Source organism: Coccinella septempunctata, chromosome 8 (genome assembly GCF_907165205.1).
Source record: "Coccinella septempunctata chromosome 8, icCocSept1.1, whole genome shotgun sequence".
Taxonomy (NCBI): domain Eukaryota; kingdom Metazoa; phylum Arthropoda; class Insecta; order Coleoptera; family Coccinellidae; genus Coccinella; species Coccinella septempunctata.
Genome location: NC_058196.1, coordinates 15979686 through 16085207, shown reverse-complemented (window position 1 = coordinate 16085207; position 105522 = coordinate 15979686). Strand labels below are relative to the sequence as shown.

The 105522-nt window shown below is 36.0% G+C and overlaps 3 protein-coding genes across 4 annotated transcripts in view; all 3 read right to left on the bottom strand.

Annotated features, from left to right (window-relative positions):
- LOC123318635 (V-type proton ATPase 16 kDa proteolipid subunit) overlaps positions 1 to 2765 on the bottom strand; it is a 13906-nt gene extending 11141 nt beyond the window's left edge. Inside the window, exon 1 of the mRNA XM_044905308.1 lies at positions 2555 to 2765. Within this exon, the coding sequence (XP_044761243.1) occupies positions 2555 to 2630 (76 nt within the window). The 5' untranslated portion in view covers positions 2631 to 2765. The remainder of the gene's footprint in view (positions 1 to 2554) is intronic.
- Positions 2766 to 5770: 3005 nt separating this feature from the next.
- Positions 5771 to 27981, bottom strand: LOC123319093 (heat shock protein 75 kDa, mitochondrial). The gene is made up of 11 exons (XM_044905943.1): positions 27730 to 27981; positions 27602 to 27673; positions 27393 to 27550; positions 26989 to 27335; positions 20072 to 20255; positions 19868 to 20015; positions 19692 to 19816; positions 17185 to 17372; positions 11563 to 11794; positions 5984 to 6056; positions 5771 to 5920 (listed from the first exon to the last, which is right to left on the bottom strand). The coding sequence occupies exons 1-11, from the start codon at positions 27925 to 27927 to the stop codon at positions 5819 to 5821; spliced, it is 1827 nt and encodes a 608-aa protein (XP_044761878.1). The 5' UTR covers positions 27928 to 27981; the 3' UTR covers positions 5771 to 5818.
- Positions 27982 to 34108: 6127 nt separating this feature from the next.
- LOC123318420 (prosaposin) lies at positions 34109 to 103958 on the bottom strand. Of its 2 annotated transcripts, XM_044905032.1 has the most exons (15): positions 103762 to 103958; positions 103431 to 103518; positions 88604 to 88751; positions 85660 to 86001; positions 84003 to 84217; positions 83071 to 83332; positions 78610 to 78900; positions 74878 to 75162; positions 65334 to 65562; positions 61182 to 61333; positions 60154 to 60343; positions 42937 to 43058; positions 40253 to 40439; positions 39379 to 39521; positions 34109 to 34439 (listed from the first exon to the last, which is right to left on the bottom strand). In XM_044905032.1, exons 1-15 carry the CDS (start codon positions 103793 to 103795, stop codon positions 34323 to 34325), a joined length of 2805 nt encoding a protein of 934 aa, XP_044760967.1. In that variant the 5' UTR covers positions 103796 to 103958; the 3' UTR covers positions 34109 to 34322. The 2 variants fall into 2 exon arrangements, with proteins under 2 accessions (XP_044760967.1, XP_044760968.1); XM_044905033.1 differs by lacking the exons at positions 34109 to 34439; positions 39379 to 39521; positions 40253 to 40439; positions 42937 to 43058 and adding exons at positions 44927 to 45165; positions 48432 to 48571 and having other exon boundaries at positions 103762 to 103957.
- Between the last annotated feature and the right edge of the window lie 1564 nt (positions 103959 to 105522).

Here is a 105522-nt window from a genome sequence, read left to right as displayed (position 1 = left end):
GCATAAATTCACATTTTATGAGTCACCCTCAAGACATCTGTGAAACCAATATCCTTATGGGACATTTAAACCCCCATTACATTACTTTGAGGCATTGTATAAAGACCTTTATACAATGGTTTGGGGTCTTCTATCCCTACTAAACCGTTGTCCTTTACGTCACCACTCACCCTGTATATCGATTTATTTCAAATTCATAATCCAATTATTATATTTCCTGATATCATTAATCATTACGTTATCATCTACACATAATACACATTATCACTTTTAACATATTCAGAAATCAAAAAATTTCAGTGATTTCATTTTCAAAACCGAAGGACAGTCAAATCAGTCTTGTGGAACCCGCCAAATATTCATTCTTAGAACAGTTCTACTAAAACTAAACAGTTCACAGTTACTAGACTAGACACCGTTATCGTGTATTTTATTAATGTTGAGGCTTACTTATTCCCCTGATTTCTAATGAGTTAAACCTGCCTTAAATTTTTGGTACGAACCAGCATAATATATAATCGTTTATTCAAAACAACGACTGAAACTATGATGACACTGTGATTGTGGCTATGACAATGACAGTCATGCACTAAAGGACCTTAACTTATGGTGGTTTCACGCAGAGCTCCTAAGAACAAATGGTGGGTTTATGCAGTGTTCATAAGAACTAAGCCCTAAAAAGTAACCAATCTAATGGTAGGTTTATGTAGGAAATAATCCTACAAAAGAAACCATTCTAATTGGCAGACAGCTATCACATGAATGCCATCTGGCAATGATATTGTTCCTTTCATAGTTTTGTGTGAACATGTTAGTATTGAAACTTTCAGACATTTTTTCTTCAGCTCTATTTTCACAGAGAAGTGTATTCAAACGTATTCCATTATTTTTGCTTTAAAATTCGGGAGAACGTCTTTTTCTTAGGCGTTAGTTCTAAGGAACTGAAATTTACGGATTGTTCTCAATATCAGCCTATAGAACACTTCTTTGGAGGTTTACTTAGTACTCAAATACCATAGAAAGTGTCTAAGCAATGAAGTGATTGGAACTGATTTCTAATGGCTGTTTGCACCATCTCAGTAAACAATGATTCTTAAACCATGTTTAAGCATAGAATTTCTATGAACTAAACATGTTTCAAGAATTCAATCATTGTTTACTTAAACCATAGACATATAGACATATATGTCTCTATGTCTATGACTTGAACGGTTTGAATGGCCATAAGGGTCATAATAATGAAACTGATAAGTAGCAGTGCTTATGAATTGAAAAATTCATAATAATCACATGCTAAAGACCATTTTTCCACAGGAAAGAAAAACTCAAAACTCTTGTCATTTTCTGTGCAAATACCTATTCGTTTTACTCCTATCAAAATATTCAAATCCCTAGTGTCACAAGATCCTCCACATAATTTATTATAATATTAAATCGTTACTTTATTGATCATATAGGTAGTCTGAGAAGATTTTTTTTTACATATATTCCATACAGATGCTTAATGACCGCTAGTGGATGCAAATCAAGTTCTTGATTTATAGATAAAGAACTGTTTTCATTCTGAAATCCACACATATCCAGATTAATTATAAAGAATTTCATTCAGAACTCTCAACACTTCCAAAATAAAACTTGAGATATCATTCGGTACAATCAATTTCCAGCCAGTCATTAATTGAAACTGATAAGTCACATATACAATTCTATTCAGTACTCAGAATTCAGATAACACAAGAGGAAAGAAACAAATCAAAATGAAGTCAGAAGGAACTTCGATGTAGGTTAAAAATCAAATCCCTTCAGTAGATACAGTAGGATCATCAGATTCATGTGATTACTGATTATAATGAACTCCAAAACCTTGAGTGTCACATGTTAGTCAGGTGTAACGCCAACACCCTTCTATTTTTCGGAATTAACGTCTCCTCACGGTGATTTCAAGATAATCGATAATAATAATAAACGACTAAACCTAAAATAGAAAATAATGTACTGCTAATAAAAAATTTAAAGATTCTGAATTTTCATAGTGTTGGCGAAAATTTATGTTATTACAGGTGACATTCATCACAAATATGATTTAATCAAGTGAAAACAGCATTAAAAACTCGAAGACAAAATTAATAAAATGAAACGTAAATATTTCATAGGCGAGTCAACAAAGCATGTGACTTGAGATCAGAAATAAGGTACTATTAAGTAGGTCATCGTTAGGTACTATCACTAGTACTTCAAAATACCATTGACAAAACCCCAAAACGATTGTTAACTTCAGTAAGCCACAAGAATGAAATGGTCATAAAACCATAGGTCCATCCTTTACGACTTATTGATAATAAACGCCCATGACCATCACGAATCCTATTGTTGGAATAGATCGTAAATCAAATCAATACAGATCTCCAAGGAAAACTTTCGGCTCGTAGAAAACTTTCTATATAATCTACAACAAAAGCGAAATGGCGAAATGATATAATTGCAAAGGAAAAGAGGAAAATGAAATAAATCAATAAGGGAGCACTGGATCTATAACACTTGTATTAGTACTTACCGCTGAAAATTATCGCTGCTGACGCCCCCATAACGCCGAAGAAAGGTGCGTAAATTGGTGTTGGATTTTCAGACATTTTTGTAGAGTATTTACAGGTCTAAATGGACAAAATTCTTGAGTGAACACACCACCAAACTGGAAAACCCACTGACAATATGGCCTACACACGACACGACTTTACCAGGCTAGGTCATATGACGATAAGAAATTACAAGTGGAGTGGAGAAACATTTGCGCAGGCTATTGGTCGGTTTCATTCCGGGACAGGCGTACACCAATGAGAAGCCAAAAATTGATAAATTCTGTGATGTCATCTTGACATTTTGGATTGACGTTTCTAATTGGCACATTTTCACAAGTTGAATTTGGTTTATTTCAAAACTTTCATCAGTTCAATGAAGATTTTTTTAGTATTAATCGATTATAAAATGTTGTTATACTCATTAGAAATCAATATTAATGGGTGACGCTGCTTTAATTCGATCTTGCAGAGTCACATGATGAGTTAATCATATTCCGCGGGAGATTCAAATTCAGCCTAGATAGGTGGAAAATGGAAATCGTATAAGTGGCATCGTAATAAATAATTTATACGATCATGATTAAAATTTTAATGAATCCAACTGAAATATTATGCAATAAAGGTATTTTTGGTTGCCTATGAATAATGTTAGGACGGAGAAGACCAGTTAATGAAATTCTGTAAACTTTGAAAATTAGTCGAATTTAAAATGATATTGGAAATTCATGGAAGAGAGGTATTGGAATTTGAGTATCTCCAACCATTGAATTAGGCGTACGAAGTGATCTGTACTCATTTGAATCCATAAAAATTTTATTATATTTCATTTTCAATCTCAGGATGTGTTATCCTCGAATTAGAAGAACTGCATGTACCCTACTAATGGTCCATTGATGAAAGTAAAAATTTTTATTTTTCAACATTCAAGAATTAAGTGGAAAGAACATCCATAGCATCATAATAAGAATAAGAGGAACATATAGTAGCATATTTTTTATTTTCACTGTAATCCATATTCACAAGCAATCATATTCATATTCTTTAAGCTACTTTGACAGCTCCATAGCTGGGACTGCTTTGAACTCGGTGACACGATGAGGTCTTGATGACTAGAACTCAATTCCCCCTAGATCTTCTCACACATTTCGTCACATATGATTTTACATGATGGAGATCTAACTCAATATTATGGCGAATTTCTGCCTTCTGCCAAAATTTTTAGAAGTGAAAATTTTTTATTGTTTTTATGCTAAACTCAATTTAATGGTTTTTACGAATACATATATGGTTTTCGCCAGTTCATACATGGAAAATTCAGAATCACTCTTAATCAAGTTTATATATATATATATTCTTTTGATATAGAGCATTACAATCTTGAACAGCAAACAATAATTATAGCATGTGTATGAGATACAGTTTCAGCAGAGGTTAGCGTAACTGGGTACCATACAAATTGGTATATGATACAAGACCTTAGGGAAAAACCTCAGTAAAAAAACCCTTTCTCCCAGTGAGTGTAGTGGAATATAAAATATATAATCTGAAATATTCCATATTGAAGAGCATCTATGTGATAGTTCCATAGATGTAACACCAAGTTTTGAAGCTACATCCTCAATTATAAAATACCTGACAAGGCTTTATTTCTAATGCGGTGCTCCTCAAAAAATTTTGACTACTGTGTAGATTTCCAATACTTTTCATATGATTTTAATAGTTGGAATTGGAAAAAATTATTGATAAAATAGATCCTCATCAGAAAAGCCACAGGAAACACTTTATCTCATGATGACTGAATAAACCATATGGTTGCAAACATTAACCCATTCGGTTTTTGAATCCCTATTCAAATTTTAGATCTTCATTCCTATGAAGATCTAAAATTAGGATGTCCGTATTCTTCGTATTATATCGTTATTTTATGGAACGTTCTGGCAGAAAGACTCAAAACACCAGAAAAAATTTTAAAATAAGTTCGAAAACTAACCAATCAAATTAATCTCAATTATTATTGAAATTTTCTAAACAATTTCACCACAAACAAACTTACAGGTTGCAGGCACTTTAATAATACCGTGCCTCAATTTTTCTAGACAGATTTTACCTTACCTGCCTTTCCTTCGATAAAACGATTCAAATGATCCTGAATAATTATTTAGAATCGCGTGGAATCGCATTGGACTTGGGAGGATGATATCTACGCCATTTTAACTATTATTGCATACCGGATTTTTGGTGAAATTAATTTTGATGAATTTTATCTTCTCAAATAAGCACCTTTGAACGCCCTGAGTATATTTTTCTGAAAGAGATGTTATTGAACAATATGGTTCATGAAAAGAGAAAGGCTACAAGGAACACATATCAGACTTTTATCCTGTCTGAACCTCACTATTAGTGAGGAATGGAGTCAGAGGAAATGAAAATGGAGTACCATATATTTCCACTTAGATGAAACTGATGAAAGAGCACAAAGATAAAATCCCCGTAAAAAATTCAGCGCCCTGAAAGTGTAGGCATATTGGGTTTGTTTATAGAATAAATTGACTACAATTCATATTGCTATGCATTTCTTTTTCTTTCTTGCAATCAAATCTGAAACAGATAAGAAGGGAACACAGAAGAGAATTAAACAGTAAATCAAAACAAGATGAGTCTTTGACTCGTACAAATATTGTAGAATACAGAAGAATCTAGAGGTCAAAAGAAACTATACCATTTTTTCCAAATCGGCCACCCATAAAAAAATATTATTTTAGTTACATTTCACAAACAGTTTTATCGAATGAAATGAATTTCGGAATATAGTTTTTCATTTATTTCATTAATCTTTTTCGAACACAAGATATCACCCACGTCTTCCAGTTTTCTCATTATGACCATTACGTACCATAAAAATACCAAAAATTCAAAAAATCCTTGATACTAAGGTGGTCGCTATGAAATGAATTTTCAAACGTTTTGAATCAGAGCTGAATCTGAAAAAAATGGTAAGGTGAAAAAGTCTTTCTTTTGACCTCAAGAATCTACTGTTAAAATATTTGTACGAGTCAAAGACTCACCCTGTATAGTTTATCCATGATCGATGCATATAAAAATTGAAATAATTGATTTGCCCCTGTGTAAATCGATATCTTAAATTTTTCTATTGTCATTATCTTTTGTTGAGATTCATTCGATTTCACATATACATTTCGGTATTATTTTATTATAATAAACTATGTACAAAATTCATTAAACTAATGCTTTTCCAACGCTTGCTCCAGCAGATCATTCATAGACACCAAAAGAACCCTTGGATCCTCGACTAAACCGGCTCCTACCATCGAATTGATAAAGAGCTGAAAAATAATAAGTTTAGTTTTTGATTGCAAGAGAGGATACACTCAAAATATTCAACTCACTTGTTTCACCAAAAGTTCTGCCAATTGTGGATTTTCCTTCATCAATTTGTATAATTTTTTTATTATAGCATGTCTGTAATTTGAAATGAACAAATCAGAAAAGAATTAAACTTTTTGTCAAGGAAATTGTTTTTACTGATTAGATAATGTCAACCGCGTCATTTGATTTTAAGACTTATTCATTGAAGAAAATTGAAAATTGAACCTTCAACATGATTGCAGTATTTGTCAACGGCTATCCAGAAGAGCAATCGGAAAAATTATTGAAAAATTATGGAACGTTATTATGGGAAAAAAATATAACAAAAAATTTGCAATGAATTATCAATTCCAATATACAAAGGCAATTTTTCAGCCATTTCAATCTTTTTTTATTCAAAATTACCCCGAGGAAATACTTGTATAGGATTTTTAAGACAACATCATATAGGGAAATTGCTAATTGTGAGCCATATTCGCTAAATGAATTTTTCGAATTTTGTAAGCGTTGATTTTATTTTTTTTCTGCATTTGACGTAACCAACTTCATTGTAAATTGTAATTTTCAATAAGTGTTAATAATATTATTTTCATCAATTGGATGTATTTACAAAATAATATCATTATTATAAATGGATAGTTACGAAAAAATTTGAGGGTGATTCCTCGTCAAAAAATAGTGTGGATCTTTAAAATAATTCTTTTTTGAGCAGCCCCCGCCTTAATACACCAGAACCAGAAAACTGACAGAAATGAGATAGAGCAGACATTTTATGGGAACAAGAAGGCAAAAAAAAAATGGTGCTACACTTTTAAATTCATTTCCACAGTACTACAGATTTATTTTCTCCCATTTTCTTTGTTTTCCAATAAAAAATGTTGTGATCAATTTTGACGCTGCTCTTAATTATTGGACTTGAAGTATATATTTCTACCCATTCTTGAACTAATTTAATTCAAAAGATATTTTCTTGGCAAAACTCTATCTTTCTGATAGCACTTGCTGGGTACATATTTTCTTTCTAGGTTTATATTTTAAGGTAGATATAGTGATATTAGTGATATTTCATAAGGCAAATGAAATTGGTAAGCACTTAATGAATAATTATGGATCTGCCAAACTGACCCGTCCTGCGATGTTACAATCATTTATAAAAGACCCTGTGTAATATATCGATTATATCCGGGAATAAATGTTTAGTCTCCATTACAGAAAATTTCTTACTGACCTTAACTGCTAACTAAAAATTATTAACAATCATTCACAAATGCAGCTCCTAGCAGTCAAACTACTCAAATAAATACTAACTTGTCTTGTCCTTTTACCGTCAAATATATTCATAAAGTTATTCATTGCCGAAGACGATTTTAGTTCTCCCAGAGTTGATATTTTTATAAGTAATAAGCAGTAACAAAACAAGTCTGTAGGGTGTGTTTGTCCCATAGAGGTTCTGAGATAATTTCAAAAAGCTTTTTTCAGCTATTGCCGTTATTGTAATCGGGTTTGTAAAGAAAAGGATGCATTCTTATATGACCTCAGGAAAACTGAGGTTATTGAATTTTATCAATAGCCAAAATTAATTCAGAAACATAACATCCATTGATATGAAAATCAGCAAATGTTACGATCTAAATGTAACTAGCTCGTTACCACCACTCGGAAAATCAACAGAAGGCCCCCTTCATTGAGGAAGAGTGTATGCTGACGTCAGAGCAAAACAACTCACACCTGGATGAAAATGGACCGAATTGATGAACTTTTTATTCGAGGTCAATAGTCGCTATGATGCTTGAATAAACACTAGCGCCATCTGGCAGGAAATGAGATACAACTCCATTCTCCTTCTAAACTCCCGAGTCATATGAGACCGAAACCAGTGTCAGCATTTACTTTTCCTCGATGAAGTGGACCTTCTGTTGCATGACATTTTTGATTTTCATGTCAATGGATGGAGGCTTATTCATTTGTTTATGGATAACAATTCAGTTAGGTCCTTTATTGAACTACTTTTCCTAATTTTAGAGTTCAAGTAAACATTTCAAGCAATCATTTGAGCGAACAGATCAAACACACCTATGCAGCTCTTTTTTACGTTAAAAAATTTTCTAATTATGTTAGTTTTTCTGGTTGCAACACTTCGAAAGTATTTATGGCCGTTTGCACCATTTCATTAAGGGCCGTGTGAACGACTAATTTGAGGCGAGATTAACGTTAATACTCGATTATTTTTCTGATTTCTATAGCAGTTACCATAGCAATCACCGAATTAACGTTAATCCTGTCTTAAAAAAGTCGGTGCACTCGGGTTTAAACGAAATTAATTAATTCCTTAATCGAAAGAGAGATGGAGAAAAGCTATTGGCTGCTGTGAAAAAAAATCGTGTACCACGATTATAAATAGATCAACTTTATACGTTTTCTCTTGGTAAAATATTCTTTGTGAGATAAACCCATACATATGCACGAAAACAAACAAAAAGCTCTTCTCATTATTTTGGGAAATAAATCACAACTACAAATTAATGTTATGATGAAACGTCGTGATTGATTTCGTGAAAGTTTGAGCTTTTGTGGTGAAAAAAGTTAGGCAACCTGAGTGGCCAACTACAGAAAAAATATGTTCTTTCCATGCAAATTTCAAAATGGTTCAATGCATCTTCATAACTTGAGTGAAAAAGTTATTGCCATTAGTGTTGCGGAAGGGTAAATTGAATAAATTTAAATATAGATTTTGAGGATTCAAGGAAGCAACAAACCACAGTAATGAAACTCGTCTTCTCTTCTCACTCAGCGAATTGGAGGCGAAATTAATTAGATATATTATATATTATTATCATTTATTTGTATTTTTTCAATAATATTTGGAATAAATAGATTCAGAATGTATACAATGTCCACATTACTGTAATAAATCCTCGAACTGTCTGTCCCCTTCTCTGATACTGTTCGACATCCGCAAATGAACGCCCCCTTAAAAAAATCCAACGCTTCGTGTAGGCCAAGGAATGGAGCTCAAACGACCAATACATTTATCTGGGTAGATAGCGACCAAGTAAGCGCGGACGTTGACTGCATAGTGTGCAGAATTTCTTCCAATATAGTGGGCAATTCATTTCGATGGAATTCTAAATAGTTCTCATCAGTTAAGTTGCCCGTTAGTTCGATAGGGTCATTTATCTTCCCATAATCCCATTCGATATTCCTGTTCCTGTTCCAATTTATTTTGAACTGGTATTCATGAAGACCTCCTTAGAACTGAAAGCTAGGAAAGTTACCAATCGGCAGATGGCGATCACCTGAACGCCATCAGATTGTTCCTTTTTTATCGCTTAGTTCTTAGGAATTCCCCATAAACCAATTAAGATTAAAGATGAATATTGGTTTGCAGCTGCGTAGGTTGTGCAGTATCCACCTCTCCTCAGTGTTGGTTTATCACTTTTATGTTGACGCTTATCGTCAGGCACAGATTAAGAGCAGAAACTATCGAAATCTGAATATTTTGTTATGCAGTAGTATTTACCTCTTCTCTACTCTAACAGTAATCTTTATTCTAATAGAAATCTCTAGTCTAATAGTAATTACTTCGTATTTACACAAAGTTATGAAGAAGAATTGTACCGTTATGAAATCTGCATAAATGGCCATGCTTTCGACATATATTTTTCACAACGAACGTTCAACAACGTCCAGAAACCAAAAGAAATATTCATGACATATTACGATAATATACGAAGCTGCTTTTTTTCCAATAACAAAAACAGATATTGGTGCTGTTTTCGACATGTCTATTAGAGTATTCCATGAAGGATATCGTAGTACTAGAAGAATAATATACCGATTCGGAAGAAATAGAATATAGGAGTCTCAGTATTATATTCGAAGAGGATCAGAGTCTAGTGGAACAGTGGAAGAATCGAAACCTAAGAGCGATGCGGTAGTGTAATGCCTAACGGCCGTTTTCAATAACCTATCCAAGATAAGGGATAGATCGCTATCTCCAGTTTGTCTGCCTATCTATCCTTGTAGTTATCTATCTATGGTTTGCATTTCACAATTATGGTTTGACGTTATACATGGTGTTCCTAAATTGAACGTACAAACGAAAAGGGGAGATTCCTTAAGTGAGTTTAAGAAAAAAAGTCCCATAAACATGGGGTCGCAAACGTTTCGTTTTCGAGATACTATGAGAAAAAAAATTTTGATTATTTTGAATGATTACGAGTTCACATGTAGAATTCAACTGAGCAAAGGTGCTGTGAGCGAATTATTGGATTTAATTAATCCATATTTGAAGGCGCAATGTGGGAAAATTGAAACCGAACAGTTGCAGGATTCGGTCAATCTTCTCCAACTCTCCTCTTTCAATTTATTGTTGGTAGCACTAATAGCTCTGCTGGTAATAACACCATCAGCTGCTACAAATTCTACCAAACGCATGGCCTCTTCTTTAGTCATTGGATTTGATTTAGGTTGAAAAAATCATTGCCTTCAGAACTTGAAATTAATGAAAAATGAATATCGATAACAACGGCGCTTTTATTTGAAGGTACTTACGGTTGAGGAATTCATTTTCGAGTATTGCGTGGTTGAGAATCTCGACCAACAATTATTGTGATGTATTTATTGCCGTATGCACCTTTCATTTAACGACGTTTAAGCATAGAATCTCTATGGGGAATTAAGCTCGTTTAATGAAACGGTGCATATACGGGTATGTAGTCATACACACACGATTAACCTTTTATACATAATCTTCAAATATTTACACTTTCTAGTTTCTAACACACCCCAATATCTCAAACGCTGGAAATGAATTAATGATGTGAGGTCTTATATTAGTGTTCTGTGGTCTGAGCTGAATAGATTCCTATCTATCCTTGCCTTGAGATAGATAACGTCAAACCATAATTGTGAAATACAAACCATAGATAGATAACTACAAGGATAGATAGGCAGACAAACTGGAGATAGCGATCTATCCCTTATCTTAGATAGGTTATTGAAAACGGCCGTAAAGGACAGATTGGTCTATCCCTAGTATCTATCTATCCACCGTTTTGATGGATAGATAGGTTATTGAAAACGGCCGTTACTGATGATTGGAAACCATTCTAAAATATATCTACAGATAGATCATAGAAACGAAATCAGATGGTTTTTCTATCTTCAGTAATTGAAACAATGGATAAATAGGTTCATTGAAAACGGCCGTGATTCGATTCGATCGTAGATCCCCACTACAAACTGGCATTGAACTAGACCAGTTGTTTATTCGATATCGCATCGCTCTGAGGTTTCGATTCTTCCACTGTTCCACTAGACTCCGATCCTGTTCGAATGTAATACTGAGACTCCTATGTTTCCATCTAAATCTTCCACATGGGTATTCTATCCATTTGTATATTAACGGATTCTGGTGCATTTGGCCCTTCAGCCTACTCTAAAAACTAGCTTTTTCTCAGAAGTTGTTTTGCTCGGACGCAATTGAATTTGACTGGAACTTTTGTTCCAGACAATTTCGACCTTGAAGTCATTTGGGAAAATGATAACGGTCGCGTTTCTAGAAACAAGCGTGCGAAAGTGTTTAAAGAGCACCAACCTTGGATTAATCTCTAAACGCGGTTGTAAGATGGCGTATCTTCTTTCTTCAGATAGCTGATGGCTCTGCGTCCTGATGAAATGTCTGGCAGCCGCCATCTCTTCTACCGTTACCACGCAAGGGTGGTTTTCCAGACGAGTGGTGGCATTGACTGTAGTGGCCTTTCCTGATAACTTCTCTTTGATCCAATCCGATAATTCGTTGATTTCGCTCCTCTTCAAACTATCTTCGCCTAGAAAATATTCATTTTTAAGCTTTCACCATTTGCAGAGATAGCGTAACCGACAATTATGATATCTAACCTAACATTTTCTGTTCAAGAAAGTTGCTATTTATGTATTGAGAACTGGCAACTTTGGTATTGCCAGGTGAAACCATAGCCATGGCCATCTTGAAGATTTACATTTTTTAAAGTATACCTATACTTCATTCAACTTTATTTTAGCAGTCGGTTGGCCATGGAAATTTGACACATTTCACTCTGTATAGTACGAAAATGTGGGGTTATGAAGCTTGTCAAAACATTTTTGGGTTTTAAATCAACGCTATGTTGCCCGTTCTACGTAAAAGTTTCTGTTACTACGTATTTTATCACAATGTCGAATCTCTTCGGAAAATATCTGACGAACATAATTGAAGTTTATACAAACTGATTGAAGGCATACCAAATCCAGTTATTTGCATGGAAAATACAAGAGATCAGTATAATATCATAATATGCACTAGCTTGAGGAGAGTTGATGTTCGTTATCTTCTTTGGCTTACATTATTTGTAGATTTCAAAAATATTAACCCGAAGATGAAATGCATATGATGCAGTGGTTGGCAATGGGTATCTCCCGAAGGAATTAACAGATAATTACAAGAATGTTAAATTTTTCAATAAAAATCATCTTGCATCAATATAAGTAAAAGGAGTTGAAGTAAGTTTCAAGTTAAGATGCAACTTCACCGTTGAACAAAAATTTCACATGAATAAACAGTAACAGGGCAACTTGCGCGTATTTGTGGCTATTCATCTTAATACATTGATGTAATTATAATAATAAGGTATTTATTAGTACCTTAAGACATTTACATTGTATAGGACAGGAAAAACAGAAAAATCCATTTTAGGGAACTCATTCTCCGATGACATTTATCGAAAATCCTGTAGTTAACTTTTCGCATTAATTCACTCAAACATAAAATTCCCAAATGCCACCACTTTTTTGGGTGTCCCAATAGAAGGAAATTTTTTGTCATACTCTTCATTCACAATCTTTCTGATTGTGGAAATATTCAGCTGAAATATAAGTTGTTTAGATTCAGATGAAACATAATATAAATTCTCTCACATTGAATATGTTCGCTACCGTCTGACGTATTGTGGATTTTAGAATATCAGGGTATAACTATTTGAATGAGCGGACCTGAATTCTAAATAGCACTTCCTGAAACCCTGTCTCTTTTTTCAATGACTTTCGGCATTTTCGTAATAAAAATTGATATTAGTTGTGGCAACGGCGTTATGACATTAACGACATTTCATGAGTGCCAACCTAACTTCGTTCTAGTTACAAAAAACTTGAGAAAATTATTTCATGGCCAACCGACTGCTAAAATAAATTTGAATCAATTATACACAGAACGTTTAGTCGTGCGAGCAATATTTTACAAAAAGCTTTCGACATGGTCTAACTCCAGAATAGTGCATCAATCAACTTATTGATAAAATAACCATCCAAGATCATTGCATATTGGTACATTGTGAAAATCACATGTAGCGGCCGTGGTGCTATACTGCATATTAGGGGAGGCTATTCGCTATTTGGTTTTGCTGGCCGCATAACTAACGCGTACGTTCACAGTCCTCATAAACTATAAGAATTCAGGGGACTAAGGTTATAATAAGGCCAACGGAGGCTGAGTTCCTCTCGTTTCCGTTTCTCTAGCGTTCGCAATCATCTCTTGTAATTATCTTACATGGCCTTATGGCGTCAATCTGCTTCATTATTCATATTGAATGCGAACGAGTGCTGAAGATTTACACCAGAAAAATTGTGCACTGCTCTGAATGACACCAACATGTCGCCTCTGGTACGCCGTCCTTAATGCAGATTATCTCAATTAAACTCAATCTTGTTGAGTAGTCGGGTGGTGTGTAGAAACAAAATGGTATCCTTGTTTTCCACCTCTGAACCGACTAAAGAAGCTGTGAATCATATTTCAGACCGTCCTACCATACTCGTCCAGCATACCCCAAGATCTCACAACGAAGTATAAAACAAATTTGCAGCCTGGATACTGCAGCCTCTAAAAGGTCTCTGAATTGGCTCTACTACAAGCATCGGCAATGTGCTCTGATCAGGATTGATTGGAAGTCCGTAGCAAACACCACCAATGAAATGAATCAATCGAAGAGATAAGCCTTCCTCGAACTCCCATGTGCTCCAGCTTGTTAATGAAGCGACGCGACGGTGGGAACTCTGTGGAAGTCCAAGTATATCACATTATTAGAAATACCAGCGTCAGCAGATTTTATCCATTCATTCACCACCACGAGAAGAATAGTTATAGTAGAATGTTCCGAAAGGAAGCTATGTGGTTGATCAGGAATCAGTTTGTTGGATTCAGAAAATTCGAGAAAATGGTGAGTGATTATTCTCTAGAGAACCTTGGAAACCGAGGACACGAGGCTGATGAGACGTCACAGATGCTGAATGCCACTGTGAAAGCAGAGTCGACGCGAGTAGAGATATTTGAACAACAAGAAGAGGGTTTCTGCGAAAGCATCAGAACACCGGAAAAGAAGGAGACATGTACTCTTATCGGGGTAGAAAGGTGTGTTTCTTAACGATGCCTGGATGTAAGGGTACATCAGTGGCGGCTGGTCTGCGAGGGCTATAGGGCTACAGCCCCCCATACAAGAAATCAATCCTTTTATGCTATTTACCTTCCCATACGATTGTTAATGAAAATATTACATTCCACGGTTATTTATATAATTTATTAATGTAAAACTTTCATGCGACTCCTGCAGTTTTGTTTAGTTCAATCATAATCTAGCAGTTCGTCCCTGCTTGGGCGATGAATCGTATAGCCCCGAATTCTTGCATTCGGTCAGTCATTCGGCTCCAGCCGCAACTCTTCGTGTCGGTCGTTTTAAGGAGTGAAAGGGCTACGATAAAAGTCGCCCCTATCCGCTTCAGTCTAGCCGCTGCCCGCTAGCGTATAGACAACCTAGCGTTTGTTCGTATTTGTTTACGTTTTGAAATCATGGCGGACAATAGTTTCAAAATATTTTAAAAACTGATTTCGCGAGGCTTTCGCTGGCGGAAAAAAGCCGTATTAAACTGCTGGGTAGACCGACTCCCGATTTAAATTTAACCCAGGCAGATAAAACTCCAAAAACTTCTTACGCAAGAAGATTCTCAAGACAAGTGTATAAACAAGTGATAACGTATGGGCAAGGGCAGGATTTAGAGATTTGAAGCACCTCAATGAAAAAATTAAGATCTGCCAAGCATGTAAATTGTTCGACAGAATTAGCTTTTCTGGTTACGACTAATATCGCTGCTCAATTAGATTTAGCTTACCGGAATAATATTATTAAACACAACGAGCAAGTAGATAAGAACAGGTATGTTTTAAAAAGAATTATAAATTGCATCAAATTTTGCGGAAAACTGGTTTTAAAATTTCATATTTTTATTATAATATTATTCTAAAAGTAGCCCCCTAGTGAACTAGATCACGAGCCGCCACTGATTCAGAGGTTTGGGAAATCTCCATTTCTTTGCTAATCGCTGCGCGTCTATGCCCGCGAAAAATGTCATACGAAACACTAATCCTGGAGGATTGGAAGATAAGCAGCGAAAAGCCTCAACCCGGGAGCAAGACCTAAAAATAACCTAGAAAATTTATATTTTTGACGCAAATGTAAACAAATACACGTCAGTTGACATGACTGAGAGAAGTGAGGTTAGCACGGATCACAGACAGGGAAGAGTACGACCGATTCAACGATTGCGCAGAATAGTGTTTTTGGCCTCGGTATTTATGTTTTTTTTTAAGGCAAATCGGCCCGAAAAGGTGTACCATATGGGCGAATATTTTGAAGAGAAATAAAAATATTTTTGATAGAATTCTACTGTTTGTTCTTCCTATTCTCAAAATATAAATAGCAACCCTAGTAGCCATCTGTGTGGTAATGACATTGAACTTTTTACTTTTTTTTAAGAACTCTTGGAGTTCCATGGGAAAAGAAGATCAACATAAACTTACCTTATACCTATATGCCGAATGTTTGATTATTGAATTATTTCAAGGAAAATAACTCACTAGAACATAGGTCCTCTTAAAACGCCTTTTGTGTTATTCACCACAAATTGTGATATTGAGAGAGTGAAATAATTTCAAAATATTTTAAACTAGAGTACTACTCATTATACCAATGGATTTCCCTATTTTAGAAATAAGATATTTACGAAGAAGTGTTACGTGCCATCATTTTAAATCAAAATATTGCCTAGGGCGCCACGTATGAAAATTTTAACAACCTTTATCCTGGAAAACTATAGTCCATTCAAGAATGATTGACATCTCGGGTGGCTATGGAAAATCGAATTTAAGTTGGTAATACCTCATAAGTTGAGATTTTGTGTTGCAGAATTCATGTTGGTATTGTGAATATATCTGATCTATAGACCTCTTATATGTGAATCTATGCACTTACCGACGGTTATTTGAATTTTGTACAGCTGTTTATACTCTTAATTTAATCGTATGAATTGGAAACATAATTGTGTCAATTTTGAAAGCTGATTAATATGCTGCAAATTTGAATATTTCTTATTTTCATATACTTTTCTAGGTTATATCAATATACTCCAGTTCTGTGATTGAAAGTACAGAAATTTCTAATGATTTTTGTGACCAGATATTAAGCTGCGCCTGGACCTACTAGGATGTCAATCATTCTTGAATGGACTATATTTTTATAGTCCATTCAAGAATGATTGACATCTTAGTAGGACTTGAGAGTCCAGACGCAGCTTAAATCTGGTCATAAAAGATCTTCAATAATTTCTGTAGTTTCAATCACAGAATTGGAATATTTAAAAATAACCTAGAAGCGTATTTGAAAAGGAGAAATATTCAAATTCAGAGCATATCAATCAGCAATCAAAATTGATACAATTATGTTTCCAATTTGTTGGATTAAATTAAGAATGTAAACAGCTCTACAAAACTCAAATAACCTTCGGTCAGTGCATAGATTCACAATAATTGGTCTGTGGATCGACGTTTATTCACAATACCAACCTGAATTCCGCAACACAAAATCTCAACGTATGGGCTATTACCAACTTAAATTTGATTTTCCATAGCCACCCGAGATGTCAATCATTTTTGAATGGACTATATATGCAAATCGGACATGTGTCAAAATTGGAAAAAGCGAGCTCTTTAGAAAATATTGGGGAAAAACTAATTCTAATTTTAACATCCTTTATCTTTGATATGGAGTAGCGGCGGACCTATGTACAAAATATGAAGTGTTTTCCCCGAAATAATCCAAATATATGGATCCTCAGGATCATCATTCAAGTATGCAACACCCCGCAAAAGTAGTTTTACCTAGATTTGTGAGATCGCTAGCTTCCTTGTCGTCTCTCATATCTTTCTCAACGGATATCAATTTATATCCTTTGAACTGTTGAAGTTGCATAAGTACCAGTTCGTCGTATGGTTCAAAACAAAACAGTACTTCCTGTTGTTTCTTTTTCAGAGATTCATAATAAGGCGATGCTTCGGCCAAAGCTCGACTGCAAAACGAATAAAACTTTCATGTCATTTTATTTTCTGGAAATCATTGAATTGTTTAGAACACTGGCCCAAAATCGAATAGGGTTGACGAGAAATGGTCAATCTGAAATTGTTGAATAAATGCCAAAACTAAAATAGACTGAAAAATATAGTGCAAGAAGAAATTTTAGTCCATAAAAGTCTCAATTAACCATATTTATTTTGATATGAGTAAGATGTCTAAGAACATGGTGTATGCACTCTTCAATTTTTGAATGCAATGACATTAGACCAAATCGAAAATGAGAGATTTGTTTCGTGGCGGCGCCACCATGTTCTATCCTTGTTCTATCAAAGAAAGTCTAATGATAATCTCTCGTTTTATTTTGTTCTGCGTTGATATCAATCACAAATTACAGTCATCTGTGATCCCGATCGATCAACGAATCCAAAAAAAAATGAACTGGACTATTTCGTCAAATTTCAGCTGTTTCCGAAAATTTGAGATATGCACTTAAATTTTCGAATGAGTACTTACTATTTTTCTTCAAGATAATTTCTGTTTGACGAATTGTAATCGTGAGGAAGGTAATTCAACATGATTTCAATAAAACACAGTTTTTTGGCGAAATATTCAATATATTCAGTTGACAGAAACGCAATTTTCACTATACTCGTGAAGAATATTTGAAGAACAGATAAACGTATTTCTGTTTCTTGATTCATGCTCACAATTCACATTACGTATTTTCAATACGGTTCTTTTGATTAAATATTGCTGAAGTTGCCATAAAACTGTTAGCTCTATCTGTTCAGAATGTTCATCTCATTTGGCTCTGCCTCAATTTCCAACAATAAAGAGTGATAGTTCAATAACACCGAATTCTTAGCTGTATTCTTGATTGTCCATACAGAAAACTGAACGACATGTTCAATACATGAATGTTGTACGACCTTTCTCGAAAGTAATACATTTTCACACACCAATAATGGTTTATAAATACAGCACATTCGCAAGTCGTAGGAATGCATTCAAATTATTTTCAAATATCAATTGACAACTGTCAATTCCTAAACAGCGCTACCTACAGTGGGAAAAACGAAACTTATCTTTTATTTTCGAAACGGGAAAAACAAAATCTAATCAGTGCATACACCATGTTTTTAGACATCTTAGATATGAGGAACGATTTCATATCACTCAAAATATTGTATCAAATTTCAAAGATGTGTCTGGCCATAGATGTTATGTATTATACAGGGTGAGTCTTCGACTTATTACATATATTTTAACAGTAGATGCTTGAGGTCAAAAGAAAGACTTTTTTTTGAAAAATCTGTTTATTCCAAAATGGTCAAATATTTATTGGTGCGCGTTCAGATTACTTTAAAGCGGTGGGTTCTTTGAATTACCGGTATTTTCATTATATGTAATGGTCATGATGATATAACTCAAAATTACATTTTTTTATGGATTTTCAACAGCCTGTATCTTTTCAACCAAGCCGATTCGATGAAAATAATAATACAGGGGAAAAGTGCTTCTTTTGACCTCAGGAAAATTCTGTACATGTACGGGGTGTGCAAAATTGGTGATACCCAAACTACAGCTTTTTAACTTTGGTCGTTATTTCCGTTTCTGTTTGTGCTAGGATGTTGAAATGAAAGCATTTTACTGATACTTTTTTGGTTGCAATCCAGTGGCGTACTATGATTTTTTCCTACAGGTTTATTTGCTGAGCTATAACATAAAGTTGTTTTTTCTTATGAGAACAGTAGTTTAAAATGACTTAGAAAGAATGGCAATTTTTTTTTAATGTTTCAGAAATATATCATACATCACCCTCAGTCTTTCTAAGTTATTTTATATTACTGTTTTCATAAGAAAAAACATATCTTTATGTTATATCTCAGCAAATATACCTGTTGGAAAAAACCTAGTAGGTCACTGGAACGCCATCAAAAAAGTTTCTGTATAATGTTTTCATTTCAGCATCCTAGCTTATACAGAAACGGAGATAATGACCAAAGTTGAAATTTCAACTTTGACCTATAACTCGAAAACAAAAGAAGAGGAATGGAGTTGATAGCATCATTAGTTTATCGAAAAAAGACGACCATAATATGCCATGCATTTTCCTCTATCTAGTTGGGTTGAAAAAGTTGTAGTTCAGGTATCACCAATTTTGACCAACCTGTACAAAGACTCACCCAGTTTAGTGTCGCGGACTTTATTCCGAGCGTTTTCAGAACTCATAAAACATAATAGTAAACATAACAACTGAACATTTTTACAGAATCTGGGTTTTTCTCAACTGAAATGTCTATTCGTCACTTACCTAGGGGCTGCCAGATAAAACACCGTTTTCTCCTCCTTTGTTCTTGAAATGTAGTCATTCAAAGTGCATTTCTTACCATCTCCAAGTTGAGAAGATTCAAACAACAAAAGTTTAGCTGCTTCTTCCTATAAACCTACTTATATCAACAATGTTTAACAATAAAATAAAAATATTACCTTTTCCAGTTGATCGTGATTTGTTATTATACCTTCCTTGATGAAGATACCGTAATCATTGTAGAACTTTTCGTATTCTTCAGGTTTTTTAGTCTGTTGTTCTTGCAAAAACTTGATGACTCGACCAGTCAGAACAGTTTGAAGTTTTCTGCCAAAATAGATGAAAATCATTTCTATAGAAATATATCATAAAATATATTTTACCTTATTAGGGCACTGTTTTGCAAAAGTTCCCTACTTAAGTTCAAAGGAATGTCCTCAGAATCCACAACTCCCTTAACAAACCGCAACCATTTTGGAAGAATATTGTTTGTTTTGCTTTTTATAAGGACTTTACGAGTATACAATGCAACGCCAGTCTCCGTTTCTCTGGACATTTCGAATAATCCTGAAAAAAATTGAAATGAAATCATCTTGCTTCGACTTTCCATCCTATAAGTAACAAGTTTTACTCTCGGAGGAGCCTGTAACCTCTAGAGAGCGCGTCCCCAAGGTGGCGGATAGGGGGTATCCTCACCGGTCAAACATCTACTTTGGCCGGCGGATTGGTGGGAAATAAAATACCACCCGCGGACCAACAGGTAGGGTAGATGAGACTCTTAAGCTGTAGAGAAAGCAACTCATCTAAGAGAAGGAGACTCTGATACAAAATCCCTGGTCCTCCAAGTTGGGGGTTGAGGCATCGGGCTAACTCCTCGATACTTGTAAAAAAACGAAATGTTAAAAAACCTAACCAAAGCCTCGGAAATATGGACTGGAAAAAAGGACGACGAAAAAAGCAAAGATATAGGACTTTGAATTTTGGCACATGGAACGTGCAAGGGATCTCTCGGAAAGCAAATGAAGTAGCGGCAGAGCTCAAACATGCAAAGTTAGACCTCGCGGTCATTACAGAAACGAAGAGGAAGGGCAGTGGCTCTGAAAGTTGGGGATATTACGATCTGTTCTACAGCGGAGTGGGAAAGGACCAAAGAGCCCAACAAGGGGTTGGTATTTTAATTCGAAAAACCTTAAGAAGAAGTATCACCTCTTGGGAACCCATTGACCAACGTTTAATAAAAATGAACCTGACAATAAAAGGACATAAAATGACAATATTGGGAGTTTATGGAATTAACGATGATTCATTGGTTAACAACAAAAATGAATTTTTTGAACAACTTAATGATGAAATCATAAAAATAGGAACATCTAGAGAAATTTTGTTGTTGGGGGACTTCAACAGTAGAGTGGGAAGAGAACGTGATAGCAAAGTAGTAGGAATGCACGGCGAAAACACCCGGAACGATAATGGCGATAGACTAATAGCGATATGTCAACAAAATGATCTGAAAATATTGAACGGATTCTTCCCACACCGAGATATCCATAAGTACACATGGACACAGCAGACTCGAAACTTGAAGTCTATTATAGATTACAGCATTGTTAGACAGAAAACCAGAATCATAACACAGGATGTCCGAGTATCTAGGGGACCATCGTGCGGCAGTGATCACTATGTGTTGAAAATGAAGACAATACTTCCACATAGATATGAGAAAAAACATGAAAGCTCGGAACCAAATAAGGATATAAAATCAATCAAATACAACTTAGATAGCTTGCACCATGAGAGCGTTAGGTCATTATTCAGAAAACGATTGGATGAAAAATTAGACACCATATGCTTCAATAACACTGAAGAACATTATGAACACATTAAGAATGCTATCCATGCGGCGGCGGCAGAAGCACTAGGAAAGTTGGAAACCAATCTAGAAAGATCAAAACCATACTGGTGGGATGAGCAGGTGGAAGAGGCAATCATTGATAAGAGACAGAACTATCACAAATTCTTGACATCTAGAGAAGAAAACGAAAAAGTAATTTACAAAAGATCACAAGCTGTAGTAAGAAAATTGATTACCCAAAAAAAAAACGAAATGTGGGAAAAGAACTGCCAAAAAATAAACACCTACATCGGAGGAAGAAAAAGTACAGAGAGCTGGAGACTAATTAAAAATATGAGAACAAATAGGAAAAAAGACCTTATATCACCTATAACAACAGAACAGTGGGAAAAGTACTTCAAGGACCTATAAACCGAACAAAGACCGGAGTTTTCCAACGAGGATAACACAACAGAAATAAATATCATTTCATCACCCTTGAAAGTTACAATAACAGAAATTGAAGAAATAGTCAAGTCTCTGAAAAATGGAAAATCCCCTGGCCCAGGTGATATCTACGCCGAATTAGTCAAAGCTGGAACGAAAAAATTATATGAACACCTCAGAAAACTATTTACTGACTGCATAAATGGTGCACAGGTACCAAGTGAATGGAAGACCTCTATTATGTCAGCTATCCACAAGAAGGGCAGCAAGGATCTTTGCGAGAATTACAGAGGAATTGCTGTAACCGGTACAGTCAGCAGAATGTATGGTAAACTCCTGAGGAATAAAATAGATCAAGAATACCAAGACTATGAGGCAGAAGAACAAGCTGGCTTCAGAGTAGGACGATCCACAGTTGACCATTTATATTGCATAACGCAAGTTATTGAGAAGAAGACAGCAACCAACCAAGAAGTGCATTTACTATATGTGGACCTACAGAAGGCATTCGATAGTGTCCCTCACAGTAAGCTATGGCCAACATTACAGCAAACAAATATTCGATATGGACTTATCAAAGCAGTTCAAAATTTATACACGGACGCAAAGACAAGGATCAAAGTGGGAAACAAAATTTCTCGGGGATTTACTCCTACTAAGGGACTGAAACAGGGGTGCTGCCTGTCGCCGACGCTTTTTAGAATATACTTAGAGCAAGCTCTCAAAATGTGGAAGAAAAAATGTAGTGGCATGGGAATCCCTCTTAATGATGAAACAACATTATACACGCTCTGCTTTGCAGACGATCAAATCCTGATAGCACAAGATCAAGACGACTTGAACTATATGACGAGAAAATTAGTAGAGGAATACAAGAAATGGGGCCTCGAAGTGAACGTTAAAAAGACGGAATCTATGTGTATTGGAGGGACACCACAGAACATCACATTAGAGGATGGAACACAAATTTCTCATTGCACCGAATATAGATACCTTGGTATGAAGCTGACGCATGATGGGACACTGGACGCTGCTATAAAGGACAGGAATGTTCAAGGGAGAAAGGCGATATCCATGATGAATGGCATCCTGTGGGATCAATCAATATCCAAAAGCAACAAACATCGCATATACAATACCATACTAAAGAGCATAGTGACTTATGGAAGCGAGGTCTGGCAAATGAAACAAAGATCTGAAAAGATGTTGCTGGCAACAGAAATGGATTTCTGGCGACGATCTGCGGGCATATCTAGAAGGGATCGTGTGCGAAATGAAAGAGTTCGAGAGATAATGGGATCAAAACATACCATAACTGATGACATCAAGACGAAGCAATTGATATGGTATGGCCACGTACAGAGGATGCCTGATAACAGATTACCCAAACAGATTTTAACATGGACGCCACGAGGCAGAAGGAGAAGAGGTCGACCAAGGAAGAGCTGGAGAGAGGGGATCGAAAAGGAAATGGAGGAAAGAGAGCTCCCCGAAAACCTATGGTTGAATAGAGAGGAATGGCGGTTAGGAGTCGGAAAGCGTCGGAGAACGCTCTAAAACCGATATATATATATAACAAGTTTTAGTATTAATTTTGGGGTAAATTATGATCTGGAAGCAATAAAAAAATAATCTGATTACAGCATTACACAACTCATTCCACCATTCTTTCAGAAAAGCTAAAATTCAGATTGCGGTTTCTCTGCCTTCAACATGTCGAATTTTTCGTTTGATCACATATTGAAAATGCTCTTTTGATTTATGACAGAAAGGGGACGAGAGAAGTCATCTCAAACAGTGTTTTTCAATTTTTGCAAATCACTGGTAAAATAATAAGAATAACTGCAGATGCATTGCAACCGCTGCTATGAATTACAACAAATATTATGATCCAAATCGAACTAGCCACACATCATATAGCCCAGCAATAAATTTTTTGGGTGCAATTTTTTCATAATTGGTCGATTTTAGAGTTTTACCCTTGGTGTTCAAGGGGTTAATACTCAAAAGTTTTACGCTACTGGTCTAATAATTCAGGATGTCGACGGAAAGACGATCTCATGGAAGAATAGTAGTGTGAGACCATGGTTTAGGCAAAAATGAACAACAAGAGGTTTCTCTCATGAATTTTGACTGAACGCCTGTCTGATTTCAGAGTCCGAATGATTTGTTCCTCATAATGCATCAAGAAAAAACATTCATAAAAATGCAATTTATCTAGGCGTCTAGGGCATAGAAATATTAAACGAGTCTAGGGCAATTGACATCAGAAATTAATTGCCGTAGAAAATAATTTCGTAACCATAGTAACTTCGATTCGAAATTGATCTTCAATCAGATTGGTCCACAACCATCTCAAGTCTCAATAAACGGGTCTTTGATTGGTCACACAAGTCAGGAAGATCTCAGATGGTCAAAGGGTGAGATTTGGTGCTTCTGTATTCAAGGTTGAATTTGTGACGCCTCTTGTTGTTACTCTTTGATTTCGGTCTTATTTGATCTTCTCTAGCAGGCAACGAGATCTAACTAAATTTGAACGAAGACAGGGACATATACCTTGTTTTACACAATGTCCATTAGAAGAATCTGGAGAACAGAATGAGATTTTTTTATGACAATTTGTATCGTAATGTATGGAGGGCATCTACAACTCTTACAACTTCTCGAAAATCTTCAGATTTAGGTCCAAACCCTATGGTCTGAAACATTTTCAGATATCGATTTTTCATCCCATCTAATTGTTTGTCAAAATAGGTGTCGTTCTTGGAAAAATTAACTCTTTCGTGTCTAAGAACTACTCATAATTAGAGTCAATTTTGATCTTCCCCGAGAAACGTTCTGTTTAACTTAGAAAACAAGTATAATTTAGAGAGAGAGAGAGGGACACAGGGGGCGGGATAGTACAATTTCCGACAGTGTAACTTTTGTAGGTAGGAAATTATAACAATTCATTCAAACTTATCTTTACGTCAAACACAAAACAAATGAATCAATATCTCCAGAAAATGGATGTTTGGGTATAGGGAAGTTAAAATAGTTAAAATTTGGATCATCGAGAATTCCTAAAAAAGAAGTACAATTATTACTGATTGCTGGATGTGTTGAACGGATAAACCAAACCTGCCACTGCGACCAAGCGGTCTATTGTAGCACACAGGCCAGCTCGTAGAGCTAGATCTCTCCCTCCAGACCCATCCTACTCAAAAAATAGATGATGTCGGAGGGGGAGTGATTCTTGAGTTCCTCTAGGACCATCTTCGGAGAACCAAATACTACAAGTCTGACCCTGTCTGCCGCTAGGCAGTCACCGAGGATGTGCTCAATCGCTTCGTCCTCCTCTAAGCAGAGTCTGCAGAGCGGGTCATTGACGATGCTAAGTTTTTTAAGATGGGTTCTGAGTCTAAAATGTCCTGTGAAAACCGCCATGATAGATCTCAGATTGGTTCTAGAAAATCCTAGCCAATGACTGGTGTATGGGCTGGGAGGCACTGAAACAGCCTAGTGCGAGTGACGCAGTCCAGGACGGTTGCGCCAGTACTCCAGGACCTTATGCCTTATCCTGCTATTGTTCCGTTCCCTGATTAAGGAATTGGAAATTCCTATACTTGCTTCTGGGCCAATAAGCGCTGATGTTGCGCCTTCTCTGGCTAAAGCATCCAATACTTCGTTGCTTCTAAGGCCAGAGTGTCCAGGTACCCAAATCAATTGCAGTCTGTTTAAACTTCCCAATTTGGAGAGTTTAGATCTGCATTCAAATAGCTGTGCCGCGAGATTTAATCGCGACTTGACTATCCGTTAGGATTTTTATTGACCTACCCGCCCAACCCATCTACGCAAATGGTTGGCGCACAGATCAATGGCGAAGATTTCTGCCTGAAATGCTGTCGCCGACTTTCCCAGACTGGCACTGAGTTCAGTCAGCGGTCTACGACTGTAGACTCCGGCTCCCTGACTGGTTCTGGAGCCATCAGTAAACCAGCAAGGTCCTTCTGATAGAATGCCTTGTGACGGAGCCATTCGTCTCTGCTTGGAATCAGAGAACTGAAGTTTCCGTCCATGCTGGTTCTTGTGATGGTCAGTTCTCATGCCCATCACCTCGTCCGCTTCCAGTTGGGCTAAGAGCTGATTGGGCACAAAAATGAGCTTATCAGGCTCATTTATGGTTAGGTGATTGAGCGTTTGAGTTGCTAGTCTTGCCTCTCCCTGGACAAGAATGTGAAGGGAAGGGAGGTCTAATAGCATCTCCATGGATACGGTCGGAGTAGAGCGGAATGACCCTGAAATCATGAGACATGCCGTTCTCGAAAGTTTGTTTTGGGTATGAATGCGTTCTGTGCAGGACCACCAGGTTATGCAGCCATAGGTCAATAATTGTCTGTATACCGTTAATTTCCAATTATATTTAATTTTTCCAGACAATAAAAACTATCTTCTTTGTAATATCAGTGATGTCATGATCAAAATCACATCAATATTCAATGGGTGATCCAAAAATGTGATAAATCATAAGGTATGCTATATAAAAAAAACTTAACACGTTGACTGTCCCCATTCTAATTTTTTTCTCACCCCCCCACGTCCAACACATTAATTAATTCTCCATTCCATTTGGAAGTGTTCATGTTCAAAATTTTCAAGTCCAATAGAAGACTTGATGCTGACGTTTCTCGAATCACGTATGATTCTTTACGATTGAGGTTATCCATACATACTTCTTCAAGACGTTCAGCTCATTAAAACCGAAGACACTGAAGTGTTCATGAAAATTGAAAATATTTATTTTGAACGTTAAATGAATCACATACGACTCATGGACTCCTGGCGAAAATCTTTATGAATCATATGTGATGCATGGGACAGTCAACGTGTTAATAATATAAAATTTTCTCCCAAAGAGCACAATGAGAATAAATGTCATAAAAATATCTTTAGTTGTTCTCCGTATAATTTTGGGTGAGAAAGAATGGCCTATACATTTCCTAACATGTTTTTCATTATTTAATGTTAAGTTAATTCATTTACCTGGTTTTCCTTCTGGGAAATAAATCAAAGCTCTTATAGATAAAGGAACATCTGCTTTGTAATGTAAAACATATCTAGGCAAATCATAGCTGCCGCTGATATATCTATAAAACTCCTGATGTTTTTCCATAGGAATTTCTTTGGGATTTTGCAGCCACAAAGGTTCAACGGTGTTAGCTTTCTCTCCATTCAACACAATAGGACTACCAATGAAATTACTATATTTCTGAATGATATTTTTAACTGTATTTTCATCTGAAAATTCCCTACATTCAGTCTTTAAGTGAAGGACGATTTTTGTTCCCAATTTAACCCCTTCCACTTGTTGAATTTCATAAGTTCCCGATCTGTCAAAAATATCCAGTATCATCAGGTAGAATAATTCAACAAAATTAATTCCTTACCCATCTGAACTCCATTTATATCCCTCACTGCCTGAGGCTCTAGAGTAAACTTCCACCTTATCAGCTACCATGAAAGCACTATAGAAACCAACACCAAACTGTCCAATTATGTTACTATCTCCACTCGCCTCTTTGTCTTTTAATTGTTGCAAGAATTGCTGTAATATTAAAAGTTAGATAATTGTCATTTATCCCTTAGTTTAACTTACTTTGGATCCGGATCTAGCAATAATTCCTAAATTTGATACCAGTTCATCTTTCGTCATTCCTATTCCATTATCCTGGAAAAACAAGGTGCTACTGAAACTGAATTATCAAAAGAAGTTTAATTTCAAACCTGTATGGTCAAAATTCTCCCTTGTTTATCTGTTTCAATTCGAATTTCTAATGGTCTGTCACTTTCTTCTAACGAAGCTGTGCCTGATAAGTGAGCATATCGAAATTTTTCTAAGGCATCACTTGCATTTGAAATGAGTTCCCTAATGAAAACTTCTTTCTCCGAATAAAGTGATTTGGCAACAATGTCCAGGAGCATTTTAGTTTCTGCTTGAAATTCATGTTTAGTAGCTTCACCTAAAGAATGATTAAATATATAAATTCACAGCATTTTTCTTCGGATTTTCATGTGTGAACAAACCTATATGTGATTCTTTTTCCTTGGTTGCTGATTCAGTTGTGAAGGTACGTAAAGACAAATTATCTAAAATGTATTGTTAGTATGAAAATTAATGCTATTGATATTCCTCGATTTGCTTACACGATGGTGCGTATTTTTGTTGTATAGACCTAGGGGCATTTTTAAAGGTCACTTGTCCTTTTAATAGGAATGCTCTTCTTGAGCTAATTCTCGTTAATCTCGGAATGGAAAACATTTTTTTTGATCCAAACAAATTTTTTCAGTAACTTTGTTTTGAAGGTTATGTCGGTGACTTCCTCCCATAGACCTAATAATATTCATTGAACTTTCTTTAGTTCAATGATAATATTTTCTTAGGTCTATGCTTCCTCCACAGATAACAGAATCTTTGCTTCTAACCTATTAAAATTAATTAGCTCTGTGGTTAAAACAAAAACCAAAGTAAAAAATACAAATTATCAATTTGAAAAGAATTTTTTGCATTATAAAGTTTCTCGATATAGGTAGTCAATTCTTTTTTCCTTTAAGATTTTATTTAGTGCAAAGATTATGGAGTAACTCTATAATCTTTGGTTTAGTGCGTAGTGCGCATATATCTATTTAATAGATATACAGAGAGTCTCTGTATATTATTATGGGAATCGGAATGCATATGGATGGTAGTACTCAGAGACCTTTCTCTATGGTAGTACTGTAGTACCCAGAGACCTCAATGGTAGTACCTACCCTCCATAGTAGTGAGCCGTTCCTAGTTCCTATACTCGAGCTCGTCGACTTCATCTAGATTCTAGAAGATCCTTCATGAAATCGCTAGCCCCAAATTTCTCTCGACCTTAGCAGCGCAATAAACTCAGAGATTCACCATTCCTTCGGGATGTTCCCTGTTTCGTAAACCCGATTGAATATATGGGTTATCTTTTTGATGTCTTGTTCTTCGAAAAGCTTTAAAAATTCAGAATGGACCCCATCAGGACCTGCAGCTTTACTGTCTTTCATCTGTCTTATGGTAGCTCGGACTTCATCATAGCCTAATTCTAGTAGGCTATGACTTCATCAATGGTAATTGGGGGTCCTGAAAATTCTTTCAACGGTGGGAGCTGTGGCGGGAGCGTGTCTTCGAAAAGCTGTTCCAGATATTTTTTCAACACACCCATTTTTTCAATTTTTTCAACCAGCTACATTCACAATCAATTCACGGGCCGAAGTGCACTTCGGCACGGAAGCTTAGCAGATGGCGTTCTCCGTTACCATTCACAATGAAATTCAAGACAAAATTTCTTGCAAGTTGCAAACTATCACTTCGGCAAGGAATTTCGTGCCGGCCATAGATGATGCTGATGCTTATGTTTTGATCAGTTAAATTTTTGATTCATTTGAGTATTTGGTTCCAAGATTATTGCGAATGGTAAATTTCGTACCGAAGTGCACTTCGGCCCGCGAATTGATTGTGAATGCAGCTTTACGATACCCGATGCGTTTCTGATCGAGTTTAGTGATTTTTTCTTCAATACGCCCGTTGTTTCCTTAATCTTCTTGTTAACATTTAACCTATCATACTTTCCCTGAAACGCCTCTACCTCCCCGCAGTCCTCCTCCAACCTGCTGTTCTTAGCATCCCTTATCTTCTTTTGTATCTGTTTATGTACATATATGCAAGTATTCAGCCGCATTTTTGTTTTTCGCAACTCTTCTTTTTTCCATCATCTGGAGAATTTCGTCCGTCATCTAGGGTTTCTTCTTGATATTTCTGTCCGATTTCAGATATTTTTGACCAGTGGTTTTTATTATATATTATATTCTTCAGTCTATTAATCTCCAAATCAATTTCATCACTAACATCACTCTCTTCCATCAGTTCCTTCAAGTCCTCTCTAACGTTGTACTCTATGTTTGGGTGCTTGAGTATTTTGATATCACACCACCTCTTATTTGATCTTTGCTTGGTCCTTTTTAATTTCAATCTTATTGATCCCACTAATGGAACATGATCGGACATTATATCTGCACCTGGATATGTTTTAACTGAAATGAAGAAATTAATATATCTCTTATTTACTAGCATATAATCTATCCGGTTTCGAACAACATAGTCAGAGGAGTCCATCGGAGATTTCTAAGTGTAGTCTTCGTGGTGGTAGTTCATAGAAAGTGTTCAGTACTAGCAGTTGTTCTTCAGTTGCGAAAGTATTCAGGCGATCCCCCCCTCTCATTCCTCAGTTGATATCTAATGGATTAGAATCGGTTAATTTTGTGTAATTATCATCACACTTCAATAAAAAGGTCATTACTGACCTACCGGGCTATGCTGCTCATCAGGTATTTTTATTATTTGAACCGGGATCGTTGTGGCTCGATTAGCCTTTCGGGAACTGCGACCATGTCTTTTTTCTTTTTTCTCTACCCTACTTATTCATAGAAACCCAAGAAGGTCGTCAATGGTGTTGATAGAACCGACAACATCCTTAGGGGGCTTACGTTACCTCGTGAGTATCCAGGACCGGTTTCCCCATATTAATGGTTCTTAGGACAGTGTCACTCCAGTCAGCTCTGGACACTTGCATATCATGTGTCCAGCTGTTTCTGCTTCTGATCCACAGAGCTTACAAATCTCACCTGCTGACTCTCCCATACGGTACAAGTGATATTTGTACCGACAGTGTCCAGTCAGCATTCCCACCATCTGGAATCGAACCAAAGCTCAACTCGTGACAGCTTTAGCAGTTTTCTGGTGTAAGTTGGTGAAATCATCACGAATTTCTTTGACTGAGTAAGTCCAGGAGTGTTTCTTCAAAGGGTTATTCTGTTTTTCAACTCCCATTGTTGGGTCGCTGGCTTATATTGGTATTTGCTCATGAGGTATGATATTATTATTGGAGATTAGAAAGGACATCAGGGAGTTAGTAACAGTCTTCTCAGCTAGCTTGGAAATAACTGGCAAAAGACTGGATCAGCCTATAATTATGAGCAGCGAATTTGTCGCCCTTCTTATGAAAAGGAGTAACTCTGGCCTGTCGCTAAGTGCCAGGCAGCCGACCAGAAGAGAAAGAGGTGGACAGAATCTTAGCTATTAGCAAAGAGAGACAGAGAGAGAGAGAGAGAGAGAGGTTGCACAGGACTTGAGAACACTCAGACTGGGAAGTCATCAGCACCAGGAGAGGTGGAGAGATTAAGGGAATCCAGAACGGAACGTGCATGCGTCCTCGACCTCAACAGTTATGCTCACGATATAATCGGCAGTACGGGGGGAAGAAATAGGCCGAAGAGGACGAGCTGGTTACAGGGTGAAAGTGTTAACGAAATGATTCCCAAAAACATTTGCACATTCGCGGTAATCAGTACACTAAACACCTGAAGAGTTCTTCACTAGAAGGATAGAAACCTTGGAGTTGAGGGTGGATCTGATCACTTTGTAGAATCTCATCTTACGATTGTTGGGTGAAATCAATGATTCGATATACGCGTCTTTGGATTCCGTCAGTTTGGCCTTCAGAAAGTTGAAATAGGTTCTGTGTAAGTCATAATTCTCCCGAGACCTGTGACAAAGATAGCGTTGCCATAAACTTTGACATAAATGTCATACATATCTTCGTATGATACATGAAAAAACAGAGATAAAAACCTCAGAAAAAACTCTCTGTTTGCCCGATATGAAGGAATTAAGGATAGTACAAAAAGTCCCTCAACAGTCCTCAACATCGCCACGCAGTACAGAATACAGTCGATCCGCCTCAGCTGTTCATTAAGCGACTCATAGTCGATTTTAGTATAATGCTTAAGTTTTTAAGAGTTGTCGTTGAGGTTCTGGAATTGAAGTTTAGCAGTGATGATTACACAGAGGTCAGAACGACTAAATGGGTCAAAAAGTTCAACTTGGCTCATAAGATTAGATTCATTCGTCAGAAAAAGATCCAAAGTAGTGGTTGGGGAGCCGACGATGCTAAATCGGGATTTACTCGAGCGTCGGAGACCTAGTGGGTTCTGAAGATGAGTTGGTAGAAAGAAAAAAAGGTTCTATGATGTATGCACTTTCAGCGGTGGGAAAAGCGTTTGCAGGGTCTCAAAGGTGTGAAAAAATCGTCAGGTGTACATACTCGAGCGTGTCAGTCTAAGATACTGTATATGCTCCACGAGTCTCTGATAATGAATTCATGCTTATCTGACAGTTTGCACGGTGGGACTGGCCTTACGGAAGTTGAAAATGGTAAAAAAAAAAATTCCAGCGAGTCAGATTTTTGAGGATATGTTAATTGGACCCAAAGGAAGCTACTTTACAAGGGACTGACAATTTGGACGTGACGCAAGGTCACAGCCGTCCTTTGAAAATGTAAAAAAAAATCGTTACTTGTACATACTCGAGCGTGTCAGATTTTCATACAGATGGTTAATCTCGATGTTGTAGACGTGTAGACCCATTAATCTGACACTAATCGGGGGGGTTTTCTTAATCTGACATTTTGAAGATGATAAAAATGTTTTTTTTAGAATATTCCCCTGCCTATACCTCCAATCGTTCATGTATTCATTATGAAAGTTGTAGATAATAAAATTCTACACAACTTTTTTCTGAAGCAATTTTACATACTCTTAACCGTTCTCCAGTTAGAGGGCGATAAGGGCGAGGAGCTTAGCCACACATGCGAAAGGGCAAGGTCAATGTAGAATCCCAGTCTAATCTACATTCATCCAATTGTCAAAATGTATTTCTATTATGACAATTCTGACTGAACCTTAGAATGTACTAATTTCCAACGAGTGAATTTTCACTTCAGCATGTATCGCTAAACACCTCGCATTAATCGCCATATATCTCAAAAACGTTTGAACGTAGAAAAAAATTGCTTAGGACAAAATCCGTGAAAAATGTATGCTCTACAACTTTTATGATGAATGCAAAAAAGATTTGAAGCCCAGAGAAGGAGATAATTTAAAAAAAACTGATTTTGTGACCTTTTTGTCTAATTTTCATTGTTTCGGTTTGCTAAAACTGTCAGATTATATTTTTTCCGTTATTCTTGAATGATTAGCTTCAAAATAAGAAAAAACGCCACCGCGCTCGTGAATGTACACGTGACGTTTTTTTTTGCAACTTTGGCGCCCTCCCACACATTTTCGACACGCTTAAATTGTCAGATAAAGAGAATATACTCTTTTCAACATGTAATTAATCACATATATCTTAATCTGACACGCTCGAGTATGTACAATGATCGGCTTTTTTTACTATTCTGACAGGCTGTTCTAGACAATTCCCCCTATATACAGGTCTAATTTTTGGTTAAGGTACTCTACAAGGTCCAAGGTATGTCCCCTTATATAAATCTGACACGCTCGAGTAAATCCCGATTTTCCTTCTTCGGCTCCCCAACTATGGAGAACACTGCCCAGGACCAAATCTGGTCGGCTGACTGATGAGCATGAGCTGAAATAATCCAGCCTCATCAACTGCAGATAAAAACATGAAGGCAGCAGTAGTTGCCACTGAAGGAGAAGGATCCGGCCACCGGATCTCCCTGAAGTTGAAGTCCCCCATAACGACTAGATTTTTCTCTGACTGTGAGACGGCCACAAAGATGATCCTTCAGAAGAGTATGGGAAGCATTGATCATTTCTGAATTACAACTGGTAATGGTTTAGTGATAAAAAATTTGAATCATAATAGAACTGTTTCATTTCTTTGACCTTATTTGTGCCCATTTTGCTCGATTCGTGGCCCCAACCAGTTCTGATATCAGTGAGAATTTCGAATTTCCACTGATGCAAAAATAATAGAACATTCCTTCATCACCTACAAACATAGGATGTCTTGGGGAGTTTTATCCATTCTCAAAAACTTTGAGTTCCTTAAAAATCGTGTTTTGCTGAACTGGCTGAATCCCATACATCCTTTGAATTAATTTATGTATGTATTGTTTTTAATTCGAACAAGCGTACAAAACCTCCTGACTACACATCACTTCCCTCAGTTCTTATAATAATGACTTAAAATTACACATATCATTTTGCATTGTCGGTATTACCCTGAACTATAGTGATTTCACAAACTTTAAGGAAAGTTGGGTTTAACGAATCAAAAAAACGATTAAAAACAGACTGATTTATTGATCATCTCTTGTCTATCAATCTTGAAAATAAAATGACACTCCTATAATAGATAAAATTCTCACCATGAAGAAACCTTTAAAATACTATAAGAGTAGGTAGGTATTATATTATATCGTTAAATCTAACTCAATTTTTAAACAATTCTAAAAGCTACATTTGGCACTTCCGTACAAAATCACATTTCATAGTCCTTAAAACTTTGTTTCATCCTCACAAAGTCCTACTTTGGTGCAAATAGTTCTCTTGTCAGCTTTGTGTACCAACAAGAGGTAGATTTCTTTTCCTTTCCTCTGCAGGAGTTCTTGACACTGGAACAAAAAATTTCGAATCAACATACCCAATATATTTTCGTTTTCAGTATTAATAGTTCAAAAAAACATTATTATGTCTCATGGCTTTAGATTGCTAATGAACCATCGTTATGATTGAATGGAGAATTTAAAAGGGAAGAAGTGGATAAAAAAAGTATACAGATTTAAATATCGCTTAAATTTGGAAAAGTAAAATCAATTATCACAGTAGCAAAATCGAATCCGTCTTTTCCAAGTTCATTGGCTTTTTTTAGTGAGGTGATTCTCTCGGGTCCGTGAAGTTAGCGAAAAGTTGAAAGCACTAATTCTGAAACTATGTTAAATATTTAGTGCTTAATTAGTGCCTATTAGTGCCGTATGAATCTTTGACAGCACCATTGTAGTTTTTGAGAAATTGATAATTCAAGTTCTTGGTGCTGACTTCACGCTCAGCACCAACATTTTCAAATTACCATGAAATTATTATACTAATATTTAGTGCTTAATTAGTGCCTATTAGTGCTTTTGGAACCAATGGAAAAAAATGAACGGTTTTCAAAATATCACAGATTATTTCCTTTGGTGCTGACTTCACACCCAGCACCAACATATTGAAATTTCGTGAAAATTTTTGTTGCAATAATTAGTGCTTAATTAGTGCATATTAGTGCTTTTAAAACGGATGCGATATCATTTTTAGTTTTACAGTAATTGCCTGATGCTTTTCGAACTAGCGTGAAGTTAGCGAAAAGTTGGAAGCACTAATTCTGAAATTATGTCAAATATTTAGTGCTTCATTAGTGCAAATTATTGGCGTATGGATCTTTGACAGCACCTTTGTAGTTTTTGAGTTACACGAAAAAATCTGTTTTGTTACCGCGTAGCCATCTATGGAGAGGTATGCGAGTCATTCTCTGCAATAGATTCGTCGTCAGTGCGTCATTTTATTATCACCTAAAGCGGCTCACACATATACGACTTGGGGCGCCAATCTTGATATCGAAGAATAATTGTACTATTGATTTAAGGGGACACAAAACTATTTTCTGAATTATTCAAATAATGTTTATATGAAGTAAAGGTTCTTTTTCTCAGATACTGCCTAAACTCTTTCTTCTTTTGTAATAATAATAATACTTTTTGGGTCAACGAGATGAAAAAAGAATATAGAGTGTATTATATGCTCAGAAAGAATATCAGAAGAACTGTATCATTTTTCAATATGGAAGTACGAAAATTCTAACAAGAAAATGTATAGTGCTATGAAAATAGACATATTATCCCCTATATTGGGGATAGTAGTAAAATATATTTTTATGTATATCTAACCAGACATATGAAAATAAAAATGTCTCAATACGTAGGTACATAACGGAACATAATAGCAATATTTTGACAAAAAAATTCTCAAACATAAACGATGCAACAACAAACTCGAAAAAACGCAAAATTTTCAATATGTAATACAACAAAAAATTGATGACGAGAAGGCAGAATCATATATCCATTTGAAAAGCAGTTTACAAAAATTTCAGCTTCATTCGAATAATGAATTTGTGTAATTTCATGCTACATATCAATCTTTTAATAGGTATACCTATATATATTCTTCCCATTGACCATTGACCCTTATATTTTCTCTAAAATTAGCTGTCTCGTAAACTATGAGTTTCATTATGAATGATTAAGATAATTTCGATTCCATAAAGATAAATAAATAAATCTTTCTATCCCAGTCGATAAATGAAGAGTATGTATATTTTTGGAGTTTCGATTAATGTGATAATCGTGAGCTGAGTTTCCTCTTCATTTTCTCGTTTGCTTCATATGATCAAGTGTCCTTGAATATTGAAGGTTAAAGATCACGCAAATCAGTTTGTTTTTTCTACTTTTCCGTACCTATCTCGAACACTTCTCTGCAGTTGATATTGATATTGAAGTAATATATCATTACCAACTGAAGAACAAGAAAATGAAGAAAATATTGAATTCCCGGAAAGACTATCTATTTCACCTCTCACCATCTCTTATATTCGGAAGTGAGTAAAATGTTGCGTACTTATCTTAAAATGAGAATATCAAACAGAAACTCCTGTTAATGCTTAGGTATGGTTTTTTCGCATGGTCGCATGGGCAGATAAAACTTTTCACAAAGCTTATTATTTTAACGTTTGTAGATCGACATTGTTCGATATAAGATTACAGAACTCAAGAAAATCCAGATTGACCTGGTGGTCATAATATAATACGATCTTAGACAGACTAGACAAATTCGATACGAATATTTTGTTAAGTCTGTGGAAGACTTTAGATTCAATAGATTGGCATTTGCGTCGGATCTCGGCTCTACCCAATCGTAATGTTGAGAACAGCGTTGTCAAACTTCCGAACTCGGTAGAAACGACTGCGCAAAATCGGCAGATTTGGAAATCTGTTAAAGAATAATATTTTCATGAATTTCAGTTTCTTGAATAAAACATATAAAAAAGGGAACATATTCTCTGAGAAAGGTCAGGGTAGTAAAGCACATTATTTAATTCCTTAGATCCATACATAGACGAAAATAAACATTTTTTGGTGGGGGGACGCCTAAGGGAGGTCTGAGGTGACCTCAGGTAAAGATGTTGAGTGGGGAAGATATACGAAAAATCTAGAAATAGCTAAAAACAGCGAAAAACCTCTTACTCGTCCCTTTTTCTTTGTAGTTGCCCTTTTTCGTTGTAGAGCCGATATCTGACGCAAATGCCAATCTATTGAATCTAAAGTCTTCCACAGACTCAACAAAATATTCGTATCGAATTTGTCTAGTCTGTCTAAGATCGTATTATATTATGACCACCAGGTCAAACTGGATTTTCTTGAGTTCTGTAATCTTATATCGAACAATGTCGATCTACAAACGTTAAATAATAAGCATTGTGCAAAGTTTTATCTGCCCATGCGACCATGCGAAAAAACCGTACCTAAGCATCAACAAGAGTTTCTGTTTGATATTCTCATTTTAAGATCAGTACGCAACATTTTACTCACTTCCGAATATAAGAGATGGTGAGAGGTGAAATAGATAGTCTTTCCGGGAATTCAATATTTTCTTCATTTTCTTGTTCTTCCGTTGGTAATGATATCTTACTTCAATATCAATATCAACTGCAGAGAAGTGTTCGAGATGGGTACGGTAGAAAAAACAAACTGATTTGCGTGATCTTTAACATTCAATATTCAAGGACACTTGATCATATTAAGCAAACGAGAAAATGAAGAGGAAACTCAGCTCACGATTATCACATTAATCGAAAGTCCAGAAATATACATACTCTTCATTTATCGACTGTGATAGAAAGATTTATTTATTTATCTTAATGGAATCGAAATTATCTTAATCATTCATAATGAAACTCATAGATTACGAGACAGCTAATTTTAGAGAAAATATTAGAGTCAATGGTCACTGGGAAGAATATATATAGGTATACCTATTAAAAGATTGATATGTAGCATGAAATTACACAAATTCATTATTCGAATGAAGCTGAAATTTTTGTAAACTGCTTTTCAAATGGATATATGATTCTGCCTTCTCGTCATCAATTTTTTGTTTTATTACATATTGAAAATTTTGCGTTTTTTCGAGTTTGTTGTTGCATCGTTTATGTTTGAGAATTTTTTTGTCAAAATATTGCTATTATGTTTCGTTATGTACCTACGTATCAAGACATTTTTATTTTCATATGTCTGGTTAGATATACATAAAAATATATTTTACTGTTATCCCCATTATAGGGGATGATATGTCTATTTTCATAGCACTATACATTTTTTTGTTATAATTTTCGTACTTCCATATTGAAAAATAATACAGTTCTTCTGATATTCTTTCTAAGCATATAATACACTCTATATTCTTCTTTCATCTCGATGACCCAAAAAGTATTATTATTATTACAAAAGAAAAAAGAGTTTAGGCAGTATCTGAGAAAAAGAACCTTTACTTCATATAAACATTATTTGAATAATTCAGAAAATAGTTTTGTGTCCCCTTAAATCAATAGTACAATTATTCTTCGATATCAAGATTGGCGCCCCGAGTCGTATATGTGTGAGCCGCTTTAGGTGATAATAAAATGACTCAGTGACGACGAATCTATTGCAGAGAATGACTCGCATACCTCTCCATAGATGGCTACGCGGTATCAAAACAGATTTTTTCGTGAAACTCAAAAACTACAAGGGTGCTGTCAAAGATTTATACGGCACTAATTTGCACTAATGAAGCACTAAATATTTGACATAATTTCAGAATTAGTGCTTCCAACTTTTCGCTAACTTCACGCTAGTTCGAAAAGCATCAGGCAATTACTGTGAAACCAAAAATGATATCGCATCCGTTTTAAAAGCACTAATATGCACTAATTAAGCACTAATTATTGCAACAAAAATTTTCACGAAATTCCAATATGTTGGTGCTGGGCGTGAAGTCAGCACCAAAGGAAATAATTTGTGATATTATGAAAACCGTTCATTTTTTTCCATTGGTTCCAAAAGCACTAATAGGCACTAATTAAGAACTAAATATTAGTATAATAATTTCATGATAATTTGAAAATGTTGGTGCTGAGCGTGAAGTCAGCACCAAGAACTTGAATTATCAAGTTCTCAAAAACTACAATGGTGCTGTCAAAGATTCATACGGCACTAATAGGCACTAATTAAGCACTAAATATTTAACATAGTTTCAGAATTAGTGCTTTCAACTTTTCGCTAACTTCACGGACCCGATTCTCTCGACCATAGATTATAGAGTTAGGTTAGGATCTACTCTATATCTTTGCTCTCGACCTCTTGTGACCCCCCGCAGTGCTCAGTGTGCTCCATTTCAATTAGCTAGGGCGCCCAGACGAAATACGAAACAAAAAAAGTTTGAAAACCTCTAGTATATAGGAAAAGAATATTTTCTCACCTGCTTGCGGTTTCGTAAAGGCATAGCACGGCAAGTTTTTTCAAACACATGTGCCATATCGTGTTGTGTTTTAGGATTAGCAAGTATTTTCGACATTGTCCATGAAATTCTCTTGCACAGATAGCAGTCATCATTTGGAGCATCTGAAAATAGAAAACAAATTGTTATTTTCCTAACACGCGCCTTTGACCCAAGATACGCGGGGCGAAATTTGTAGAGCCTTCGTTGGCGCTTTGAACGGATATTATACAGGGTGTTAATTTGAAGTGAGGAGAATTCCGCGAATTTTCAGTTATAAAATATAATAGGCTCCTTGAGTATTCGATATATTATTCAGTGGAGTAAAATATTTGACCACAAATAAATTTCAAAGGGACTTTATAATTTCGAATATTGGAGAAAGGCTAAAAATTTCAAAAACGATCAATGCTTCGTGCAGTTCATTAAAGATACTGAAAAAGTGATAAAGAGATAAAAATTGACATTTACAAAAAAAGTTGGGACCTATCAGTGAAAACGGAACACGCTGTGAACCGAAAATATTTTCTTCTACTCCTGTGCGTTTCTACCCTCTATTTCTAAAATTGGTGAAAGAAGATGGAGAAACTTATGTGTAATGTGCTCGGTAATGTGTCATTCCCGCACTCGCCGTTTCGCGTCATTCGGTCAAAGGCAGTCTAGTGCAGGAATGTATCACTTTCCGCACTTGTTAGGTTGATGACTATATTTTTTTGACCTCGAGCAATTAGGTAAGATTATAGAATCATAGATTCTTATCTGTTTCTTGAATGGAGAAATGGTGTACGCTGTACGCCGACAACAACTTGGGGAAAATTCAAAATAATTAAAATATCATCCATTGTATCAAACATACCAAAAGATGGGTCCACAGTAACAGAATCACACAACTTCAAATACGGGCAGATATCGCTTGGTTGCAAGACTTGTATCAATAGTTGGATTACTGTGTCGCCATAATCTTTCACGAAAACTGTGCAATCCTGCTTCAAGCTGTCGGGCAAGCGTTGGCATATGTTACGAACTGTGTTCTCTATGCTTCCCTGGAAAAGAACGATATATGTTATATATTTTTATGAATATGAGCAATAAATTTTTGAATATCAAACAATAAGTACCTATAGCATACGTGAGATGAGATAAAAAGTTTGATCAGAGTTCAGGGTAACGAAAAACCATACAATTCGACTTATGATACAAGAGCTTAGTAAGTGAAGTAAAACTTCGATAAAAAACATCTGTCTTCCTGTGAGTGTAGTGAGTTTTGGGAATGGAAGATTTCAGAAATGCTTATCAACCTCGAAAAAACGCTTAGGATAGAAACGTGATCTTAAAATTATATTTGTGCCTTTTGGTTGCCTGAATCATTTTAAAATCGTTGGAATTGTGCTGGCTGTCAATTCCAAGTGATCAGAAAATTTGTATTGTGTTTCTTGACATTATTAATGATTTTTGTGTGTTTCGTGCATAACAGTGGTTTCGTCACAGAAAAACTATAGAAGTGTCGAAATTAGTTATTAAAAATCAAGCAATAGGAGATCAGAAGTACTCTGATTGGCAGATGGCGTGCATGTTATTGCTATCTGCCCATGAGATTTGTCCCTTTTTTTAAGTATTAGTTCTCAATAACTCTGCATAAAATCACCATTATACAGGATGTATATGAATAGATGCGAAAATTTTTTGGGGGTAATTCCTTGTCAAAAAATAGAATAGGACAAGAATAAAATTAATTATTGGTGTTTCACTATGATCGCAAGGGGTGGAAGGATAACAGGGGATTTGTAATGAGGAATGGATAGAATGGGTAGAGGAGTTGAAGAAAATATCTAATATGAAAATTCCACTTTGTTATATGGGGTATAGGAAACTATAATATCCAAATGCACGTATTTTGTGACGCCAGCACTCAAGCTTTTTCTTCAGTGGCTTACTTGAGAGGGAAAATGAACGGAGATATTGAAATTTCATTCGTTATGGCAAAAGAGTGACTACCAGTGGCGGCAATGGAACGAATTTTCACGGGGCATTTTAATATGCAGAAGTTGTCCATAATAAAAGAGATGACATCCAGAGGAATTGAATGCCATTTTATTCCTCCAGGCACACCACGTATGGGTGGCAGTTGGAAACGGTTGGTACGGTCTGTGAAGACGACATTGAAAGCCGTTTAAAACGAACAAGAGTTCGAAAAGAAGAGGTCTTCTGAGCACTGATGGGGTACGACCTGAACATATTGTCAATTCATGACCACTCGTGCATGTATCTATCGACCCGGAAGATGATGAGGCTCTGACACCAAATCATTTCCTGATAGGTACCTCTAGTTCTGTCTGCATTTCCCGCAAATTTTCTGAAAAAGATTTAGTTTTCCGCAAGCAATGAAGGGTCCCTCAGTTTTTAGACTATCATTTCTGCGAAGGTGGATAATAGAATATTTGCCTACCCTCACCAGAAGAACAAAATGGTTCCAGAAAGGTTTTCGTACGGTGAATGTTGGTGATATCGTTGGTGACCTTCCGAGAAAACATTGACAGGAGTGTTCCGTCGATCGGTGGTGAAATTGTGTATTTTAGATGTTCAGGAAAGAAACCAAGAGTAGAAAAGTAATGGAATGGGTTCCATTACTAGGGGAAGTGTTGCTAATTATCAATGAGATTGATTGTTCTACTTCTACTAAGAATATGATCATGACATACAGGGAGTCCCGGATGAGATGGGAAACATGTGAGATAGAGAACTGCTAGAGGATCACGAAAAACCCCCATATGTAGTATCTAGTTTCTGATTCACAGGGGATTTTCAAATTTGAATGGAAATTAAAACCACTCTATCTCTTGAACGGAATCACCGATTTATCCGAAATTTGTAATAAAGATAACCGCTTTCATGAGGTTCCATGAAACTGCAATAAAATATCATTTGAGTTGCAGGACCGTATCCCAAAAATTTGGATAGTTCTTTTTAATTCAGTGAATATACATTATTGAATGTTAATTTCAGTTTTCATTTGATTGAATACTTCAGTTTTCTGAAGGGTAACTCAAGAACGGGACAATTATTTATTTTTAAGTCACTTAATTAGCAAGAATAAACTAAAAAGTGATGGATAAGAAATAGGTAAAAAAAAACTAAGCTGCTCTCATTGTCTGTTCGAAATGAAGGCCTTCTATTATAAAAGAGCTGAGAAATGTATTCAGATTGAAGGCCTTCATTTCGTACAGACAATAAAAGCCGCTTAGTTTTTTGTTTCATTTAACATATTTATTATCCATCACTTTATTGTCACTCAAAAAAAAAATCAGTCCTCGGCAACATGGATGCTGCCATGCAATGTTATTTGACAAATTGAATAAATAGTTAAAATCAGATTTAAGTTTTTACTTTACTTATAGATTTTCATCAATTGTCAGCCACATGAATTCAATATATTTACTAGATGATCTCTATTTCTTCGACTGCTTCCCCGCATTTACAACTATGGGCCTATTGTCCATGGCAAATAAAATATAAAGATGAAAGAACAAAAAAAAAACTCACCTCGTGTTCCTTCAGCTCGTTGTCGATTTCTTTCATGATTGTCTTACACAGGAAGCATTCAACGTTGCTACCTTTCAGAGACGATTCAACGGTTAGGGGTTTCTCTATCTTGAAATATACATCTAGAAAAAAATTAATTTTTCGAATAAAAAGAAAGTAGACCCTACACACGTCACACTAAAGCTAGGGATTGCAATTCTGCGTCATTTTCAGTCCTACCCATTGCTCCAATCAGAATGTATTTCAATTTTCGATCTCAAATGAACAGTTCGAGTGTAACTTATCTTATTATAGGTCTCTTAGGAAACGTACAACAAAATCCACTCTACTTCAAATGTTTAGATCAGACAACCAGCAACCTATTGAAATATAGTGTACGGTAGGTTAACAATATAGTGAAAATTTAATGACATGTCTGTCATATGAACGTTTTCACCAACGATACCTAAATTTAAAGGGACACTTATGGTTGTACTCTGCTTTTCATCTGTAAGTTACAAATCTGTAGCGTACGAACGATCGGCCGACAGATTCGTAAATAATGCAATTCTGGAAATGTTCCTGTAACTATCTTCATCACAGTGTTATTTTTGAACTACTTAACATAAAAACTTACGGATTTCTGTAAGCTACAGATCACTAAAAACGTCCAGGAGCTTATGAAAAGTTACAGATTTACTTACAGATGAAAGCAGAATACCACCACTAAGTCCATTTAGGTGACTGTTCTACCAATATAGCTAGGATTCCGGTCTCAACCGGATTTCACTTATGTACATTGTAGCCTGAACGTTGGTTGGTGAGACCGAAATCTTGGCTGTGCTGGTCAAACTTTAACGTGAATAATCTTAGGTGTCCTTTAAACGGACATCAGTCTTCCGCTTCTTAGTAATTGAAATCTGATATAAATAACCTTGAGTAACAAAGTTTAATAATGCCAGGTCTATTATTTCCAGATTGGAAAACGTACTTGAAACTCCTCGGATCCGTTTTCATTCAAAGGGGTTGTATTTTGACCATAATTTAACGAGCAATATTTCCATCTCCAATATAATCGAACAAACAGAACAAATTATTTGTGATAATAATATATATTACTTTTCGAATTACACAAATTCGACACACTGCGCCAATGTGGAATATTGGGCAAGGAAATTCTTTCTCGGGCTCACAGCGCTACAGAAAATTAATAACTAACGTGAGAATAAAGGATTTGACTACGTACGAAGGAACGGTATTTTTCGAGTCGGAAGATAGTTGAAGAAGTGGAGTTTCATGTCGACCATGAAGCAAATCTAGAGTTGAAAGGAAAATAGGTTTAGTGTAGACAATAACTTGCCCATAGGAGCTTACATATCAATTTAATATTCGGAGAAAACTCTTATCTGAGAATTAAGGCGGAAACACATTATTAACACGCGACGCGACCTGACGCGTAAATTGTACGCGCGTGGCGTCGCGTCGGGTGTTCATAGTATGATTCTGGTCTATAGAAAGCAATACATTTGATTCCACTCAACACGCATCACGTTTCGTCGGGTCGCGTCGCGTTTTAATAATGTGTTTCCGCCTTTAACCTCCCACCTCGTGGAAGCGCCCCTGGTTGGCCCGCATCAGTGCTGGAATGTTCACTTTTTGGATCTAGGGTAAAAATGCAGTGCAAAATAATTTCTCCACACTAGGGCCAACCTTGAAAGCGAAGCAAACGAATCGATTTCTACCGAGATTTCTCCGATTCTCAGCTTAATCACCATATCACCTTTATATGATTGAGTCAATGACCATTTCAAAAAATATTCATTATTGAAAAAAAATTTATTATTCATTCGAACTCCACAATCAAATAATTAATCTTCCTATCACAGTTTACTCATTGTCAATGTCATATTTTCTCATTAAGCAAATAAATAATTTCTTAACAAATATCATGTTTGCTTCCACACTATTACTAAAAAAAAAACTATGACTTAACAATAAAATAGCCTTAAACTAAGCCTAATTATTTTTATTCATTCGAAATTCGATAAGTTTAATATTCAATAATTACATTTCCAACTGAATAATTGAAACGAATTAATAAACGATTGACATTCTAAGGTCATCGGTTTCCATCATGACCTTGGTTCCAGCCCTGCATACTCCTATTTTGCGACAAATTTTCTTCTTGTTGATCATATGCTCCATCAGGTCGAATATTTCAGTTCCATATTTCTCAATGATGTCACGACACTAAAAGAAAAAATACGATTGACGGTTTCAATTAAATCAATCGGACTGGCAGAAATCTACTTTCTAGTTATACCATAGAGAACATGCCGACATCGAAGGTGAGTAGCGATAGACCAGTTTCGATCATGTTTGAGCTCGTAAGTACCGCACAATTCAACCAACGATGCCGATTGAATGAAACAATTTTGTTGTATATGTTACGGCTAAAGATAGGTGTGAACATAAACTTAAGATTAGCCGGCTAAACTTAGGTTTAGCTTCGGGTGTTAGTTTCTTCTATCTTTAGCCGGCTAAACTTAAGTGTAACCACATCTCATCGGCTTAAAATATACAAGGCTTGAGGGGCGCAAATTATAAAAGAATGTAAAGAAATAGAATTACGAGTATAATCAAACTATTAATGCAATGCAATTTTTGTATGAATTTCACATATTTTAATAGCAGAAAAGCATTCTGTTAAGCAGTTGAGAAATTGGAGAATGAACATATATTTGTTTCAACTGTATCTCAACGAATTCTTATTGACGAATCTAAAAATCTAAAAGCTTGAAGACAAATTTCGAGAATTGCTCTTGAGTGCGAGGGAAAACTGTAGTGTTAATGATTATTTTTCATCTTGTTATTATTCATAATTTGAGGGGAATTGAATGATAAAAAGAGAGAATGAAGACGAGAATGATGCCGCGAACTTCTTCATCAAAATACCAAAGGTCAAATTCTAGAAAAATATCAGTAGAAGTACCCAATCTTGTTTGTAGTTAACCGGACTATTTGGCTGATAAGCTTTACGATGAATGCACTTGTATCCCCCGGGATGATTCATCAAGGGTGGCGTATTTTGGAACCCGTATGTTCAATGACTCGAGAAGAAATTTTCAACAAAATCAGCTGGAGAAAGTGTTTTCAACTATGTTCATGTTCATAGTTTTTTTTGTTCTTTTTTGCGAAAGAATTGGTTCGAAAGAAATTGCAACTTTAGAAATATAGTTCCTATTTCGTAATTTTTCCATAAATTCAATCATTGAACGGTAGGGAAAATATAATTTTGTTAATAGAAAGAATTTTCTATGCCTAATATCTCATTTCCTTGTGGGGTCATATTATGGTTTTTCACAAATTGGGTTTGATTTGAAGAGCATTAATCTCCTAAACAGATGAAAATAACTGGTTAAATGTTGAATTGAAAACCCATGGGCGTTATGTAATACAATCCCAATACATTCAATGCTCTTTTGCATATTTCAATTCTAAAAATTTAAACAAAAAAGTGGTCGTGTGCGTTAGTCCTCTCCCATCCGACCATTCATGGACATCACCTCTCCGCGTGTCCATCGAATACATTTTTAGCCGTTACGTTTTGGGTAATGTGCACATTAGCCGGCTAAAGATGAAAAGACCTGACGCAGATGAATATTTTATCGAACTTTAGCCGATCCTCGAATATAAACCTAAGTTTAGCCGGCTTATCTTAAGTTCATGCTCACACCTATTTTTAGCCGTAACATACATACAATAAAAGAACAGCGAATTAAATAATCGGTTCATTCTGAATCTGTAAATGTCTTCACGATGAGCTGTTTCGACATCTACAGAATCCTCAATAGTTTCTCATAATAGAGGGTAAATGATTGTTACATTACAGTTTGCTTTGAATAATTAAAGGTCCTAAGCCTTACCGAAGGGTTTTGAACTAAATATCATCGACTACTACAATGTTACAAACATTTACAAAGAACCTCTATTATAAGAAACTACCGTAGAGTGACGGATTAAAATCTTCCGTTAATTTTGGTGCATCATTAGATCTGGAATAAAGGGATACTTCTGACCATACTCATAGCTACCAGTGTCGAGACTAGTACATCGATTAACTCCCTAGCATGTACTGACAATTTGAAGACAAGTTGATATCTGTGATAAAATTCCTACGTAGTCCCGATTCTTTTTTACCTCTTTCAAAATGGATTTTTAGTGAGTAAAAAGAGTATACTGAACTGCACACATAATTTCGAACCGCATTTAATCAATTTTTGGACATCAATATAAAGAATTGCCGGATGGTGGAATTCCTTGAAAATTATTTTTCCTCATTCCTCGATATTTTTTTTATGAACTCATACTGCAAATAATGATAACATAACATGATGGTAAGTTGTAAATGAAGTTCCTCTTCAGGTTTGAATGAGTACCATCCATCAATGGTTTTTTTCGAAATGAATCATTTTTCTATACACTCTTGCTTCCAGGTCTAAAATTTCGACATCTACAAACAGTAAACAAAGGATGTTGTTCTGTTCCAAAATTCTTCGTCTCGTCACTTGTCACTCGATACAAAAATGGCAAAAATTAGATTTTTTCAACTGGAACGAGCTACTTTTTATCTGATATTTCCAGAGCAGATCAGAATAAGCATGTTGTTCGAAATTCGAACATTATTTCAAATTATTCATTCCAATATTCATTTTCGATGGAAAATTCCATTAGAATTTAAATTGATTAACAATCGAAGTGGATCACGGCACCTACCGAAATCTGCTGACTGGAAGGAAAACGGTGCAACAACCGGGGACTTCGTGAATCCATTTGTGACCAAATAAGGAAATATTATTTTCATTGTTATGGTTCGATTTAGTATATAAGCATAGATTGCAATCAATAAATCATCATTCACTTAGTGTCTAATTCAGTATATAAGCATAGATTGCAATTAATAAATCATCATTCACTTATTGTCTGATCAATTTACCTCACCGGCAACTGTGGAGTTAAGACATCCCTTGAAAGTTCTCAGTCTGGTCGTTCAGTTGCATCAAGTGTTGTTTCAAACAAAGAAGCAACACATGTAATGATGTATCATGTTCCCATAAGAAAACTTCGAGGCAAGGCATTCTGAAAACCCTCACTTTTATAGAAATTTGACTTTATTGCCGAAACCATGAGGTTTTCATATAGGAATATAGATGCTTATTTTGTTTTTCTCTGAAAATATGAGATAAAGAGCAGGGTGTTCCTTTTAAAAATAAACAACCTTTTACCGTTTTTGTATCCAGTGACAAAACGAAGTATTTTGGAACATTCTGTATGTATCACAAACCAGGTTTTTTCTAGACGAAACTCATTCTCCATTCAGTGGCCCGACGATGGCAAATTGGCTAGCTCAATTCATTCATATCAAGGGGGTGATATGCATGCATCTGAATTAATTCTTATTATTTTAATAGTAGTATAGCTGTTAAAGCATGATCCTTCTCATTATATTATTTTACCTTTGCTTGATCTCGTGCAGGCAGAGCTCGGCATGTTTTCTCCAATACGTGCTTCATGCCATGATCCACTTTAGGATTCGCCATTATCTTTTCCATCGCCCAAACAGCTGCTTCGCAGACGGGACAGTCGAATATTTCAACTGAAATTAAAGGATACATTTCAGACTTTTCTCCTTCCCTCACAAAGTTGCTTGCATAGCGTTAAGGAAGAGATAGAGACAACCCTTGAATTAATCCAACTTTTCGATGTTAGTGTACACCCTCTATATGGTTTTGTACCAAATATTGCTGACAGGAACTTGTCGGGACGACGATTTTTTTTGACACTTGCTATTATAAATTTCATCTTATATTGGTCTCAAAACTCTGGAGGTAAAATTGATTACCTACTTATGAAAAAATAAATAAATTTTCGAGAAGGTATTGTAAAACATTCCAGATAACTATGAAAACTGATTGCCCTTAGTATTTTTATTCTATTGAAGCGTAAAAGAATTGCCTCTTTTTATTTGCTGTTGACTCGATAGTCTGAACCATGAACTATTATTTGGGTTATTTTTATCACCTGCTAAGAAACACAGAAATAGTAACGTTCCTCTAGGCTACAGTGACTATATACTGTATACTATATACTAGTGAGTATAAAGTCACTGTACTCTAGGCCATATTGTTCCCTTATGTGGGCGTTTAAGAATTTTAGGGAGGCAGTAGAAGAGCAAGATGAAACACTGAGTTGAGCAGATCAAAAAAATACCTTCAGCAGGGGTCAAAAAAAGTTTTTTAAATTCATTTCATTTAATTTTTGTTATTGTTGGTATTGTGATTTTTATCACGTCTGCGAAATTGTATGTATTTCGGGCAGTGGATTATATTGTGGGTTCAGGAGAGTTAGATATAGAGTTAGGCTATAATCTTTGTTTCTTAGGTGTTAGTTCTTAGTATCGCAGTATGAACCCAGCCATCCTAAGAGTAGAATCATCTCAGAAATAGTGAATGGAAGTGACGAAAGTGGAGGATTATTCAATAATTTCTTCTCATTTTGCCTTTTTTGCTGGGGACGATGGTTCTTTTCAAATGAAATCGAGCCTGACATTAACAACCTTTTTATTAAATGAATATGTGGTCCGTTCTACATATTAGTATTCCTGACAAAGTAAATTCATTTCGGAACATAAATGAATTCGAAAATATGCGATGATGAGTTCAAGAGAACAGTGAAGTATATTTATTTTCGCTATGAGAGGAAATTATATTATTGCCACATAATATGCAGATAGTTGAGAAGAGTTCATGTTGAATATCATTTTGGACTAAAAGTTGAAGACGTTACCCTAGGAACACAAATATAATATTTTCATCCAAAGAATTATATTATAATATTGTAAAAATTTTCGTAAGAAATTAATTTTCGCTGCAAATACATGCTTTTGTTCAAATAAAATTTCGTTCACCCTTGTGTATTTTATAACCAATTATATAATATTCCAAATTATGTTTCGCATAATCAAGTGTAATTTTTCAAATTATAATTTCAAATTTGCCGTTGCAGATATTTTATGAAAATAAAACAAGGATAGATTCTATATATTCTATATCATATCATCTACTCCATCATATACTGATTGAATAATATACTTATAATCTTTGCCCTAGCTGTTTTACATTCGCGACAGATGGCAATTGAGTGAAATAAAGACGGCTCTAGCAAAAATACATGTTTTCAAAGAAGGCGGTGTGCAAAATATGGTTGAGATACTATGCTAGAGGAGCTAGAGCATACTATGGCAGACTGAAGAGCAAACATCAATCCATAATACATATAATCATTTCATATTTATGTCACTTATATTGGAAATGATACAATACAATTCAGTTTTCATATTTTTGGCCCGAGTGTTAAGTCGTCTCACAGTAAATAAAATTCCGGTGTATCTCAAACTTGTCTTTTTTATAGTCACTTCACATTGACATTAAATTACAACTATTGTCATCAAGGGACCTACTATTATTTTTCAAACAAATTTCTAAGGGTGTGATAAATATATAAATTCAACAAAACATAACATTTCTCCCCGCCGTGGCAGAAGTATCATCTTTGTCCACTATCTTCGATATCCAATCTACATAACTTGGCAACAGGTCGTTTATAAGAACCATTCGCTGTTTTCACTTGAACGACTCTAATTTTTCCATCGGGGCCCGGAAAAATCTTTTCAATTAATCCGAGTTTCCAGGATTTTCTAGGAGCGGTATCATCTATAACTATAACTACATCATGTAGCTTCATAGGTCTGCCATCGTTCCTCCACTTCGTTCTTTTGGTCAAAGTCGGTAGATATTCCCTCGTCCATCTTTTCCAGAACGAGTTTCTTAACTCTTGAGCTCGTCTCCATTGTCCCCTTAAATTTCCATTTTCAGATTCGAAAGCTGTCGAATAATTTGTAGCATCCAAAAGAAAATGGTTTGGTGTTAAGGCCTCCAAGTCATCAGGATCAACAGATACTTTCGTGATTGGTCTAGAGTTCACAATTTTTTCGCATTCTGCAAATATGGTAAGGAGTAGCTCGTCCTTCAATATCTGATTATTTAGAATAACATGAAATGTAGTTTTCACTGAACGCACTAGTCTCTCCCATGCACCGCCCATATGGGGAGAAGCAGGTGGAATGAATTTCCATTCAATATTTCTCACTAACATTTCTCGTTTCAAATTCTCCTTATCCATTTCTTTTACAGCTTTCTTCAGTTCCTCAGAGGATCCTCTAAAATTAGTTCCATTATCGGAATGAATTTGCAGAGGTTGTCCTCTTCTTGCTATCATTCGTCTCACTGCCATTAGCGTTGACTCCGTTGATAACGAGTGTGCTACTTCAAGATGTACAGCTCTTATCGATAAACAGGTGAAAATAACTCCCCATCTTTTCTCGCGTCGACGTCCAACTGTTACATACAGGGGTCCGAAATAATCAATTCCTGTGTATGTGAATGCATGAGCTGGTGGAGTCAATCTGAATGTCGGAAGTTGGCCCATTTGTGGAATTGTAGGTTTAGCTTTTAAAATTCGGCATTTTTTACATTCTGCAAATGTGGTGTTCACGGCTGATCTACCATCAATAATCCAAAATTTTTGTCTAGCAGTATTCAATACAGTTTCGATACCTTGATGAGCACATTGTTCATGGTAATGATGCAGTAGTAATTTAGTCAACCTATGTTTAGATGGCAATATTATGGGTCTTCTGGTTGTCATTTCCATTTGTGTGGCCAAGTCAGTCCGTCCACTCACTACCAAAACTCCATTTTTATCCATGAAGGGTGAAAGTTGTTTTAGTCTACTCTGATTCTTCAAGCACGTGCTTTTCTTTAAGAAAGAGATTTCTTCTGGAAAACTTTCCAGTTGACATTGCTTGATTAATCTGATTTCAGCTTCTTCAAGGTCTGAAGTGGTAATTTCTGCTATAATTTGACTATTTTTGGAACGAAGTTTTGAAATCAACAATTTAGCGACTACCAGCACCCAGGCCGTGGCTCTAATCAACCTCATCCATTTGGAAGAACGGTTTATATCCGGTAAACAGGAATCATTTTCTAGAATATTGGCCAAAAATTCTATCGGTTGAATATCTTCTTCATCTTCAGAATTTTTCAAAATTCCCCCACAGTCGGTTTTCTTGATCGGCCATGTCATTTCATCGTGGAGTTGTAGAAATTCTGGTCCATTATGCCAACGATTGAAATCCAAATTATTTCCATCATCAAAATAGGTTCTTGTGGCATTGTCGGCAGCATTTGACTTGGATGGAACCCAATGCCAATCAGAACTGTCTGTTGACTCTTGAATTTCACCTACGCGATCAGATTCAAATTGTCCCAGTTTACTCCCATCGTTTTTGATCCAGTGAAGTACTGTTGTTGAATCAGTCCATAGGTACGTTTTGTCAATTTTGATTTCTAACGTTTTGATCAGCATTTTCTTGAGTCTTGATCCCATTAAAGCGGCTTGAAGTTCGAGTCTCGGAATTGAAATCGGTTTGTTCGGTGCCACCCTAGCTCTAGCAAAAATTAAAGATATATCGATTGATGTCTGGGCGATCATTCGTAGGTAAGCTACAGAAGCATACGCCCTTTTGCTCGCATCACAGAATATATGTAACTCTACTCTTTCAGCCTTAGAAATACTCGTTGAATAGCACCTAGGTATAGAAATATTTGTAATTTTTTGAAGATCCAAAAGCCATAATTTCCATGTCTTATATTGTTCATGTTTGACTGAATCATCCCAACCAATTCCGGATTTCCATATATCTTGAATGAGGATTCTTCCTCGTACTGTCAAATTAGCAATAAGTCCTAATGGGTCGAAAATGGACATCACTATTTTCAGAATTTGTCTTTTCGTTGTGCCATTTCTGATTTCGACCTCAAAAATGTTGGATTTCAGTTTAAAACAGAAGCTATCTAGTTTTGAATCCCAGGAAAGTCCTAAAATTCGTTGTATCGACCTATCAGAGTCCAAATCAAGATCTTTGCATATAAAATCTTCTTGTGTAGAAAGAGCATCCATAACATCTTTAGAGTTTGATGTCCAGTCAACTAATTCAAATCCACCCAAATTTTGAATACGTTTCACTTCAAAAATCTTTTCTAAGGCTTCGTCTACAGTGTCGGTGCAGTCTAAATAATCATCGACATAGTGTTTCTTCTCAATAGCGTCCAAAATATCTTGTCTTTGTGTTAGTTGTCGGGCATTCAAATTCTTAACGAATTGTGCGCAAGTCGGAGAACAGGTAGCACCAAATGTCATGACTTGCATTTCGTAAACATCGTGTGGTTTTTGGGTATTTCCTTCTCTCCAGAGAAATCTTTGGGAGCATTGATCCGAAGTAATGATCTTGACTTGATGGAACATCTCACGAACATCACTGCAGAAGGCGATCTTTCGTTGTCTAAACTTTATCAATACTTCCACCAATGGTTGTAAGAGGTCTGGTCCAGCAAGTAAATTTTCATTTAGGGAAGTCCCACACGACTTTGAAGCAGCATCGAAAACAAGTCGTAGCTTGGCTGGTTTATTCGGATTTATTACTCCAAAATGAGGTAAGTACCAGCAACGAGGACCTTCTTCAGATGCTTCTTCAGCTGACAGCTTCCTGGCATATCCTTTCCTTAAGTAACTTTCAATTTTCTCACAGTATCTTCTCTTGAAATTTTCATCTTTGTGCATTTGTTTTTCCACACACATAAGTCTTCGAACGGCTACATTTTTACTTTCAGGCAAGTGAATATCGTTCTCCCTCCAGAGCAGTCCTATTTCAAATCGGTCACCGACTCGTTTTGCAGTTTTTTGCATTATATCAAGCGCCCTGCTGTCTTCTTTGTTGGATTTTATAGCTACTTGAACTCCAAAGGCTTCAGTACTAAAAGAGTGTTTCACCATCTTGTGGAGCTCGTCGTCAGCAACAGTTTCACAATGACAAATATGAAAGGAATGAAAAATTCCCTTATTGCCATGATGATTGTCCACATCACCGTGTAAAATCCAACCGAGATTGGTTTTTGTTGCAAGTAGAGAATTTTCTGGACCCTGAATAACTCTTCTGGCCACTGTGAGTCGGATGTTATCTTGGCCTAAAAGAATCATCGGACGTCCTTGAATTTCATTGAAAGGAATGCCCTGTAAGTGAGGATATTTCTTCCAGTCTGTTTCCTTAATGACTTGAACAGGTAAAGATAGATTTTCCACAGATCTCACATTTTTCATAGTGAATCTCTTGGCATTTTCATGGATTCCCGATATATCAAGGTCTAGGCGATGAGAATCTTCGTAGCACGATGTCATATTATTCGTCCATTGTATACAAAGAGATTCCACATTCCCTTCTATTTCCAGGTGGTCAACAATGGATTTGTCTATGAGAGTCACAGTCGAAGCTTCATCACATAGTGCAATGGTTTCCAGAAAATCATTTTTTCCATACAATCTCACCTTGATCATCCGCAAAAGAATATTTGCCGCACCTTGTCCCACAGCAAGAACGTTTTCCTTTCTTAGATCTTCCGTCTGGGTAGACTGTGTATATTCGAAATTTTGTTGTGATTGATCTTTATGAAGGAGCTTATGATGAGATCGTTTGCAGTTATTGATACCACATTGACGTTTGGATCTGCATTTCATTGTCTGGTGATTGTTTTTCAGGCATGAGAAACATAATTTTCTTCTGGTCACAGTCTCCCATCTGGTCTCAACATCGTCTTGATTTATTTTTGAACAATCTTGGATATAATGTCCTTTTTCTCGACAATACGTACACAATTTGTCAGTTTTCTTGCTATCAGCTGTCGTCAGAGTAGTCTCATATCGTTTTGTCGAAGAATATACGAATGGCTTCGATCTAGGCTCCGTTTTATTCATTGTTGAAGAACTCGGTCTACTCACGTAACATGCTGCTGCTGCTATGTCTGAAATCCAATCTGAGAGATCACTGAGGTCAACAGTACCATGTTTTTTCATAACTTCCTCCCCCCAGCGAAGTTTAATCATATCTGGAAGCTTTTGTACGATGTCTCGAACCAATGTAGGATTCTGAAGATGTTCGTTATAACCCAAGGATTTGATTGTTGCGACTAAACAAGATATATGATTTGAAAATTTGATCAAACTCTCTATATTATGTTCTCTGATGGGTGTCACAGCTTTAACCTTTGATATAAGTCCATCGATTATCAGATCAGGACGTCCGAACCTCATTTCTAATATCTTCAGCACTGAATCAACGTTATCAGGTGAAATCATCATGCCCGATACGGCTAGTTTGGCCTCACCTTTTAAACATTTTTGCAATTTTATCATCATTTCCTCAGAAGAATATTCACACAATGAGGCAATTTTTCTGAATTGTGTGATGAATACTGGCCACTCTTCAGGGTTACCGTCAAAGTGAAGAATGTCTTTCTCTACAACTTGGCGTGCAATAAATCGATCTCGTCTTGGAGCACTACCTACTGATTTCACCGCTTCACTTATGGTATGGCATAATCGTTCGATGTCGGATGGTTCTGGAGAACGCACGGGTCTCTTATCTGGTATTGCCAGTCTTGGAGCTTCCTCTACTACATCCATTTTCCGTCTGGGAGTATTGTCTGGAACATTTTGTCTTTGACTTCTTGAACTATGCAATGATATACCCGAAAATCTTTCCATGTCATCTGAAACCTGGGTCTCAAACACTTTCTGCTCTAGCTCTAACAATTGTAATTTATCTTCTAGTTTCTTCATTTCTATGGCTTGTTTGATTTTTGCAACTTCAACAGCATGCTTTCGTCTTTGTAATTCAACACTACTTGAGTTCGATTGTCTAGAACATACTGAACGAACAGATGCAGTCTCTTGTTTGTCGTCCGCAGATAGAAGAACTTTTCGATGAATCGAGTGATTTTTGGTTGTGTTGTCCTCTTCATCTGCTTCTAGAACTGCATCTTTTCCTTTCATTTGATTCAGTTTTGAATGACTTTCTTCTGAAATCTTTGACATTCCACTGACGGACTTCCTTTTTGACGAACCAAATTCTGGTGGCCATAGGTAACAATCGGCAAGTCTACTGTTGATACCTGCATTACGTCTTGTTGTATTATTTTCTTCCGAATTTCTGTCCATAACTGTCTTTGGATCTATATCTATCCAAGAACTAATTCAAAACGTCTCGAAGGACCAATGTTAAGTCGTCTCACAGTAAATAAAATTCCGGTGTATCTCAAACTTGTCTTTTTTATAGTCACTTCACATTGACATTAAATTACAACTATTGTCATCAAGGGACCTACTATTATTTTTCAAACAAATTTCTAAGGGTGTGATAAATATATAAATTCAACAAAACATAACACCGAGAGAAATCAAAGTGAGATATGAGACACTCGAACTATTCAAGGGTTGACACGACTCCTTTTTAAAATACATTTATTTACAGGGTCTTGCAAAACCATATCTAGGAAAATGAAATACAGTTAAAAAAAAATAGTCAAGCTATGAAGCATGATTGCTTTTGAAGGAGGTTCATGAAGAATATTCAGGGTGCCCCAGAATGAATGGTTAATGCTGAAAAAAATATGTCTCCTGCGGGAATGTCTTTTTATTTATCAAAATAGCGCTTTTTTCCGCACCGAGTTACGTTTCTGGGGACCACGGCAACGAATAAATAAAACATATCAGCTTTCTCGTGCTAAAATATTCTATATGGAATACTCCAATAGATATGGCGAAAACCGTATCAATAGGTGCTCTCGTTTAAAAAAAAATTGCAACTTCAAATTCCATGATAAAATGTGATGAATGTTTCATTCAGTTAATGTTTGAGCGTTAGTTGTGAAAAAACTATGTACGAAAGCTCGAGTCGCCAACTCGCCAACTATATCAAAAATATGCAGATTTAAATATGGTACAATACTATGTAACTTGTGTAAATACGAATTTTTTATTACCATTGGAATAGAGAACGAGATAAATTCTACACCAAAACAAAATGGTCAAAATTCAATGCTTCTGCTCTTAATATGTATCTGACGATAAGCTGATGAACTGATGAATCAACACGGAGAAAGATGGATACTGCAACACTTAAACTTTCACGGAATGAACTATTCATTTTATCATGAAAATTCGAGTTGTGATTTTTTTTTAACAATGACAAGAGCTTTTCATATGCTTTCGTGCATATATGTATATTCATATGCCCACAAGGAAAAACTGATAAATTTGACTTATTTATAATCGTGGTACACAGAAAAGTGAAGTGGTTTTTCAGAGCAGCCAATATCTCGTGGTCAAGGATTATCCATTCATTCTGGGACACCCTGCATGTTTACTGTTAAGGTTGTTTCTTCCTCCAACAAATTTTTTAGTAAAATAATTTGCTCAACTTACCCATGCAGAATGTGCAGAGAAATTCAACAACATCAAGAATCCACCACCAAGAACACTAATCCACAACTTGTACAACAAAATAATGCGTAAAAATAAACGTAAGCCAACGAAAAAACGCTCATTTACATAGGAAGATATTCCGTTTACGGAGGTACGACAATCAAACATGATATTATCAGTATTGCAATATATAATTATGAAAATATTCGAATATTATTTTACCCAGAATATATGTTGAAAAATTAGTAAGAAATCTCTGGGGATGCGAAATAAAGAGGAAATGACAATAAATAAGGCGGTAATCGTACATAAAATTAATAATTGCTACAATTATATCGAACGAAAAACTCTTTCCATGCAAATGAGTCTCAAAGCGAACGGTAACAAATACACCTGTGCGATAGTAATGTAAAAAACAAAGCAACTAAAAGCAAGCTTATTTTTCTTAGGAACCTCTCTTACTTTTAAATTTTCACAATAATCACAGTAAGAGCGCGTTGCGGGTTTCACAAAACTTTGATTGCCGATCGACGATTTGAGTCATTTGTTTTCAATGAAATTCACGAATGTATTGAAGTAGCAATGAACGAGTTCAGGAAGGCTTGCCAACTCGAAAGAACGCTAGGATTGGAGGCGTTTTTTTTAAAATTCAATTCGTTCCTACGGAATTTCGGAATTATGGCAGCGATCAATTATTTGTGATGCGAAAGAAATTGTGCCTCAAACAAAAATTTTGATATTATTTGAGATTTTTTTCATATTTTGCATGGTAACGTAGCAGAACTATAATAGGGTGTTTTTTTAGAAGTTCACAACTTTGAGTCGATAACACTCAACAGCTGATAGTTGCTTTTCGTAGTAGCGTAATTTGGTTTGACACTTCATTATGGAAGGACCTACACAAGAGCAACGCTTGGCAATTGTTGAAATTTTTTAATTTTTCTATCAAAATAATGATTTTTCTAACATTTCCTCTTTCCTCCATTATTTCAGCTTCATCGAAATCAGGAAGGAATAAAATTGGGGTAAGATACTATCTGTTTCTGGATCACCAAAAAAAACTTTTTTCGGTGTGGAAGATAATTCACTCATCATAGGAGTCTCAAACGTACAAACTAAAATATCCAGAGTCCAAAAATGCCCCTCTGAATGTAAAACGAACAAAGTTTAAGTACAAAGACAAACACCGTAGTCCGGTCGCACAGACCGCTACGTCATTTCAGATCTTATTTTCTTACAAACCGTTACTACCAGAATTGTCTCCTTTGACACACTAAAGGAAGATGAGACCATTTGGAGGTAATAGATAGACAGTATCATTGAATTGGGAATAAGTTAGAGCGAATCAGATTTTTGCTTTCGGTTAAGGGGGTAATGAACAAAAGAGAAAAACCCCAACAGCGTCGAAAGTTACCTCAAAAACAAAATATGAATTATCTTGTATATAAATTCGATTGGATAGATGTCACAATTTCAAAGATTGTGAATTGATTAAGACAACCGAAAGCACCAATGAAATAAAAAGTTTCCAGTGATATTCAGAGGAAAGCAAGAGATTTCCACAAATATCTGTAATTCACGAATTTCGATCAGAAAATAGTCTCAAACGATTGAATTGCACCCTCTGATGAAGAATCACTCATAAAATTTAATTCTGTCCGGCGTAAACATTCCTCCGAAAGAAGAGAGCCAGGCACTAGAAATATCCACAGTAAATTTAGGCTTCGAATGTGGCCGGTTAGCTTCGTTGAATGGCATATGGATGATGGTTTCGATGTTGTAGGCATCTGAAATTCATTTAAATCAATATCTTGGTAACCACCTCCATAGGACTTCTTGGAAACATTCTTGATTGGAACTAAATTGTTCCATGTTCTTTATCTTGGACCGGAGAGTTCCAACCTCATTCTCCTATCCCCGAGAGGGGTGAATGCGGCCACTACTTCTCCAAACTTCTAAAATCTACTGTCAAATTCCGTGAGCGTATACGAATAAAATTCCTTTCGCACAATGATGTGATATAATTCGTCAGCATAGTCAAGGATGGAGTAAAAAGCCAAAGATGCCAGCCACATCCACCCATCATTTCACCGTCCTGCTTAGTTGGTAAAAATTTAGAAATTGATGTAGAGGAAATGAGGTAGAAAAACGAAATGATTTCTAGCAATCACACTTGAACTGACTTGGAAGAGCAATATGAAGCAAACGATTGACCAAAGCATTGATGAAAAGGCTTTACAACAACATGAAATAAGATGATGCGGTGTGTGGAACAGACGAATATTTCCATATTTCCAAGGTGAAATGCTCAAGGAATTAATGAGGAGGAAACCGAGAACATATTCGAAACGGCAAGGAAAATCCGAGCAAGAATTCAAAAGACTAGTGTTCTACGACCTGGAGAAAGAATGAGAATTTACAGAAGGAGAGCAAGTGACCCTCTTAGAAGAGATTATAGTAAGTACAGAAAGTTATTGAAAATAATTATGAAAGAGATATCCGAAGAGAAAATATGCAGAAAACCTAGTAGGTGTCGGTACCGGTCGAACTATTCACAGAATTTCAGTCGGTATTTTCTTTGAATATTGGAAAAAAATAACATGCCTGTAACGGCGAAACGATCGAATACATTTGGTCTATTAACGAACCTAAATGCGCATTCTGCGCACCAGAATCAGGATTAGTACTGTGAATGAACTTTCGTGTTTGATGAGTAATTATGATAGAGACCGAAGTTATTCTAGGAATTGCTGATTACTCGTCACATGAATTTTCGCAAGAGTTGAAGATAAAATCACTCACCTTTTATTGTCTGTAATTCTCTGACTGCACAGAGTTGCATGAAGGAACAGATCTCATAAGGTGCCACAACACCGTCTATTAAAAATTTGATGATCTGATCGCCGTATTTCTGAATAAATTTGTAGCAGTCTTCGTTGTTGACATCCGGAATTAAGGGACATATATGTTTCATAAAGTCGATGACAGCTTGCTGAAACAGATAAATGGAACTAGAATGTAATTTAGCAGGCAAACGATGAAAAAACTTTTCAAACAATAATCTAACTCCGGTGTTAGTTTAAGCAGCGGCGGCTCGTGAACATTTATCGTGGCTCGGCAGATTTATTTTTTAATACGCTCATCGGCAAAAAAACTCGGCTACCTAAAACTTTGCTGACGTTTGTTGTCCGAGAACTTTGGTAATTTTCCATCGATTTCAATTGTTTCTATTTGTAGTCTGATTTGTTAACACCCCGTGGAACATTTAGGGAAATTTGTATAGTTCATGCTCAGTTAATTACAAAGATCAACTTTTTCGCCACCTTCCAGTTTTTATTCCACAACAAAAGTCTGGAATTGTTTTACAGAAAAAAAAATTTGATTTGTAATGTTTTAATGTTCAACAGTGATTTGAAACAAAAAGAAGAACTCCAGCGGGAAGAACTTTGTCCCACCAAAGCTCGAGACATCGAATTGATAAGACGAAAAATACTATAACTAACTATAATTTTCGTATTTCTTCAACTTATCAATCAAAATCAGCCGAAACCCAAACAAAATTGGTATGACTGAATAGGTACTTTCAATACCTTTCAAACGAGCTATCACTTGCCATAGGGTCCCATTTAAAATTATTGGTCACAGTGGCCTTGTGACGTCATTTATGACTATTGCGTCACCTGTTATGACCAGTTGAGAAGCCTACATCCGTTTATTTCTACCCTCCAAATTTCATTATTATAAGTATACCCGTTCAAAAGATACGAGGGGGGGGGACTTTTGACTAGCACTGTATGTTATAATGAATGGGAAACCATCGATTTACAAACCTTATCATTTATATCCTTAATTTCAGTTATGGACAATTGTACCACTTTCTTGCATAAGAAGCATTCCACACTTCCTACATTCTCGACCCTGCTGATAGGTTCGACATCGACGATGACTCCATCATAAGTGTTGTCCAAGATTGCGTTGGTATCTGAAACATATCCAGATATTAATGGAACCCTCAAAAAAAGTGGGAAATAAATAGAATCCAGTCATATTTCAAGAAAGATAACAGCTCTACCCGTCAGTTACAATTATCTTGCGAATTTCCTTTCGCACAATGATGTGATATCATTCGTCAGCATAGTCAAGGATGGAGTAAAAAGCCAAAGATGCCAGCCACATCCACCCATCATTTCACCGTCCTGCTTAGTTGGTAAAAATTTAGAAATTGATGTAGAGGAAATGAGGTAGAAAAACGAAATGATTTCTAGCAATCACACTTGAACTGACTTGGAAGAGCAATATGAAGCAAACGATTGACCAAAGCATTGATGAAAAGGCTTTACAACAACATGAAATAAGATGATGCGGTGTGTGGAACAGACGAATATTTCCATATTTCCAAGGTGAAATGCTCAAGGAATTAATGAGGAGGAAACCGAGAACATATTCGAAACGGCAAGGAAAATCCGAGCAAGAATTCAAAAGACTAGTGTTCTACGACCTGGAGAAAGAATGAGAATTTACAGAAGGAGAGCAAGTGACCCTCTTAGAAGAGATTATAGTAAGTACAGAAAGTTATTGAAAATAATTATGAAAGAGATATCCGAAGAGAAAATATGCAGAAAACCTAGTAGGTGTCGGTACCGGTCGAACTATTCACAGAATTTCAGTCGGTATTTTCTTTGAATATCGGAAAAAAATAACATGCCTGTAACGGCGATAACAGCTCTACCCGTCAGTATAATAAATCAACAAATGGTACGATCAATTTGAACCAGCCAAGAACTATCATCCAGGGTGCCATTGAAGAAGAGGAGTAGATGCTGACATGGTTTGAGTCTTATTCAACCTCATTAGAACAGCACAACTCCTACCTCAATTAGAATAGATACGCGTAATATTATTATTTTCATATTTATAGTAAATAACGGATCTATATAGGCGATAACAATAAAGAGGTTATGATTAACATCAAAGGACCCCGCACACTTACTTAGGAAAAGCGGTTCCAGTGAATTTTCCCCATTTCTACATATTATATTTATATCAACCTTTAGAACAATATATCAGATTTTCACGAAGGTCTTACATCCGGTTTGTTCTATAGGGCGTTCCAAAATTGCAGCTACGGAAAAATGAATCTTTAAATTTTGATGATAATTCTTCTAATTTTCAGAATTTCATCAAGATGCCTTGGGTTCTGAATAACAAGATATCACAGATATCCAAACACCGTCCACTAAGTTAAGTTTCGTTATACAGGCTGTTCCATGAAGCTGTATAAGTAACTGAATGCAACTTTGTTAGTGACTTTGGGACCACCCTGATTTTTTCAAAATATGATACCATGATGTATGTCCACCTCTGTAAGAAGTTTCATTAATGTACAAAGGACAGTTGCAAAATTATTCAGGTTTAAATTCGGATTTCATACAATTTTTCATTAAAACTTATCTGTAGTTGAGATTGATGTCGAGGAATATGTACAGGTGGACATAATTCGGTGTGACTAATCTCCTCATTTCGCTATCTTAAAATCTGTTTATATAGAAAAACAGTATTATCATTCCAGGTTGTTGTATCTTTGAGCACTCTAAGGATGTATATTTTTTTAAATATTATACCATAAAAGTATGTCGACCTTTGTGAAAAATTTCACTCGTGTATATATAATAAAAATATTGTTGCCAAATTATTCAGGTTTTAGTTCATTACTTGAAATAATAATTATCAACAATTTACATAAATCATCTGACAATCCTTGTTTTATTTTGCATAGAAAAGTGAGAAGATCTTTCTTAGAAATGTGCCTTGATTTAGTTTCATCTTCGGGAACTGGCAAACACTGTCTAAACAAATCAAGAAATTCGTCTTTTGTAATTGGACAAAGGGCTTTGAATTCCTCATCAGTAAAATCCTTCTCGTCCATTTAAGGGCTTCTCCATGCCATTCGCGCATTTTTTTGTAGAAATGTAGAGATTTGAATTGCGTTCATTCTAATGTTTTTCTTGGTGTATCGTATAAAGCAACACAGAGAGGACGAGGTATAAAAAGATCCTCATTCATGTGGTGTCTGCAAATTCTAGCATTCTCACTAACATATATGTCATGTGCTATGAAAATTTTCACTCTGCACTTCAGTGTTAACCTGCAAAGATCACCACCGTCTTCATTGCAAATGAAGCACGCATGACTTGGAGTTTGACGCAAAGTATTTAATTTGACTGGTAATGTAGAATCATCATTTATGTCGTTGATTCCTTCAGTTATCTCTTTCAAACAATTAATGCACAATCTCGTTAATTGGGTTACTTCAACTACCGGTAATTCTAATACTTCACGCTTCAAAACAGCCAGATTTCTTTTATCGACATCATCTTCTCTATCTATTAGTCTGAGGTTATTTAATGGACTTTAACTCATGATCACATAGGATATATTACTATTAACTACTTGACGAAAGGAAAGCTAACCAATCGTTTAAGCAGCCTACAGAATTCATAAAAAATCAAATAATTGACAGTAATCTCAACTACAGATAAGTTTTAAAGAAAAATTGTATGAAATCCGAATTTAAACCTGAATAATTTTGCAACTGTCCTTTGTACATTAATGAAACTTCTTACAGAGGTGGACATACATCATGGTATCATATTTTGAAAAACTCAGGTGGTCCCAAAGTCACTAACAAAGTTGCATTCATGGAGCAGCCTGTATAACGAAACTTAACTTAGCGGACGGTGTTTGGATATCTGTGATATCTTGTTACTATCATCAAAATTTAAAGATTCATTTATCCGTCCGGATGTAAGACCTTCGTAAAAATCTGATATATTGTTCTTAAGGTTGATATAAATATAATATGTAAAAATGGGGAAAATTCACTGGACCCGTTTTTCCTAAGTAAGTGTGCGGGGTCCTTTCTGGAGCAATAATCCCAACTTATTTTCATATGTCCCTTGGAATTTATTTGTCTTTTTATTCCCTCCTGTTTTCTTCTTATTCAATCTTCGTTATAAGTATTTCTGCGATAGCCCGCTCGGGGGTGTTTTGTCAAAATTAGAATTTTTTTGGCAGCATCTACCCGTCCTTTACTTTTCTTTGACGATTGCGATGTCTCTGGACAAACAAGATCATCCTCAGATGACAGCAAAGTCCATGGTAAAAACTCGAAGAGCCCGCAACTAGAACGAATCCACTGGGAACTCACAATGTCACAGCAATAAATCACGGTTGCAAAATAATGATATTATCAACGTTTGACTGATAATCACGTTGAAAACAAAAGGAAAGGAGTGATGTGAGCATGCAGAGAACTGCGTTTTTCCCTAGGCTTAATCGAAGTAACATGTTCTTCTCCTGGACGTTTATTTTCGAACGCATTTTCTAACCGTTTTTCCCTCGTTTCGACTGTACCATTGTGTTGCCCACCCCTTTTTCCATATAAAGCCACCTCAAACTCAATTTAGTAAAAAAGTTGGTTAACACGTTTATGAGATTATATTAACACGTTTTCCCCTGTGATACTCATAATATATTATCTAAAATTCCTAATTTATGCTTACCCCATATTGCTTAATACTGTTCTCGAGTTTCATATGAATGAATAACTTTTATCATTATTACAACTGAGCCTTCTCATTCAAATTCATTATTCAAATATTCTGTTTTTCTGGCGGAATAAAGAGACTCTCGAAATTAATTTTCATTTCATTGATTGCTCTGCCACTGTGAACTTTGTTTCTAATATTAGATTAACTTTCTCAGTGTCTAAGTCTGACTTCATGAGACCTCTCATTTGAACTACTCTGTTTTTAGTTGGATAATGTCGATCTCAGAGTATAGATGTTAGTATTTGTTACTGTATTAGCCTCATGCAGGTCACTTATTCATTTTATGATTGTGAACGATGTACAAATGTTTTTACACTACCATCTCCAACACAATTATCTTTCATTGTGTAGAAATAAGTGAAAACATCTTACCTATTTGTCCGGAAAACATTACGGGCTTCTCTAACGGTTTCATCACTTCAGGTGCGGGCTTGTTGTCCGTGCAGAGTTTCAAGTAAACGCAAACCTCTTGGGGATTGAGATCAGCTATCAACATCTCCACCAGCTCGTCAGTGTAGGTATCAACAAACTGTTGACATTCGCTGGCCAATTCTTTAGGTAGCTTGGAGCAAAGCCTGCCAAGTGCTTCTTTGATATCAGCCTGCATCAGAAAAAAGAATGGTGTATGAGACACTGAATATTATGCGGTTAATTTATTCGAGATATAATATGAAATGAGTTAATGACTGTTTTACCACGTTTTAAGGCTTGAGGATTTGTTATTTAGGGGAGACTGGGGCTGATCCTGATAGTGGGAGGTTGTTACAGCGACAACGTTTATCTAGCTGAAAGAGGACATCTGCCGTTCAAAGTAATCTATTCATTTACATTGTGTTAATATGCCAGTTTGTAGAAGGTTCAAGGAGGCCCTTGAGGCCCATTTCCTACAAGAAGATATATCAAGGGAGGCGCAATTAAGACAAAGCAAAATGGGAGGGTAATGACGTAGAAAAGGGCTAAGTTAAGATGTCTAAAAATATGGTGATGCACTCGTCAATTTTTGAATGTCATTAAGACTTAATCGAAAATAAGAGATTCGTTTCGTATCGGCGCCACTATGTTCTATCCTTGTTCTATGAAAGAAAATCTAATGATACTCTCTCGCTTTATTTTGTTCTGCGTTTATATAGATCACAGATTACAGTCATCTCTGTGTTCCAGATCCATCAAAGAATCAGCTGTTAACGAATATTTGTGATTTACACTTGTATTTCCGTTCTTAAACGAACCTGCAGATATTTCAACACTATATAAGGATTCGAAGGAGTACTTCAATTTTTCTTCAAGATAATTTTTGTTTGACAAATTGTATTCGTGAGGAAGGCAATTCAATATGATTTCAATAAAACACAGTTGATTGGCGAAATATTCAATATATTTAATATATAACTGAAACGCAATTTTCACTATACTTGTGAAGAATATTTGAAGAACAGACTCGAACAGATTAACATATTTTTGTTTCTTATGCTCACAATTCACATTACGTATTTTCAATACAGTTCCTTTATTGCTTAAATATTGCTGAAGTTGCCATAAATTTGTTAGCTCTATCCGTCCCGAATGTTCATCTGATTTGGCTCTGCCTCAATTTCCAACAACAAAGGGTGATAGTCCAACAACACCGAATTCTTAGGTGTAGTTCTTGATTGTCCATACAGAAAACTGAACTTACTGAACGACATGTTCAATAAATGAATATTGTACGATATTTCTCGAAAGTAATACATTTTCACACACCAATAATCGCTTATAAATACAGCACATTCGCAAGTCGTAGGAAAGCATTTAAATTATTTTTAAATATCATTTCACAACTGTCAATTCCTAAACGGCGCTACCTACAGTGGGAAAAACGAAACTTCTCTCTTATTTTCGAAGCGGGAAAAACAAAATCTAATCAGTGCATACACCATGACATCTTAGGCTAAGTCAAGCTCACTGACATCACTCGATTTGACAGCAGTAGCGTAGCATAGACAATGGCTAAAATTATGAAAAAGATAATTTAAAATAACTTCAACTCTTGTGCAAATGACTAGGTTATAGAAAGTGCTGAAGATACTTTCACGAGTTAGTCGAGGTAGTAGATGAGAATTAAATTATTTAAATTCATTTCACGGCATTGCCTAATTTTGTGATAGCCACGATACCGAATTGATCATGGTACTTCCGATTACCTATTGCATCTCCTTTGCAAGATCTTAGATTAGCCAATGACAAATTTTACAGTATCGCCGTCAATTTTTTGGAAGCAATTGGAACAAATGGAATCAGATGCGTGGCGGCACCACAAAGTTATTATATTCGTTCTTATTCTATCTGTCTACCAAAGAAAGTCCAATGATATCTTCAGTTTTGTTTCGTCCTGTGTTAATATTGATCACAGATTAAAATAATCTGTAATCTCGATGGATCAACGAGATCAAAACATGAACTAAATCATTTTTTCAGATGTTAATGATTATTTGTACTTTGATTTCTGTTGTAAAAACAACACTGTCGAAGGAGCACTATTCTTCTTCGAGATAAAATTTCTGTTGACAAAAAGTTTTCACGAGGAGGAGAATTCAAAGCGATTTCAATAAAACACAGTTGATTGTCGTCACAGGAAAATGAAGGGGATGTTGAAGAAAGTTCTACACTCTTCCTAGAAACTAATACATTTTCAAATACCAATAATCTCTTAAAATACAACACATTAGTAAGTCGTAGGATTGTATTCAAGTTTTTTTCAATAAAGAACTGTATATATCGTGAATAGTTTGATTGCGAACGGCTATGAAAAATAATGTATTAATCGGACCATCACACTGTAATCGGAGAGAAGAAATGTACGCAGATATGTAGTTTCGAGTACCCATGTCTAAGAGAGCTTAGACAGTTGAATGGCAGATGTCACATCGATTTATTTACTATTTCGATGCCGCCAATGGCTTTCAACAGAAGGTCCTCTGCTTTGTTCATTGGGTATCGTTTGGTTGGCTTGTGCGGTACTGACGAGCTCAAAAAAGAGCGAAACCGGTCTATCGCTACGGACCTTCGATGTCGGCAAGTAAGTGCCAGTTCGATTGATTCTGTATACGCTGTGTTTTCAAAGGTGAGACTTTTTTTGGAAGAAGGTAGAAGTCGTCAAAATAAGTCATTTCACCAAAATGATCTATATAAAATATTTAAGATAGCCGAGTTACAACTCCCAGAATTTCGACAAAATTTCATTAAATTTCAAGTACGAGACGGTGACTCCGGCATCGGAAAAACGAAACAAAACATAAACATATGACTAGACAATGGATGGGTCAGTACATCGAGTCATCTGATTAGTGCATCAGATGATCACTGATCGGTTTGGGGTAGAAAATTGAGACAGTAGAAAATGAAGATAGTTTATTGAAAGCGCTCATGTTGACAATGTGCTATTATTGCTACCCTATTTGACCCCATTTTTACTACTATAGTTTGAGGGTTCGAACAAGAAGAAGATTGTGATGACCATGAAATTTAGACGAATTTTATTGGTGAGATTTCGAACTAATATTCTATTTTTTTTTACACTTGGTCCTGAGTATTTTTTCGATATCGAAATGATCCATTTCATAAAATCGTGTGAGAAACTAAATAATGATAAAATTTCGGCAATTCGAGTTTCCATTTTCATTCAAATGTAAAAATCGAACGGGCCAATATCCTAAACGAAACCATATGGTTGAGTCAATCATCACAAGATAAGTTTTTTCCACTGCTTTGCGATAATTCAGATAGCGAATGATCTAGGGTCGTATCTATTACAGTAATAATTTTCATTTTTTTTTCTTTGTCATTTTGAAAGTTTTGTATAGGCAATCTTTGGTGAAACGTTTTATTTCGACAAGTTCTACATTCCGTTAAAAAACAGCTCTCCTTTAAATACCCCCTTCATATTGTATTAATTTATTGTCCGAAAGAATTCCTGCGAATCAGTTCCAATAGTTTTTACGTTAGAAGAAGTAAGCACTGTTTTTTGACAGACGTGGGGTTCCACTGATTCCCCCTCTAGCGCCTGAGCAAAGGTGAGGAGCTGCCAGAGTGCGAGAAACATCTATCACAACAGCTGAAGAACGAGAGTTGGGTCATGGAAGTTGAATGATATGAAACCATATGTTCATGGGAAAAACAGTTGAAAAATATTTCATTTCATTCACATAAAAGAATGATCTTTCAAGAAGAAATCAATGGACTAAATAATGATCATTGGAGTATGAAAAAGTTGAGTGATTCAACCTGAGAAGCCAAACCTAATATCTTTAGACAGTGTGCGAAAACAAAGAAGCAGTTCAAAGAAAAACAAAAGTTCTCTTTCCAAATCTCAATCAAGAGTAAAACAACGTTACGAACAATGTTATATTGAAAACGTATTATAAAAAAGGTCGTTTTTGAGGTATCCAATAAATAAAATCTGCAACGAAGACTATAAAATGTAATCCAAGGTTTCGAGGAAGGCTTGGAGCAACCTTCGAAATCGTCTCCTGCATTCCTTTTTTCTTGCCTTTTCTCTCACACGTCTTGAGAGCTGAAGAGAAAATAGAGGATTAAATAACGGTATCTAATTGAATATACTACCTTTTATCTACGATGAGAAAATTATTTTGTTGTGAATCTATCGCAGATTGTAGATGTGCATTTTTTCATCACATTTCATGTCTTTCTAATTAAATTGTTTTCACGTTTTCCTTTTTTTTTTCAATATACAGGGTTAGAACTATTTAGAGGGGGACTACAGGGATATCAAAAACCGTTATAAATACAGGGGTAGCTTAAATTACGAAAAAGTTGCGTTATTCAAGGATGAGTGGGTGGGTGTAAACAGTTCTCAAATATCTCTGATGGTTCCTGAGATATCTCGAAAAAACTGAAAATCAAGATTATCATTGTTTCTTCATAACTCATTTGTTTTTGGAGATAACTACAAGAAATTCGGTGTGTAGTCATAATCCTATATAGCGATTATACTGGTGTACTACTTTTTTGTAATTTAAGCCACCCTTTATTTTAAACGGCTTTCGATAGTCTTACAGTCAGCCCGTAAATAGTTCTAACCCTGTATATTCTTTTGATAAAGAGCATTACAATTTTTAACATCCAACAATAATTATAGCATGTGTATGAGATACAGTTTCAGCAGAGGTAAGCGTAAACGGGGTACCATACAAATTGGTGTATGAGCTTTGGGTAAAACCCCAGTAAAAAAAAAACCTTTCTCCCCGTGAGTGTAGAGGATTGTAACAGATGAAACTGTTTACAAAATAAGCTGAAATATTTGATAACAAGCATAACATAACATAACAAACTGATTTTAATTTATTGAATTGTACAGTGTAATTCGCCCTTACACTGAAATACTTAACAATTTGTAGATACCTCGGCTTGATAATTTATAATAAAGCTTAAATTCAAAATGCCCACCCACTGCACCAAACAAAATACTATCACAAGAGCTAGCCACTTCAGGTCACTCACATATAAAGACCATGGCATAGATACAAACGCACCAAATAACAAAAATGGAACAATTCCTCGAACCAGTACTCATCCTTAAGAACCGGCATAGAACCAGTAGCCGACTGAATAAAGAATTCATACTATACAGTTTTTATAAGGAACTGTTTTCCATAAATAATATGTAATTAGAAGCTGTACAGGGTGGGCAAAATTCGTTGTCTACTGAGGGGATCACGAGAACTATAGCAGCTAGAAGAAAACGGACGACACATTCTCGAGCTCTTTTTTCTTGACTAATCCAAAACTGAAAACAGATCCAGCCTAACGTTCATAGATTTTGAGTTATGAACGAAAATTGAGAAATTGCCATTTTCAATGAAGCTGAATAACTCGTTTATTTGAACTCGTATTCGAAATCTGTTGTTACATTCTACAGGCACTTTTTTATGAAGAACTCGAATATGATATCATTAAATTTTTTCATCCACTCATTTTCGAGATACGACAGGGATTTCCGATTTTTCAAATGTAAACTATAGTTGAAAGTTCTTTTATTCTGCTGCAATTTTTTTGCTGATTTCAAAAATGTATCATATGTTGCTATTCACATTAATATAACATAAGAAAAAAAATTCAATACTTTTTCCTGCTTTTCGATTCACTGTTGAATTTTTAGTAGGCTGGCGTAACCATAGCAACCGTTGAATATGCATTATATTTTGTGAACCTGAGCCTCTATGATTGAAATCACGGAATGCTGAATAAATATTTCGATAATTAATTTGCCATCGTTTGTTCTCGCGATGTTTGGCATGCTTATCTTACAATGGTTCTCAATTCGAATACTACCGTGGACAGACGTACCTATTTTTCATCTTACTTTTGTAAAAATCATAATTATAGATAGCTTTCGTATTTTATTTATATTACTGACTCTTTAAGTTTCTTTCATGAATTGAAAAACGATAATTGAATAAATTTTTTTCTTTAATAATCAGACGAAAGTCTTTTACTCTCTTTTAAAGGATATCGATCTCGATATATAAAAGAAATAATTATTCGACAGTTTGTGATTCCTATCATACAAGGTTGAGTTCACATAGGATTATGTGAAGTTCACAAACCTTAATGCATTTTCAACGGTCGCTATGGTTACGCTAGCCTACTAAAAATTCAACAGTGAATCGAAAAGCAGGAAAAGTATTGAATTTTTTTTCTTATGTTATATTCATGTGAATAGCGACATATGATACATTTTTGAAATCAGCAGAAAAATTACAGCACAGTAAGAGAACTTTCAACTATAGTTTACATTTGAAAAATCAGAAATCCCTGTTGTATCTCGAAAATGACTGGATCAAAAAATTTACTAATATCATATTCGAATTCCTCATAAAAAAGTGCCTGTAGAATGTAACAACGTATTTCAAATACGAGTTCAAAAAAGCGAGTTATTCAGCTTCATTGAAAATGACAATTTCTAAATTTTCGTTCATAACTCAAAATCTATTAATGTTAGGCTGGATCTGTTTTCAGTTTTGGATTAGTCAAGAAAAAAGAGCTCGAGAATGTGTCGTCCGTTTTCTTCTAGCTGCTATAGTTCTCGAGATCCCTTCAGTAGACAACGAATTTTGCCCACCCTGTACAGTCTAAACTGAACTGAAAAAATTTTTAAAATGCTTGGAGATCATTTTATTATTAGCATCAGAAACTCTTGTAGTGTTTTATTTGCTATTTATTTTTATTTCGTAGAAATCTGTAGCGTAGGAACATCGATTGCTCGTAGAATCATATATGGGGTGTTCTCAAATCTGTGAATTTTTTAATATCAGATGAAATCGTTTCACAAAACATCACCTAAACAAAACTTTCAAGATGGCGAAGTTGAAAAATCATCGATGAAATAGATACTAACACGACCGCACATCATGTGTGATCTGTTTTTTCGTTTTTTTCGGCAAATTTTAATTTCTAAATCCCGACACAAAGATACTGGATACCACAGTGGAAAAGAATTGAAAGAAACTCAAATCTAAATTGCTCTCAAAAATGAGTCAGAGTCGTCATCATTAGTTCGATATCCGCACACTCTTGCCCATCGTAAAAATGAGGGAAAGTACGCTAGCAATAATACAACTTCGAACACGAACAATCCCACGAGCACTTTCAGTACTGTCCCAATTTTTCTACACTTTTCACCCCTTTTTCGCAATACCTCAAGTTTCCCAAATGACTCCATGAATTTCAAAGATGTCAAATTCTAATGTAACTGATTGAGTCACTCTAGAAACATGTTATTTTTGTAACATGAATCTTGAAAATTTACAATTTTGTGCATACGGTTGATGCAACATTTATTTAAAATATAAATTCGTAATTTTGTGAGAATTCAGATGAACATTTTGATCGAATAGGTTTTGAATGTTTTGATTCTCATACCGCTTTTTGTTTATCTAGCTCGTTCTAGTTGCTGATTATTGAATTTTTTGTCTAATTTTTTCGTGAAACCCTCAAAATATCGTTTTAAAATTATTACATGGTGAAGAATTGTGAATCGGTAGAACTTTACTTTCAAATAAAATGGATTTTCCGAAATTAACCTATTTTACTTTACTGAGGAAAATGGAAATGTAAGTATCAAAACTGCTAACATGTGACTCGGTCATTCATTGATTTTTATTTTCAGTGCCAGAGGACTTCATAAAGTGAATAAAATTTTCAGGGCGAAAAGGTATGCAAACACTACGGACTACACCATGTGCTGTGAACATTTCAAGTCAATTGAGAACTGTTCATACACGTAAATTGTTGTATGTAGGAAGCATCCCAAGAAATCAGGTCCTTTCTCGTCTGTTTCTCAGTGTAGTGTAATCTACACTGCACTTTAAATCGGTGTAATTGCGCAAACGAATGAAAAAAACACTGACGTTAGGTTGTCACGCTCATAGACTAATAATTCGAATTCGAAATATCGTTACGTTTCTCAGAAGATGTGTTACTTCTTCATCCTCTTGAACTTATGAACTTATCGCAAATTTTAAATTTAATCGTATCCATTTTGAAGTAGATTACTGTGACGTCCGTGACATTAATATCAAATTTTGCATTTCACACCACAGAACACTAATATTACACCTCCTTTTGACTAGGTGTAGATAACCTACACCTCCTCTACACTGGTGTGAATCCAATCAGCAAACGAATACTAAAATCGAGTGTAAATTACACACAGTGTAGAAAAGTGCTACACTTTCTATGCAAACGAAAGGACCTATCATAAAAAACCTTAAAGAAGCTATACTAACGGGCTAACATACAGGTCTTGTATTATTATACCTCTGTAAGGTTTTTTGGATTGTGGTTCTGAAAATTCTGTAAATAATATGTGAGTAACAGAAATGTCTATGCTATGATGGTATATTGAATATTGGTTCATATTAATTTCTGATATGACAAATTCAACTGAGTTTATAATATCGAAACAACGTATTGCACAGAAATAACACCTTTGACGTATAGCAGATCACAAGAGTTGTCCATTTCAAATTTTTGTAAATTATTATAAATTGCAAATAATAGTTATAGCACATCTGACAGAGTATTTCATTATATCATTATATTATATCAATTGATTCCAAACAATGTTCAGATTAAAACTAACATTCTGATCACAAAACAGGATGTTTGTTTTCTGGTCTCAACAAAGTCGATAATTGAAATTCAATACAAGAAATGGAATCCGAATTTCGCGCCCCTTAATTATAAAACAGAAGATGGTTATTAAAGAGTTTGTCTGTATTGACAGTAACTTTTCAGCGCCATCTCATTGTCAAATGTGTTTTCACTGGCCAAAATGTATTCGGTTTTTTACCAAAAACCTAGTACCCTAGAGATATGAGGGCGTTTCCTTTCTTTCTACTTTATAATCTTTGAATATAACTAGTAGATTCAGTGGGGAAGAGGAAGAAACTCATGTTCCCTTGGTTACCCCCTTATCACAAGCCAACGCAAAGAATGCCTTGGACGAGAAAATTATAGGAGGAATGAGGACTGCCTGAAGCCCTCTGAGATACTAGAGTTTATTGGAGCAGGAGGGTGTGCTGTAGATGGCGCAGTTGTGAGAATGTTACTTCCTCACCAAACTGTAAACTATATTACCAATTAGCATTTGAGGCTCACCAGTTCCCACAAGAAAATTAACTTTACAGAAAAGAAACGAAGCCATCAACCCCACAAAACTGAGCTACGAAAGATTTGGAACGGTCAACTTGAAAAGAGTAGGAGCCTTGACTAATCATGACAACCTTGACATTGTCCTATAGACCGCAATCTAAATGCGTTATCCAACGACCAGTGAACACTATTATGCAACGGCAGTAAAACTAACGAGAAGCCCCGAGAAGCTCAAGGGTTGGATACTAATAATAATAACACTCACCTCGGTCTTGTTGTTCTTGACCATTTCCTCCAACTTTTGAACGGCGAACAAACACAAGGGGCACTTGGAATTATCACCGGTTTCCTGTTGCATGAACACGTCGACGTCTCTGACCTCTTCAGACGGACAAGCTCTCACTAGGGGACAGATCTGGGAAGGGTCGATCTCTTGCGCCAGCAGAGCCACGAAGGCAGGTTCGTAGGTTTCGACGAAGCTCCTGCAGGTCTGGTTGACCGAACTGGGCAGGTCGTTGCATGCCCTTTCGATGACATATTTGATTTGATCCTGAAAGTATAAGCAAAAGTAAGCTACCATTTTCAAATCGTTCAACAATTGCATATTATTCTTTTCGAGAAAATATAAGTATATAATGATGGTCTGTTACTTCGCATTCGGTGGCCGGTTAGCCTAAGATGTCTGAAAACATGGTGTATGCACTGATTAGATTTTGTTTTCCCATCTTTGAAAATAAGGGATATGTTAAGTTTTTCCCACTGTAGGTAGCGCTATTTAGAAATTGACAGTTGTCAATTGATATTTGAAAATAATTTGAATATATTTCTACGACTTGCGAATGTGCTGTATTTATAAGTGATTATATTGGTGTGTCAAAATGTATTAGTTTCGAGAAAGGGTGTACAACATTCATTTATTCAACATGTCGTTCAGTTTTCTGTATGGATAATTAAGAAATACAGCTAAGAATTCAGTGTTGTTGGATTATGACCCTTTGTTGTTGGAATTTGAGGCAGAATCAAATCAGATGAACTAACATTCGGGACAGATACAGCTAAGAGTTCAATGGTAACTTCACCGATATTTAATCAAAGGAACTGTATTGAAAATACGTAATGTGAATTGTGAGCATGTATTAAGGAACAGAAATACATGAATCTATTCTAGTGTGTTCTTCAAATATTAATATGTCACGAGTATAGTGGAAATTCCGTTTCCGTCAACTGAATATATTGGATATTTCGCCAATTAACTGTGTTTTATTGAAATCATGTTGAATTATCCTCCTCACGAATACTATTTGTCAAACAGAAATTATCTTGAGGAAGAATGGTGAGTACTCCTTCCAATCCATCCGAAAGTGTTGAAATATGTGCAGATTTGATTTTACAACGAAAATTCAATTGTAAATCTCAAATATTTGTTAACAGCTGACATTTGATAAAATAGTCCAGTTCATTTTTTTTTTGATTCGTTGATCGATCGGGATCACAGATTACTGTAATTTGTGATCGATATCAACGCAGAACAAAATAAAACGAGAAAGTATCATTAGACTTTCTTTGATAAAACAAGGATAGAACATGGTGGCGCCGCCACGAAACAAATCTCTTATTTTCGATTTGGTCTAATGCTAATGTCATTGCTTTCAAAAATTGACGAGTGCATAAACCATGTTTTTAGATATCTTAGCTGCAATCTACATTTGAATTTCCAATAGGACTACTTCAATATGAAAGACTACAAAATTATTACGAGTCAAATTGAGAAATTGCTTGAAAAGGTGGAGCAGGGAGCATCGGAGTCAGTCATTCAGTCAGTTAAGTAACATTCATATGTGGGATCCAAAAAATTCATTTTATGATAGAAGAAGGAAAAAAACCAAACAGGAAGTGAACTCATTATTTTTTGCATTTTATTGCCAATTTGTCAATTTGGGTATATATCCCTTTTATGTTTTAGCTCTTCTTCCTTGGTTCTTTGAGTGGCATATTCAGATATTTCACTCTGATAACTATCCCCAAATACAGAAAAATATATTTGAATGCTAGCTTCTTCGATTGTAAGCCTGACTCAAGAAAAACATGAATTTTTGTTATATTCATGGTTTTCTTGATTCCACTCATCCTGACTTAATGTTTAGCTTCTTTAATTGTAAGTTGATAGTTGATACATGTTTTTGAGTTAGTCGATACTGATAGGCAATATCAGAAAAAAGAGTCCACTTGTTTTTCTTGACTGCTCCCCCAATATACCTAGATCCAGTTTTAGTTGATACTTTCGGTGAACGGTATACTATGTAAAATCTCCTTCCTAATGAATTAAAGGCCTGAAGAAGCAGAGGGACACTTTTGCGAAACGTCGTCACGAATGTGAAATAACGTAAACATCTGTGTTTATAGTCCTATTTCCTGCTACTCGTTGTTTTTAATCGATAAAATGGAGGACGCTATTTATCCTCATAATTTTTTCGAATTTCATTAAGGCCCGGTACTTTCACGTGCGAATAACTGAATTTATTCGATAAATAAGTCTTATTCTTAGGATAAGTAAAAATGCAGTCTTTTCACTTTCAGATAGTGTTATTCAGCGAATAAGGCGGTGAACACATATGAGCGGCCGCGGCCACGATCACGATCACGATCGAGAAACGTCCCATGCAAATGTCATATTCCGCACATAATATCACGCTCTGTTCAGCGATAAAGTGACGTTCAGTCGGGATGTCTCACGATCGTGATCGTGATCGCGGCCGCGGCCGCTCATATGTGTTCACCGCTTAAATCTGTCATTGAAACTCGTTAATAAAATTTTATTTGTCATAGATCGAATGTCGGTACGTCATTATTGGTTGAATTTTTAAGATTCTGGATGTATGGTTATTTTTTGTGTGATTTTCACGAAATATTTGCTTTGTAGTTGAAATTATGACAATTTCTACAATGCGATCTCTTATTTTACATTAATCAGTGAAAAGTAGTGAACCGTGTTTTCACAGAATTGTTATTCGTCAAATAATTTCATCTGAAAGCACCGAAATAAGGTATCTTTCAGATAGGAAATTATTTGACGGATACTTATTGACAGTGAATAAAATTTATTCGAAGGTGAAAGTACCGGGCCTAAGCGAATTTGGAATAAGGACTGCCAAGAGGTTTCAATAATTATTAATTATAGACTGAGCATTAAAATTCTAGTTTTCAAAGTCGCGCGTGCGTGATTCCACAACATTTTCTTCAGTGAATAACTCAAAAAATGATTTATAAGATACCACCGGCTTGTAAAAGTATCTCACCAGAGTATGTACCACAATCTCACGACAAGCGCACGACTTGACGTTTTCCCCTTTTTTCTTTACCTTATCTTTAAGTCAAGTAGGTGGAAATTTGTACCACACATGATTGGTTTCCTCTGTATGAATATCTTGTTGACTGGAAAACTGTCGGTTGTGATTAGATTGCCGACAACCCCTTATCGAATCCGACATCGATCCATCGATCGTGGTACCACTGCAGGTCTGTCAATTTAGCTTGACATAAACCTCCATTGATGTCATCAAGTTTTCCAACTAATGCGAATGCGTTTCCTCTGTTATATCTTGTGGTTCTACTAGTTCAGCGTTTCAGCTCACAACTGGCGAACCGGCTCAGTTGGATCTGAGCCAATGACGAGTCGTTTTCGCATTTTCCAAGGTTTTTCTCTATTGTAACGGATTTTATCGGTTTTTTTCTTGTTAGAAAGAAACATCAATATTGGCATAATGGTCAAGGATGGTTCAACGGTCCTATTTTAAAGGAGATTTTTTAAAGATTTTCGTATTTTTCTAAATCGGATATAATAAATTTATGTATTTTTTCAAATCGATGTGATGCATTGGCCGAAAAAGGGTTATCTACCTATCTATCTAGTAATCAATTATATTTTTATTAGTATCAGTGATTTTAGAATTTTTCGAACTAAATTTGTCGTTCCTGTACTAAAATATTATGTACCTACCTCAGTCTTGGGATCGGTGATTGCCTGTTGAACGTAATGCAAAAAGAACTGACAGAACTCGCAGACCTGCTTGTTGAACAACTGGTTGTTGGTGGGGATCAACAGGTCGATGGGTAATTGGGCGTCTTCTGGTTTGCCTAGTTCCCCTAAAGCGGCCGGATTCGAGATGATCTGTATGGACTGTGAGTTCTTGGACAACGGGACCCTGATTAGGCCGGGCTTCTTGGTCGCTGGGCTGATTTCTAGAGCGTCGGCGGTTTCAGCTGGTAGGAGAGGTACGATGGGAACATTCTGGAAGTTGTGAAACGAACATGTTATTCACACGATACCACCTTTTCCCAATTCTATTTGAAGGTAAATATTGAGTACTCAGACTTATAGAGAAAGGCGGAACATCCCTATTTTGGTACGAATAAAAAAATCGAATTAAATTTTGGAGGATTCAACTTCGTTTGGGCAGATGGGAAGTATGTTGTTTTTCAAAACTCTGTAAAAAAAATTCACATGTTTCATCTGAATCTGAACGACCCATATTTCAGCTACGCGTTCACAAAATAGAGCCGCGTCCAGACTATGTAACAAAACATTTTATTAACAAAGTTATACAACAAATGTGTTATACAACTTTGTTATATAACTTGTTATAAAATAGCAGAGACATCCAGACTATGTAACAAAATAAAACTAAACAAAAGTGCTCATCTGGAAGCAGTGGCATCTGTAGTATTGAAAATGTCCTCAAACGAAGAGCATGTCATTTTGGCAGCAGCAGCTTGCGTGATTTTATGTAGACGACGAGTGAAATCTAGAGAGATTTTGGGTACGGCCATCGTTGAGAGCTAGAGGAACATATAGTGGAACAACTCTTTTGAAGGATCTAGCAATGGATGACATAGACCCATTGACATGGGACATTGAATGTGATGGTAGTTTTAAATATTTCCATCCTAGGCTGGCGCTGCAGTAAATGTTCAATAACACAAGTGTGGACAAGTTGCGGCGTGTTATATAATAAAGTTATATTACTTTATTTGATCTTTACCGACACCCAACGGATAACATAAAATTTGCTATATAGCAAGAAAAATATTGTATAACATTGTGTTATATAACTTTTTCACTTGAATTTCTCTAACAAGTTATATAAATTTGCTATATAACATGTTTTGTTACATAGTCTGGACCCCGCTTATGGACGATAGTGAGTGAAGAGGATGACAAAGAATTTGTTGTATTGGGAGATAAAAAAAAGGTGGCAGTTAAGAATTTCATGTTCAGAAAAGAATATAATATATATGAAATTTCAACTTGAAAAATGAACACTGCATATTGATAAACTACTTAATTATACGAAAGATATTCAATTCACTTTTGTCGTATTCCTTATTCTTCAATGTATGTTTAAATGTTCGTGGGAATGGAATGAATTTGGAAATGAGATGTTGAATCATCCCTTCATGGGACATTTCGTTTCAGATAGAGAGTCCAATTGGAACGGAATATAGGTGAGATGATACAAATTCCTTTTACTGTAATGTCAATCCAAGAACTGACTGTTTGGATTTGAGTGCTAAATACTATTTACAGGACAGGGTGTTTTCGAAGGTGAGGCCTTTTTGGTAGAAGGCATAACTCATCAAAATACGTCGTTTAACCAAAAATTGTATAAATTAAATATCCAAGATGGCTGAGAGACAACCCCTAGAAATTCGACAAAATTTCATTGAATTTCAAGTACGGAACTGTGGAAGGTGACTCTAGCAACTCAAAAACGAAACAAAATATAAACATATGGATGGAAGGAATGAGTTCAGTATCAAGTTCATCGGATAAGATGCATCAGGTCTTTTTTGAGATAATCATAATTGTTGCATCGTGCAATTTAGAGTGAAAAAAAATATAGAAAATTGAGGCAGTGTCTTGAAAGTGCTTATGTTAGTTCTGTTGAAAAAGTGCTATGATGTTTCCCCATTTTAACGACGATTGTTGGAATGTTCGAACAAAAAGATTGTAATGCCCAGTATTATTCTATTTTTTACACTTGTGTCCTAAGTCTCTTCTGTCAGTTGGTATTAAAATGAGCCATTTCATAAAATCGTATAAGTTCCAAAAAAATAATGGGAACAATTCGGCAATCTTATGTTTTCATTTTCATTACCACCTAAATTTCGGACGAGCCAATATCCTAAACGAAACCACATGGTCGAATAGGGAGAGTTTTTTATACTGCTTTGCGATAATTCAACTAATAAACGGTTTGGGGTCGTATCAGGATTCATTTCAGTAATCATTTGAATTTTTTTTTCCGCCGACCCCTTAATAATAACACTGTTTAACGTACACGAAATTAGCCCTTTTATTGATTAATTTCCTATTAATGCATTATTGTCATGGGTAATCGAACATAGAAGTATTCAGCAGCTTCCCAAAGAATTATTTTATTCGTATGTCGCATTGATTTTCGTAGTACCTAGAGGGTGAATTGAGAAGAGATGAATTATGGAGGTTGCAGAAAAATTATGATGGTTAGAGAGTGGTTAGAGAGTAATCAATATAGCTATATACTACAACTCCAGCTTCCACCAGCTCCAAGCATTCTTTAACAGATATTATAGGGAACGATATCAATGTGATTTACACAAAATGTCACAACTCGAATATCCCTCTATCGACTTCTCGAATTGTTCGATCGGTCGCATAAAGGTGCGTTCGGCCAGTAAACTCTATCAGCACTTTTTGTTCCGAGTCGTTCGGGCACGCAGTTCCAGAACAAAAAGTGTCAATAGTTGTCGTTCGTTCTAGACGGAGTAGAGTTTTCGGAATCAACTCTATGAGCCCCAGCTCCCAAGGTGCGGCGCGAAAGGAGTTTGTGTAGAAGTAGGGTTATGAAACGAGACAAGCCATAAAAAAACAACTTATAAACTAACTATTCATAAAACTGTAGAATTTCCGTTTAATCCACACTAAGAATCATCTATTCATATACATTTTCCAACAAATTGCATTCAAATTCAAATTTTTCCCATGATTTTTGTGGTTGACATTTGTCGTTCGTTCATTCAAAAATTGCCAATTTGTACAGGCTCCATTAGCCCTAGCTGATCTGTGATAAAACTCTACTTCTACTCGCTCTGTACCGGTGTTTACTGGCCGAACGTAGTCTAAGAATTATCTATTCATATACATTTTCGAACAAATTGCATTCAAATTCAAATTTTTCCCATGATTTTTGTGTCATTCGTTCATTCAAAAATTGCCAATTTGTACAGGCTCCATTAGCCCTAGCTGATCTGTGATAAAACTCTAGTTCTACTCGCTCTGTACCGGTGTTTACTGGCCGAACGTAGTCTAAATATCAACATTCCGATATGAACATAGAAAATTTATGAGGTGTCAAATTTGACTAGGTATCGATAAAAACTTTTGCAATCAAGAATTCACATTCAATTCAAAATGTGGTCGACGGAAAAATCTCTCGTTTTCCACGGGACATTGCAGGTTCATAGCCCACTTACACAAACTCAGTATCGTCAATGAATAACTCTGCAGTATCTGCCTAGAGGAGGACGAAACGATGGACCACATGCTCTGTAACTGCCAGGCGGCAGAAGTTTAGCTCTTTGAACAGTCTGAGCTTGTTGGTGTGCCACATAGACCGCATTGGTCGCGGTGACAGATTTAGTGGGCCCGATCAATACCAACACCAACAATCTGTAATATACAGGCTGTATTTGAAGGTGAGGCTTTTTTTCAACAGAAGGTAGATGTGATCAAAATGAAGCGTCCAATCAAAAATCACCTATACAAAACTTTCAAAATGAAGTTGAAAAATAGTTATTTAATCAACTCGTTTATTAATTCAGCGATTAATGATCTCGAACATTAACGTTAAAATATTGCAATCATTAATCGCTTTCATTAATAACCTAGTTGATTAAATAACTATTTTTCAAATTCATTTTGAAAGTTTTGTATAGGTGATTTTTGATAGAACGCTTCATTCTGACCAGTTCTACCTTCAGTTCTACTCTCCTTTAAGTTTCTCCCTAGTTAGAAGTAGGATTCAGTAGTAAATGCTTTTTGCACGACCGTAAAAACCGTGCTAACAATTTCAATGCTAAATTTTGACAGTTCACCTGGAAAATAATACAGCACAAGCAAAGAATTACGTTTAAGCACGAAATATTGACGTTCGGCATACCAAAGTTTACTTGAAGACGAATTTTTTTTGAACGCGTGTGTAATTACTATGATCATGACTTTCATGTTGAACGGACAACATATCGATGCTCTGATAAGTTTTTTTTCGTTCTATGCAGTGACGAATGTGTCAAATTTCCAGGGGCATCCGACAGATTTTATGTCAGTGAATGATTATAGGCGTTTTTTCTGTCAAGAAACCCACCTTCGAAAGCACCCTATATAATTTCATGCTCATCTGAGTTAAGTGATAATTATTACCTTGTACTCGGATCCCCTGGGACAGATTCCAATCATGGCACAGACGACGGTTCCGTTCAACTCCTCCAACAGGAACTGATAAGCGATCGGGTAGTATTCGTCGACCAAACCGACGCACTCGTCGGAGAATGACCTTGTCTGCTTGCAAAGTGCCTCCATTACCTTCTTGAACTCCTCTTCGGTAGTGTTGGCCACCAACAAGTCCCTCAGATGCTTCACCAGCTGCTCGCAAAATTCACAGGTAGGGTCATCCTTCTCGTTACTGTGAATAAGACATAAGTACAGTAAGAGGCAATCAGATCCAGTAATATCAAATTTCTATTGCGTGAATGTCGCATGTTACACTTTTAAACTGACCAATAAAATTGAGAAATTGCCGATTTGGTTTTTTCGGCAATTCAGTCAATGTCGAATGCATGTTAAATAAGCAGAATCTGTTTACAGATATCTGGATTTCGCTCCATACAATGTATACTTTTTTGTATTCTTCATTTTCTAGAATCTGAATAAAGTTAATATTTTTATGTCAGAATTCAAATGTGATGTCACCGACGACGTCAGTGGAGGAGGATTGTTAGAAGGAATCAAAATGATCAATCGAGATCCATTTGCACATTTTCAGTAGCATCGTCGACATTATGGCGATAGCAGTAGCAATCGGTGTGACTTTACAACCATTGAACATGTTTAGCCGAAAGAGAAAATATACTGAATGAGAAATAGATTTCATCAATTATATTGATCACGCTAAAATAAATGAATCACGTATAATATGCAAGAAGATTATAATGGGAAATTTTGAACCGAACGAAAAACAAAATGAGCAATAAAGGAAAATGCTTTGATCTTCTTTACCCACATGACTCCCCACTTATGCAAAGCCTGTTACAAAGCTACCCTTCAAAGTGAAAATTGAAATATATCAAACTTACTTGACCGGCACGAATCCAATGTGAGAGATGGGGGTAATCTGCACGCCTTTGCTATCGGGTTCGTCATGACGGTGGAAGAGGGCGCTGCACTGACCGGACAAAACGCAAACTTCACCGGGATTCAGGTGATCCTTGATGTGTTCGTATATTTCCGTGAAGTATGTCAAGATGATGTTGCTACAAGCGTCAGATAGGCTGCCTGTGTGTCTGCACATCTGTAAAATAAAATCGGGCATCGAAAGGCTATCGACAATACTTCAAACATTGAACTAAAGAAGTTCAATGACTTCAAATCCACATAGAGGGCGCGACAGAGCCAACTGAAGGGTTATACAAAAATGGTAAAGGTGGAGAAAAACAGTTTCACTTATTCGAATCGGTAAGAAATATAGTTTTTGTACTCAAGTTTTGAAAACGATACCGCTCAGATGGAGGCAGGAGTGATACACTGATGTAGTCGATCGCTTTTCGGCGCATAGCGAGAGGCATGGCCCGGATTTCTTCGGTTATTCGCTGCTTGATTTGTAACAGAGTGTATGAACGATGTTTAAAGACATAAGAAAGAGGTCGCGGATGCTCAAATCAGGCGTCCCTGTGAGACCATTCACTCCGGGAACATCTGTCTCAAAACAGCTAATGAAATTCGAGCTGTGTGGGCTGAAGCCCCATTTTGCGGGAACCAGATGTCACCCAGATCGTGTTCTTCAGCAAGTTTTTCTAATTCAGGTTGAAGGCAGGTTTTCAACACCGAAGATATTTTTACGGTAATATTTTCCTCCTCGAAAAAGTAAGGACCTATTCCTGCGAATTCAGACACAGCACACCGTACTATGACTTTAAATGAGTGGAGAGGGCTGTCATGTGGCGTTTTAAAGATATCTCATAAAAAATACATTATTTTCGTCAGAAGTAGTATTCCCTATTATATGAAAGTACGGTATACTACTTTTCACTGATTAATGTTAAATAAAACACCGCATTGTAGAAATTGTCATAATTCCAACTAGAAAGCAAATATTTCGTGAAAATCACACTAAGAATAACCATACATCCAGAATCTGAAAATTTCTACCAATAATGACGTACCGACATTCGATCTATGGCAAATAAACTCTTATTATTAACTTTCAATGACAGATTTATTCGATAAATAACACTATCTGAAAGTGAAAAGACAGCATTTTCACTTATCCACGTGAAAGTAACAGGCCTTACATTAATAAAATATACGTTATAAAATGATGCAGGTGTGGGAATTACATCATTGCCCAAAAATGCATTTCTAAACCATGAAATTCTTCGGACATTCTCATTCGTGAGCTTTACCCATAAGTCTACCACATAATTGAAATCTAGGGAGGTGAAATCTGTTCCCCTACGAACGTTTTTCGAATAATTCACTCAATTTCAGATAGATCCTCCTCGACGGATGGGCTGGAGCGCCATCAATTTGGAACCACCGATTGGATGTCATTGCAAGGGGTAATTCATCCATTAATTTTCGACTACATAAACTAAAATTCGGTAAACCCAGCGACGCCATTCTAAGACCTTTAAAAAGCGCCTCCGGACCTACTTTCATGAAGCATGCAGCTATGTATAAGTTGTAGTTGTAATCCAATTAGTTAAATTAGATGCCCGGAAGATGAAAACCTACCATGAGAAAGCCGTGCAGAATCTCGTCCTTGGACATCGCGTTGAACTTGGCTTCCATCACACTGACGACAGTCTGGCATCCCTCGCAAGGAGTGACGTCGCTGGCTAAGGCTGAAGGTTTAAGGGTGCTGCTAGGCGCGGCGTCCTCATGTTCCAAACTTTTCAGATACTCCTCGTTGTTACACAGACCGGCCACGGAGCAGACAACTTGCGGATTCATCTCGGACGCGAGGGTATCGATGAGGTCTGGTATGAAGTTGTCGACAATCTTATCACATTCCTTCACTATCGGCTTGAAATGGATGAGGCTGCAGGTCCCTTCGAAGACCTGTTTGATCAGCTCCTGAAAGAGGAAGTATGATTTAACAATAATAGCAATAAAAAAACTAAATGAGGGTTGGAAGTTCTGTCTTGATTTTATGTTGTGAATATTGAAGTGCCATGAAGGCAAGAATTATTTCATTTGAAGAGACCAACATTCAATGTTAATTAGGATCAAGAACTTGTCGAATATTTGTTGAAGAACATTCAAAATAAGGTATTTATATCAAATTCGAAAAAAAAAACACAATTTCAAATTATAACAAATTTCTCTGGTTTTCTGATATCCTGTTAGGGAGATGTCACACAAACTATAACTGTTGATTTATGTTTACGAGGCCCAAAGAGTACAGGGTGTCCAGGAATGAATGGAGAAGCTTGAAATACCATAGAACAGTTTGGGCACTCTGACTTGAGAGAAAAAATTTCCTTGTAAACTATTTTTTTTTAAATGACGGTTCCTCGCCTAAAACACTAGTGGGCAAAATTGGTGATACCTGAATTACAACTTTTTCAACCCAACGGGATAGAGAAAAATGCATGGCACATTACGGTCGTCTTTTTTTGAGAAACTAATAATGCCATCAACTGCATTACTCTATCTTCTTTTGTTTTCGAGTTATAGGTCAAAATTAAAATTTCAACTTTGGTCATTATCTCCGTTTCTGTTTAAGCTAGGATGTTGAAATGAAGACATTATACAGACACTTTTGTGATAGCAATCCAGTGACGTACTATGATACATAAAGATGTATTGTTTCTTATGTATACAGTAGTTTAAAATGACTTAGAAAGACTGAGCGCGATGAATGATATATTTCTGAAACGGTGAAAAAATGGCGATTCTTTCTTAGACATTTTGAACTACTGTTTTCATAAGAAAAAACACAACTTTATGTTATAGCTCAGCATATAAACCTATAGGAAAAAATAATAGTACACCACTGGATTGCTATCAAAAAAGTGTAGTAAAATGAATAGTACATTCATTTTTCTCTATCTGGTCGGGTTAAAAAGTTGTAGTTCAGGTATCACCAATTTTGCCCACCATGTACATTTGTAAATTTTTGCGAGCATCAAAATAACATTTGCTTCGTTTTATCAAAGAATATTCAGTGATACTCTTCGGTTTTGTCTTGTCCTGCGTTGGTATCGGTCACAGACTACAGTAATCTATGATTTCGATCGATCAACGCCAACGGGATCAAAAAATGAACCGGATCATTTACTCAGCTGTCAATTGGGTCAATTAGTCAATTAGTGATTCACACTTCAATTTTTTCTGTACAAAAATCTCGCGAGCATTTTATAGTACTCGAATTACGGAGTACTGTTTAGAGAGGGCTAGGGAGCACAAAAAAGCAGCACTTTAGTACTTAGTTAGGTCTAACGCACACGAACTACAATCGGTTGGCGACTATTTTGTCGGTTGAAATGCAGAACACGTATGTTAATGCGCCAACGCACATGACCGACTTTTAGTCGGGCCTACAAAACAGTCGTAGCACGCTCCAATTTTGCACCCGACACGACTGTCGGTGAAGCAGATGGGCATATAGGTTTCTCTTGTTTCAACGTAAACGAACGACAGTTTAGATGGTTCTTGATCTCTATTCTGTACGGGAGCGTTTTAAATAGTAGGTACACGATCAAAAAAGGATATAGACATTGAAAAATTAATCTGTGAGGTACAGAAGAGTAGACATTTCTATGATACCTCAACAGCAGAGTACTCGAATAAAATACTGAAGAAGAAACTTAGGGAGGAAGTGTCTGTTCAGTTGATTGATGACTGGGATAAATTCAAAAAGGGTATAAAATTGGCTTTTCAATCAATTCGGTACCTCAAATGAACCGCAAAACATCTCAATCTCAACGTATTCCTATCCAATTTCTGTTACAAGCACCGACTGAATGATCGTTCGTGTGCGTTGACCACCGATTTTATTGGTCGTCCGTGTGCGTTGACCTCCTACAAAATAGTCGTTCACCGATTGTCGTTCGTGTACGTTAGACCTTATCCGCAGAAGTACTCGTGAGCACTTTAGAGTTCTCGAATTACGAAGCACCGTTTTTAGAGAGTGCTCGGGAGCCCAGAAAATGAACACTTGGTACAATACTTTGACACATTGTTGGAGCTGAGTTCGCAACATTGGTGTGTGGTGAATAGCTCAACACAAGCTTTTCGAAAGACGCGTTTACCGCTGCTACCAGGCAATGCCATAAGATGACAAATTCAAGTTGTTATGGATAACTGCATAAACTATCTATTGGTCGCCACTGCTACTTTGTCCAGTCCTGATGATTATAAATCTTGCCCAGCAACTGAGTCATGTACTTATTCTTTCAACAGGCGCTTATGAACATTTCGCCTCATTTTTATATCTCTTGAACCAAGAATGAAGAATCGAGACCCATGAGATAAAGGGATTCGTTCAAAAGCTTTATCTGGCAAAGGACTTAACTCATACTTATTTAAGCCGAGCCATAAGAGTCCGTTTGAGAGAGAACGTGTATCGTCCACTCAAACTGAAGAATAATAATAAGTACCGGTAATTTTGAATGAATTTCAACTTTTGGATACTTTATAGCCGTTCTTTTATTTTTTCCAGAAATTGACTCACTTGTGTTTCGTTGCTCAGAAGTTGATCCCTGGCTTGTTTGACCATATCCAGACATGTCTGGCAGATGCTGCTGTTATCGGGGGGTAATTGCCTGTGTATCCAGTCAGTTTGTATGCAGTGTTTGGTTGCATGGCAAGAAGCGGCTGAGCTGTAATGAACGAAATGAGATGTGAATATTTAGATTGATATCAGATGAAGGTTCATATATAGATCTAGGCAGTCATTCTGCAAAGGGAATTGATTCGGTTAGGGTTCGATACAGTGAACAAACCTATAGATACATGTTTTAAGTGCGATCCTGGACCTGTCCCACAAGGAATATAATCATTATAAACTGGCATTTAATCATTCCTCTCAATTTCTAAGAATGCGAAGCGCTTCGCTGCTTTTGAATATATTTTTGACATTGTAAACTAAAAATGGAAATTCTCTCAAAAAGGTTTTTTCATTAGTTGAATCCACAAAATTCTATTAGCTTCATTCGAGATATCAATCCAGAACCGATTTCGAATCAATTCAATTACGCAGTCGTGAATGGAGATTTATCAGTTCATACAACACTGATATAAAAAACGTTTAGTCTCAAGTGATACAGAATAGAACCAATTCATATTCATTCATATTATCTTGATTCTCTATAGGTACCGAAGTACCTGTCAGAATTGAAACACACTGAATGGAATAGTTTATTGCCAATTAATTATTTCTCAATAAGGTTGGGATATAGAAATTAAGAATGAAAAATAGTTGATGATTTAAGCTGGAAAAGTGCCATTTGGGGAAAATAATTTTTTCAAATTTTGTGCCACCTAATTTTTGAAACATCTATATTTGTATTATATCATTTGTATTGTATCATTACTATCTGTTTACGTTCTGTCGAGCACGTCTCGGTGATTGATCCTTTTGTTTAGTTTGTTTTCCCGATGATATAAATACTTCGTTTTAAATTATATTCGTGAAGTGAGTTTGAAACTGTAAGTAGGTATACAGTTCATCTTCCTCATTTTTTAACATTGGTGTTATAATTCTCCTACACTGGAGGTTTGTTTACCTCCGTAATACCTTATCGGTTTCGTGGGACATCTGGCTGTGGGAATTCCATTCTAAAGGAGAACATACACTATCCGTCTGTTTTCCTTTTGTCTTCCCTTTTCTCTCCTCGGCCTCTTTTTGTTCGTTTTTTCAAGCCTCCCAGTCGGGCCACTGTGGAGTGAAGACTGTGTCCCTGTATATAGCCCAATCCTTTATATCCCTTCTTCTTCTTCCGCCATGCCTGATTGCGATACATGTACGGGAAGCATCTCTTCTAGATCCCCGGGATTAAAATGCAGTGGTTGCGGGAAATTTTTTCATGCCAAATGCGTGAACCTTTCTAAAGGTGACGTTCCTCGCTTTCAAATGCCTGGGGTTTCTTGGAACTGCGGTGGATGCAGGAGCGGGGGAGATGTGCATAAGCGGCGATCGCTCGCCTTTCCTGTGCATAATGTTGTGGAGGCCTCCCCGGACTCGCTCAGCGTGCTGCAGAATATTCAATCAGAAATGAAGTCCCTTGTTGCTAAATATGAAACTCTTCTTGAATCCGTCAACTTCTGTAGTGACTCCGTCTCTTCGTTTGAGCGCAGCATGTCTGCGATTGATCGAATGATGGTCGATATGGAGCGGATAACCAGAGAAAATATGCAGCTGAAATCTACCGTGAAGGATTTACAGGAGCGCATGGAGGTATTGGAGCAACAGAATAGAGTCAACAACTTGGAGATCTGTGGTGTTCCCGAGAAAGCCAATGAGAACGTTTCTCATATCATATCTAAGGTTGCAGAGGTTATTGGTTGTCCCATTAACTCATCCGATGTGGATAGTTTTTACAGAGTCCCAACATTTGACATTTCTAGACCAAAGCCTATCGTGGTCAAGTTCACATCGAAACAGAAGCGGGATGATTTTCTCGGAGCGTCTAAGACCAAACGCCGTCAGTCACTGACAGTCACAACCTAACAAGGGCTTGAAGATTGAGAATATCTCTGATAATTTATATATTAATGAACACTTGACTGCAAAAAACAAGAAACTTCTGAAAAAGACCAAAGAGGTCACACGCAGCAAAAACTATAAGTTTGCTTGGACACGCAATGGTTTCATCTTCGTTAGAAAGGATGATAGGTCGAGGGTCGTTAGGGTCTCTAGTGAAGAGGATCTATCTAAGATCGTATAAGTCCTCTGAGTTGTAGTCGGTTTTGTATTTGTTGCTTCATTTTCTTTCTGTTTTTTGTTTTCTTTTCATGGGCCTTTCTGTATATTATCAAAATGTACGTGGTACAAAATCTAAATTGTCAGTACTCAACAGAAATTCATCTATGAGTGAATATGATATAATTTGTCTAACGGAAACTTGGCTCGATGATAATATCTTAGACTCTGAGGTACTAAATAACTCCTATAAAGTCTACCGGCGAGATAGAAGGTCTGGCTCGTCGCTCAAGAGTAGGGGGGGTGGTGTTCTAGTGGCAGTCTCGAATAATCTCACGAGTTTTTCTGAGAGCTCCTGGTGCTCAGAAGCTGAGGACATTTGGGTAACTATAGTTCCTGATCGGAGTAGCAAAGCTAGAGTTCACATTGGATGTGCCTACATCCCACCGAGAGACATGGTGGCGTTAACTTCCTTTACAAGTAGCCTATGTGATATAGTTAATAATAATAATTGTAACGATACCTTTGTTATCTGCGGCGACTTCAACTTGCCAGAAATAAAGTGGAATATGAACCCACTAAATTCCTTCTGTATCCAAGTAATGCTAGAGATCCCTGTTCGGCTTCCTTCGTGGACGCCATTTCCCTATCGGGCTTGAATCAGTTCAACAGCTTTGTCAATGTCTCCGGCAATACACTTGACTTAGTTCTTAATAACAATTTCAATATAACCGATTTTCAACTCTCTGAATTCCCTCTAGTTCCTGAAGATCCAAGTCATAATACTTTACAGTTTAATATAAATGTTCCTGTTCAACATAAGAAATGTTTGGGTAATTCACGCAATCGAAATTTCAACCGTGCTGACTTTGGTGCGATAAATGAAGCTCTTGGTGCCATTGATTGGACCAGCGAGTTGTCTTATCAAGATCTAGATACTGCTGTGGATAGATTCTATGAGATTTTGGATGATATATTTGATAGTTCAGTCCCTTCCTATCCCAAATACTGCAGAAAATATCCAACTTGGTACTCCCTAGCTTCAATCAAAACCATAAGGGAAAAGAAAAAATTTCATAAGCGGTGGAAGATGTATGCCAACTCGTTGGATTACGCTACATTCAGGCTTTTGAGGGCTAGAGCCAGGCATCTGATCTCAGAGGATTACAAAAAGTATTTGGCGAGTGTGGAGGGTAGCATTGTGGATGATCCGAAGTTTTTCTGGCGATATGTGGGGAATAAGAAGGGTTCTCCCTGTTTGCCTGATTCTGTCGGTACACCCTGTGGTGTCTCGACTAGCCCGCAGGAAATTTGTAATAAGTTCTCTGATTATTTTGCCTCAGTTTTTCTTCCTTCCTCGGCTATAATCTATAATGAACCTTCTGAAGGGGTTCCTCTGCATTTATCTAATTTCATTATTGAGCGCGATGATATCCGCACTAAGATCACGTCCATGCGCAATGGAAGTCCTGGCCCTGATGGTATTCCTTCCTCTTTCCTGAAAAATTGTTGCGATGCGATTGTTGAACCTCTATTTATTTTATTCAACAAGTCTTTAAAGGATGGTTGCTTCCCTTATAAATGGAAAGTTAGCAGTATCACCCCTATATTCAAATCAGGGAATAAAAATCTTGTTGAGAACTACAGACCTATTTCTAAACTCTGCGCGATTGGTAAGTTGTTTGAGAGCATCGTGACGGATTTCCTTTATTTTGATTTCAAGAATATATTGAACACCGAACAACATGGTTTCATGAAAAATCGCTCAGTGGAGACTAATATGTCCCTATATGTGGAATATATCTTGGAGAATATGGATTCTGGACTTTCGGTTGGGGCTGTCTATACCGACTTTAGCAAGGCTTTCGATAGAATTGACCACTCCATAATGATTTCTAAGCTTGCTGGGTTTGGTGTGTGTGGGAGTCTTCTCCGGTGGTTTGGGTCCTATTTGACTAATAGACATCAGCGTGTTTGTTTGGGTGGTTTCAGATCTGAAGCGGTTCATATCACATCTGGTGTACCTCAGGGGTCCCACTTAGGCCCATTACTTTTCTTGCTTTTTATTAATGACGTTATTAGATGTTTTAAATTTTGCAGAGTTCTTCTTTATGCCGATGATCTGAAGATGTTTCATTCTATTTCCTGTCCTAATGACACAGTACGTATTCAAGAAGATTTAAATCGATTTGCTGATTTTTGCAAGGAAAACAAGCTTCTTCTAAACCTATCTAAATGCTGCTCTATTACCTTCTCCAGAAAACACGTCCCTGTGCCAGTTACATACCGAATTTTCGGTGAGCCTATTTCTAACGTCAACTCCGTGAAAGATCTGGGTATCACGTTGGACTCCAAATTGCTCTTCGATCAGCATATCTTTAATATTTCGAAAAGGGCCAACCGGATGCTTGGTTTCATATTTCGAACATCATTTGAATTCCGGAGTGCCGACGTGGCTCGCACTCTTTTCCTGGCCTACGTCAACAGCATCTTATGTTTTGGGTCTGTTGTGTGGAATCCGCGCTATGGGATTTATATAGATAGACTGGAGGGTGTTCAGAGGAGGTTCGTGAGACATTGCCAGAGACGATTCTTCCCTCTTGTGAATGATACATCTGAAGTTTATCGGAAATTAAACTTTATTCCCCTTGAGCATCGCAGAAGGATAGCTGATGCAATGTTCACTTACAAACTGGTGAACAACAAAATTGATTGTACTCATTTGTCCAACTATGTAAGGTTGGTCGTTCCCTCTTACAACACTCGACACACGGATACATTTTTTACTGATTTTGCGAGTACTTACTATTTTCTTAACTCTCCAATTCACAGATTAATGAAAACATTTAATGAGCTGTCTAAAGTCACTAACATTGATATATTTTCTGACTCTGCCTCTAGGTTTCGGTCCATTCTTGTTGGTTATTTTCGCCGTTGCAACTGCAGTCGTAGTACTGGTTGGTTGAGGTCGCTCAGATGAATTCTTATGTATACCACACTGTTTTGTATAATTTTTGTATAATAATTATATCATTTTCTGTTTAATCATCGATTTATGTGTTCAATTTAGGGCTTGATGTTTATATGTGGATAAATTTTTTTTTTGTAACACTGAATTGTGGACACTGCTTTGGGTTCGTCCTGTTTGTGTCCCGAATTAATAAATAAATAAATAAATAAAAATAAATTTGTCTCAAAAACATTTAACCTTACTTATTGTTTTCTGCTTCCAAATTTGTGAATGAAATTTCAAAATACTGATAAATAGGGTGTTGTTTCGACTAGAAACCTATTCATTATATTCATATTATAAACTGATAATTTCCAGAAAAAATGTTCTTACATTTGAAATGCTGTAAGCAGCTGAAAATTTTTAGGGATTTGGAACATTCAAGCTTTTTAAATGAGCATAATTTTTTTAAGAGCTCAAAAGTTAAATAACCTCTTTCGATATCCAAGACTCGTTTTATCAAAATTGTACAGACGATAAGAAATATATTTTTCTAATTTCAGTACAATTATGATACCTTCACCAATTCACAAACAATAATCCAATATTTGCAGGTGAAACTGAATTGTTATGTCATTTTTGCCTTGGTGGAATTCGAAATTCTCTCTGACTCAGAATTACACCGCAACCCAATATATTCTTCGAAATAGAAAGGATAGAAAGGATCATAACGCAACATGAAAATAAGAAAACAATCCGTCGTCGGCAGAACTGCGATAAGAAAATCGTGAGCTCCGTGATTATTTCTGATTTTATTAATCACTGCGAAACACCGACACCAAGTCATACGGATAACAGAGTCGTCAACAATTGAATAATCATAACTAGAAAACAGCCTACATATCTATTCGAATATAATGAGGATGTATCATAATGAACTCGAAATAAAAAATGGTAAAAACAATTACTTACTGGTACTCGATAATAGTTGTGTACAGAGAATGCGAAACCTTGACCTTCACAACAGAGTATTACTTGAAATGTATTATCGAAATTCATATTTAAATTCATGACATCATAAACTGAACGTTTTTTTCTTCCGATCTAATACGAGCAAAAATAATAATTTCGATTAGCAATAATATGGGTTCATCATTTCAAAATCATATTTAGAATCGAGGAAGCAGAGGCAAGAATCGAGGAAGCAGAGGCAAGAATGGAGGAAGCAGAGGAAACTTCCTGACAAACTCATAAAATTGAGCTCAAAAATCTACCGCTATACGACAAAGATTCTCCTGACTTTAAATTTGCTCTGAAGTTGAAAATTGAGAACTGAAGATTTTTTCATTAATTCTTTAAGTATGGAGTGTTTAGCGTAAGTGGGTCACTTGATTTTTTGAGTAAAATTTAAAAGTGAATCGTCCATATGATATTTTTCACAGCTTATCCAAAATCAGAAAAACTATCACGGTAGAACGGATTTTGAAAAAGTAATGCAATCTGCAGATTGACAAGTTTTCCAAATGCAAATGGTATCCAGATTCAACGTTCATATAATTCAGGGGGTGATTCTGGAGGTCAAAATATAAAGAAAGCTTCATATCAGGTCCTAGAGTCTTTTTAATAAGACGACCTCCAAAATACAATCAATTTGAGACAGCAAAATTTGGCGGATTTAAGTGAAACTCAGTAAATGGAGGGTTTGAATTAACTGAATCGTCCGGCAATAAAAAATTTACCGATTCTCATCAGTGGCGGAGATAATAGGGGGTCTTTCATAATATTACTTTCAATTTTCGAATGAGTGAACTAATCGAAATTTTAATCGAAGAAATAGACTCCTCCAACATTTTGAAGGAAAAAGGTACCTTTCGTAGAAAGCGTTACGGAGAACCATTCTTGAGAAAAAAGAGTGACTTTCTGAAATGCATTTCTAATCTAGCTACGGACTGCTTATCTCGAAAAAGATAATATTTGACATTATCAATATTATTGTGTGGGTGTTTTGTATATTCCTCTGTCTCAAAAATTATCTGAATTGGTAAAAATAGTGACATATTCGAATCATGAAATGGCTGATAGCATTTTATGTGTGGAAAGGCTGATGGAAACTCGCGTGCTGCCAGACGATTGTCCAAAGAAGCGTTTCCTGAACGAGTTCTTCATCGCGAGAAAACTTTGGCGAACATCCACCGGAGATAAGACGTGTACGACGAATTTCGATTAAAAAGAATTTCCAAGAGCATGGTGTGGAAAGTTCCCCAGGAGCAATTACTCTATCGACATGGGCGCCCGCAGGGGGGGGCCAGGGGGAGCCACGGCCCCCCCTGAGATTCTGATAGACACCGTTAGAGAAATTTTTCTTTCAGTAAAACTAATCGTAGATGATATTTCGCCCCACCTGAGAAAAATTTCTGCGGGCGCCCATGTCTATCCATATCACCAGCAAAAAGTTCCAGCCCTAAAACCTTTCCGGCAAGATTAGAATTCTGTTATGAACTGTTAAGACTGAATGCTGACTTTTCGAACAATATTCTGTTCACTGGCGAAGTCGGATTCACGAAAGATGGTGTAGTCAATTTTTATAATACCCACGTTTGGGTAGACCAAAAACGGCCTTCAAGTTTAAATAGAGGTGGTAGAAATTATAAATGACTCATTGATTGGGCCTTATGTGCTTCTAAATCCAAATCTTTTGCAGAAAGCTATTTGTATTTTTTACAACATATTTTACCAAACTTGATGGATGATGTCCCAGGCTGAGCATGGTGGAGGACCTGCGCATTTCTTTCGAGAGCAAGGGAACATTTTGGATCGAGTTTATAGTCAGAGATAGATTTGCCGAGGAATTGGAGCGACGTATTATGAATGGTTGCGAACAAATTAGAAATTCAAGTAAAACTTGAATAGAATAAGAAATATTCCAGCGATTCGTGCTAGGGTGCGAAGGTCGATGCGAATGACATGCTGTAGAAGTGTAGAGTGTAGACTACTGTAGAGAGCTGATTTTATTTTGTTCACAATATTATTACGTCAATATTGGCATTCGAATAGCTTGATTGTGTACCATTTTTTACGGATCCTGTTTGGATTTATACAGAGTGTTCTCAAAGGTTAGGCTTTTTTTTGACAGGTAATAGAACTCCTCAAAATAATTCGTGGTACCAAAAATCGTTTATATGAAATATTCACCAGGGCTGAGTATTTCGAAACCAAAATTACTCGAAAATATGAGAAATTCCCGCTCCAGATCTGCATGCCCACTCAAGGTATGGTTTCGGTAGTGCTTCAGATACAATGCTACAGAATGTGACTGCAGCTTGGTAATTGCATATGAGTAGTCACATTCTGCAGTAATGATTTTTGTGAGTGTCACACAGTAGTTGAAAAATGTCTCACGTTTTCTCAAACAATGAACTTGTTCACATGATTTTAATTTATGGTGAATCCAAACAGAGTGCCAATGCGGCGTGCAGGTTGTACAGAAGACGATTTCCGTCAAGAAATCACCTTACTCCTCGGATGTTCATAAACTTGGTGCAGATATGTAGGGATACTGGACGTTTGCACGAATCCCGGGGTTGACAGGCCTGTAACATCACAAATGACCGAAATCGAGGAGCAGATTCTGGACATAGTTGAGGAACAGCCGACAACAAGTACTAGATCCACAGCCAGGGTCGTCGGAGTGAGCCACAGTAGGGTTTGGAAGACACCAAGACAAGATTGTACCCCTACCATTTCCAGAAAGTTCAAACACTTCAACCAGAAGAGTATTCTCGAAAAAAATAATTCTGCCTTTGGCTTTCTAACAACATCTATTCTGTTTACTGTCGAAGCTACTTCTACAAGAAACGCAGTAAACAATTTCCACAATATCCATGTATGGTCTACAGAAAATCCTCACGCTATCAGAAAAACAGATTTTCACCAAAGGTTTTCCTTGAATGTCTGGATCGGACTCCTGTGTAGAATGCTTATTGAGCCATTTTTTCTACCACCACGAATGTCAGGTGAAGACTTCCTCCATTTTCTTCAGAACAATTTGTCAGGATTAGTAGAAGATGTTCCTCTCAATATTCGGCAGAGAATGTTGTTGTTGCTGGATGGAGCACCACCCCACTTTCGAAGAAAGTTCGAAATTATTTAAATAATGTGTTCTCGAATAGGTGGATCCATTTCTTGGCCTGCATGCTACCCGGATCTCAACCCCTGTGATTCTCTTTGAGGTCATTTGAAAACAGTGTACAGTGACGGTGAGGTGGATAGTGCGGACGAACTAAGACAACACATTGAAAATGCCTGTTAAATGATTCGTGGCAAATTGATGTGATAGTTGCTGCATGTAGCCATTCGTTGTCAAAAATTTTCAAATTTGGCATTGTGTACGGAATCTACATTCACTATTTTTAACAAAGATCTAGTTAATGATCCTTCGAAAAGTTCCTGGTTTTGATTTTTCCAAAAAAATATGGTGTATTGAATTGATGTGACCGAAACTTTATAAAAACACATAATTGAAACTATTAACAGATTATATGATTTTTCTGAAGAAAACGTAAAAATCATATAATCTGTTTTTGTGAATGCAGGAAAGCAGAGGAAACAATAAATCATCTGGTCAATAATTATTGTCCCATGTATAAACTTCAGGATGGTTCAAGAGGCTCTACAGGGTGAGTCTGTAAGGCGCCTAGAGATTATTCTGACGTGACGTGAGATCACGTCATAATGCGCATAATTCAAAAATCTAACATACCTTTCAAATTATTCTAACGTGGCGTTGGAATGCACGTCGCACAAAACCCTATGTTAAATTTTTGAATCATGAGTATTATGTGTTGCCAAGTCACGTCAGAGTAACCTCTAAGCACCTTGACGCAAATTTGAACATTTGTTGATCGCATATGATCAGAACGGAATAATTCTTCTCGATTCATTATTATTTTGGATGTTCTGTCGTTACTAGATAATTAGATAGCATAAGAAAATTTCTTCCAGGTATACTCTAGATAGAGACTAGAACCTAGGACGTCGCTACTCAGTGTGGACGTTTGTAACTCCTTACACCCCGTGGGTCTCAGTGACCTCGTTGGACCAAGTCAGCATTTGTGCCATTTCATGCTAAGATAAAAATTTTGATCAAGCTTTACATTTTATACCCGATTGAATTCGAAAAAAGGAATGAATATAACACTAACTGACAACTAGATCTAGAAAGAGTGAATCCATTCGGATGACGGTTATAAATGAATGCATAAAAATATATACACTGTTGTCATTGGTCCCCACTCAAGTAGAGAAGAAAGAACATATTGAGGTTCCTTTTATTGTTTTTTCATTATTATGGTACGTTAGAATTGGAAAATTTGAGCTAGCCGGGGTTCTAGCGTAAAAAGTCTCTGACCCGTACAAATATTTTCAGTAGATTCTTGAGACCCAAAGAAACATTTTTTTTCTACATTTTTTCTGATTCCTCCCTGATAAAAAGATATAGTCATTTTAAGTTTTCATAATGTGCTGTTCCACCCCTGGAAAAACAAAATTACTTTCAGAATAACTAGCTAAAAACGACGTTTAAGCATCGAATCTCTATGGAAAAAAAAATCGTTTAAGGAATTAATCCCGTTTAATGCCTATGGCCCTAAATCTGCGACACTACACATCTGCGGATCTTTTAAACATTGTTGTATTCAATTTCAAATTTCACAGATACTTTTCAAATATTGAACATCACATTACTCGAAACAGTGCATTATGCGAGAAAATAGGAAAAATACTTCTATTTTACAAAACGTTCAAATACTTATTTGTACTTCACGAATAATACTACTAAATAATACCCGTAATAAACCCCTCTATGAGAAAAAAATACGTTAGTTTTCGAAATAAGACCGCTAATTGTTATCATTTGTTTATTGAATCTTATCCAGAACAGTTGGAATTGTAAGTAATGATAATTAACAATCAGGGTAATGGTCAGAGGTTACTGATAGAACTATTATAGCTCATTTTCGCAGAAACAAATAAGATTTCATGAAGTCGAGGAAGTCATGACCAATCCACTCAACACACAAGAAATAGAGCAAATCGATTTATCCATTTAGAGATTCATTTATCGCTGTTCTTCCGATATTCTTCAGAGAAATTATTAGGAATTCTCGGAACAGATAGTTAGTATTGCATGATAAAATAAATGTCTTATAAGAAAAGAACCATGTATGGATGCAGCAAAAATTAATGAGATTCCATTGTATTTCAAAAGTATGTGAAATTTGAATTTAAATTTTTTTTTCAAATCACTAAAATCCCAATTCCGAAAATATTACAAATCGATGTCGTTCAGCGTTCTCTAGATTCGAGGTAGACAAGGTCTAGTACAGGATTCTATAGTCATGAGGAGTTGAGTAAATATTTAACTGGTTTCTTCATGAAAAAAGTATGTCAAGTTCTTCATTAAATTTTCACAAAGTCGAGGCTTCACAATAAGTTCTTTCCACCTTAAAGAGCTGCAAATTCTGGTTGCAACACAAATCTTTTCTTGTGGTGTGTGTAGGGTGTTCAAAAGCACAATTTAATATTATTGTCATATACAATGGTATATACAGGGTCTTCTAAAACGAAGATATAGACCAGTTAAAGTTACACTTTTTTGAATGTAACGCTCTGTATTTCAACTCAAAAATGGAATGACAAGCTTAAATTATGATGATTATCTTCAGAGATCACTTTATACCTTAGAAAGACCATTCACGAGATAATGGCGGAAATGGTTTATTAGTTTTTAATTAAAAATCGAAAATTGCTCAGAAACTGTCAGGTCTAGATGTAGAAAAATTTTATGAAGATAGTTTCGAAATTAATTTTTACGCTCGACGAGATATAGAAATACCGGGTGTGCCATTTGAAATAAGAAAGTTTTCGACGATTATTTGTAGTTGATGTTTGAGAATTAATTATGATCACTCTGTATATTCCAGAGTTGAAATTTTCTCTTATATGTAGGAGTAGCCAACTTGTCTACTCGAAAAAATTCTGTCTGTATCGCTGACGTAACTAGTTTCTTCATTAATTGCTATTTGAAAAAACTCTATATTTTCGATTTTTCGCCATCATCTCGTAAAGGGTGCTTCTAGGGTACAAAGTAATCTGAAGAAACTCATCATAACTTGAGCTTGCCATTCCATTTTTGAGGTCAAATATAGGGTGTTACATTTGAAAAAGTACAACTTTGGTCTATATCTTTGTTTTCGAACAGCCTGTATATATGACAATAATTTTAAATTGTGCTTTGGGACATCTTACACACACTACAAGAAAAGATTTTCGAAATATCTTCATTTACTGCCTCAAAATGAGCGCCGCGTCTGGGTTGGGCCACCCGGTATAAGTCATTATCCCCCGAATCCCCTAATCTCACTATATCGGGAACTCCGTACTTTTAGAAAAAAAAGCAAAAAAGTATAACTTTCAGTTTTCGTTTTTACTTGGGGGAAAAATTAATTCAAGTGTGTAATGATATGTTTAAAGATCTTAGATTTGAAGAAAATTATTTTAATAAAACGTCAAAAGTTTCGGTCAAATTCGTTTCCAGAGCCCCATCTTCAGGGCTCTGGAAACGAATAATATAAAACTGAAGGCATAATAATTAGCCTCCTATAGTAAAGTACAAATCGAACTCAAAGGTTCTCGACTATGAACTACTTTTTTTAAATATTGCCAACTTTCTACCACTTCTGGCTAAGTAGCTGGCAACATTGTTATTTTATATGGCAATTCGCATTTTTGATGCCACTTTCAGATTCCTTTTTGAAAATAATTAAACAATATCCATCTTGGATAGCTTTTGAAATATTTCCACTTATCTCAATAAACTACAACGTTTAAATAAATTATATTTTTCCATATAACGTGTTGTTTTCAACTGGAATTCTCCTTCAGATATCATTGTGTTATTGAATTAAATAGGGATCAAACACTCAATACCAATATTCAATCTAGTCGATTTTTTTTATTGATATGACATTTTCCTATACCTAATTTTGAACTGAGTTCAGTTAATTATTGTATTTTATTACTCGAAGCTGTTCTCTGTAATGGAATAATTCGTGAACAAATTTAAAATACTTCAGGAAAAGCTTAGACCAAAATCATTATCTTTTTAATGGTTTGTTGCATTTCAACACACGAATTTGATACTTTTCAAATTATTTGCAATACTTTTGTCCCTTTAAAAGAAAGACCCGGTATAGGCGCCCACTGGTTGCCTTTGTGTACAAGTGATAAGGTAGGATGTAAATTTTATCACTGGCCATTGAGAATTTTCAGAATATTACAGATAGCTAGCCTAATGGAATGCAGTTCAATTAGAGATATGTAGAATGTATACAGTAGAGAATGGTCTGTGGGTAAAAACAAACAATGTCATATCTCTGTAAAAGTACTAGTAGTTTGATAGAAATTTCCAGTTTGAATATGTTTTCTTTAAAAAGAAATCACTGGAAATTTCGAAGAAATAAATTGATTGTTGAATTGCAGCAATCGCATAACATTGAAATATACCTACATTATCTGAAAAACACTGTCAATATAAGATGGTAACTTAATGGTATTCGAAATTCCTAATGTTTGAAGATGTTCGTCTCGATACAGGGAAACATTTATGCGACCATTCTAACTTTAATTTTTTTTTTATATCTGTATCAGCTCGAAAAACGTTGCATAAGGAAAATAGTAATTCTGAGAGATGATATTTGACATTTTGGGATTTTACATTTTATAGTATGGTAATGGTAATTCATGAACATGGTGAAAATGTTGTTTAAAGTTTGAAAAAGGTTCTGTTAGAGATAAAAATATATTTAAATGAGAATTCTGAATCTCAATAAGAAAATTTATCAACCTGGGGGTTAAATTGAGATTTACAAAGTTATTGAATTGTAATAAAGGTTTTCCTGTAATGATGCAAACATCCATAGCACATTAATCTAAAAATGGATGGTCCACCACCAGTTCAAATTGGGTTTAACCAACAGACATATTTATGATGATTTCTCAAAAAATATTATTTAAAATTTATTCATCACATGTAAATTGGTGAAAAAACCCAAGAGATATCCTTCATTCAGAGTAGAAAACGTAAAAATTAAATTGTGCTTATAAAGGTATGATTTTCAAATCTACAAATTTATGAATAGCTTGTCAAGTTTTAGATCACTTAAACAGAAAATTAACATTATAAATTGAATAATTTCCCAAGAAAAGTTTGTGGCTAATGAAGTAATATCTTGGTAATATGTTATTTGATAAAATACATTTTATCAACTTATAATGAAAAGTATTGAATTTACTTCATAGAAGGAAAAATAGAAATTTGCAAGCGGAGCTTACAGAAGAGAATGAAAATTCTTCTCATTTCAAAATAAATTGAATCTTCAAACTTCTGAAATATATGTAATAATTTTCACATATTTCTCATTTCATGAGAAATATTCAAAGTTGTTCTAAGGAAAATGGAAAGAAACATAAAATGTGTTCCCCTCTTTCTCAATTACACTTGCACATTTTAAAAAAGATGATCAACTAGCATTGTATCTCTCCAAGAAATAAGGGGATTCCCCTGCACCAAGAGGCATTACATATATGAAATCCAATCAGCATTCACCTTTTTTCTAAGAGAAAACTTACGTCAAATTCTTACACCAGTAGGAAGGACCCCAAGTGCATTCTTTCGCTCCAAGGAGAGGAGATTCTATCCTTGAAGATTGAGCAAGTGCTGAAAATACAAAAAAAAACATTCAGTAATTATTTTATTTTGAGATGTTGGAAAAACTTCACTGAATGTGTTGTTGATTCAAAAATATCCTACAAGGACTGCAAATGAATAGAAATACGCAACTAAATTTGGATCTCAATGAAAAATAATAACGAGGAATGACAATAAAATTTTATTCTCTTGAATAGCCTTGAGCCGAGCAAACAAAGGAAGATTCAACTTTTTAGCAAATTTGAAACTCACCCAAACACACAACGACGAAGATGAAAACCTTCATCTTGATCTTCAAATTTTTTTATCGATGCGGAGTTGAATGTCTTCACTGCTACACAACAGATTTTGAATAATAAATACTTTAGCTCTGTACTTCCAACGATTAACACAAATAAAACCAATTCAAATTGCGCTGCGCATTGTATCAATCACGTGACTCATAACTTCTGAAAAAGAAGGTCCAATATAATGTGCAATGAAATTTATATAAAGGTACATAGTTAAACTATTTACCAATCAGTATTTATAAATGTAACTACCCTTTTGTCAACAGCAATCACCAGCTGAAAATGACAGGACAATAACAATTTGTGGATTAGACCGTGAATATTGAAAATCATGCAAATTTTATACCGTGAAATGTTAGGCTGTACAAAATTCAGCGATGTCGTATTTAAGGTTGCCTGCAACAGTGCTCTAAGGGTGATATTTTCGCATTGATACGATTTATAGAACGCTAGTGTATACAATCATTTTCGAAAAGTTGTCGTTATACTTAGTTACAATGACGGTAGGTAGGTACACAGCTGCATAAATAAAAGAGTAGAAGCACAGCAGAGATAGGCAAAGATTAGGGAAAAATGCATACAAAATGATGATACAGTTTTGTTTCTCAATTGTAAATTTTTAATATTCGCAATAACAACATTTCGGTAGAGAGAGTTGATATTTATTTTTGGATTGGATCATTGTTCATCAGTATTATAAGCTGAAAATTGAATCAGACTACAAAAATAAGACATACTAGAAGGATAGGAGACCCAAGAGGCCAAAATCACTACTCTTCGCTATATTGATGTGAATCGTTACTCTCCACCGCTGACTGACCACTCACTTCACTTTCGTCAAATTGACGACTCACGATCACATTTGCGTTTGCTAAACGTCAAGAATATCGAATTTCTGAAACTTTTCTCTTATTTCAGATATGGCTTCTGAGCCCTGGCCGTACCCAGCGCTGGATTGGGTCAGAGTGATTGAAACTGAAACTGATATTTCTGAACATCAAAATTACTCGAAAACGGTGCATTATACGAGAAAATATAAAATAATTATTTAATCAACTAGTTTTTATTAATTTTTTCATTTATTGCCCAATATAAAATCTACACGTATACGTAAAAGGTATTAAGTAATTGTGCTGGCTGTAACAAGACGGGATGGAAAAGAGAGTGAAATGTCCAGTGACACTTCTACTCAATTAGGATTTCAGAGCGGGAGATCTTCAGGTCATGTCTTCTGCAGTCTTCTGATGCTTGGTCCTTTCTTGTAAAGGTTTTCTATTAACTCGTTAGAGTGTCCCTGTAGTCTACCCTGGTAGTTAGTGGAGGTGGATTGTATGACTTTTGATATGAATGGTATTTGAAGATCTACATGTATCCTTTGGTTGGTGACATAACATGGAGCATTGACTATCAATCGAAGGGTTTTGAAACCTTTGGATGGAGTTTCTTATGGATGGCTTTGCACAGCCCCACATTTGTATACCATAGGTCCAGGTTCAGAGGGGTTTAAGAGTTACCTCATGCAGTAGGATTTTGTTCTGGATCGTCAATTTTGATCTTCTTCCCATAAGCCAGTGCATTTTCTGAACTTTCATGTCTAGCTGTTTTCTTTTGGCTTCTATATGTTTCCGCAATGTAAGTCGCTGGTCCAGGTGCAGTCCGAGATATTTGACATTTTGCCTCATAGGTATAACAACTCCGTTCAATATAAGGCTGGAAGGTATTG

Excerpts from the sequence above, each read along its gene's own strand:
- LOC123318420 (XM_044905032.1), bottom strand. The coding sequence starts at position 103,795 with ATGAAGGTTTTCATCTTCGTCGTTGTGTGTTTGG. Across the intron at positions 60,344-61,181 it reads TTAAGGATATAAATGATAAG|CAAGCTGTCATCGACTTTAT; the intron begins GTTTGTAAATCG and ends TATCTGTTTCAG. Across the intron at positions 34,440-39,378 it reads CTTTACGAAACCGCAAGCAG|TGTCAAGAACTCCTGCAGAG; the intron begins GTGAGAAAATAT and ends TTTTTGTTCCAG.
- LOC123319093 (XM_044905943.1), bottom strand. The coding sequence starts at position 27,927 with ATGCTCCTGGACATTGTTGCCAAATCACTTTATTCGGAGAAAGAAGTT. Across the intron at positions 27,551-27,601 it reads TTGCTAGATCCGGATCCAAA|CAATTCTTGCAACAATTAAA; the intron begins GTAAGTTAAACT and ends TTAATATTACAG. Across the intron at positions 17,373-19,691 it reads TTTTATCTGGCAGCCCCTAG|TCGAGCTTTGGCCGAAGCAT; the intron begins GTAAGTGACGAA and ends TTCGTTTTGCAG.